The sequence below is a fragment of the Dendronephthya gigantea genome, unplaced genomic scaffold, assembly GCF_004324835.1.
Source record: "Dendronephthya gigantea isolate DGI-Jeju-01 unplaced genomic scaffold, DenGig_1.0 000002F, whole genome shotgun sequence".
Classification (NCBI taxonomy): Eukaryota; Metazoa; Cnidaria; class Anthozoa; order Malacalcyonacea; family Nephtheidae; genus Dendronephthya; species Dendronephthya gigantea.
In genome coordinates, this window is record NW_021163012.1 from 3,888,262 (window position 1) to 4,030,301 (window position 142,040).

The following is a 142,040-nucleotide window of genomic DNA, read 5'->3' on the forward strand; positions in this document are numbered from 1 at the left end:
TACATAAGCCTACACTTAGTCGCTTTTGTATGAGCGAATATTGCGCCTGAATAATATCACAAGTATTTTGTTTTTCCACCGCTTTTTGGAAAAATTTCAAACGAAAAGTGCCAAATAGGAGTTTTTTAATATAAAATATTAATTTCTCAAAAATAAATGATTACGCAACAAAAACAAATATAAAAATTTAGAGAAGCGACAACATCGACAGCAGGACAATGAAAGCTGTCTAATATTTACACCTGTCACAACACCAAGAGCGGCCTTTTTCTAACCTGGCGGACTAGGATCCTTTTAGACGTAAGGAATACCTTTGTAAGTTAAAAGAAAAAATATCTCGGATAAACGGACAAATCAGATGTATTTTTGCATTAGAGATGTGCGTGCATGCAGGTACTTGTTACATAAGCCTACACTTAGTCGCTTTTGTATGAGCGAATATTTCGCCTGAATATTATCACAAGTATTTTGTTTTTCCAACACACTTAAAGCGAAAATTTCAAACGAAAATTGGAAAATATTAATGTCTTTGGGATTAAAATTATATAAAATATTAAACTCTGAGAAAGAAATAATTACGCAAAAAGAACAAATATGAAAATTAACAGAAGCGACAACATCCACATTAGGACATGAAAGGCGCCTAATATTTACACCTGTCGCAACAGCAGCAGTGGACTTCTTCTAACCTGGCGAACTAGGAACCATTCAGCTAAAAAAAATTACTTTTGCTAAATTAAAGGGAAATATATCTCGAATAAACGAGCAAATCAGGTGTATTTTTGCGTTAGAGATGTGCGTGCAGTCACTTGATTGTCACATGAGCCTACACTTAGTCGCTTTTGTATGAGTGAATATTACGCCTGAATAATATCACAAGTATTTTGTTTTTGCGACATGCTTCAAGCGAAAATTTGTCCCGAAATGTAGACAATTGAAACCGAAAACTAGTGAATTGGATTTTTTTGCCGTTTAAAATTATATAACCTAGAAATGTTTTATTAAGAAATCATACCGTGCAAAAAATATTAATGAAGTTTAAAATAGCGAGGTCAACTGCCTGTTAAAAGAGGAATAACCAGAGAGGTGCTGAAATCACCTAACGCTCGCCTGCACTGTTTGTCTAGAATAAACTCTGTATGAAAGGTATCTGTATGAAGCACAAATTACCGATCTTTTTATTACAAATTACAAGGCTAAAATCCGCGTTGGAAGGTAATATTAAGCACAAACTTCAGATATTAGTTGTGACCTCAGAATTACTGGCCAAAACTGGCCTCGGAATTACATTAGTTTTATTTGTGACCAATATTTCTTCCGTTTCTCGCAATCCGCGCACGTGATATCAACAGGTAAGTTAACGGACCAGGCAAAAGTCCCTGCTTTAAGCCGGGCGCATACACAACGATTTTACGGTAGTTGGTCCATTCAGGTTTAGACATATAGGCAGCCCTTGCCCAGACATGTTTTCCTTCTCGCGGCGCTCGCGCCTCGCGCGTGTACGCGAGTCTACTTGGTCTAATATTATGACCAAGTATAGATCGCCACTCGCCACATTTTGATGAAAACATCCATCTAGACAATCTAGACAGGAATCGGCAGACTAAAATCGTCGTGTGTGCGCCTAGCTTTATGAAATAAACAAGATTGGATTTTTATATCTACACAAAAAAGGATTATGCATCAAACAACGAAAAGGTATGTACATAAATCTTATAGGGCCCTGTCTACAATTTAACTGGCTTTAATAATATATTTGCATGTGTATCTACATAAATAATATGCAAATATATGTCACATGCGTTGCCATTTGCCTTTGCATTCCGAGCCTATCGGCTTTCTACTTATAAATACTTATGTGCTAAAGCTTGTAATTGCGAATTATCTGACAATATTCTTTAAACTTTAACGTTGGACTATGTTTTATATATATTCACTCCCTGAATGATTTCTATATTAAACGATTGAATTTTGATACGGCATGTCACAACACAATCTCATAATTTATAATTGTACATGTACAATACAAACATATGGTAGCATACAGGTGAAAATATTTGAAAGTTTCTCATTTGGCTTAGGGTTGTACAAATACTTTCGTTAAATATGATTCAGCTAGAACTTTGAACTAAAAAGACAGGGCTACACAATAGCCCTGAAAATCGTAATGAGCGTGATAACTCTGGATAACTCTAACATTGACCTTATCATGATGCTAATAAGCTTAACATTTGCCTTATCATTTGATAATTTTGAGCAAAGCTCTCTTTATTATTGTATAAATGTGTACCAAATGGCACTGAATAGTCACAATGCATATCAATGACTTATATTTATGATGATTCCTCTGATGTAAAGCCATAATATTTAATAAAAAATATAGCATCTTAACATTGACCTTATCATTATGCTAATTAGCTTAACATTCACCTTATCATTTGATAATTTTGAACAAAATTCCCATTATTTTTGTGTAAATGTGTACTAAATGTCACCATATAGTCACAAGACATATCGATGAGCTATATTTATAAAGAATCTTCCAATGCAAAGCCATAATATTTAAAAAATATAACATCTTAACATTGACCTTATCATTATGCTAATTAGCTTAACATTCACTTTATCATTTGATAATTTTGAACAAAACTCTCTTTATTATTGTATAAATGCGTACCAAATGGCACTAAATAGTCACAATGCATATTGATGACTTATATTGATAATGATTCCTCTGATGTAAAGCCAAAGTATAGAAAAAATATAACATGTTAACATTGACCTTATCATTATATTTTGTTGTATAATGTTCACTCCCCCCTGGTAAATGGTTCTTTTGCAACAAATAGACTCCTTAAGTAGATAAGTTGAAAATAATGGGAAAATAAAAGTGGCATCTTAACATTCTACTTATCATGTAGTGTGGACGCGGACGGGGACGGTGACGGGGACGGTGACGGTGACGGTGACGGTGACGGGGACGGGGACGGGGACGGGGACGGGGACGCGGACGCCAAGACTATAGCAATAGCTCTCTTGCACTAAAGTGCAGACGAGCTAAAAACCTCAAAAATTTGCACCTGCCTGTCGCAATTTTAAAATATTTTCCAAACTCGATCACGCACGCCTCATTTCATTTCTTCAAGAGTTATTTTCCCTCATTTGATTTGAAGCGTTTCGAAATGATTGTCTTACTAAATGATGTCAGTAGCCAAATGTCAGGCGTACCTATAATGACGTACAAAAATAATAGCTCCTGTGTGCGGGTGCCTTTAGAATTTCAGGCTATTCCACTTCACGCAAATGGTACAAATTAAATAAGTCTTAGGTTTTACATTTAGGTCTACAATTACACGTTTTTTGGGGCAACATTTACTAAGTCTTAAATCGGGAATTTTGTAGCGAGGTACAGATTCACCGTCGATGTTCTTGTATAAATAATATGTATAATTGACTGGCCCTTTCAGCGAGCAAGAACTATGCTTATTCTGGTATGAATTTTAAATATTGTATATTTAGCGTAGAAGAATGTAGCGTAGCTATATACTACGACGGGCTGCCAACAAGTGTGACGGTCTGAACTTTTCCTTTTGTAGTATAGAACCTTGTGAGGTTAAGGATGGACCGGAAAGGCAGAACCCAGGCAAGGCAATGGGCTGGGATCTTCTTCCCCCAAAAGCATTTAAAGCCGGGGCTCACGACCTGGCCGTGCCACTTGCTAATCTGTATAACACCAACAGCTGGGCATTTTGTTTGTCACTGTCTAAAAATTGCGGGCGCATTTCTTCAAGAAGAATTTTAATTCTTCGAACGCCAAAAACATGTATTTTGAGGAGCTTTTTCTCCTTTTTTACTGGTGTGTTCATGGAAGTAAAAGGGTGTATTCAAAGATTACGTTCCCGTGCTTGCATACAAGGGTATAACGACATTCTCGCGTAAATATTTGCGAAGGATTTTTATTTGCAAATGGGCGACAAGTTGAAGTATTTCACTCATTGTCAAAGTTTCAGGACCAGGTTACAACAGTATGCAAACAACGAATTAACCCTATTTTACTCTTGACAGAAGCTGACATATTGTTGTTTCCACAGGTGTGTTCATTAATCTATTTGTCCCTTCTCACGCGAAATAATAAGTACCTTAACATGCATTTTTCTATAGAAATAACACCTTTTCCTCTTTCGATTTCGTGAAAACTGACCTTTGCCTTCAGTTATCAAGTATATTTTATGAAAGTTAAATCATGTTTTGTTTTATTGAAACATTAGCCACTCATGGGAAAAATGCTTTAGATGTTGTAATTTCACAAACCACTTATGCTCTGAAAATGCCATGTTGTAACATACTTACGAACTTCCTTCTGTATGAGTTTCTTATGATGTAAAAATTGCTGCAAAAGTGATTTTAATATGTCCAAGTATTGGTTGTTATGAATTATGAAAAGTCCTATTGATTTGGTAAGTTTTAAGAATCTAACCGAAAACTTTAATATGGGCATGCTTGCTTTGTGAAATTATGTGATGCTGTACGTGTCACATATATAAAAATATTTTAAAATTTTTACCAGTGCCTCTCTCCGAAACATGGCTTAAAACTATCCATATTGTTCAAACTTCATAAAAAAGTTAGTGGGCATGCTGAGAAAAATGCGCACAATACTTATTTTTGTCTGTAAACAAACATATAAATTAGCCTGTGGGATATGTTACTTCCTATTTCTGATCATTTAACTAGAGTATAATAAAATTATTTGAGCAAAAATTTAGTATAACATTGCTTGCATCAAAATACAATAATGGGGAATCTTGAGAACCTTTTATGGCATGATCTTTAGTACCTTTAGACCTAGAGGAAAAGGTGTTATTACTCCGGCGTCAGCGACGGAGTTGAAAATTCGCCACGGTTTTGTTTTGTTTTTTTTTTGTTTTTTTTTGTTTTTTTTTAATTTTTCGTCGTCGCAAGTCTGTAATGGCGCGAAATATACTAGTATTTAAAACGTGTATGTGACCGTATTTATCTACGTCCCAGTCTTATCTCCCAAGAGTTGTGGTGCACAGCTTTGGCTAATTTTCCAATGCGCGATTCGATTTTGCTCGCATGATACGGCAATTCCTCCAAGAGGAAGAAATAAACCGTTCTTTTCATGCTGTTCGATTAAGTTTAGATTGAATTGGGGTAAGAATATATTTAATACATGTAGACCCGGTCCTATTTTAATAATATCGCTGCTATTTCGCCGTTTAACAAGATGATGTGGTCGTGTATGGGCGCGTTGACACGTCGCGTAGTTTGCACAGGATCGAAGATTTAATGCTGCAACTATATAAGCGCGAATTCCAAAGGCAAAGTGTAAGACGAAGCGAATGTATCATGCGGTTTATTTACATTTTTGAACAATTGAACTTCTATACTGCGATGTGCTTCTGAATTTCGCGATCGAACATTTAGGTTCGTAAGGCATCTAAATGCGAATATATATGCGAAACAATACGCGAACTGTATTGTTTATGTCCAGAAGCTCTATATTGAAGACTGGCACGTGCGCCGGAGTTAACGCCAGAACGGCGTCTTGTTTCTATAGAAAAATGCATGTTATGGTACTTATTATTTCACGTGAGAAGGGACAAATAGATTAATGAACACATCTGTGGAAACAACAATATGTCAGCTTCTGTCAAGAGTAAAATAGGGTTAATTCGTTTTTTGCATACTGCTGTAACCTGGTCCTGAAACTTTGACAATGAGTGAAATACTTCAACTTGTCGCCCATTTGCAAATAAAAATCTTTCGCAAATATTTATGCGAGAATGTCGTAATACCCTTGTATGCAAGCACGGGAACGTAATCTTTGAATACACCCTTTTATTTCCATGAACAAACCAGTAAAAAAGGAGAAAAAGCTCCTCAAAATACATGTTTTTGGCGTTCGAAGAATTAAAATTCTTCTTGAAGAAATGCGCCCGCAATTTTTAGACAGCGACAACAAAATGCCCAGCTGTTTATAACACCTGCATTAAATAGGGGCACTGGCCAGAAGACTGGAAGAAAGGTGAATGGACTCCGGTTCACAAGAAAGAGGACAAACTACTAAAAGAAAATTATCGACCTATCACTGTACAAATTGTTATCAATAAGATCTTTGAGCAACTTCTGTCTGGTGAAATTACTGGCAGCTATAATAGTAGTTTGTGTGACCATCTGAGGGCATACCGGAAGAGGCACAGTTGCGAGACAGCACTAGTGTACTTGGCTGAGAGCTGGAGGCAATCATTAGATAGTGGAGATTGTGTTGGGTTGCTGTCAACTGATATGAGCAAGGCTGCATTTCCCAGCAACGGGTTTAGCTCAGGCCTTGTAATCAGAGGAATATGCAACTTTATGGTATTAACAATGCACTCAAATGTACTGTTATACAGGTTATAATGTTTATATGCAGTTATTCAATTAAGGTTCCAGTTGGACATTAGATGAATTGTTGAAACTTGAAGGAAATTACCACCAACTATGTCACAGAATGATTCATCAATATCCTTTGCTGGAATATAATTTTTTGCTTTCCTTCGAGCCAATTTTCCAATTTTCGCGCCGTATTTTATTGTGAAATCAAATTAGGGCACCCGCTGACCATTACACATAGCAGTTTCAGATATGTTGTCTATGATCTAGTGCCGACCCTGATTACGCAATAATTACGCAAGTTTTGCGTCGGCGGGGGCTTGGCACTACTTGGTAGCAAATGTTCACCTCGACAAAGCCGCAAAATTTCAACACTTACCGGCCCTTGATTAACATTTATCAACCGCATATCAACAAAGATCCTTTTATCCTAATAATCTTTGCAATTGAGCAATTTTTTAATCGTTTTGGACAAATTGAGCCAAATGCGCAAATGTAAATTCCCATCACTCATAGATTTGTATGGCAAATCGCGCTGGCCGCGCGCTCACCCCAATGTTTTTGCACCCCCTGGGCAATTGCGTCCGAACGCTTGAGTGTTTTCGCTGAGATTTATGTCCACACTTCCTGACCAGTTCATGAACAGCAAATATTGAGCCAGAAGAAATTTTATTGATTTACGCTCTTTGACGCTGGTTCCAAAAGGACAGATGCATTAAAGTACACATCATATACCATCCACTTTAAAAACCGTAATCAGGAATTAAACCTGTGGTTCAGCGATTCCCGTAAAGCATTCAGAACACTACACAGTCATTAACTGCAAGCTTCGCTACACCTATAATTTTACATTTGCTATAAACTGTTTATGCTGTATAAACCATTTACTTGTGTTGGTGCTTAATAATTATCATATTAAATATACATTCGCAATTGCATCACCATCAACGATGGGGACTGCAGTGCAGAAAATAAATTTCCCACCGAAATATGAAAGAAGATTGGTTGGATAACTTGGTCGCCATTTTTAAAGCTGAGTTACTGGGCGCCATGTATATAGGTTAGTAGCCGGAAACACAACCATTTAATAAAACAAAAACTATTTGCTAAATGTTTGAAAGCAGTTGAAGTAACAACTAAAAGCATAAATTGGCAAAATTCGGGGAAAAATCGCGATTATTAATTGTCAAAGCAACAAAACACCAAAGCCAATTTTGTAAATTGACCAAAAACTGATCCGAAGTCATTTTGGTAATGACATGCATGAGCAATGTTAATGCCCGAAAAAAAACTTCGTCAAACACCATATGCACAATATGCATAAACTTGCTTTTAGTGGCTTTTGCTATATGATAAATTTTTATTTTTTTAACTTTCATAGCGATATTTTTCGCGTGAAGCAAATATATTTTTTTGTATTTAGCATTTTGTTCCAGATGTTTGCAGTTAATAGCTCTGGGACAAATGTAAAAACTGTTGTAAAAATGCGCTATTGTATGTGTTCTTAATTCATATACTTAGAAACCCAGATCCACTACGTCCTCTGGTGCCAGTAAACAAGCAACTCCCGCTCCAAGCAATGTCGTTCGTCCCAGCTTATACAACTGAATTGTGTTTTTTTATGAGGTTACGTGTGACCATGCAATGTTAACATATTGCCAGCCAGAAGGGGCGCGGGCGAACCTAAGAACGAGTTATCGTGGACATAGTAGCATGCGCGTGCTGGATCTTAGCCATTATAGCAATCGCACTACAACGTTGCACTGCCAAGTGAGAAAGCATCTGAGTGAACCTGTGATAAATTTCTGGTCTGCTTGTTCTATTTTCCTTTACCTTCCGCCGAGCTTGGTGCGGAGTGATAAGCCGCAAACGTTCGGTGGCAACGTCTTTGCTCGGTATACGCATGTTACACAGACCTGGATCCAAGTCACTCGATTCAAATATAGTCGTGTATGCGAGGTCTGCACCTAACCATCCACACAGGTAAGTATAGGCGCATTACCAAGCTTCACGATCCCCCGCGACTTATGTTAATGAGGCCCTCATTGCATAGTTTGTAGCATGACTCTTATTTTCTGGCAATGGGAAATTGTAATCTATCACTGATCATGCGGTTCTACCCGACTCATCTTAATTGCGTTTCAATCATGCACCATGGCCATTATTTTGAAATGAAGGACTTTAAGTTTAAATCAATCATACCATTACGTACTTTTACGGAACATGCAGCATATGCCAAATAGGTAAATGTAGTTATAATACTTTAAAAATCACGAAAAATCAAACGGGCTTATGCATATTTTCTTAGTCTAAAGAAGAGGTGATAAAAATGAAATACCGACGAATATCTTACATACCACCAACGAAGTGCCTGCATGGTTTCCACTTACCTTGATTTTAATATCCTAGTATTTTTACGACAAACTGTTTAAACGTTTTTCTGTGATAATTATAGCGATATACAGGGTGTATCAGAAAAAACTAGAAGATCTTAAAATGTTCAGAAAACTATCATTTTATCAAGTTATCTCAAAAATATATTTACGTCTAAGTATTTTAGCATCTTCTGGCTTATCTAAGAGGAAAAACTAGCAGAAAAATTAACCTCGAAAAGCGGGAGAACGGTTTGTAAAAGCCTCATTTTTAACCGCTTGTGCAAAGAAAATGAGACGTTGAAAATCCAAGTTCAGTTAAAGAGGTGAAAGTTTGGAATCTTTTGTGCAATGTATCGCAATTTCAAAAAATTTGATAAACATTAGGTCCGCCGCGAAACGTTTCAAAATTGGATTTTTTCCCCCGTTTACTCCGCTCTCTCGTAACTTTTTACACGGAAGAATGATTACATGCATGAGTGATAGTTGCGTGTAAAAAGTTACGAGAGAACGGAGTAAACGGGGAAAAAGATGTTTTGCGGCGTTCTCCGTTGAGACGTTTCGCGGCGGACCTAATGTTTATCAAATTTTTTGAAATTGCGATACATTGCACAAAAGATTTCAAACTTTTACCTCTTTAACTGAACTTGGATTTTCAACGTCTCATTTTCTTTGCACAAGCGGCTAAAAATGAGGCTTTTACAAACCGTTCTCCCGCTTTTCGAGGTTAATTTTTCTGCTAGTTTTTACTCTTAGATAAGCCAGAAGATGCTAAAATACTTAGACGTAAATATATTTTTGAGATATCTTGATAAAATGATAGTTTTCTGAACATTTTAAAATCTTCTAGTTTTTTCTGATACACCCTGTATTTTAACCGATTGGTAAACACATTCGACACGCAAATCTTCGGAATGTTTAAAGGAAAGTCGAAACAATCAGATTCTTTGCATGTTAAATGGTTGCTATCGTCGAACGCATGCGAAGACAACACTAAACAGTTTGCGGATTGTTGACATCTGACTGACGCCTTGGCTTAACATATTGTGGCCTGGCAATAAAGCAGGTCTTGTGTTTAAAAGCGGTCGTTCTTCACTTGAGGCGCCGGCGCCACAGGGAATGTCCTGGCCAGTACAGATCAAAATTAATTTTCTAATTCTAGCTCCATATCCGACGAGACATATATATGTAGGACGGCAGGTGTTGTAGTTTCGATCTAATTTGGGCCTATGTGGCATATTTTTTTCAGAAAAAGCGACAAAATCATATAATCCCAAAACACTGGAAATCGCATTTAGTAGAGGAACTCCCGCCTTCAGCGGAGCCAAAACGGTAGAACAGGAACCACCCTTGCTTCGCAAACACATTTTTTATAAACGTCAGACCTTTATAAAGTTTCTTGCCATATGCAGTACGCTGGCATAAGAAATATTTCCTACGAATTCCTTTAACTGGTTCTCGCGATCGAAGTTGTAAAATTAAATAACCTTTTGGAACAAAATTTACTTTATATTAATCGCCTTTGGCATGTTCTCGTGGCGACGGACCTATTAAGGATAAGACGTCGCACACTTATTCTTGATGTTTGTTGTTTGACGATGCTGTAAAAACACTGATAACTGATGCCTGGTCTAGCTAAAAGTGAGACCAAAGTTAAAGCGAAACAGTTGAAATTTCATGATCTTCGGAAACATCATAAACACCACAACAATTATATGAAGCTTCAACAAACCTTTAGTGGAACTTACGAGGTCCGTAATCATATTATCTACGTGATCTTTAATCACAACGTCAAACTAATGCATGAGGTCAGTATCTAATATTCAGTAATAGACAAGTTAGTATTGTCTGTCTTTGCTGAATCCATCGAATACGATACATAATTAATTTTGTCATCTTCTCAACGTTTAGATCAATTTTCGAATCTATTTGATGAATTTTCGTCAATTCCCGCAAATTATCTCGAAACACTGGGAAAACCGATCTGCAGTACTGCTAATTCTTCACACCCAGAGACTACAAGCCTCTAACATTTACACCAACTGTATTATAAATTAAACTTAATTGCCTAACACCCTTACTGGTACAACCTCCAGCTGGGCGCGATGGACGAACCATATATAATTAGTTATAATTAATTATATATAATTGCAGTTTGAACCATATATAATTATATATGAAGGATAAACAATTTGCCTCACAGAGAATGAGCTGAATCGGGTTAGTTTATAAAAAGAGAAGATGAAGAAAGAAGTACCCTATACATTAAACGCAAAGTCTGGAATGCGTAAACATTTAAACGTAATTGGGCTTAAACGTTTCTTTTATCAATGGTTAGCCATTTCTAACTAACACACACAATTAAAATTATCATTATATAATAACGTTAAGAATTGCAGCAATTTTTTTGGTCGAGAGCCGTCTATAAGAGGTCATGTGCAGACGTGCGTACGGAATGAAGTCACAGAAAGTTTTAATGAATTTGATCAGACATCGCTTGTTTATTTTGTCAGCCAATCACATTTTAGCATGTGTCTCAAGCTAGCCAATAGCATTGCGTCTAAAGTATAGCCCGTATAAGTTCGATATGTGCAAAAGGTTGACTTCTCCAACTGTTTCCCTGTTTAATTTAGGAATAAAACAAGTAGATAACCTAACATTTATATGTAGCTTGTAGGTACATCACGTAAGTACGGCTCCGGGCCTTCATAACGGACCGAAGTCTTTGCAGTTTTAAATACTTACGTGGTGTACCTACAAGCTATTTTACTTATAAATGCTATCTACTCTGAGTATTTCAATAAAATATAAAGCGATGGAAACTTCTATTTTTTATGTATTATTAGATAACATTTAACCGTTGTCTGTTCAGTTATACAGATACCTGGTATATATGACGTCATCACATGTGTGATAAGTAAGAACACTTGCCCCGTGCACGTGTTAACTTTTGATCTTATAACAAATGACGTCATACTGTATATCTATAACTGAGCAGACAAAGTAAATATCATCTATTAGGTAATTTGTCAATAAAGAAAATAAAAATTAGGGGGGCGAAGATTTTCAACGTGCCGGGTTAATCATACACAAATCAAATACGGTTTTTACTCTAAATACACACATGGACATTATTTGAAAATGTAAATAGTACAAAATTAAAAAAAAATAGTAGGTGTCAAGGCGAACAAGTTAAATTTGAACACAACTGCATAGTTGGCAGATAAGAACTGTTTGACTAATCACAGTAATTTTTTAGCATAATACACAAAAGAAATTTATACCCAAATCTATAATACCCAAATCGATTAGCTTACCGTCATAGAAGCTCATCTCTGAGTGCATACGCATTCTCTCCTGGAGATATTCTTTTTCTGCCGTGCAACCAGAAGAATTATCCTCACGTCGATGCTCATTGAAATATCGTCTGATTTCCAAGGAATATCGTCTGGCTTCCCAGGAATATCGGCTGGCTTCGAATTCCCAGAAATACCATCGTCTCCTAGGAAACTGTCGTTCAAATTCATCCAAGTTTTGCAGTCTTTGTCTCACACATCTCTTTTCCCAGTTTTCCACGTCTTCTTTCAGTTGTTTTAATTGCTCGTCACAAATGGGAATATCTTCATTGCAATTGATCAGATTTCCACCAAAATACATCAAGATCGTTAAAGCAAACAACATTTTGGTGAAAACGAAAGGCATTTCCATCATTTCTGTTTATTTTGCCAGTAAAGTTGACAGATTATCTAAAAAAGAATTAATATGAAATTTTACTATTAACAAAATTAATGACAGCTGCAATTGAAAAAGCACCATCACACATACAACGCCCATTGGTCAACAGATTCTTCCTTTTAAAAACTTATTAAAGCCTTCACCAATTCTGCAATCCCAAAGCATTTTTATGTAATCCCTGAGCCTGCGACAGAACAGCGGGAACCGTTGTTGCAATTGGTCATGGATTGTTATGCGCACGCGATAGCTTTGAATTCTTACCAGTTGGTCGCTATTTAATTCATTCCATATTTGCTGAATGGATATTTGTATAATTATGAGCTTGGTTTGTCGCAGATGTAAGCCAATACGAAAGACTATTAATTTTCAATATATAGCTTATATTGCTACTATTATGTTGACTCCAAAAGACAGCTATTTTTTGTTTGTGTGAACTTAAATTTTGATGAATCCAAATCCAATCCTTAATTAATCCAATCTTAGTTTTGGTTAATTGAAATAAGTCGTGGTAACTGCTCCCTGCTTCTTCATTCTAATTTCAGCGGTTCATTAAACTTCCTGCTTTTTTTTTCCTTAACATCAGCTGCGGGTGTGAGGATTGTTTTCTGACATACGTTACGTTAACAAAAAGTGCAATAATAATTTTATTATTCCTACTCAATCGAAAATATGCCAATGTTGCTACTATGGGAATGGAAAGAATGGCACCGTGGTAAATTTACCCGCGCTAATTACCTGCGCAAAAATTGACTACCAGCGTCCGGGACTGAAAAGTTTCGGCAGTTTATGTAAATTAACAAAGGAAACTAAACCATTCTAAAAGTAGACGAAACCGCATGTGTAGCGCAATGTCCATTGTGTAGTTCGCTTTTCTTATACAAAGTTGTGCTAAGCATCGTTTACTGAGAGTTACTTGTACTGTGTGATTACTCTTGAGTAGGTCACGCATGTCAAGCAATCTCGTTCCATTTTTATGGAAATGATTTGTGATTTTTTGAAATATGATTTCTAAATTGAAAATAGAAAGCTGATTGGCTCTTTTTCCAACTGATAAAACGACAGCCAATCAGCTTTCTATTTTCAATTTAAAAATATGACGAAGGTATAGGCTGGGTGTCCCCAGCATAGGTTTTGAAACATATTTGCCACAAACCCAAAAAACATTCACGTTTTTTACATGCATAGGAATACATTTGAATGCTAAAAATATCGTATAAATGTAGTAAAATTATTCAAGTTTAATGTGTTGTACTTTTTTTTCTTATTCGCCATATTTTTATGAAATATTTGCGGTTTTGTGAAAGTGTTTGAGTTAACTTCCGTCCGTTTTTAGCTTATTTGGCGTGAGAGTTGCCTACCTTGTCATAATATAAGACTGTTCAGACAACATGAGCGTCTCGCGAGGTCAGTGAGATCCAGGAGCGCCATGGTGAGATCAGTTCTGGGCCGCCTATGCTTGAACATATGACTTTGTCCTTTTCGATTTAGAAATTAAACGAGGCCGTTATAGGTGCAAGTCGAAAAATTATTTTGAACCTGTCAGCCGAGAGCGACATTATGAGGATTAGGTACAAGAATGAACACACACCGCGAGAAGAACGTCGCAAGACAGGCTTTTCTACGTACGCTCCACGACCCGCGCTTCGACAAAAACCTGGTTCAAGCTGATCACTTGTTTCGTTTGCTACGCTTCTCCCGTGTGGGGATGGGTGGAACACAAGTAGCGCATAAATCGATATCACACCTGGTTAAAACAGCGTGTTTCCTTGGGAGTAAATATCGAAAGCAAAACAGACTGTTTCTACGCAAAAGCACTAACGAGGAACTAGAGTTTTGTTTGTCATTGTTTGTTTACATTTCGCTATATCGTGCAGAAAAAGTTTACATTCTGATATTATCCAAAGCAAGTTTTTTATTGGGGAAATTTTTTTGCCTTAGATGTACTGAAGGTTCTCCAGCTGCATGGTTATAGGAAACTGCTATTATATCAGGTTCTACCATTGCTGTTGTACTGCAATGCGATATAAACAGTCATTATTGTTATTTGTCCTCTAAACTCTCTCATCAACGCCCAAATTCTGAAGATAGTTACGACAGGTCTTCGAATTTCTGTATTGAATGTGAACAGAACTTTTGACGATAATTAAACCCATTCTATTGACAATGACACAGTTTACACACACTTTGAATCTAAATTTATCAAGCGAGTGTACGTATACGAGTTTTATTAGCTTCACCGGCCTTTGAATACCAGGTGCATTCTGAGTTAGAGTATAGTTACTTGTCATTAAGTCTATACTCAACAACTTTCCTAAGAATAAATGCGCTTGAATAATATCACAAATATTTTGTTTTTGTAAAATGTCTAATCCAAAAAAATTTAGACGAAATGTTGAAAATCCAAACTGCGGAGAATTTTATCATCATCCAAACTGCGGAGAATTTTTCATCTCAAAATATACTGCATAAGGAAATATATATCATGAACACTGCGTTTGACATATTCAAATTTGCCTGGTATTTAAATTAAACGACAGTGTTTTGGGTTTCACAGATCATGGGTATCCTCACAGAACATTACAAACAAGTTGAGAAACAATTTCCTCTACCTCAGCTGCATGGCGTGAGGGATGCGTGTGGAGTTACTTGTCATTAAGTCTATACTTAGCCGCTTTCCTAAGAGGAAATCCGCTTGAATAATATCACAAGTATTTTGTTCTTCCATGTAAAACGCTTCATGCGAAATAAACTCAGAAGTAATGTTTGAAATCCAAACTGCAGAGAATTTGGGATAGGAATATTCTTCATCTCAAAACATAGAGCATTAAGAAATATATGTACTGAACCGCGCGATTTCTTTACCAGGCGTGACATATATTCACAAATTTCCCTCGGGTTTCACAGATCCTGGGTATTCTTATAGAACATTACAAACAAATTCGAAAGTCATTTTCCTCTACCCCAGCTGCCGTCAGAGTTGTGCGTGGTGCATGTTACTTGACATTAAGCCTATACTTAGCCGCTTTCCTAAGAGTGAATGCGCCTGAATAATATCACAAGTATTTTGTTTTTGTAACACGCTTCATCCGTGAAAATGTAGGCGAAATGTTGGAAATTCAAACTGCAGAGAATTTGCGATAGGAATATTCTTCGTCTCAGAATACAGCAATTTAAGAAATATAATTATGTCCTGAAACGAGCCATTTTTTTACCAAAGATGACATATTCAGAAAAATTGCCGTGCTATTATATATATGTATTTAAATTAAACGACAGTGTTTTGGATTTCATAAATCCTAGGTATACTTATAGAACATTATAGGCAACGCACATATAGTTCAAACAATTTCCTCTACCTCAGCCGGTGTCAGAGATGTGCATGCGTGCAGTTATACTTGTCTTTATAAGCATATATACTTACGCCTGTATTCTAAAAGCTCACTCACACTCAAACTCATTGAGTGGGAGATCTTAATCTTCTCATAACGTTTCAATGGCGGTATTTTCGGCCGAACAGGGGCTTGATTTTCAGTGATTTACCTTATATCTTTTCATCTATTGAGAGAAAACTTTCTCATTGATCAGCATTAACAAAATTTATATGTCACACTCAATGAGTGTGAGTGTGAGTGAGCTTTTTGAATACAGGCGTTAGTGGCTTTGTTAAGAGTGAATGCGTTTCAATATAATATCACAAGTATTTTGTTTATATGCAAAACACGAAAACGCACGAAATATTCAAACAGAATACGAAAAATACGAATGTTTTGACGATTAAACGGAAATAAAATGATATTCTTTTATTCTAACGTAATTTACGCAACAATTTCTAAAAAAAACTTTGGAAAAGCAATTTCATTCACGGCAATAAAAACATGCAGTCTACCACTTGCACCTGCCGCAATAAAAGAATAATTTTTGACAGTCACAAAACGTCTTATTTTATCTTCAAGAATTATTTCCAATCTTCCGACTTGAAAAGTTCTTCGAAACAGATTGGCCCAGTTTTCTTTAACCGCTGGACTCTGGGCTCTTTTAAAGATCAAAGTTTTTGTCCGAAAGCAGGTTGACATTTTCAACGTATGTTCTGCTTGAATTAATTATGAATGCAACGAGCAAAGAAAACCGCCCAAAAATAGTAAAATTGTCCCCGAGCCGGTGCGGAGCACCGTGCGAGGGTACTAATTCCGCCCGGAGATTAGGAATTACACCCGGGACCCGGGAGAACATAGCGGAATCCAAAGTTGCCCAAATGTCATGGACGTTCAATGGTCATGGTACTTGTGCGCATGCGCGAAATGCGAACGCGTGTAGACTGGTAATCAGCAACTTCCTGATTGGCTAAGACGAAACATTTGTGTTTCAGTGAAAAACGTCAGCAATTTAACTGTCATTTTGTAAACTATTTTTTAAAAAAATGTTTTGAAAACAAAATATGAAATGTAGAATCAAATAACAGATAAAACACTGCGAAGAGTTTAAATATTATCAGAACTGGAGGAATTAGCGGTGAAAAGGAACAACTCGATTATAATCCTTGAAATGGTAGGAGTCTATTTTGTTTATTTCGAGGTTTATTTCGTGTTTGCTGTACGAATACATTTTATGACCTTGGTACAGTATGTCGTTTTGCTCGGTTTTGCGAAGACGTGACCGACTATTTAAGGCTTTACATCATCGTTTTAACTTCCAAAAGAGTCCTTAAAAGTGTAATTCGGAGTTTTAATATAACAAATATCACTTTAAAGGTATATATATAGTCGACTGCAATCACTGCATGAATTTAATAATCGAAAAACAACATTCGACGCTCACTGCTTGGTTATTTATATTTATATTTGGGCTGTTTTGATATTTTGAAGGTTTAGCTATAATAAAATATTAACTCTTATTAAACTGTGAAAGTCTATGACTTAATGCAACGGAAAGCAGCAGGAAAACGAGTGATTTCACTTCACCTTTACGACTGTGTTTGTTTCCGAAATATTTGAAACATCACACTGTTATTTTGAGGGAGTTATTTTAACTCCTAAAATAGGAGTTACGGAAAAAGGTACAGAACAACTCACTTTTTGGAGTTAAAAGTAACTCCAGATTTGGAGTAAAATATTAACTCCGTTTTTGCAGTCAGAATAACTATCATTTAGGGGTTAAAATGTAACTCTTAAAAAGGAGTTAAGCAGTGGTAACTCCACTATCGGAGTTTTATTATTTCTACTTTCAGAGTTCTGATGCAAATTGTGTTTGTGTATTGGATTATTAAACTAAAAACATTAAAGCCAAAGGTTCTCGTAGTGTCATATTGGTAAATTTATCTCACAAAATTTCTTATTATCAATTCACATGCATTTGTATAATATTGTGAGTTGTATATTTGAAAAGACAGATCAATACAAAAGCTCTGAATTGCTATATTAATTGTCTGAAAGGATCACCTTTTCATAGCCCACTTTTAAAAAATTCTAACATCAGTTGTTGTTTTTAACCTCAATAATACTCTTCCTATACCCTAAATTATGAATTACTTCTGAAAGACTTTGATTACTGTAAATTTTAAAGTGATAAAATGACCTATTTAATATTGATTTTTGCATTTGGCCCGCTTGAAATGCATCCGGCCCGGTGTGAAATGTGAATAAAACGGCCAAACCAAAGCAACGTAAGGCTAAAATGTGTAAAAACCTTTCCGGAAAAGGCTAAAAGTATGTTAGAAATAAAAAAAATACCCGAAAAACGTCTTAGTTTGGATTTTTTACTCCTTTTTTCGCTGCATTTTACGTTGTTTTTCTAGTCGATTTGCCCGAATTTGCCGTGATTTAGTTGCTATGGTAACAATATCTGCCATTTCATTGGCTGTTTCCCGACTAGGATATCCTTTTAAGGAGTTGTTGACGTATTAAAATTCTGAAATGGCTTGTAGCCTTGTAGATTGCAGAAATTATAGTTTTTATATAGTTATTTGCTAATTTTTTTGCTTTTTTTGTGTTTCATGAAGTCAATAATGTAAAGGTAAAAAAAATAAACACGTTCTATACCGCAGCTTCAGCCCGGAGGCAAAAATCTGTGCTCTCGGTCTCGAAAACTTCCCTCGGCCTTCGGCAAAGGTTAAAAAATAAACACAATCATTATATTTTACCGGCAGCTTCGGCCCGGATACAAAAAACTTTGCCGACGGTCTCGAAAACGGAAATAACGACCTCACAGCCAGAAATAACATATATAATCAATAGATCATCGTCAGCCCTGCCATTTTTCCCTATTTTATGGGGGGAATGGCTTTGATATACAGATGAACAGAACAGCCTTATAAACTTGAACTTAAAAGTTAAATGCCGTAGGAAGAAACTTTATACATCGGGATGAAGAAAGCAATATAAGTTAAAATATAGGGTTTAGAAGTCAAATTATATTAGTGGCACAAACATTCGTAATTTTTACAAGCCTTTTCCGCCTTTTTCACTCCAGAGTTAAATCAATTCACGTTTATAAGACTAAAATTTATAATAAACTATTAACCCGCTCCTCTTGTGCACGCCATTTTGAATTTTATTTAACTCCAAAAAGAGAGTTGAATTTTTATCACCCCCAAACAATGGTAATAGGTGAGTCAAAATAACTCATAAAAGAGGGTTAGATTGCCTAACTCCCCCGAAAGGAGTTAATTCTGCATAGTTAATAAGGTCTAAAAATTATTAACCCCTCAAAGAGAGTTATTTTTACTCCAAAACTTTAGTTAAATTTTTAACTCCACTAAAAAAGGATAATGGGAGAGTTAAAATAACTCCCTGAAAATAACAGTGCAGCTATCGGCTTTACATTTAGGACATTTCTTAATATTGAAGGTTAGATCTGGCTAGCTCAGGAAATATTTTGCTTCGTTTGAAATGGCGAGGGGTTGCTGCATGCATGTATTTCTAGTAATATACTATATTATGCGCAACTCCAGATGTTTTTCAGGACATAGCGAACGCAATTCAAAGACGCAAGGTTCGCTTTAAATTCACAGCAAAAAATATTGCTGCTAATTTAGTTGACGAGTTGCATTCTTTGTGCAATATAGCGCAGAGTATCGTAGCTACTGAATATTTCATTATGATCTCTGCTATCATATTATGTATGAAAGGTGCATTGTTTTGCTTGGAATGAAAACACATGTAGTTGTTTAGCAATAATTTTATTCGTAATTGACATAGCGGACAGGCTGATTGTACGAAGTGAATTTATTTAATAACCAATTCAGGGAAGGAATAAATTTAACCTCAATGCTAATTTTTTAACTAAAGGCAATTGCCATATATAGTAGTCAAGTAGTACATTTATACATATGTTAACACGATATAAACTAAGCGACTTTCGCGTCGTGAGCTCATGAAGAACATATCTAAGTTTTATCCGCAGCACAACAGTTTTAAACGCGCGCTAGATATGCATGCGCGTGGATGAATAATTATAAATGATTTTATAAATATGACAGCATGCACGTCTATATTGAACACTATACTAAGAACACCATACTAAGCAATTTTAAAATAAAGACACGTTTCCTCCCCATTTATCATTAATGATTTTATTTATTATATAATCAATACATTCCATTTCATATAGGAATCATATTTAGAAACTAACAAATGAAACGCAAATCGTGCAATGTTGACATAAACTTCAACATAACATTTTTGACAACCAAAGTTAATTGCTGTCGATTCTTTCGATTCCGAAAATATATAAAAATCTTAGATTTCAAAAATTCCAAAATATTTCCTACCTTAGCTGTCTCGGTTATTTCTTTAAAACTCTTGGAATTATAATTCTCTTTCACAAGCGATAATATGTCCTGTAGACATAAACACCAGGTGCATGTATTACTGTGCTAACTTCATACGTGTATTTTAATACTTGTCATTAAGCTTATACTGTACTTAGACCCAGTCTTAAGAGCGAATGAGCTGGGACAATTATTATTACAATCATGTCATTGCTTAACTCCGAATATAACTGAATATTATTACAATAAATTCTATGTCCTAAACATCTTCTATCTTCGCTCGCTGTATTTTATGCTCTATTTACCCTCTCCCTTTAAAAGAAAAATATCTCTGTAGAAAAACTCACAAATTTATTTTGCATTAGAGATGTGCGTGGAGTTACATGCATGTCATTATTTGAAGTCGCTTCCTTAAGAGCAGAGGCGCCTGAATAATATCAGAAGTGTTTTGTCTTTCCAACACGCTTTAAGCGAAAACTTCAAACGAAAACTGGAATATAGGAATATTTTTGCGATTAAAATTATATAAAATACTAATTTCTCAAAAATAAATAATTACGCAAGAAGAACAAATATAAAAATTTAGAGAAGCGACAACATCCACAGCAGGACAATGAAAGCCGCATAATATTTATACCTGTCGCAACAGAAAGTGCAGCATTTTTCTAATGTACGTACGTGGCGGACTAGGATCCTTTTAGACGTAAGGAATACCGTTGTAAATTAAAAGAAAAAATATCTCGGATAAACGAAAAAATCAGGTGTATTTTTGCATTAGAGATGTGCGTGCAGTTACTTGTCATGCACATATAAGCCTACACGTAGTCGCTTTTGTATGAGCGAATATTGCCGCTGAATAATATCACAAGTACTTTGTCTTTCCCACCGCTTTTTGGAAAAATTTCAAACGAAAAGTTGCAAATAAGAATTTTTTAATATAAAATATGAATTTCTTAAAAATAAATGATTACGCAACAAAAACAAATATAAAAATTTAGAGAAGCGAAAACATCCACAGCAGGACAATTAAAGCCGCATAATATTTACACCTGTCGCAACACCAAGAGTGGCCTTTTCCAACCTGGCGGACTAGGATCCTTTTAGACGTAAGGAATACCTTTGTAAATTAACAGAAAAAATATCTCGGATAAACGGACAAATCAGGTGTATTTTTGCATTAGAGATGTGCGTGCAGTTACTTGCCACATAAGCCTACACTTAGTCGTTTTGTATGAGCGAATATTGCGCCTGAATAATATCACAAGTATTTTGTTTTTCCAACACACTTTAAGCGAAAATTTTAAACGAAAATTGGAAAATATTAATGTCTTTGCGATTAAAATTATATAAAATATTAAATTCTGAGAAAGAAATAATTACGCGAAAAGAACAAATATGAAAATTAAGAGAAGCGACAACATCCACATTAGGACAATGAAAGCGGTCTAATATTTACACCTGTCGCAACAGCAGCAGTGGCATACTTGACATACGCCGATTACAATATGGCGACCGCGGTCATGCCTTCGAAAGCTCCGTTATTATTGACGATCACTTCAGTTTCTCTCAAGATAAGCAAGAACAAAGTATGCTTATAACTTCTACACCTTTTAAGCAATCAAATTTAGTCAAAATAAACGAGGAATTCGTCTGGAAAGGCTCGTACGAGAGTCTGAAAGTATTTGTACAATCCGCCTTGGGCATTCACGGCTCGTGGAAATCTACTGGTGGGGAAGTTAAAAAATTCACGAGTATAAACCATACGCTCAAGTGGTCCGGTAAAAAAAAGCGAAAGCTCGTGGTAGTCGAAGATGATGAGAATAAAAGCCTTCAAGAGAAACTCGCGAAATCTGCCACCTTGGGTAATCTCAAAGGTCACGATGCTGAACAACATTGTCATTGCGAAACCTTCGGAAACAAAAACATGCTCAAAGATATTCAATCGATGTCACCGTTGAACGATGATAGAAACAAGGCAGAAAACCAAACCAATGTTAACCTTCCAACCGAAGTACTCCTAGTTGACAATGATCAGAAATCTGTCTGTTGTTGTCGCGATATAGTGTCACAACTCAAGCGTATCGAAGGCGACATACAGCAACTTAAAAATCGTACTGATCGTTATGAAGGTCAAGACAATTCTCAGCCATGCAAACTCAGCACATGTGATAGTGAAAAAGTTATTCTGAAAAATAACCTGGAGGAAGCAAACAACATAATAAAGGATCTTAGAGCAAAAGTTGTATACTTGGAGCAGGAGAAAGTCAATCTCGCTACGGCCTTGGCGCTTCAACAAAAGGACTATCAAACCCGTTTGAATAATCTAAATATACCGAATTTCACGACAGCTGAAACGTCTAACAACTTCGAAACCGTACATAAATCTAAAAACAGCCATCGAACGCAGCAAACAGATACAATTTCAGCAAGTACCCATACGTTCGATACAGGAAACCGGTTTCAAACCCTGAGCGGCAACTCAGATAACGAGACACAAACAGAACATACTGCTCGCCCCCTCCCTCATTGTAATGAAACAAAGCGCGTAAACGACCAAGAAGACTTCTCAAATGTGCACCAAAACAAACAAAATTCCAAAGCGGGTGTGATCGGTTCGGATATCGTTGTCATCGGTGACTCGTTGATAAAAAATATTCAACCAAGGAAGCTCAGTAGAAAGAAGGTACACAAGTATACATTCCCGGGAAAAACCGCTGATGAAATCGAAAGGGAGATCAACTTTGATAGTCTTGAATCAATTCCATCGCATATATTTGTGCACGCTGGGACGAACAATCTCCCCTTAGAATCGGCTACTGAATGTGTTCAGAAAATTAAGAAGCTTGCTGTGAAAGTTAAATCACTATTCCCATACTCAAAAGTTGGTCTGTGAGGAATTACGTCGCGACTCGATGTTGCTATGCCTGATAAGATTGATAAGGTCAATAGGGAACTGCATCATATCTGTTCGAAATTGGATGTCTCGTTTATTGATAATACGACTATAGATGAGACCTGCCTAAATGGCAGTAAGCTCCACCTGAAAGCGAAGGGCTCGGCCCTTCTAGCAGTCCACTTTATTAAATTTCTTAAAGGAAGCAGCGCATCAACTCTTCCAAGAAAAAGAAGACAAAATCATGAGGATTTTCAGCAATCAGTAATCCAGAAACTGGGAGACCTGTTGAAGATAATTGTCCCTCCAGACAAAAGCACCCGCAACCGCAGAAGAAAGTAACATCTGGTTCAACGCATTGCCGGACTCAAGCAGACGCTTCCTCCACGGAGTATATGAACCATAAGGTAAACGGTGTGACCCCATTACAAGGTAACTTTAAAAATTTATTTAACGAACTGGAGATTTCTAAAGGCTTACGATTAGCGTGCTTGAACACTAATAGCCTCTTGAAAAACATTGACGAGCTTCGTCTGATCATGCAAAACATGCCAATCGATATTCTTGCTATAAATGAGACAAAATTAGATGAGTTAGTACCTGATGCCGACGTTGCAATCGCTGGGTACTACCACATTCGCTGTGACAGATCTAGATCCGGCGGGGGAGTACTATTGTACATCCGGGACTCAATATCGTTCTCTGAACGAAATGATTTAGTAGCTGACTCACTTTAAATGATATGTATCGAAATTAACAAACCTCACAATAAGTCACTCTTAATAAGCACCTGGTATAGACCTCCTAACTAGAAATTACGATATAGAAAATAGAGAAGTAATAATCATGGGTGATTTGAACTGTGATATCTTAAAATCTCCCTCTGAGTCTCATACTCGTAAATTACAATTTCTCTCTTCACTCTATCAGTTTGATCAGCTAATTGACGAACCCACTAGGATAACCGGAACATCAGCAACTCTAATTGACGTAATTCTAACAAATAAGAAAGAAAATATTTCAAAGTCTGGTGTAATACACCTTGGACTTTCTGATCATAGTCTGATTTACGCCATTAGAAAACACTGCGTTCCTAAATTTCGAGAACATGTTAAATACATTCGCAATTTTAAAAATTTCAATGTCAATGATTTTCTTACGGATCTTTCATAGACGCCCTGGGAGAACATCGGCGAATATGACAATCCTAATGTTTCCTGGCAAGTATGGAAATCTCTATACCTCCAGGTTCTTGACCGACATGCTCCCCTTAGACGTATGAGAATTCGCGATAACTCTATTCCTTGGATTTCTTCAAGTATTAAGAGTTTAATGAGATCAAGAGACTTCCATAAAATAAAAGCGATCAGGTATAATTCTCAAAGTCATTGGGTAAAATATAAGGAATTACGAAATAAAGTAAATGTTGAATTAACTAAAACAAAAAGGGACTACTTCTGCAGCAAAATCGAAGAGTGCGCTCAGTCTAAAAACATTAAGCAAAGTTGGAATTTAATCAACCACCTGATCGGTAAAAATATCAAATCAAACACTATATCCCATTTTAAAATAGACAATTCTGTCATTTCAGACGACAAATTGAAATCTGAGGCGTTTAATGATTTTTTTGTCAATATCGGGGTAAAACGTGCAGATAAATTCGAAGGCAATTCCCCAAACACAAATTCTCACGGTCGTGAAGACCCTAGGCCTAGCCCTACTTTTGACTCCCATCTTCCTTTCAATTTTTCTGAAATTAATGAGGAGGAAGTAATACATCAATTGCGAAGTCTCAAAATCTCAAAATCCACAGGATTAGACAATATTCCTGCCAAAGCTTTAAAAATTTCTGCGGATATTGTTGGTCCGTCATTAACCAGGATATTTAATCTTTCTATTGAAAAAGGCCAATATGTTGATGAGTGGAAAAAAGCCTGGGTTACTCCTATTTACAAATCTGATGATAGGTTAAAGCGCGAAAACTATCGCCCTATATCAATCCTACCTATCGTCAGTAAAATACTTGAGAGATGCGTTTTTAATCAAATCTACAAATTTCTTAATGACAATTCGCTCCTCTCAAAATATCAACATGGTTTCCGGCCTAAACACTCAACTCTTACTGCCCTGACTCAGATGTGCGATGCTCTCTACGAAAATATGGACAATGGTCTACTGAGTGGCATCGTTTTTCTTGATATTCGTAAAGCCTTTGATTCACTTGATCATAATATTTTACTTCATAAATTAAAAGACCAATTTGGAATATCGGGCACTGAGTTGAGATGGTTTGATTCTTACTTAACTGCTAGGGAACAAGTCTGCATTGTCAATAATATAATGTCATCGTCAAAAAGGACTGTTTCTGGGGTGCCGCAGGGATCTATCTTAGGTCCTCTGTTATTTTTACTTTACATCAATGATTTACCCGATTGCCTTCAAAAAACTACTCCTTATCTATATGCTGATGATACCCAAATTTGTTGCAGTTCTAACAGTTTGTCTGAATTAACCGAAAACCTTAATTACGATTTGAATAGAATTGGCGAATGGCTTTCTAGAAATAAACTACAACACCACCCAACTAAGACTAAAATAATGTTTGTTGGCTCCAAACATCGTATTAAGTCAATTACCTTTGATCATCCACTGACATTGAATAACCAACGGATCTCCAGAGTTCACTCATTTACATGTTTGGGGCTCGAACTAGACGAAAATCTTACCTGGAGTCCACATGTTAAGGCGATTTGCAAAAAAGTTGGTGCAGGTTTGGGTACATTGAGACGTATTAAACCATTCGCACCTACAACCTCCCTCCAAACAATTTATCGGGCTCTGATTCAGCCGTACTTTGATTATTGTTCTCCTATTTGGGGTGTCTGTGATCAAAACTTAAGAGATAAACTCCAAAAATTTCAAAACCGTGCAGCCCGAATCATAACCGGTGCGAGTTACGACATTAGATCTGCTGATGTTCTTCGATCTCTTGATTGGGACAACTTAGAGACAAGACGACGTACTAGTAAATCAATACTAATGTACAAAGTCTCATTGAACAACTACGTAGGTCCCACGTTGAAAGAAACCTTGATTAGACGCAATCAAATGCAAACTAACTATGAACTTAGAAATAGTCATACAGATCTGGCTCCTCCTAAGCCCAAAAGAGAATTTTTAAAAAAGAGCTTTAAATATAGTGGAGCTAAGTTATGGAATAGTCTCCCTATCAACACCAGACTGGCTGAGTCCATTCATGCATTCAAAAGCCAACTGAAACGTAACTCCAACGTAACCAATATGTTTTAACACATTCTAACTATAATATCCGGGGTCACACCAACTTGTACATAGTCCTTATTTTTCTACATTTTTGTAATTTTTAATCTTGTAGACGCCCCCCGTGGAAATCAACTTATTGTTGTCGGGGCTAGTGTCTTTAAATAAAGTTTTACATACATACATACATACATACTTCTTCTAACCTGGCGAACTATGAACTATTCAGCGAAAAAAATTGCTTTTGCTAAATGGAAATATATCTCGAATAAACGAGCAAATCAGGTGTATTTTTGCGTTAAAGATGTGCGTGCAGTCGCTTGATTGTCACATGAGCCTACACTTAGTCGCTTTTGTAAGAGTGAATATTGCGCCTGAATAATATCACAAGTATTTTGTTTTTGCGACATCCTTGAAGCGAAAATTTGTCCCGAAATGTAGACAATTCAAACCGAAAACCAGTGAATTGGATTTTTTTGCCGTTTAAAATTATATACACTAGAAATGTTTTATTAAGAAAGCATATCGCGCAAAAATAATAATGAAGTTTCAAATAGCGAAGTTAACTGCCTGTTAAAAGAGGAATAAAAACCGTCAAATATTTGCTCCTGCCTGTCGCAATTTTAAAATATTTTCCGACCTCGATCACGCACGCCTCATTTCATTTCTTCAAGAGTTATTTTCCCTCATTTGATTTGAAACGTTTCGAAATGATTGTCATACTAAATGATGTGAATAGCCAAATGTCAGGCGTACCTATAATGACGTACGAAGATATAGCTCCTGTGTGCGGGTGTCTTTAGAATTTCAAGCTATTCCACTTCACGCGAAGAGTACAAATTAAATAAGTTTTAAGTTTTACAATTAGGTCTACAATTACACGTTTTCTGGGGCAACATTTACTAAGTCTTAAATCGGGAATTTTGTAGCGAGGTACAGATTCACCGCGCGTTGACACGTCGCAGTTTGCACAGGATTTAAGATTTAATATAACTACATAAGCGCGAATTCCAAAGGCAAAGTGTAAGACAAAGTGAACGTATCATGCGGTTTATTTACATTTTTGAACAATTTAACTTCTGTACTTTTTAAAGTATGATGTGTTTCTGAATTTCGCGATCGAATAGCATTTAGGTTGGCAAGGCATCTAAATGAGTATGAACTGTATTGTTTAGCAAACTATACATGTGGACGACTTTTAAAACTATACCTTACTTTTTTAAACTATATTAAGTAAACTATAGCTGTGGACGATTTATAATAGCGACATAGACGGTGAGAATCAGTCATTCACTACCATCTGGCTGTGATTAAAGAACCGCGAAAGTAGAACTACGCGTCTACCAGGATCATGTGTGACATGCCATCAATATTATTGTTAAAGACCCCTTTGTATCTTTTACCAATTTCCGAGCGAGATCGTCGGAGCCGTGTGGGGAACAGCTCGAGAACGGCTGTTCGGACATAAGGCAACGGACACCATCACTAAGTCACTGGCAACCTCGAAGGACGAAAAGAAAGACGTCCCTTCTACAGAGGACGCATTACCATATAGAGTTTATCGAGGGGTACAACCGATTCAAAATCGGATTCCTACCCAAATCTCCTTTTCTGCCAGTGCGCAGCACGTAATTGACGGTGAAGTCACAAAATTGTTGGAAAAAGGGGCATAATACCCTCTGAGCCAGAAGATGGCGAATATATCTCAACTGTTTTTTTGTACGTCCTAAAAAGGGCAGAATTACCGTGTGATCTTAAATCTCAAACGGCTTAATAGATTTGTAGAGTACCATCACTTTATGATGGATACATTAGTGACCACCATAAAAATGATGCGGGCAGATTGTCATATGGTATCTGTTGATTTAAAAGATGCATATTACACCGTACCAATTGCCGAAGAGCACCAAAATTTTTTTAAATTTTGTTGGCGCGGTCACATGTACAAATCTACCTGCTTGCCTAATGGCTTGGGTTGTGCGCCTCGAGTTTTTACCAAGTTGTTGAAACCTTTATTTGCAACACTTCGTAAATTAGGTCATGTTTGCTTTGGCTATATTGATGGTATATATCTTAAAGGAGATAAAATTGATGAATGCTCTAAAACAGTGGATGCTACAGTTAAACTGTTCACAAAAGTTGGGTTTATTACACATCCAGACAAATCTGTCTTGGTACCAACCCAGCCGCTGGTGTTTCTTGGGTTCATATTGGACTCATTGCTTATGATCGTGCGTTTAACACCTGAAAAGGCTATAAAAGTAAAAAACATGTGTTTAAAATTATTTTCGGCTACATTTCCTTCACTTCAGGCAATTCCTGAAGTAATCGGATTACTAGTGTCCAGTTTTCCTGGTGTTGCTAATGTTCCTTTGTATTACCGCGCGCTTGAGACAGCTAAAAGCGCAGGACTGCGTGCGTCCAAAGGGAATTATAGCAGTAAGATTTCACTTCCACAAGACGCTAAATGCGAATTACAGTGTTGGATTGACCACGTTGAGACGGTAACCAACCCTGTGAATCGTGATCCTCCTAATACATTTGTACAATCTGACGCCTCCCTAATTGGGTGGGGTTCTGTGTACAATAACGTCACCACAGGGGGACGATGGAGAGCTGCAGAAAGCCGGTTCCATATTAATGTACTGGAACTGCAGGCAGGACTGTTCGCTTTACAGTCTTTGTGTTCCGATGAATCAAACACCCACAAACAGTTGCAGCTTGATAACACAACTGCTGTTTCTTACATCAACTGAATGGGTGGCAGTAAATCGCCACGATGTAAGAATGTTTCTCGCCAGATTTGGCTTTGGGCTATTAAGCGCAATTTTTGGTCAAGTGCGCCACACTTGCCCGGAACCCAAAATGTAGTAGCTGATCGAAAAGTAGCGGGTATTTAATGACAACACTGAATGGATGCTCGATCCGGATGTGTTTATTTCAATCACAAATCTTTTTGGTAAACCTGATATAGACTTGTTTGCTTCGCGTCTGAATGCACAATTGAGCGCATATGTTGCCTGGCAACCTGATCCACATGCAAAATTTATTGACGCTTTTTCGATCGACTAGCATAAATTTAAATTACTTTATGCGTTCCCACCGTTTAGCGTGATAAGCTATTGCCCCCAGAGATTGGACACGACAGCGACAACACGGATATTTATACTACCCCTATGGCCAACCCAACCCTTGTTCACCAGAGCGTTACAAATGTTGGTAGCAATTCCACTTCTTTTGCCTCAACGAGCGAACCTTCTACGCCCGAACTACCACCCTCTAGCCAAGAAAATGAGATTGGTGGCCTTAAAATTGTCGAACAATCATGATGCGCAAGATGACTTTCGCCAGGCGCTATCTCCATCATGCTCAGATCTTGGCGAGATGGAAGCAAAAAACAGTACAACTCGTACCTCAAGCGATGTGGACAGTTTTGTTGTAAACGGAAAATTGATCCGATTCGTGCACCCGTAGAGAGCGCGTTAGAATTTCTTACTACTCTCTTTGATAGTGGCCTCGGCTATGGTGCAATTAACACCGCCCGATCCGCTATTTCATCTATCCTTATCTCAACAGGAACCGCGTTTGGCTCTCATCCACTGCCTGTTCGGTTTCTTCGAGGCGTATACAACATGCGACCAAGTGTATCCCGATATACTGAAATTTGGGATGTCAAACTTGTACTTCAAAAACTTAAGAGAATGTCACCGGTTCCTGATTTGACATTAAAGGATTTAACCTACGAACTCGTGATGTTGGTTGGCTTGGTGTCCGCGCAAAGGGGACAAACTATTCATTTGCTAAATATTAAAAATATGACCAAAACTGAATCATGCTTCTCTTTTACAATTACCGAATGGTTAAAATAAGCAAACCTGGCGGCAAAGCAACAGTTATTACATTGACCATACACAATTGGTTGCATGATTATTTTAGTGTACTAGCAGTATAAGAGTACTAGTGCTTATTTCTAGAGTACTCAAAGCTTATTTCTAGCAAAATAACGACTCGTCGTCGAGCTAATCTTATCGTAGATCGTTATCGAAGCTGGCTAGGCCACTGAAGTTGACGAACTTGATTTTGTCACATGTATGGTGGCACATGATTTATCAAAATTTTATCAAAACTTATCAATTTATTTAAATCACACCTGATATGACATACACATATAACTCTCTGCTATTTAGCATTCATCAAGAAAATCAAGTCTTTATTTTTTTAAACAATGCCGGCTCAATAAATTTCGTGTTCAACAAACGTGAAAAATTTACATCCTCTGATAAAAAGTTATCATAGGACAACAGCCATTGTGTTGCATTCGCACATTTAAATTGTGCTTGCACATTGGCATCAGAGTGAACAGCATGGCTAACAATTCAAGAACATTGATACAATTATAGAAAAATGCTTTCATGTTGGCACGAGTTATTCCCCGCTCTAATCCACGCTGCGAGGTTATTTTATAGAGAAAATACATTACATTAAAAAAAATATCCCCTTTTGGTGGTAATATCCCCACACTCTTACCAGATTCGTAGCACAGCATTACAGTGTGTAATAAACACGACCTTCCCAAGCAACGTTAGTGCACCATTATTCAATTATTATTATTTAAAAACACCTTTAATTACGTCTGCCTCTTCAACAACAGCTGCTTTCACGCGAGCGTTATAATACAAATGAAACTACTTACATGCATCACAAATGGCAACAAAGAAAAAAGGAAAGCAAAAAAGAGAAGAAATATTATAGCATTACTAACTGATTTCGGAAATCCCGGAATTGAAAGGATAGATCAAAATAATTTATAATTTGAATGGTAAGTTTTTCCAAAGTGTTGCGCCAATTCAACCTTAATTATACTTCGATCAATATATAGTTACTATAGATATTTGATTTTGCTCACAAAAATGCAATAGACTTGCCTGGGATTGCCTTTAACAAGCTATGCATCAACTGATGCCTATAATTCAGATACATAACCAATTTTCGCAATTTTCTGTTTATCGGTTTAGAAAGCAAGTGCTCTCAGATTGCTGCAATAAGTGGCTTGAAAGTTAGAAAAACGTTTATGCTGGCTGCAGGTGAAAGTTGGTCTCGAGACCCCACCCCTTAAAGGATGCTTACGAGCAAAAACGACTTATTTTGGTTATTTTGGTTGTTTCAACCATTCACCTTTTACAGTGTTCAAAATACATATATGGTATTTTATGTCCGCTGAAACGTAAACTGTCGCTACATTTGACCACTGGTCATCAATTTCACATCGATATTCCCAAGAACAAAACCTGGAGACTGAATGTAAATTTGTACGAGGCAGTTGACAAAATACGTATTATCAATGAATAGAAAAATTTAAGATTAAATACAGCAAACGTACAATCAGATTAATCAGGATTTGAAAAGGAAGCTTTTCAGATATCCAGTGATTTCGAAATAAAAGACTCAACAGTCGTAATCAGTCGTGGAAAAACTTATCGTTGGTAAATCTAACATCTTATGAGGCAAAAGCTTGGATTGTATTTTTAGGCCATTGTAAAGCGTCTTGCCAAGTTTAATACTTATAGAAGCTCCCCACTGTTAGGCCCTGTCCACATGTAGCCGGGTTTTTTAAAAAACGGAGATTTTTTCCTCCGTTTTCAAAAAAATTCGCGTCCACACGTAGCGTATTCGAATCGTTTTTGCCCGTCAACACGTAAACGCGAAAACGAAGGAAATATGATAGCATAATGACAATGCCCAGCGTCGAGCATGCGCATTGCCTAGCAGAATTAATTCTTCCAAACAATCGCAGGCTCAAAATGCAATAACCTTGGTAGTAACAGCTATGTTAATTAGGGTATTTGGTAAAGCTACTTCGTATTTACTCTGAATTCGCTTCGTACTCGCTCTTTCTCGAATACAGGGATTCTCGACCCATCCTGAAATTTTCTCTCCACTCTTGTGGTAAGACAATTCAGCTGGAAAAGTTGTCCCACCAAGCACTCGTTCGCCCTGGCCTTACCCAGAATTTTCGTGGTCTAGATGGCTTCTTATTTGATCGTTTTAGAACGATTTTTTGTGAGGATGAGACGGAAAGCATCTTCATCAAATTCATACGCTTTCTCAAATATTCTCCGTGAACGTTTAACATTGTAACATGCAGCTGAATGCATGCAATTATACTTGAAATAAGCCCAAGTAAAACACCAATAACATTTTGGTTCGCCATCTTGGATATATTCAAAACACGCGCCTTATCGAATATCGACTGGGCCCGACTAACAACGTCATCGTATTCGAAAACCTCCGTTTTCGCCCGTCCACACGTAAACATGAAAACGGCGTTTTCGAAAAACTCCACTCTGGAGAGCGTTTTTAAAAACCTCCGTTTTCGGTTACCGAAAACGCCGGTTACGTGTGGACGCAAGGCCAAAACGGATAAAAAACCTCCGTTTTTAAAAATATCCGAATACGTGTGGACGTTATTCTATCGTATTTGCATTAATAATAAATAAAGCCCTGACGAAGCGACAAAGTTTCCTTGCAGACGTCTAACCGGCCTTTCCATCTTGAATCGCGGTTGAATAGCATTTCTATCGTCTTAACAACGAGCCAAGATGAGCAGCAAGGATTTATTGGCGACGTTCGACGAGTTAGCTAAGCGACTTCAGAATGAGTGCAGTAAAATTATCAAAACCGAGCTCTCAAATGTGAAAGCGGAAGTCGAAGCGTCTATCGAAGAGAAGAAACGAAAGCAAGCCACCGAAGTGAAAGACGATGATATCATTCATCTAAACGTTGGTGGACAAAATTTGTAACCGAAAAGTCAACTCTCTGTCAGGTTGAAGGTTCTTTTCTCGCTACAATGTTTAGTGGTCGCTGGGAAGTGGGTCGCAAGCGTGATAAAGATGGCGCTGTATGTTTTGATTATAATCCGCAATATTTTGGCCTGATTTTGGATTATCTCCGAGCGAAAAAGATGACGGCTCCAGAAAATCCAGCAGCAGTTCCTAAACTTCCTGATGACCAAGTCAAAAATTTCCACATTTTTGTCGAGTATCTTGGCTTGAGCGATGAATTCTTTCCACCGGAGATTGTTCCTGACGAGAAATACAACTTGCACAGCCCAGGAGTCACTCTTGAGGAAGACGGGAAAGTCGCAGTTCCTGATAGAACTGATGGGAAGAAATATGTTCTTGGTGAAAATATTCACCAACAAGGAATTGTGAATTTCAAATTGAAGTTGGAGTCGTTTGAAAATAATTATTGGATGTTTATTGGAATAGTCGATGGCGATGTCGTGCCACCTGGTAGCATTTCAAATCAATGGCCTGGTTCATATGGCTGGGCACTCGGGTCTGATGGTTTCCAAGGATCGTGGAAAAAAGGTACATATTTCAAGAGCGAAGCTTTATCAAATCTGACAAAACAAGCCGACGTGGTGAAATTAATCCTAGATTTTGATGCAGCCAAACTGTCGATACATTTGCCCACTGGTCATCAATTTCACATCGATATTCCCGAGAACAAAACTTGGAGACTGAATGTCAATTTGCTTGGTGGAAATGACAAAATACGTATTCTAACGGAATAACGAGATTTTTCACGCCAACAGAACAGTCCGTTTCAAATGAGCTCAGCTATCTGGACAATTTGTTAACTTCTGGGTATATAATTGCATATGCAATAAATCCTGACTATTCTAATTTATTTTAAGATTAGGGCAGGTTTATTGTTGGTTAGGGTTCTCCTCTCACACAACTCTATACCAATTTCATGCTAACTCTCCTGACGAAGTCCCTGAGGTGGAAACGTCGAGAAAAGTTTTTGTCTATTTCAGGCAATTGTTGTACAACATTTGATTCTACGATTTTTAACTTTAATACTTGGAAGTATTTTTTTCTTCTCGAATGAAAGAACACGTAATTTAGTAAATTAATGTTTTGAAGGTCGAGATTTTGGATATTCTTGCGATTAAAAGATGTTGCAAATAAACTTCAAACGTTCCAACAAAAGGTAGCAGGGTTAGATTTTGGATTAGAGCAAAACACGTACATTATAAAAATAATTCAATTTAGTACCATTTTTTGTTGAAAGTGATAAATAATTTTTTTTCTAATCTATAACTGCATGGGTTGTACTTGGCAAAAACGATGTCTATTCGTCTGGGGAGTTAGTACTTAGTAAATTTAGTTGGCATAATAATTCTCCTACACAAGCGATTACGTGATATTTTGAACGCGAGAAATATTTCGGGCAAATTGTCAACATAGTGCGGTAATGTGTCACTTTATATTATGTTGACAAATTGCTGAAAAATTTCTCAAATCATCACGTATATTAAGGCTGCCCATGATGTTGAAACTAGCAATGTATGAACTTAAATAAAGAATTCGCGTCATGGCAATTACACAAAAAAGCAGTGCATTTTAATTATACCTATAGTGTTTAAAAATTTTATCCTTTTGAAATGTAAATAAGCATATTCTTGTGTTTTAAATAAAGTTTACATTGCCTTGGCCGAATGAGGACTAGAAAGACCCAAAGGACGCGGTAACTTAGATAAATTCGTTCAAATTAAGTTCAAATAACAATTCCTCATGTCATGCAGTAACGGACAATTTGTTGCGATGTATTTATCGAAACGAATTAGAATTTGAAAAGTGAACTTTTTCTCAGACACCCTGTAGTTTCAAAATAAAAGCCACGCTGCAGTAAGCTGTGAGAAAAAGTGATTGTTTTTCATTCAAAGCATGATTAAACCCATGCACACAATACTTCGCTATGCATATACTTTAACTTTACCCGTCGCAGCAAAGTGTTCTAATTAAACCTGTATTTTATTCCAACGAAAAACGAAAAACACGTAAATTGATCACGCGACGGAGCAACTAACCTGAGAATGGCCTTCGAGTCTGGAAATACCCAAGTTGATGTTTCACCAGTTCTGCTGACGCTTTAGCTATCGTACGATTTATATTGCAAACGTCAAAACTCTATCGCGTAGCCTTGTAAATTCTTTACCAGCACGAAGTCAAATTTCTGGTTACACCGTTACGTGTCTTTAAAACAGTGTTTTCGTTCTTTTCGGAGCTGAAAGTCATTTCTACTGCGTTGATAACGAGTCAAAATGAGCAGTAAAGACTTATTGACGAAATTCAACGAGTTAATGAAGCGATTTAAGAACGAATTTGACGAAATTATCGAAGCTGAGAGGACAATGATGAGGGCGGAAGTCGAAGCGTTTAACGAAGAGAAGAAACGAATGCAAGCCTCGGCAGTCAGAGACGATGATATCCTTCATCTGAACGTTGGTGGACAAAAATTTACAACCAAAAGATCAACTCTCTGTCAGGTTGAAGGTTCCTTGTTCGCTAAAATGTTTAGCGGTCGCTGGGAAGATAGTTTAGAGCGCGACCATGATGGCGCTGTATTCTTTGATTTTAATCCACAATTTGTTGCCATTATTTTGGATTATCTCCGAGCGAAAAGGATTTCGACTCTTGAGAATCCGAACAAAATTCCAAAGATTCCCGAGGATCAAGTGAGGAATTTCAACATTCTTGTCAAGTATCTTTGCTTGAGTGATGAAATCTTCCCAACTGAAATTGTGTTTGACGAGAAATTCAACTTGCACGGCCCAGGAGTCACTCTTGAGGAAGACGGGAAAGTCGCAGTTCATGATGGAAATAGTGGACATGAATATGTTCTTGGTGAAAATATTCACCGGCAAAAAAGTGTGGATATGAAGTTGAAGTTGGAGTCGCTTTTAGATAACTTTTGGGTGTTTATTGGAATATTGGAAGGCGATTTTCAACCACCTAATAAATTTTCATGTGATTGCCCTGGCTCAAATGGTTGGTCACTCGGGTCAAGTGGCGCTCAGGGAATGCGGAAAGAAGGGACATTTACAAAAGACAGTACTTTGGTAAATGTTACTAAGGAAGGCGACACGATGAAACTAATCCTAGACTGCGATGCAGATAAACTGTCGCTACATTTGAGCACTGGTCTTTAATTTCACATCGATATTCCCAAGAACAAAACCTGGAGACTTCATGTGGTCATGACAGGTGCGAACGACAAAATACGTATTCAGTGAATGACCAGTCAATTCTCAGTTCAATGACAATACTGTTAGAAAATTGAGTTCAGTATCAGAAATTTGGATCGAGCAAAACATTCAAGGTGGTGTTACAATCTGCAATTTTCCTTGAGACTTGCAATGCAATTCTACTCCTGAGGAATCTAAAGTTGTCAAATACGAACATTTCTTACGATCTGGTATCTTTTTCTTAGCATTTCAAAAACTGTTTACAAAGTAACATCCCTCAAAATTAGAATTCCCTTGCAAGTTGCAAGGAAAGTTGCAAGGTGTAAGTGTGTAACTGCACCATCAGTCTAGCACAATTACCTTAACCGGTATAATTTTACCTTAAATTGTCATGGGTCGCTTTGAAATGTAGTTACTCTGGTCTATGAGTATATATATATATATATTTTATATATATTATATATATATATATATTTATATACAGTAATTATCATTAAGGTTGTCACCTGGAAATATATATAAATACGTAAATATCGATCACGTGATTGTACTGCATACGTTAATTTTATGGGTTAATAATATTATAATATATATGAAGGTGCTTGTGGAACATGTCTGGTATATTATGAACTTGTTGTATTAATGATTTCCTCAGACATAAAATTAACTATTTATTTGTTAATATCCAAACGTTTCGCCGGTCAAGGCTTCTTCAGTGGAATGGTTAGTAGCAATATTAAGATCCTAGTGTATATACAGGTATGTACAATTAAAAATTCATAGCTTATTTCTATTCTAAACGGAAGTAATAAACATGCTAGTCATGCATTAGTGTTATTCAACCTACTTGATAGCCGTATAAATATACAAGAAAACTGATCAACATCAATATAAAGGAAAATAATTTTAATATCTATCTCCATTTACTAATTTAACCGATTAGATGTACGTAGAAAGCAGTTGCGAATAGATACAAACACATTTAAAATACTTGAATTTTACAAATGTCGGCCATTTTATATGACCGGAAAATAAGCTCCGGAAATAACAAAACGGATGTGAAATGGTAGCTACACCGACCCCTAAATAGTCATCATACTATTTACTTAAAGTATAGCTACTCTATAACATTATGCAAGTTCATTTCTCAAGTTCATAACAATTCTCCATTTCCAAAAAACATAACTTGTGGACTGGTCGTGTCAAGATAGTCGAACCGACTTTATATTCTCCTTTTCGTTGTCGCTTAGCTTTCGTTGCCACAGATGAACTGGTTTTTACGCGAACAGTACGAACATATCCATCGCGACTCGTCAAAACTTCGGTAATTAATCCAAGGGGCCATTGTCCTCTTGGGAATGTCTCGTCTGCCAATAGGACAAGATCACCTACTTTCATATTTCTTCTTGGCACGGACCATTTCTTTCTTTCAAGCAAGGTTGGAAGATATTCTTTTGTCCATCTTCACCAGAACAATCCTGCCAAATACTGTGCCTGTCTCCACGCACGTTTGGAGTTCATGTCTTCTTTACCAAATAATCCCGGGGGTATTGCCGTCGTTGGTCGTAGGTGTAATAAGTGGTTGGGTGTTATGGGCTCTTCGTCAAAGGGATCGTTGCTATTCCGTGTCAGCAGCCTTGAGTTCAAGATATTCACCACTTCTGCCATTACTGTCAGCAGAACTTCATCCGTTACAATTTGCTCCTTCAAAATAGCCTTTAGTATTTGTCGAACAGATCTGATCATTCTCTCCGTAGCGCCATTCATGTGACTGGCTGCAGGTGCATTGAAAATCCATTCAATCTTTCGTTGGGTGCAAAATTCATTAATTTTAAGCTGATTCCAATCTTCCATTGCTTGATTCAGCTCCTTATTTCCACAAACGAAGTTTGTACCACGATCACTTCTTAGTAATTCAGGGCAACCACGAATGCAAATAAACCTACGAAGTGCATTTATCATCGAATCCGTATCTAATGAATGTGTTATCTCAACATGAACCGCACGCGTTGTTAAGCAGGTGAAAATGCATCCGTAGCGCTTGCAACGTGATCTTTTTACTTTTACTTGTAAGGGCCCAAAATAATCTGTACCGACATACGTGAATGGTGGCTTATCGGGAGTTATCCGATCTTTTGGTAGGTTAGCCATATACTGATCTAACAATTTAGCCTTTCTTCGTTGGCAGTCAACACAATACTTTATCACACGTCGAACAGCAGATCTTCCTTTGATGACCCAAAACTCTTGTCTCAAAGAAGAAAGAACTAATTCTTGACCCATATGACCCACAATTCTATGGTAGTGACGAATAATCATGGTCGTTAAGTGGTGTTTGTAAGGAAGGATAAAGGGGTGTTTTGCTCGATCGTCAATTTGGGTATAACCCAGTCTTCCTCCAACTCGTAGCAAACCGTCTTTCAGAACCGGACTTAGCTGATGTATTGATGTTCCCGCTTTTCGAAGCATCTTCTTCGTTATGGATACTGGACACCCGGACTTAGATAATAACTGAAACACAGTCGGAAACGCAGTGCGCTGGACACGCTTTAGAATCTCTCTTTCTGCTGCTTCTAATTCCCCCAGAGTTAAATACGCAAAGTATTTCGTTGGATATTCAGGTGGTCCTGCAATATCTCTCTGTTTAATCTTGTATTGAAGGTATTGCTTGTAGCGTAACCACCAACCCACTGCTCGCTTTAACTTCCACCAGTCCGAGTAGAATGAGATTAAATCATCCAAACCGTTGCTTTGGAGAGAGGCTGTATAAATCTGAATTTCCTTCCTAACTTGTGGATCTTCATCATTCAAACTTGGTATTCCTTGGAGACGAGGCCATTCACTCTCGCTTTCCTTAAGAAACGTGGGACCTGCTAACCAACGATCATTTTGTATCATGACATTCAGCCTCATTCCTTTCGAACCATCATCAGCGGGGTTGTCTTCTCGATTGACATAATTCCATTCGGACGGATCGGTTTCGCTATGAATCACTGTTAAACGATTTGATTCAAATGTATGAGATCGTTTTGTTTGATTATTTATGCACTTCAACACCGACATCGAGTCCGTCCAATAATACGTTTTCTGTATCGACATGTCTAATTCTTCACGAATTATGGTGGATAATCTTACTGAGAGGACAGCGGCAGTTAACTCCAGCCGTGGAATACTTATTTCACGTAACGGTGCCAGCCTCGACTTGCCCATAACAAACGCGATGTGTACATTACCACTTGCTTCTTCAAGACGAAGGTATGCCACCGCTGCATACCCTACTCGTGAAGCATCTGAAAATAGGTGTAGTTGCACAACCTTGATTTCACTGAAACTCAGTGGTATGAAACAACGACTGATCTTTACTTCTTGCAATTTGGGAATATCTTGTAACCAACGAGTCCATTGTGCAAGCTCATTCCCTGGCAAAGGATCGTCCCAGCTGATTTGTTTTCTGCTGAGGACTTGCAATAGGAGTTTGGCTTTCATGACAAAGGGGGCGATTAGTCCTAACGGATCGAAGAACGAATAAATCGCCGACACCATGCCTCTACGCGTTATTGATTTTTCTCTGGTGAACTGCAACATCTTTTCTGTTATCGTCCACACAAATGCATCTTCATCTGAATTCCATTTTAACCCAAGGGTATTCTCAGTTGGCAGCCGATCTCCCTTTAAATTGATCATTGACTTCGTTCGTTCAGATTCAGGAACTGTCGCCAACACCAGTTTATCATTGCTAAACCATTTTGTCAATCGAAATCCACCCTTCTGAAGTAATTCTCTCAACTGTTGAACTAGCCTGATAGCTTTATCTGTAGTATTGGTAGATTTGAGCAGGTCATCCACATACATATTTCGTTTCACTGTCTCTATTGTGACGTCATCAAATTCTTCACTGTTTAACTCTGCTGTTTTTCGTAGACAAAAATTGGCGACACTAAGCGACGACGTAGCGCCGAAGAGGTGTTTCACCATTCGGTATTCTTGCAACTCTTTAGACAGGTCTGCGTCTGGCCACCATAAGAATCTTAATACATCTCGATCCTTTGGCTCTACTAATACTTGGTGGAACATAGCTTCTACGTCAGCGACCAATCCAATTCTCTCTTGTCTAAAACGAATTAGGACTCCGAGTAATTGATTTGTCTGATCAGGACCAGACATCAACTGCTGATTTAACGATGTCCCTTTATACGTAGCTGCGCAATCATAAACTACTCTTACTTTTCCCGGTTTGAGAGGGTGCACAACAGGATGATGTGGTACATACCAAACAGGTCTATCGTCTGGGTTCAATTCTTCTTCTGGGATCTTTTCAGCATGCCCGTCGCTAATATAGTTATTCATCGTCTCTCGATATTTTATGCGCAGACTCTCATCCTTCATCAACCTTTTCTTCAAGTAGAAGACTCTGCGTGATGCCACAACCTTATTATTTGGCAAATAAGGTGGATTATATCTCCAAGGTAGGGCAACTTGGAAGTGGCCATGTACCATTGTCAAAGTTGTTTCCATTATTTTCAATGCCTTCCTGTCTTCAATCGAATTACATGCCTTGTTGTCAACGAGAGAACCTGCGAAGTCCGTTTTCCATAAACTTTCAAGCTGTCGGTTAAGATCATCATTCTGACGTTGGCGTTCGACTTCAATCTCCCATGGACACAAGTCTTGTACATTTCCCGTATGCTGCTCCACAATCAAATCACTATTGCCTTCATTCAAAAGATTCACGGTTTGTCGATCCATAGCTTTTACATTCTCGTCGAATTTACAAAAAGGAAACAGATGGTGAAGTTCGTTTTCTTTGGTGATACATGATTTATCTACTGTACGCACGAAATTAGTCGAACAAACTTCCTTGTCTTTTTGTCCACGAGCAGGGCCTATTACCGTCCATCCTAGGTTATATCGGACGCCTATAGGTTCATTCTCGCCACCAATTCTGTATTCTACCGGTATGAACAGAGAAGGCTTTTCCTGTAGGCCAATTACCAACATCACATCATCAACTTTTAACTCGTGTAAATTGATGTCCTTTAAATGAGACCAGGACCTAACATCTTCTTCCCTTGCAATACAGCTTCCCGAAATTGGAATTTCAGTTACAGTACGAACATTTGATAAATTCACTGATGTGCCATTGTTCATGGAAGTAACTGTTATATCGATCAATTCACTTTTCATTCTTGTTGCTCCAGTTATGCCTGATAGCGTAAAATCCAACTCTGCCCCACTTACACCAAGCTTCCTCTTCAATCGTTCATGACAAAGTGTTACCTCGGAACCGCTGTCCAATAAGGCATAAGTCTTGACTGTTGGTCCGCCTCCTCCCATCGCCTTAACTTTTACTGGGATCACGCTTAAGCAAACCCTTTCGCCGACTCCAATTGTAGAAGTAATTTTAGCCCTCTCTTGTTGGGTTGTTGCCCCTTCTGAGTCAACGTCTGTGTTCGTACCTCTTGATACTTGATTCTTTGTTCTAATTTCTCCTTGATTCAAAGGACGTGTCCCTGTGGGGTGTAGTAATGTGTTATGTTCTTTCTCACATCCTTGAACTTGACATTTAAAATGAGTTTTTTGACATTGTTTTGCAAGATGTCCATTACATAAACACTTGAAACAAAGAACTCTCGCTTGTACCAATTTCTTTTTCTCTTGATAAGGCAGGCTTCGAAACTTATCACATCTCCAAATTCCCCAAAGCACATAGGACATTTCCCGCGAGTTGCAAAAACATCATCCCGCTCCTCCTTGTCACCACCATCTTTTGCCACAAATGATATACTTCGTTGACTAAATCGTCCTTGGAAATCTCTATTCTTCGATTTTCCACTCTTATCCAATGAAAAGTTCACAAGATCTTCCCCGAATTCATTGTTCACAAGTATCGCTCGTCGTTTGACAAACTGAAGAAAATGTATAAACTTCGGTCTTAATCCACATTCGATGATCTCTCCCGCTCGTTCTGTCCACTTCACTCTCATGAATCCAGGTAACTTTCGATTTAGCAATTTCAACGTATTAACATGATCTAGTTCCTCAGTGTACTCAGATCCCATACCTGCTAAAGTTCTGTTAGCAACTTCAAGATATCTTGCAAACTCCAGTAAACTTTCACCATTGGCTTGTTTTAAGGGAGCCAAATTTTCCAACTTCTTTATGTGAGCCCGAGCGATGATATGAGGTTTCCCAAAGTTTTCACGTAAAGTCTCTTTGGCAACCCGATAACTATGTTCTTCAGGTAGATTAACACAGCTTTCGAATGCCTCACGAGCCTTGCCAGTACAATGCTGAATTAGAAGTTGTAATCGTCGCGAATTTCCGGGATTATCTTTCTCCAAACAGGTCTCAAAATTATGCATGAAGGAAATATAGTTCACTGGATCTCCATCGAAATGCATATACTCAAGCTTCGGTGTTGAAACAACCTGACGTAACGCTCGTACCACTTCTTCGCCTGTAGTCATCATCATTGGTAAAGTTTCTACATCACGATCAATGCGTCGTTGGGGTAATTGTGTTGCATGAGACGGATAGGAAGTTGTTATTAGCTCCGGTGGTTGAGACTGTTCGATTAACTGGCCAATCGGTCGATTAGTTACCTTTTGATTTCCAGCTAAATCTCCTGGTGGCCACAGCTGTCCAATATCTGTTTCGGTCGCAACTTGTACTTCTTGACTCCAAGTGTCATTTGCTGGCGTTGTCACTGGCGGCCGAAACCTTTCTTTCAAAGCAATGCCTTGATCCATCTGCTGCAGGTTTTGGCTATGATGCATTAGGATTGCTTGATTAATGGATCCAATAGTATCAATGTTAGGTGCTACATAATATCCTGCAACACCTTGCTTCTGATTAAGTGTTGGAAATAATGTACTCTGATTTACTTCTTCATCCTTCAGCCTTCTAGATGTAGAAAGTTCCTTTTGAAAATTATTTGTGTCGCTCTCAACTTTACTAGTTAATATATGATTCACTGGATTTAAACCAGTCTTGTCTATAGCACCGTCTATAAGATGTAAACTGTCTCTTTCATCTTGATCTAACTTCTGTTCTTCCTCATCGTTTGGCTCATAACTAAGACTTACCGCTGCAAGCTCTTCTTCCATCTGTGCTTCCATCATTTCCTTTTCAAATTTCAATTCAGTCATTTTCCTTTCGAGCTGTTGCTGCTTTCTCAACTGCGTAACTTTCAGCCTCGCTATAGCCAACTTCTCTTCCTTTCTTGATAAATTTGACGACTTCCCAGTTCGAATAGATGTTTCAGAATATTTCATTGTTTCCATTTGCTTCTTACCAGAGCTTAATACTTCTTCTGCACTTCCCTTTACTTCCAACTCAAGATTTTTACACCATAGCTGAACTTCTTCATCGAAATACAACTTTCTTATTTTCTGTCTTTCATAACTCAGAAGTGCCTTTTCTTTCTCTTCTTTAGAATTTATATATTCAATATATTGTTCATGAACGTCTACAAATTTTCGCCAAGCATCGTCATACTTTGCCTTTCTCGACATAACTTCACTCGCTTCCTCGCATGCACACATAATTGTTTCAATATCACCTTGAATTTTCGTTAAAACACTAATATGTCCTGCTCGAGATCTAAACAATGTATTTGCTTTCTCAGCAAAATCTTCTTCTAAATCTCGACGTTTATTCGGTATCTTTAGTCTTGAACTTCGTCTCACTAAAGATTCTCTGCCATCAGCCTCTGATACAGTTTCTCTTCGAATCTCTCGACTCATTTCTCGCTCACCATGCACAGACAAAGACCGTACAGACATTTGTACGTATCTATTTCGTCCAATTACCGAATACACAATCTACTTCACTGATACATCGATCCATACATCGCTTCCAAACAACCACAATTTAACTGCTTTCTACTGTTATCAAGTCCTACTTGATAGCCGTATAAATATACAAGAAAACTGATCAACATCAATATAAAAGAAAATAATTTTAATATCTATCTCCATTTACTAATTTAACCGATTAGATGTACGTAGAAAGCAGTTGCGAATAGATACAAACACATTTAAAATACTTGAATTTTACAAATGTCGGCCATTTTATATGACCGGAAAATAAGCACCGGAAATAACAAAACGGATGTGAAATGGTAGCTACAATTAGTGATAAGATATCTTATAAATGACGAAGAACGAAGATATATAGAGGCTCATGAAATACAAAACCAATCTGAAGACATTATGAACGGTTGTGTTGGGAAAACAATTTGTATATAGAACGATTTTAACATATAGAATTGTATATATCGAAACCATTTTTAACCCATAGAATTTTAATAGACATTTATCCTAAGTAAAACTTATCACTAATGCATGACTAGCATGTTTATTACTTCCGTTTAGAATAGAAATAAGCTATGAATTTTTAATTGTACATACCTGTATATACACTAGGATCTTAATATTGCTACTAACCATTCCACTGAAGAAGCCTTGACTGGCGAAACGTTTGGATATTAACAAATAAATAGTTAATTTTATGTCTGAGGAAATCATTAATACAACAAGTTCATATATATATATATATATATATATATATATATATATATATATATATATATATATATATATAATGAAGATCAGACAAAGCATATCAAAAACACTAAATCTAATAATTTTGCACAAACGTTTTCGCTTTATTGTCAGCTCCTCAGGTGCTGAATATTTTGTAAGTAATGATTTCTTATATTTCTTACAGAATATATATGTAATTATATATATATATATATATATATAATAATATATATATATTATATATATATTATATATATATATATATATATATATATACATGTGTAAAACAATGTGCCCTCCCGGCTATCACCAGAGCGCAATGGTGACTCCTGCACTTGGGACACAGGACGTACGGTTACACATTGTTGGAATTGAATAGTAGAGTCACCAGAGCGCTCAAACTTAAACAAGCGAGCGTTGCATAAAGCTTACGGTGAACGTCTCGCGATGAGACTCTCCACACAATTCCTAGAGCGCTCTAACCGCATGCGCAGTGAGCGTAATACAACATGTGTAAAACAATGTATATTAATATATATATATATATATATATATATATATATATATATATATATATTCCGTAAAAAAATTTAATGCACGCTCGTTTTCGCACTTTCTACACGAGCAGGTCCTACCCGCAATTAATCCATTTGACGGGGAAACCCGCAGTCCGTTATCGTCATGGTTAAGCAAATTTGTGTAATTTATCAAATTTTACATATCATTTGAAAAAATCCAAGTTGCGGTCTGACGTAATCAAACAAATTAGAGACTTTTCGATCGGAAACAAATGGGGTACATCAACGAACAATACCAGGAGAAAAATGAAACTCTTGAAAGATTTTTAGCTGCGATATAGCATACATACATTTAAACTAAAATATCGTTAACATTAATTCTTTCATAAATATTAATAAAAACTAAATTCTTGTCCAGTCTTTTGAACCAGTTTCTCACACGTGTGACTGAGAAAAGAATGGAATGGTTATGAAATACAGCATGCAGCATGACGCATGTAATGCTTGCAGCCCGTGGAAGTTATTTGTCCATATGCATTAAAGCTGAACCGGCTTGGTTCCCTTACTGATTGCATTACTACGATTCCTTCTCGGTCGCATCCAGGATTCAGGATTCTTAACATTGAACTTCCACTTTACAAACTTTAAAATACTTCAAAAACCTTTGAAATATATTTCCGTTTCGAGGAAGTTTAAATAACAGGCTTCCACTTGGCAAACTCTTTATAAAACGCTGAAGGAGATCTTGCCAAGTAATTAGCATGTTTTGCGCATAGTTATTGAAAGACAATCAATGACTTACAAAAATAAAATTTGAGTAACTTTTATTATTCAATGATAAGGTTAGTTATTTACAGGGCGCTTCTTAGTTATTTATAAAGGTCACACACCTTTTAGAGCTAAGAGCTATCCAGAATAAATAAAGTCAGTCCTGACTGGACTTCTAGGAAGAACAGTTTAGAACTGATAAAATATATACTACTTTACACCAGTATACAATAATCCTTAAACAGCTAATATTCAATGTGTAATCTCTTCCAAAGGCTCAGGAATTTTCAGGGCAACATGAACATTAAAATCACTGTAGTATTTCAACAAGTTTTCAACTGAATTCATAGACAGTTTAAAATGAGATGCAATTTTCTTTGCTGTCCATTTATCGGGGGTTTTCATTTGCTGTTGAAACAACAATGTCAACTCCTCAGTGCTAAGCCTTGTTGTAGGTGTTGTCAGCAACAAGGATTCATCTTCAGGCTGAGGGTTGTTCTTCAAAAATTATGATGGGAAAAGTGAGTACATTTTTACACTCATAGCAAAAGCAGAAATAAACAAATTAAACCTGCTCACCTTGTCAGGAACGTCAACAGAGTCCACTCGGATTTGTTTCAAGAGCTGTAGATATTCTTCACTTCTCTTGGTATGTAAATAAAATATGGCTTGGTTTTCTAAATTTTATAGATGGATATTTTTAACACATTAAAAGACAGTACTCTTCCACTGATGAGTAAAATCATCTGGCATTAGACAGAGTAAAATACTACAGTAGGTCACATCTGGGTGCATTCCAAGCTAATGGGTTAACAAGAGACACTGACAGATAGTTTTGTTAACTCGTTAACTGACAATACTTTTCCACTGATGAGTAAAATAATCTGACATTAGATAGAATAAAAAACTAAAGAAGGCCACATCTGGGTGCATTGCAAGCTAATGGGTTAACAAGAGACACGGACAGATAGTTTTGTTAACTTATTAACTGACAATACTCTTCCACTGATGAGTAAAATCATCTGACATTAGATAGAGTAAAAAACTAAAGTAGGCCACATCTGGGTGCATTGCAAGCTAATGGGTTAACAAGAGACGCTGACTGAATAGTTTTGTTAACTCATTACCTGACAGTACCTACTCTTCCACTAACGCACATGTAAAATCATTGAACATGATAATTAAAAGGTTTATTTCATTATACAATGACAAAATGGTTTTGCATCAGGGCATATTAAACTTTTAATAAAGTATAACAATCCTTACCTTGTTTTGCACTAGCTATCAAGCAGGTCTTTTGTTGTTTCATGTTTTGGTGCCAGTAAAGGTTGACCATCCAAAACTTTATCAATCTGTCTTTGCATCTGCACCGGGCCACACAGACGTCGTCTCAGTGCTGACCTCGCTGCACCCATCTATGCTAGATAGTGAAATAAAAAACAAATATTAGTTAAAAACTAAATAGATTGAATTCACATAGTCCACTGTCTTATATTTATTCATAATAACATATTTTGTCAGGATAGCTGCTTCAGTTATACAATTGCTATCAATGCAGACCCTGATATCAATTCACTAAGGCAAAAGAGCTGAAATAAAACGTTAAACATAGTGACTTAGTACAGCAATATGTAACAAAGTATTCTCCAAACTTCATGTGTGTTACAAGACCAATATTTCCTTACGCTTTGTTAAAATTGAAGGCGACCAGTCGAAATATATGCCGTTAACTTTTTAACCCCACGTAAGCCTTGTATTTAAGCTTGGTTTAGCTATGGTTTAGCACGATTCATGCATCGATCTTGCATTGTTAATACTCTCGAGTCCCGATTACAAACTACAAAGTCCGCTTAAAATGAATATTTAGGATATTCCACGTAGTTGAGTGTAATATTTACCTTAATCTTTGTTAAGAGATGATCTCTACTTGCAAACGTGATTTCTTCTCTGTTTTAAAAGCGAAAAACTTCACCGTCTTTGCTTTTAAATCTCTGGAAGATTCGCTCATATTGCTTACACGCGAAATCCACGAAACCCGCGGGAATATCTTCGGGCGTTCGGAAATCGATTTCGTAACTCGCCGTTCCTTCGTTGTTATAGCAACAAAACGTCAACAAAAACAATCGTGGTTGTCACAATTTATACATAAAGAAGAAAATTATAATGTAAAATTATTAAAACTAAACTGTTTGTTTTTGCTCTGAAGTAAGATTTTGTCGGGAGTTCCTGTGAGCAATGACCCGTGCTGTGGAAGGTAGGAACAATCTCTAATAAGTAATGCTATCGTTGAAGACAATATATCTGTCTTGAACTTCTACGAAACCAGAACAGTTTAGAACTGAATCAACTGATAGAGCTATCCAGTATAAAAAAAGTTAGTTTAGTTTAGGTTTCCTCCAGTGGTAACACTAGATCAATAAGTGATGATCCTTACTGGGCCTCTAGGAAGAACATGCAGTTTAGAACTGATCAAGCTATCCAGTATAAATAAAGTTAGTTTAGTTTAGGTTTCCTCCTGGTCCTGGAGTAACACTGGATCAATAAGCGATGATCCTTACTGGATCTCTAGGAAGAACAGTTTAAAACTGATAGAGCTATCCAGTATAAATAAAGTTAGTTTACTTTAGGTTTCCTCCTGGAGTAGCACTGGATCAATAAGCGATGATCCTTACTGGATCTCTAAAAAGAACAGTTTAAAACTGATAGAGCTATGCAGTAGAATCCTGACATTCTGAGATAGATGTTGCAAATAATGTTGACTTTGATAAATACTCTTAATTTCTTTAAAGGAAAATCCTCTATAGCATTTGGCACAACGCTAGATCGTGAGCTTCTACCACTAAAAGTTCCACCAACAAGATTTGGTAATCAGCTGCGAATACCCAGGGCACCGAACCTCGGACCAGGTCGTAATTACAACAATGACAATAAGGTAAGTATTATAAATCAGACTTTGCATAAAGATCGTTAGGACGTACGTGATTAACACAACAGTTTGGTACCACCACAGATATCCCCAATTTCATATGCATCCAAGTTTTGATGATTCACAGATATGCTCACTAATGTCCACACATTTGTGGATTTTGCAGAATATATAATATATATATTTGCAGGCTTTAATTAATCCTGTACTCCAAGTGGTGGGGCATTTACCCCACACCCCATAGGTGTGACCATGAACTAATCATCAACTATACCTATAGGTTAGCACCTTCACATATGAATTAGAACACCTTCCGGGACGTAAGAAAGGCTATTCACTTGGTGCGAGGGCAGCCGAAAGGATTCAGAAACCATTACATATAAGTAAATAGTTTTTATATGCTCCAAGCCCAAAATTTTAGCCACTGGTATTGAATGGAAGCAAGTGTTTTTGATATCTCACATGACAAACATTTCATCCATGATAATCGATAAATGCTTGTAAATAGAAGCAATTATGATTCTTTAAACATTTTTTTAATGCAGAATATGCAATTTCAAAAGCTTAGATTTCACAGGAATAAAATTTGACTGCCCGGATTAAAATTTGTTCACTGAAAAGTCAAGTCAACCCCGATTATCTAATGCCTTCCCGCATCAGAACCATTAATTTGACACCAGAGTTCGAAGAAACTCTAATATTCTTGTTTTAAAGGCCTTACACAAATCACTTAACCACCTGTAAACATGCTTTAAGGGCAAGCATGCAATAATCTCAAAAATCTTTATTAATACATTCTTAGTTTAAACTACAAGAAATTCAATAAAGCGAACGAACCTTGTAGTTATAAATACATGCTTCGTGGTAATGAAAATTATAAATACATCTCTCGTGCTAAGAATTTCGCGTTTGCCCTAAAAATACAAGTTCTAAAACACTGAAAATACGCGCATAGATTTGACGGAACTTTGACCGGCAAAACTGAACAAAAATTAAGAAGATTTAACGGTAAAAAACGGGCAAAACCAATCCTCATTTAAGGCAGCGATCAGCAATGGTTATTTTGAAGACTGTTTATATGAGTATTGACTAGTATCGTCAAATTCAATATGGTCAAATATAGAGGCATTTATAGACATATCTTTACTTGAAATTACCTGTAATTGCATTCTACAGCCTCCTATAATATTCTTTTATAGTTTCGTCAAAATCCTGTTCCGTAGACTCAAATTTTAAGACAACTATTTCGACAATAAGTTATATTCCAAATTTCCAACCATCACTTCTTGACAGTTCTTGTGATTCTCGAATTCGCCTCGAGGCTCGATCACCTCATCAGCATAACCTCGCTCTCTGATTGGTTGCTTAAGGAACAAAATCCATCCTGATTGGCTCAAATTTGTAGTCGATTTCCCGCAAAAGAAAGCTTCGTTGTGTTAATGTTTTTGAAACCGGACTTCGCATTGGTCACTCAGAAATTGATTAGGGTAGAAAATCACTTTATAGCAGTTGAACCGAATGTTTTCAAAATAGCCGGTGTATGGCGAAAGACCGGTAGGATTTAAATCACTGTAAAACAAGTTCCGCATACATACGCACGTACGCACCATAATGCATCGCGTTTGAGCTCGCTTAGCCACCAAACTATGGAGCTCGCTCGGACTCGCTCCAATAACCTTACGTGTTCCATAAAACCTTATGATAGTACAGTACATTCTTTACATGAGGCCCTTTTAAACATGGCCATATAGGACCCTGCGTTGGCCCAGTCTGAAACTTTGATAGTTACGCCACTGTCAGAGTAACCATACAATGGAGTAACCCACTACTCGAGTACATTACCATCAGTTTGAGATAACTTAGCAGAATTAAAACAACACAAGAAAGTTGGAATTTTTAAACTTTTACTGGGTGGAAATTCAATAGCAACTGCCAGTTACGACAGAGCTATACTAATTACATAATTGATTATAATATAACAAGAACAAGAATCAAATAAGTGCTAATGAGGCGTCTTTCAATTATCAGCCATTATCACTTACACAAATTAGTTCTCATAAGCATAAACACAAAGTTCCCTCAACTTTAAACTAAAGTAGGAACAGACTGACTGACCAACATGCTGACTGACAATCTTTCATTGAGACGCGTCTAAAAACTACAAAATACTGTTGTATACAATAAACTACAAATCCTACAAATTCTAATCTAAATGAAATATAGAGCGAGTTGCACCATATGGGATATGCCTTTTCAAACCATAAACAAGGGCGTTTATGCCATGTTGCACAACAAAAGTCAATATTTATTCCCTTTGTCATGATGATCAGTAATTACTTTCTCATTCGCAAAAACATGGTATTGTCATGAACTCCTAAGATTTTTATCATGAACGACAATTCTCTTCAACATAAGTGGATTTTCATTTAAATTCGTTCACCAGGGAAAACATTCGCAAAGGAATCCGTAATGAACGTCAGTCCGCCAATTCCCCGAAGCTTAAACTTTAATTTTTACAGTGTTTTATTTTTCAAAAACTTTTTTTGATGGAATTAGATTTTAGTGAGTTCATGTTTATGGTGCAACGGCTTTTTTATTTCAACTGTCTAATACAGCATTCAACTGGAATTGCCAGTTATATCAAGCTTAGCTTCCCTAATCACGATGATAACATCTTACGGTAGAATTACAATATTTAGTGCGAAGCATTCTAAGGATCACAGGGAGCGCGAAAAAAATATGGGATTGGGGGGTCTAAATCGATCGGCGTTTCGTAAGAGGCTGCAAAAAGAAAATTTCTAAACTTGTCACAACGCCGGAAATCCAATGAAATTCACCAGTAACGCTTGAAAATAATTCTTTCGAACAGTCACGCAGACAAGTTCATCGAATAGGAAACTTATTTTGAGATCTATTTCACCCCCGTCTCCCGCTCTGTTTCGCTGCCCCTGAATCATATATATGGTCTGGAAACTGGACTAAAGGCTTTTTCGGCTCGTGTATAGCAGAAAATGGAGGTTTGGCAGAACAAATGTTTATCAAATATAGCATCGCCAATTGTGTAAAAGATTCGAAATGAGTGCTGTATATCTTTGTTTAAAACAAATTGACAAAACTTTTGCTGGATAGTGAAAAGTTTAGTATAATTTAGTTGAGCTGGAACATATCAGAACTTTAATTTTAGGAGTTAGCAACTTTTATCATGTCTTTCTTTTACAGCGGACGAAACTGACAGCTGATCAAATTACGCTTCTGATTAAAGGCGCTGTTACACGATGCAATTTCCCTTGCAACTGGCAATGTAATTGTGTAATTCTAATTTTGAGTGATGTTAATTACTAAAGGGTTCTCGAAATGTTAAGATAAGTCAGCAGAGCGTACTGAAATGTTGTCTCATTGGTAGAATTACGTTGCAATTTGCACGGAAAATCGCATAGAGTAACAGCGCCTTAATCCAGCAAGAGATGGACATATTAATATTTATTTATATTACGTAGTCGATATGTAATAGGCCTAGACGTTTAAAATACCTAAATTTTAGCGGGTTTAAGAAGATCTCTATCCCAACTACATGATAGACCGACCGGTCATTAGGCGAATGTCACCAGTTAACGATTTTTAATTTCGGACGTTGTCGTTGTTTATTAAAGCAATTGAAGCTCGGCCCTTTAGTCAAACTTCAGACCATATATTAATAACTATGTAAGCAGCAAGAAAAAGAAAATCTAGTCTATTATCTAACCCAGTGTCGTTGAATGATTGTGATCTTAGTAGCAATCCACACCGACATCACCACCATGGCCGCAGATAGAGAGAGGATTATTCCATCCATTATGACTGCAATCCCAGATGAATGATTCATCACCAGAGCATTGAACACGAGAAAGCAATACAGGACCACTTCCTTCGCCATAGTGAGCCCAGTGTCTGATCTCCTTTGCTCCAGAGAAACCCAACTGACGACAGGTGACGTTACCTTCAGCAATCAAAAAAGCTCTGTTGCCGAAATGGCACACTGTGCCCCAGCCAAGTGTTGGATGATAGATTTCCACTCTTCCACTCATATTGTTACTTGAACCATTCAATCTGATTTTCAGTTCAGAGTTGGCTATAACATAGACAATTACACATGTTAAGGAGAGACAACTTCCACTTGTCATTTTCATTTCAGAAACATTGAGACTCGAGGGAAAACAAAACTCACAATTTCCCGAGGTGTAGCGAACATTAAGTGTTTTGTTATATAGGAACAAAAACATACATGTTAAACGACAATTTCATTTCAAAAAACTTTGTTGTGACAATATGCGGGCAACAATTTTTCACTTGTTTCCCTGGCGGGAAACATTGCATTTATTTAAAGTCATGTGACTACGATTGAACCAATCATATGCATTTAAAATACACAGCACCTATATAACAAACATATATGATGTATGCTAAATTTAAATTTTTATAGTATATATTAGATAGCCAATTTTAGTTTAATTTTTTTTAGCTATTTCTCCTTGTGCAAAAACCGATGTAATTTAACCTACGGTTACAAAGTTAGTTTATTACAATAAATTATCAAATTATCACATTCTAGGGGACCAAAAAAGCCTCAGCCGCAGCACTTTTGCCTGCAGAGCCAGACTCGGAGCCAGAGCAGATAGCTAAAGTTGCATAATTTCTTAGTATTCCTATATCATATCCTGGATTAATTCACTTGAAATAGTTAAATTACTAGAATTAAGAAACTCAACCAGCAAGGTTTTTTGAACGAAAGGGTCTAAGCTGGAACTCGATCGGTGGCATGTGAGTAGTTAATCCCCCCCATATAGCGGCAAAACACGCAGCGTCAGCATTTTTGGGGTTCTTGCGTGGGTTCCACGCGTGGGTTTTTGTTTTGTTTCGGAATGGTTCGGAAAACGTTCCGGCAAACATTGGCAAGCAGAAAAAATACGTAAACAAGGTTGAATTTGAAAAAAATATATTTTTTTAATATAACAACAATAAACATGAAGGGTTTTTTTTTAAATACAAATACGAAGAACGAGTAACCGTTATGAAATAAACTAGTGTTCATAAAAGGTGAGCAAAATGTTTCTGACTAATTTAAAATCTTTCTTTCAACGCATCCAAGTGCAAAGTAATGACTGTCACCCGGAAAAAAGCACCTATCATCCACGACTACACACTTGGAGATCGGAAGTTGACAAGAGTTCTCAGCGAAAAAGATCTCGGTGTCGTTATGTCCACCACACTCTCTTGGGACCTACAGATCACGTCCATAATCGCTAAGGCGAACAGAATGCTTGGCGTGCTAAGGAGAACATGCACTGGCTTACGCGATGTAAAGATCTGCAGAACCCTCTACCTCTCTCTGGTAAAATCCCAGCTCTCGTATGCCACAGAGGTGTGGTCTCCAACGAACAACATCATGCTGTCGAGACGTTTGGAGAGAGTGCAGAGACGGGCGACCAAGTGGATTCTTAGCAGCGGAGAATTGGACTATAAAGAGCGTTTGGTCGCTCTGCATCTGCTGCCACTATCCTACGACCGTGAGATTAAGGACTTGGTTCACCTGTATAAGTCCTTGTTTGGTTTTCTAAACGTAGATACTGAAAACTACGTTACGTTTGTCAACCATGGTCGCACCCGGTTAAGCCGTAAATCCCCATACATACTCCAATCTCAATCGTGCAAAACCAGTACTTTTCAATCATCCTTTTATAACCGTATTATAAAAACCTGGAACTGCCTTTGTAAGGACATTAACTTTGATCTCATGACAGATCCTAACTCTTTTAAAACTTTTCTGAAAAGAAAGTACTCTTTATTAATGGACACATATGATGTCGATAGTCCCTGTTCGTGGTCTCTTGTTCGTAGTTGCTCGTGTCATAAATCCTAAATAGTGACTTACTGTATCATTTCTATTATGTTTGTGATATTGTTTTTAATGTTTAATTCTTGGCGGGTATCTTGCATGGTTCTTGCACTAGTTCCGTTCATACTTTGCCATTTAGGATCATTATCTGTTTAGTATTAATTTTGTATTCTACCGTATGTATTAATGAGTGATCCTAATAAAGTCGACAATAATAATAATAATAATAATAATAATAATAATAATAATAATAATAATAATAATAATAATAATAATAATAATAATAATAATAATAATAATAATAATAATAATAATAATAATAATAATAATAATAATAATAATAATAATAATAATAAAAGTTTGTGTGCCCACTGAATGTCTCGTTTGTTGCCTTCGTTTCAGGAACCCATTCAAAGTATTGACACGAGTTTTCGCGACCGTTGGGACAACAGAAGAACAGACGACCTTTGTTGATGCCTTCTTTCTTTACTTTTCGGACTGCACATTGATAGGAGTGCTGACACATTGGCTTGTTTAATGGTGGTACGTCGCCCCATTCACAGAAAGAGCATGGATAATTATTGTCAGGGCAAACGAAGAATGGTCGTCCATAGTTGGCTTTCATGAGATCTTTAACGACGCATAGTTTTGCCAGCTTGCCATGGCCACACTTGGGTTGTTTTTGGCTTGTGGATTGCCAAGCAGTGATGGCTTTTTTGAAGAGTTCAGCTTCGCTTTCTGGTGCGAAGGAGCAGATAAAGTTACAGCTTGGTTTTTGATCACAGAACCAAAAGGAGCCATTGCTGGTAGTTGAGGATGCGGCCGGTGCTCCATGTAGACACTGCATGATGACAATATACGTTTTAGGTGTAAGGTATTGTGTTTTTAACTATTTGTGTACGCACGTACGTACGCACGCGTAGGTATTTAAAGTGGCTTTTAGTTTTTTTCGATTGAATGATGCGAGGAAATGTCTTGGTCAAGTAAATTATTAAGAAGTGCGGTAGATGAGGTGGTACCGTCGGAGATAAAAGAGTTATGTGATTTATTTGATGCGATACTTGTGGAAAACGTTTCGGAGGAGATAAGAAGATTGCGTACGGAGAAATGCTGTGGATGTAAGGAGGATCATCCGAGCCAGAGAAGACACGAGTGTTTAATGATGACGGAAGAGGAAGGCTGGACGATGCACGGCGTGGAAGCAACGGAGTTCACGTGAGTTGGGGCGAGATGCAGTGTGGAAGAAGTTTACCGAAGCTATGCGTGTATTGAAGTTGACGTACTACGAGCAGGTGTTAGAACATTACGAGGCGATGAGAAAAGATCAGGAGGAGGCGTTGGAGTTGTTAATGCAAGTAAAGGAGAATAGATATCTAATGTCTAAATACGAACCTATAGTGACCTAAATATAATGGCTTATTTATAGTTGTTATTTGCTGTAAGAGGTTTTAAAAATAAAAAAGGTTATGATGTTGTATTCATTTGTGTTTTTATTGTAATTTTGGAAGAGCTTCAGCGCAATAATTTCGACATAAATATGAAAACATTGTCCCACTACATTACAAAATTAAACACGACACACCGTGATTTGTGTGCTGAAATCAGTGTGTATCAGATATGTAATCTTTTCCATTTGATGGAAATTGATAGTTTCGGTTGTGCCATAGAGTATCTCACGCTGGTGTACGCGCTGCATCGCGAGGAGACTAAGTTTATGACGTACAGAGCCGTGTATTTGCTGTCTCAATCTCTTCGGGGCATGGATTTGTCGAAGTTTAAGATTGGCATGGGATTTTTTGAGAAGCTGGTTGCTTTAATAAAAGGAAAGTTTCCGATATAAGATGCATGCACCTCGTTAAAGTGTCATTTTATCATTTTACGTGATAGATATACGGTTTAAAAAGCCGGCGAATTTTTACATTTGCTCCATGTAAAGTTGTTTAGAGGAACTGTTTCATCCCGTTCCAACAAAGATCATATATTCTTACGGAGAATATCAGAAAGAGTTTGACGACATGGCCAGAAAATTCGGACATAGTTAACATTCTACTTCCGCCTAAATTTGCATATGGTGTCAAAATAAAGCTTCGTGAGTTTATAGTAAACTGTAATGTGCACAGTACTAAACGCTAAAAATACACCTTTAGGTAGGTCGATTATAATTTGCCTTAATTGCTCGTTGCAGAGCAAGTTAATCTTAATATTTTTATATAGTATTTCAAAATGTTTTATCAATATTCGTTCTGCATTTTCAAAACAAAGTTTTGGTCATTTATCACGTTGAGTACCATATAAAACGAAAACCGTAATAGCGTAGAAATGAAATAAAAATGCAGAGCCGACATAAACCTTTGCCAGCAAAATATTACCTCAGGATCTTCAATATGACACGAGTTACAAGAAACAACCAGGGCAAATAGCAAAGATGCAATGATTTTCTTAAATTTTGCAAAATTTAAGAATGCGCAATATAATTTATAGTTCTGCAAACGAATAATATTTGAACAGATATGCAAATTTGCTACGGCAATCTGCATATTCCATGTCCGCAATTTCTGGCCATGATTGGAAGCACAGAACATTGAACTAGTCGAGGGCTTTCCGAATGATTTATATGCCTTAACAAACGGACACGAAAACTCTTTGGTGGTATTGGATGACATGATGTCCGATTGTTCCAACGATCAACGCGTATCGGACTTGTTTACACGCGGTTCGCATCATCGCGGCATATCTGTGTTGTACCTGACGCAGAATTTATTTCCGCCTGGCAAATTATCACGCACGATCGGCTTGAATTCTCACTACATGCTGATATTTAAAAATCCGCGTGATTCACTTGGAGTTGCGACATTAGCCAAGCAAATGATTCCAAAACATGTCAATTACCTTTTGGAGGCGTTTCACGATGCTACGAGTAAACCGTATGGGTATTTAATGATTGACTGTCATCAATTAACAACGGAACATATACGGCTTCGAACGAACATTCTTCCCGGGGAGAGACAAATTGTTTATGTAAAGCGGAGGGTATGATAGACACTAATCCGATATAGAAATATACTTGTTATATTTATTACAGTGTTCAGTTACAAGGGAAAGTAGATATCAATAAAGTGTTGTAATATTACTTTATGTTTTATGTTTTATGTATTACAAATGTTAATAAATAAAGGGTGTGTAATTAATGTCACTATTTACAAGCTCGTGGTTTGTGCGATAATGTCGTCAGACATAGGTATATTTATTCCTTGTTCTATTTCACGAGCTGTGTTTCTTAAACAAATGATATATAATTTAAACATTAAACATGTAATAAAAACGATTACTAACGAGATGGCCAATGAGAAAATTGTTGCTACGAGAGTTGATGTAGGTATGGAGGAATCGGGAGTTGATGCGGGAACGGGAATGGATGTTGGAATTGATGTGGGAACGGGATTTGAAGTGGGAGTGGGATTAACGGGGGTTGAGGGTGTTGATTTGGGAACAGGGTAAACAGGAATGGATGTTGGAATTGATGGGGGGGGGGGTTGACGTGGGAACAGGATTAACGGAAGTTGAAGTGGGAGTGGGATTAACAGGGGTTAAGGGTGTTGATGTGGGAACGGGATTTGAAGTGGGAATGAGATTAACGGGGGTTGAGGTGGTTAGTAATTTCGGTGTAATAAACGCAGAGGTAAATGGACAATCAGATACAACCACGAGTTTGGTCAAATTGAGATTACCACATCTTACAGGATTTCCACGTATATCAATCTACTGCAAATTGGGGAAAATTGCCATCAGCGAATCAATTCTTTTAATGTTGTTTCCCTTGAGATCGAGCAGCTTCACAGCGGGGTTCTCGTTACCAATTGTCGGTAGTTTTGTTAATTTACACTCTTTACAATCCAGAAGACGAAGTATTTTTATCCACTTGCAACAATTGTTGCCGTCCATGCCACCAATAATTGACGAGATCAGCGAGATATACAATAAAAAGCCTTTCATTGTTAAGCAAAAAACAAAAACACCTGTATGCGTGAAATGTCGTATGTGAGTCATGGGATACCAAAAAGTATTCAATTTTGATTAGGTAGTGCAAAGCGGAAATGCATGTGTGTGGGAACTGACATTATAGTTGGGAATTACGATAAAGCACGAGCAAAAGTATTCAGTAGTCTTTTATTTTCATTGATTAATTGTGTTAAATGCAATGAACAAGTTGAATTCGTGATCCTCGTTGCTGTTTCGATGATTTGGGTAAGGTTCATTTCATTTAAAAATTTTTCAAGAGATTTATACTCTGCGCAACCACTCTTCAATACATCACAATCTAGGTCTCCTAGGATCAGGATTGGTTTGTTTAATAACAAAGCTTCCATATAGTTTGGCTTAAGAGCGTCTTCCAAACAGTTCAAGGGACAGTCAGGTGGCCTGTAAGTTACACAGATTAAAAACGATTTGGATTTTTTATACTGAACATTTATCCATTGTTGATGGAAATTGTCTTCAGAGATAGAAGACAAAGACTTTATGACAGATGCTTTAAGTTCTTTACGAACATACGTGCACACCCCTCCACCTCGTTTATGAAGGCGGTCTAATCTTAAAAGATTGAAACCTTCTATTTTTACTTCAGCAGACGATACACTTGTATTTAGCCACGTTTCTGATATTGTTAAGATATCAAATTTTTCATTTCGCGTCAGTTCTCTCATTTCGGTGAGATGTACATTGTTCCTAAGCGAGCGGATGTTTAAATGAGCCACTTTAAGCCTGTTGTTTTTTAAGTTATACCTCGAATTCTGGATTCCTGATAAACTTGGTGACCGAGTTTTGGACATAGGAATTGGGATTAGATTATTTAAGTTTCTCTTTTTTGAATGAGTGTAACATAATATACCAGGGCGTCGTAAAGAAACTATAGGAATTTGTTTGCTGACTTTATTCTGCCGTGTTGATGGGTTAATCAAGTTATTATTTGACTGATGGAAATATTCTTCGGGAGGAATGAGCATATGTTTCGTGTCAGATATTACATTCTGGTTATCTGGCTGACTAGTTGTAGGTGTTTGTGCCAATTGTTTGGTCGGTGATTCGAACGGCCTGTCCGAAAATCCCTCTTGCTCGATCGCCAGTGATCATCATTCAGGGACACAGGGTCGTTACGAGGTGTTAGATTAAATGAAAAATCTTTCGGACGTAAGCGAACCATCCGCTCAACGTGTTGTTTCGTTGACATGAAGCCTTTATCTTTATTTTTATTCGGAGAACTGGTCCGAGAAAACCTCTTACTCACTGGCTGTGAGTCGTTTGATTCAATCAAAGGTAGGCGTCCCACCCACTCAACGTTCTGTTTCACTATCTTATGCCCTTTATCTTTATGTAACGATTTTTTGCTTGTTACATAGCCGAAGTTATATTTTCTAGTTTTCATTGTAAATTTTTCTTTATGAGTTTGAACGTTTGTTTGATGTTCTACAGATATATCCTTATGTTGGCTCTCACTTAACGATAAGGAGTCTGTCCAATTGGTTTGTTTTGGATCAATAATTAATGATGCGTCACCTACGCCTTCAGAGATTTTAGGCTGATCAGATGTAAACGCCTGTTCATTGTTCAGGACAATTGTAGGTGATTGGAGCGTGACATTTTGTTCTCCTTTTTTACAATGGCTTTGTTCTTGAGTTAATACTTGGGCGCTTTTACAATTATTACTTATTGTTAACGTTCTAACGGATCCTAAGGCTCACATCAGTACGATAGCACACCAGCTCTTACACTATATTTTGCCCGCTGCCGATCGGTAGGGATGGAGACGGTATCCGAGCGAAACGGTCGGGCTAGGGGTGAAACGGTGTTTCTTTTGAGTTTGCTGTTTTCGGCGCAGATAATAACTCAACGAACCATGCTATTTTAACGGTACCTCCTCCATCCCGTGATCAACTGTCACACGTGAGTCACTGAAGTGAAACCGTGGAATAAACGATACGAACATCAAAGTGCACACACACACAAAACAAAAAAAAGAATACCTGTAAATGTGGCGATCATTAATGAATTTACCTTTACCCCAAACACCCATTCCACGACCAAAACGGGTGTGAAAAGAACTGTGCTTAATCCTGCAAAACAAACTAACAAAAAAAAAAACAAACCCCAGCGAGATTAATAAGACGCTTCTCCCGTAGAGTTCACAACATCGCGTGAAGTCGTTAGGGAAAGGGGCGGGATGGGTCACGCAAGCAACTAACAACTCGATCAGGCAAACTGGGCTCATATTTGTACTCACCGGAGGGGGCAAGTAGCCGACCGGACAAGCGTCCTAGGACCCGCGACACTACGATACGAAGACCCGTATAACATTAACTTCCTTTATTATTTAATAATAAATACATTTAACGTTCTAACGGATCCTAAGGCTCACATCAGTACGATAGCACACCAGCTCTTACACTATATTTTGCCCGCTGCCGATCGGTAGGGATGGAGACGGTATCCGAGCGAAACGGTCGGGCTAGGGGTGAAACGGTGTTTCTTTTGAGTTTGCTGTTTTCGGCGCAGATAATAACTCAACGAACCATGCTATTTTAACGGTACCTCCTCCAAGTATGTCTCCAAGCCAGATGAGGGGTTGGAGTTAGGTTACCGTTAACCTTCTCCACCAGTCTCCAACCCTACAGCAGCGGGGCAACGTTGAAAAATGACTGCAGCGATGTGCGAACGTAGCGAAGGTAAGCTTGGCTAGTCCAACGACCAAGAGCTTGAATTAGATGATCCGGAATCCCAGCCGCAGCGGCGGAAGTAGCAGCCCCAATGCGAAAGCTGTGAGATGAGTAGTTCCCCAATTACCCGGCTCGCCTCAAGATTTTGCGAAGGAAAAAATTGACTTGTTGAGCAGTTAAGGGGAAGCCATCCGACCACAGGAATAAAGGACCAGGGCCGCTGCCACGCATATCGAGGTACGCCTGAAGCGCGAAGACAGGGCAGAGATGATTGCTTGAAGACCCGATGTACAGGACCTGTCCGACGCCAAGAGGATCAGTCTTAGAAAGCCAGAAAGCACGCAGACCAAAACATAACTGCATCGTAGACGCCAAGATCACCAACCGTCGACGAATGAATAACATCCAATAGATCGCGGGTTATGGGGCAGCGTAACGAGGAAACGCCAGACCGATAACGACGGATGCCCTGAAGCAGACGATGAAACCGTGGTTTCTCTTTCGTGGGATCCGGGAAGCCAAGGTCAATATGATAGGAACGGACAGCAGCTAGGTAAACATTAAAGGAAAAAACTCCGTATTGAGCCGAATTGGGTGGGTAGGTGAACGAAAAGCGCAGAGCAAATTAATCATACGCCGGAGGAACGTGCGACCGGGCGGAACAACTTTCGTAACGTGGTGAAGCGAGCCGATAAAGGATTCTAACTCTCGACGAGTGCACCAAGACTTACGATTCCATTTTTTAAGAAGCTCTACGATGGCCACAAATTTTAGCGGATGGCAACCGAGCAGACTGGGTGAGAGAATTTAGTTCCACACCTAAAAAGACTAACGTAGTAGTAGGACCCTCGCACTTTGACGGATGGAGAGGCAAACCCAAACGGAGGAATAAGCACCTGGCGATGGCTACATTACTAGCGCACTCGGTGGAGTTGCCGGGGCCAAGGGTCAGGAAATCGTCGAGGTAGCGAAGGAGAAAACGAACGCGATAATTAGCTTTAAGAATCCATTCCACCATTTCGGCGACGGAGTTGAAGATAAATGAGGCGGAACGCAGCCAAACGGAAGAGCCAAATCGACGAAATATGACTCAGGCCACCACATGCCAAATAAGAAACGTTCGTCAGGCTGAGAGCGATGTTACGGTACGCACATTCTACGTCAAATTTGGCCATAAGAGCACCCGGACCAAGCTGTACAAACGAGCAATGGCATGATCGACGGAGATGTAAGTCAACGAGAAAGGATCCTTGGGGATGCCGTCATTAACGCTATGGCCTTCGGGTGACGACAAATCCTGAATGAGACGCCGTTTACCAGGCTGGCCTTTCTTTGGAATGACCCAAAACGGGCTGCACTGTAGATTAGGAAACGGTGGCGAGGCAAAAGGACCCACGACACGACCATGCGAAATTTCATTTGCCAAATATTTGTCGATAACATCGGGATGTTGCAAGGCCGATTTCATGTTTCGGTGCGATGGTCGTAAAGAGACTAGTGAAGGATCAAAACCCGACGGAAAGCCGTGAGCTATACCATCCAACACGTAGCGAACCATAGCTTGATTGGGATGGTTGATTAATTCCCGATGAAACTCGACGTATTGAAGCGGCGAAACGCGGGAGACCAACGGAAACAGGATGCGGGACTCCGGCAACGGTGGATCTACAGCACGAACGAAAGCACCTACAACGGAGCAGAAAAATAGCAAGAACAACGAGCGGAAACGAACGGAGCGAGCGGTGCGAACGGTACGAACGGTGCGACCAGTGCGATCGGTACGAACGGTGCGACCAGTGCGATCGGTGCGAACGGTACGAACGGAGCGACCAGTGCGAACGGTACGAACGGTGCGACCAATGCGATCGGTACGAACGGTGCGATCGGTGCGAACGGTACGAACGGAGCGACCAGTGCGAACGGTACGAACGGTGCAACCAGTGCGATCGGTGCGACCGGTACGAACGGTGCGAACGGTGCGATCGGTGCGACCAGTGCGATCGGTACGACCAGTGCGATCGGTGCGAACGGTGCGAACGGAGCGACCAGTGCGAACGGTACGAACGGTGCGACCAGTGCGATCGGTGCGAACGGTGCGAACGGTACGAACAGTGCGCAACTAAATCACAAGTGAAGCTAGATAACTATTTTAATCAGCAAATTCATAACCGAACACGAATTACAACAAAAAAAAACTAAAATAGCGCACAGAACAATGTTAACGTCCGGAACAACGGGAACAAACGAACCGACCACTACGTATTAACTAACGACGCGAGGTGTCTGATGATAGACGCTACTTCGCGGGTTGCGAGCGAGATGGTGAACGAGGACAACGTGTAGACTGGTGGGCCACGCTACGACGATGGATTGCAGGACAACCCGGAAAATCACAGGCATGACGGAACCGACACCGGAGGAATTGCGATGACCACCGACCAGCGTTCCAAGAGTGACAAATAATGGACGACGACGGGGTACCGGACGCTTCAAGGGAGCTGGAGGACGAGGAAAACGAAGTAGATACCCGCGAAGCAGGAGTAGAAGAAAACTCCCGGCGCCGAATATATGAAAATTATACAGCTCCGGGTGGAGTTGTAACCAATCGGTGAGGCGGAGAGCAGCTGCATGGCGACGAAAAGCGCGATCGTACGCGATCCACGCCGAGCCAAGATGCTTCTGAGCGGAACGCAAAATAAGTAGCTGGTAGCGAAGCAAATCCGGAGAGCGAGAAGGCCAAAAATTCGTCATCACGAGGATATAAACAGAAAAGGCTGGGAGCCAAGTCATAATATCTGTAATTTCCTTAGGGCGCTTTGACGGTCGCAAAACTAGTTCGTTATTCCCGATGGTAAACGAAGGAGCGTCATGAACTGAAGTTTCTTCGATAAGAGAGGCCAACTCGACCAACTTGCCGTTGAAAATTGATGCCATAAGCTTTGGGGATACCGGAGGAAACCAGGCCCGACCCCGAAGGGAGAAAAAGCCGATACGGTAAGCGTAGAGAAGCGAGGAGGCGAGGCAAGACCACCAGAGGCTAAAAAACACCCGGCGAAACAAACCCCATCCCGGGGCCCGGGGACGTAGACGAAGAAAACAAATATGGCGTACCTGAAGGGACAGGATTTTGAATCCGATACAACGGCTGCTGCAGCGTCTGTTGAGGCGGTTGCCAATGTCCAGCTACGGCACGATCTTGTTGTTGGGTAACCGTAGGCGTCGCTGATTGAAGTAACACGGGTTGTGGTGGCTGCTGAGCGAAAAATGGTGTCAAACTTGGATGACTCGATGGCCAAGTAGAAGCAACACTGACGATTTGTTGATTTGCAATAGCCAGCGATGGAACACGAGTTGGGAATAACGGTGAAGCAATATGCTGGTGTAAACTTGGCTGAAATTGCCGAGATGGCGACGAGCGAACGGCAAGGGGAGCCGTAGCGATCAACTGCGATGCCACTGTTGAAGTTGTAACAGCAGACACGACTGGTGAGCTAGTTGGCGTTAAACTCAAAGCAACTCCTTGAAGAGACATATTTTCCTGAGCCATTATAGCGAAATAATTTTGTTGGACAAGGTTGTGACAGCATCGATTCACGCAAGCAACTAACAACTCGATCAGGCAAACTGGGCTCATATTTGTACTCACCGGAGGGGGCAAGTAGCCGACCGGACAAGCGTCCTAGGACCCGCGACACTACGATACGAAGACCCGTATAACATTAACTTCCTTTATTATTTAATAATAAATACATTTACATCCATGCTTAATGATGCTTTGGAGGCTTCGGGATTAAATTCTGAGAGCATCAATTCGTCCGGCGCACGATCGGTTTCGTCTACCAGATTAGATTTAATTTCTAAGTGAGCAATTTTTATCTTGAGCAGATCTAGTTCCGATCTAAGTTGTTCAGATTTCTTTCTCTCGTCGGCGAGTTCCAAAGTAATGCATTGAATGTTGTTTAAGTATGTGTCTATCGGGTCAAGTATCTTATTTGCATTTGCCAGACTTTGCAGGGTATCAGTTCTCGATTGTAAAATTTCATAGTTTAACTTCACATCATCCAATTCCGCCCGGATACTTTCACATGAACACTTACAGCTTGATGTATTTTCTGAGTGATTCATTTCCACTACTTTGGCTTCCATTAGCGTGGACGATGACTTGTCTGACTACCTGGCCTATTAACGGAACTTTTACCGGTGATTGTGCCGCTAGCCAAGACCTTGTTAGGTTAAGAAGATGAAACATGCGAAACGCATGGTGCTAGTTCCGGAGGATGTGTTGCAGCGTTACGAGCAAAAGCAAAGGTTTGAGACGTCGCCCCTCGTGTCGGGCATGATGCACGCGGATACGGAAATGTCCGATATTTTACAGCGATCGGATTTGCTTGCGAATGAAAAGCAGAAACTGTACGCATCGAATCTGGAACGATTACTGACTCTGAAGGAACAAAAGGATAGTCAAATACCCGCGGTTCGAATTGCATCGAAAAACGAAAAGCCGGGTTTAACGACCGAAAAGATTGTCGCGCATCTACCGAAAACGATGCGCACGAGAGCTGCGGCGCTTGTGAGCAAATTGGAAGAAAGACCGGACGTGATTTCATGGGATCAAGATGGACGTGTTAAGATCGAGGGGCGAGCTATACCGAATTCGAACATATCGGATTTGGTGAGCAATGCGATGAGGGAAAGGAAACATTTCAATCCTGCGGGTTCCAGAGATTTCTTTCGTGTGATGAGGGATATGAACGTACCGAAGGATATTGTACGCAACAAAGGAGAAAGGGGGCAAATGGACGCGCTTAATTTGCAGAATGTGGTTCCTACCCCGGCCGAAGGGGAGTCCTTAACGGGTACTTATGATAATTATAAGAGAGGAAAAGGTTTAAAAGCGAAGAAAGCAAAACCGGAACGTTGGCTTAAATATTGATTTTGTAAAATTGTGTTGTTTCTTAATAAAATGTTTTGAAAAAAAAAGGATACACACGTCTCGTTATTTATTAAACATTTATTGCTTGAACATTTGCACACAACATTGATTAAGGCCTGAAGACGGCTGTTTTATCGTAACATTAAAATGATTGCTTACAAACTGCGACACTTTTGTGTCATTGAACGTAGTATTGTCCTGAGACAAATGCACGATTTTATTCATGCTCAAACCTCGTGCTCTACGATAAAAGTAAAATATACAATATTGTCCGCATACATCGGACCATGCACTTTGTAGTTTACGTGTATTGTGTTTAAAAGAATACTGATTTAGAAAGTTCCCAAAAGGATAGTGTTCCGGAGGTCGTCCATATCTGTGGAAGAATTCCTTTTCTTGCAATTCCGATGGAAAGTAAAAGGCCACCCAATGCGTTCCGGGTTTATCGCTAGGATCTGTATTCGCCACGAATCCGAACGGGTACTTTTCGATGGTTCGCGGTAATTGATCGCTTGCAAATACACCGCAAAATTGTTTTTTGGTGACGCAATTTTCTTGCAGGGCACGTTGTATTTGTGACGTATTCATTTAACCCGTGTAATCGTAGATGATGTTTCGGTCCGCGTCGATTTGGATCGTGTTTTCAAGTTCAGTATAACACACGAGATTAACAGCAGCAACCAGCCCGATGGTGAACTTGATGTAAAGTGCCAGATTTCCGCGTTGCACGGGGTTAAAATGATCGGATGATCCACACATGTCGCCACTTAAATCAAAAGCGTAAAAGCAAAATCCTTGATTGAAATCTTCGCGCGAAATGTCATTGCTGGTATTGAAGAACATTTTTCCCGTGCCAGAGAATAATGTAAAGTAGGCCTCGATAAATTTGGCGGCATTACCGTAGGCTAATTGTAACGGCACTTCTTCGCCGTTTACGGATACGCTGAGAAACGATGCATTGAAATGTTGAAAATTGAACGGATTTTCCACGTTTGCGCTTGAATGCGGCACTCGCGACCATCCCAACGATGAGCGATTTTTGCACCAGACCGTTGAAAATGTTATCTTTGTGCAGAGATGGATTTCCGCCGGGAATGATAAAACTTTTACAATCCACGCAACGAATGGGATAGATGGCGGGTCCCTTTTTCAGGGCGAGTTCGTGGACGATGGTAATGTCCGGATTGACTTTGACTTCGTATCTTGAGATAAACGTCGGTGATGACCAGTTTAGAAGTATCATCGGCAGCGGCCATGATACAAAATTCTTTAGAATTTCGATTCAGAACGACTTTGAGATCGACATAGCTCAAGAGAAGCCGTTCCGAGAAAAAGATATCGCTGAATATAGGACCCACCATTTCGATTGTTTTACTTGCCGAATTGAATCTGTATCGTGCTTTAAGGCCCAGGTTGACGTTGTCGTTGTCGTTTGCCAGAGTGGGGTTGTGTGAGTTCATTCTACCCGCGGTATCTTTGTAGAACAGGGCCGAAGTGAGTTGCGAATTTTTGGCGGCGGGACCGTAATTGAGCAAGGTCTCGATGTACGCTCGATAGCCATACATGCCCGCAGCTTGGGTGATTTGTTTCTCTTTCAGAAAGACGTCCACTTGCTTGAGTAAGCTGTGCAGGAAATTATTGATGACCCCCACCTGTGTATCATTGGCGAGATTTCCACCATTTGCAGTGGTTACTTTCGCCCTCACTACGAGCATCGTTCTGGCCAGATCAATGTAGTCTTCGGTACCCGGGCACATGAACGTAATGGGACCACCGTCAGCCACGCTGGACACGGGTTGATGATCGATCCATAGTCCTTTCTCAAGGCTAGTTTGCATGAGAGGCACGGAAAATAAATCCAATTCAGGTTTGGTGCATTCTTGCGAAAACGGGTGCACAAAGTTCATCATATTTAACCAAATATATCGAGAGGTGTTCTTCGTTTCTTAGTCGAACGAATTATGGCGGTAGATGGTGATGTCCTCCTCTTTTTAGATGTTCTACGTCTTTTCTTGGTCGTTTTATTGGACTTTCGTTTCGTGGCTGTTTTTCGTTTTTTCGTGGCTGTTTTTCGTTTTTTCGTGGGTCGTTTTCGACTTACTGACCATTTTCGACTCATTGATCGTTTACGTTTTTTACCACGTCCTGTTTGTTTACCACCCACGATGTTCCGAATGGCTTGATTTGCTGCCGTGTGTACCGCTTCTCGTGCGCGATCTTTCGCGGCCTCTTTAAATGATTTTCCACTAATAACATCACCTAAAACGTGTGCTCCGGAGCTTAGGGCAATTTTTCCAAGAGATTTCCCCGCCCTTTTCGCTAAAGGCATGGCTAATCTTCCGAGCCCCCGAAATAACCCGCCTAAGCCATAACCCATCTGGCCATGACCCAATTGCCAAGCGGCGCCGTGAAAAACGGGCATGACGTGCCCGCCTTGTTGGTCTGCGTAATATTGTACGTATGCGTCTTTCATGATTTAAAAAAACTCGCGACGTTTAAAGTGCAGTGTCACTATCACCTTCTCGTACTCAAATGGTACGGGGTCGCCCGTGTCCGTCCTTAAAAGTATTTCCACGTTTTCAAAGGCTTTCTTTTGCACCGGTACGTACTGAATGTTCGTGTACGTGGTACTAATGATGTCTCCATATTTTCCTCCCACCGGAACGGTGCGGAGTAAGGGTGCGCTGGTGTCACCCACGACTTGCTGTTGCACAATATCACAATACACGTAAATGGTTGTGAAAGGAATTATGCTTGCGGCATGCGGACTTTCTTCGGTCTTTTTGATGATACGGTCCGTCCCAGCATATCCCAAGATATCACGTATTAAATCGGCGTAATAGATGGTGCATTTCGACTTCAAGTGGGTTGTTATTTTTCCGCTGTGAGCATTGTAACTTAAGTAAATTCTGGTGTCGTTACCAATCTCGTCCTTTAAGCTTTTATTCATACTTTTGACAAGGTCCTCCATTGTTTGAAAATATCCGTATTGTAAAGTTGCTCCCGTTTGAAAACTGCCATCGCCAAGATAAAAATATATGCTACGAATGGCCGACCAATGATTCGGTATGGTGTACCACGTGTTTGAATGAGACATGGAATACAAGCCAACTTCCCAACGACCATTCAATTCGATAGTTTCGGGCAATTTTACACGATAACCGGTTGTTTTGTTATCGGGAAAAATGTCCAAGGACGCGATGCTCGGTAGCGTGATATAAAAATGCTCTTCACCGCTCATGATGAGAATCAAAGTATAAATAAAAGACATATGACGTAAACGAGTGTTTAAATCTTTTTCATGTCGGACGCAGATACCCACGAGTTAAATTTGGCCGGGTAACCTAACCATTTCACACAGTACTGTACATTATCGCCTCGTCCACGTTTTTTCAAAATTTCTTCCACTTGGTACACGTCGTCCTGTTTAACGACTTTTTGCAATTCCATTTCGTAAAACGTCTCTTTCAGTTCTTCACCGTCCTAGTCTTTGAGTTTATACACGGGCGGCGTGTGTGGTATTTGTTTGCTGATGGTGAAAATCTCTTTGGTGAAATTAGGCAAGTACCCTTTTTCAAAGGTGCGTTTGGTTTTGCTAATTCTGACTTGATCGCCAACGTTAAATTTATACTTGACATGTTTCACTTCATGATGATCGGCGTACAAGGTGTGCCACACTTCTTTCTCGTTTTCGACTGATGGACGCTATAATTGTAAGAGTGGACTACATCCGGTAAGGCGTCAATATAGCGATGACTTGCTTCGTGCCCTCTATTGTAAAATAACGATTGCTAACCTGTTGGGACGTACTCGCGCCGTCGTTTACTTCATCATTCGTTCTTTTCTCTCCACGGCCATGCTGCTGTTGTCGTGTCGACAGCATGATTCGCCTCTATATCCTCGCACGCTTGCCATAACCATTCATCATCGTTCCAATCGTTTAAAAACTCTTGAATTCGTTCAAAAGTCCACGAGTCCGTGAGATTCGCCGTCAACTCTTGTTGTTCGGACATTATAATCGCGATCTTTCTCTCGCATACTAAACGTTGCTCATGTTCGTTCAAAACATATAAATTCTCCAATGCTGTTAACTCATCCACGGTTTGACATTCGGTAATTTTTCGTACAATATCCATCCTGACAATCCGAAGCGTTTTTACTCGTAAAATGAACACAAAGTAAAACGATATTCACATTTTATAGATTTTGCCCACGGACGCACACGCCATCTCGTGGTAATCACGCCCATTAAATACGCGTGGAAACGCATAGTTAATTTTCGCGCCTCTTTTCAATTGAAAGGCCTCTTCACGATTGAACGTATAAGCAAAAGAGTTAACCTATATTATATTTTTACATCCTGCGAGAAAAAAAATGAACACAAAACACACATACAAGGAGCGGGAAGCCTTGAGAGGCAAACGAAATCGAAAAAAAAAGGAAAAAGAGCTAGCAAACCTACGCAAATTCTATGCATTTGTACAAGAAAACCGCCCGGCAATCATCGTCGAGTTTGAGAGAAGAAAAACGCAAAGAGATAGTAGCAATTAACGATGTGGAAAATGCCGAAAGAAATGGTAGCACCGCTATAGAAAACGCCGTCCAAGAACCCGTCGCGCCTGCACCCGTAAACCTGGACGACCTTTTTCTCGAAGGACTAAATTATGACGTCCCTTTATTTTCCGGGGAATTGCTCGAGGAGCTTTCCTTTGATATTGACGAATTCCTCGATGAAATTAACGTTTTAACAAACAATTGACACACAAATTTAATTTTAATTATATATATATATACTTTTTTTCTTTATTAATACACATTGAATTGAAATTGAAATTATTAAATGATAATAGGAAAATAAGAAATGTACATACAAACAACTTTTTAAAATATGTCAATAATATTGTTCCCTTTTATCTCTTTCGCTGAACTTTGTATTTTGTCTCTGAACGCCTGTTTTTATACCAATTCGTCACCTCCTCTCTCGTCAACTTCAATAGACCACTTTGGCGGTTGTTTCTGTAAGTGGAAACACGTGCTCACTAATTGGTTTTTTGAGACAAACATGTCCGAAGGTTATATAAAACAAGTATAGAATGGTCGCAACTAAGAGGTGCGCTTGGGGTAGATGTAATAGTGATTCTCGCTACCCTGAGCGACTGAAACGAGAAGGCAAAGCTGCATGATGTGTTTTTCCTGCGTTTTCCTGGCGCTAAATACCACAACGAAAGGCAGGAACGTTGGATTCGTGCGTGCTGACAGAGGCGACGCATTTAAATGCAAATATCACAGCTTCATATGCAGCCTTCATTTCGTTGGAAAAAACGCTGATAAGCTGCCTCGTTTCAGACTGTCAATATCCGCTTCATAGACACTGCATCCAGAGTAGGTTAATGATTTTCTTTGACTTCTCTCTTTTGTCTTTAAAAGATCCACCATTTCAATGTCTACTAACAAAATTATATAGATTAAGTCATTATGGTTGCAGTGCTAGACAAACAATACTGTCATATTATATATTTATACCTGGTTTAGAAAATGCCTCATTTTCAGTTATTTCCATGTCATTGTCAGGGTGTTGTTTTGACCGTTCTTTCTCCTTATCTACATATGCCAAACAGTACGTCAGACGCATACAGTGCATTTAGTAAAGACGTAGCAATTTAATGCAAACTCTTATCTTAATTTAATGTTGAATACCTTCACATGAAAATGGTGTTGCTTTCTCTAGCTTTTCACCTCCTTCCATTCCGCTTTGTTCTTTCTCCTCTACTTCTGTAGCCATCTTTTTACCTATCAATAGATATAATTAATGAGAATATAAACTTTATAAAATGAGTATATGTCACACTCAATACTGAAATACCTGCAGGTTTGCAATAGCATTGCAAGGTTTCCAACATGTGAGGAATAATTTCATTGGCCCAAAAACGTTCCAGCTTTGCCCAAGTCTACTGAACAAACAGGGGATCATAGGGTAATCGGTGACAGAAAGTTCCCTTTCGTGTCCACACTACCAGGTCAGACTCTGTTAATTCAGCGACATACATTAAGATCTAAATTTGGAAGAAATACTTGGAATTTTCTTGGAGGGAAAATTTTTCATTTTCCCACCTACCACCAATCTCAGGTGTTAGGAATGCTTCTTTTGGATCCATATCCAGATGTGACCAGGGACACTTGTACTCGACCACTACGCTTTTGCACTGCGGTGTACACTTGCAGCTGGTAAGGTAATCTGGGCTTTCACCAAGATAAGGTTTTGTCTTGGATATCATAAAGCCCTGGGTAACCAGACTTAGTTGATGGTGTTTGTTTGATTGTAGGTTGTAGTATGCTTTTCTCGCACTGTTTTCGTACGTTAGGCCCCAGTCTAATGGAGTTTTAGGATCTTCAGTTATCTTTCTTATGAGCAAACAGGCAAACACAATATGCATTTGAATTTCACAATATATATGAATTTGTCAAATAGACCAAAGGGTGGCGAATGCTTAAAATCGTTAAAAACCGCGATTTTAAAAGGATCAGGCAGTTAAACATCATAAATGTTTAAACGACGATCTAAACTTAACTTCTCTTCGCCATCGCTGACTGAGTTAAGCAAGGGAAGACGCAATTCTTCAGCGGCACACGCAATGACCTCGTGTCCGGGTTTCAGGTGACTGTTCACGCTAATACCTGGATTTTGTAAAAAGACTTTGCGATCTGCTACCTTCATAGCTTTGAATTTAGCTTTAGTCAAATTAGTTGCCATTTTGACAACGGTTTCTTGAAGTTAACGAGCGAATTTTCGGCTAAATACGCGGAGCTTTTACATATTATTTTTGTTTCATTCAGCCATGTTTGTCTCGAAAAACCAATTAGTGAGCACGTGTTTCCACTTACGGAAACAACCGCCAAAGTGGTCTATTGCACGGCCAAACGATTTCGTGTCCATGTTGAGGGATAGCCATTCGTTCTTTTAAATACTTCCCAAAGAACACTCACTTCCTCGTACGTGAAACGATGTCTTCTGACACGTCGCCTGAATTGTAATCGTCTCCTCGCTAAATATTGCATACACACCAACACTTTTGCCGCATTCTTTTCTAACTCTCGTTTTGAAATGATTCTTTTCAAATTCACCAAAATATTACAGTAGCCACCATTATCTCTTCACTCCCCATCTTTACTTACTTTGCGTATACGTACGCGACCATCTTTGCGTACGATCGATCTCGGTCCGACCTACGTAGGTTAACCGCGGTTTTTGTTAGGTTATTTCTGGACAGTACTGCGTCTGCATATGTACGTTGCTAATAATTACACAACCCGCCTTTTCTTCTGTTCCTATAATATCTGCATGGATATTCACCTGCCGCAGTTCGTTAAGTATTAATTTTGAAATCAAAAAATCAGATAGACAAAAGTTAAGTAGCTACCCCAGGGTCTACAATTTCAAAACGTGATAGCAACGTCGTAAAACCACTTCCTACCAAAGTGAGTGAGAAGGAATTAATCCCTGTATAATTATTCGCCATAGCATGAAAGTTTTTGCATTTTAAAGTTTTGAAATTGCCCGAATGTCCAACTCATATCGTGCAAATTTATACCAGTTCAGATTTAAGTAAACATTATTAAATCAGATATATAGTTTGCAGCTGCAGGGAAAACCTGAAAAAGCGTATTCATTTAGCATCTTTATATGCAGAGCCAAGAGACTTTTTACCACGGCGCTATATCTGATACGTATGACCTTAACGGTTATATTTTACAAACCAAATGAGAATTATTTATTTGCCTGAGAGTTGACAATTGCACCATTGTGCTGTTTATGAGTTTAAGAGTGAGGAGTTCGCAACTAATTTTGATAATAATTTTTTAAGTATTAAGTCCGACGATTAAAGGAGAATCTATACTGCTTTCCACAGCAATAACTTTTTAGGCTGCAATGGCTGGTAATAACCAAATAATTGTGTCTTAAAAGAAACCAGTCAATAACCGCATTATTTCATCGCTTGGAATTGAATTAGATTCTAATTGGCGCTTATACACGCATTAACGTTCCCGCGCCCCTTGTTGTAAACCTTCGAAGACTAATTGAGATTTTATTTAAAAACCTAACTTTTCATTTAGTTTAAATTTGGCTAAATTTGAAGCGCATCGTCCTGGTTAAAAGACAAAATTTTATCACACAAAGTCATGTCAGAATCAGGTCCATGCACTGATGGTGCACAATCCATAGTTTTCTTTACTTGCATGGTAAATTCACCGGTTCGTGTGTCAAAAATACTTCTTCTAAATGTGGAAGTGATGTTAGGAGGAAGAGAGGATGAAAACATACGATCTCAGATCAAACTGGGAATGGTGCGAAAATTGCATTTTACGCGATAGAACATATGCCTGAAACTAGAAGAAAGCGTCAAAACCGATTAATCTATTGCACTGGTTAAATTAGGTTTCCAAAACTTTCCGTGTTTTTGAACACAATGCTGACAATACCCGGAATATAAAATATTTTAAACTGATGTAGTTAGCTGTAAACGGGCGTATAACCGGACAGGTTGTGGAATTGCGACACAAGCGGAATGATGAGTTTAACGAGAGATTAACAATGAACTCATAATGGACATGACGAAACCAAACATCGCCAAACATTTTTCAAAACTGAGTGTTGAAAAAATGCATGAATTACGGTATGTAACCAAACCTATGCATGCAATCGCACCGATGGGAGTAAAAACAGAGATAACTGTTTACGGTATTAGAACAGTGAGCACGAGTGTTCGGTTCAAACTAGAGATAGAAGTTGTAATCAAGCGAAAACAAACCACGCAGCCTGATTCGATAGTACGTATGAAAAGAAGCCACTTTCCTTTTGGATCCAGCTACGGCAGTTGAGGAGCATGGCCGCCTTAGAATTGATATGATATTTATCCAATTCATGTTGTCTATTATCCAATTCATTGGCTCTTGATGTAACGCAAAGATACATTTCATTGCCTATATTACTCTAGACTACAAGTGGGCGAAAATTGTTTTTACGCCAACATAGGTGAAATTTCTCTTGGTGAACGAACCACTTTAGCGATGAGCAATTCTCTTTTAACTTCAATATAAATTATGCCTGTACTGCATCAGTTCAGGTTGTCGACGATGATGAGCTCATAGATCGATTTATCGACATATGTCGATTTATGAACTTCGAGAAACATTTTTAACCCTTGTGAAAATAAATTAATTGATACGCGTGGGCGAAACAGGGTGTCTCAAAAAAACTCGCAACACTTAAATATGCAAGAACATTAATACAGCTCTAAAGCGCAATAGATAAGCACCTCTGGGAATTGAATATAATTCTTAATCCTTCATTTAAAATGCTAAAAGTCATTTTAACTGAACTATGGTGCAAACCCAAACAATATTAGTATTCTTGCACATTTAAGTGTTGCGTTTTTTTGAGACACCCTGTACGTTTCTGATACGCCTATGGCTATAAGATGGAAATACATTTTGAGAAAGTGTTAATAATTTATATTACCAATTTATACTGCATTGTTTGCATTTCAAATATTTATAGATTACTTGAAGAGGGTGCAAAATCTTTTGTGCGTGATATGTTTTTGGTACACTACACTTAACTCTAAGGTTTACCTAAAAGGATGAGTACAGCTGTTAAAACTGCAATTTTTTACTTGGAAATCTTTAAATGGGCAAATAAAAGAGTGGAAATATCGATAATTTCTTACTACATTAGTCAGCTAAAGTCCGTTATAAATTTTGTGCATCTTAAATAAGCTCACTGTTGTCAAGGAGCAGTGGCGTTGCTAGCTAGCTTACTAATTGGGGGAGGTCATATTCAATTGCTGCCGCAGCGAGCGAGCCTGAAGCAAAAGAGTCAGGCAGATCAAAATATGTCTTTAACGCATTGCATGGCAGTACCAGTGGCAGGGACGGTTAGCATATTTTATATATTTTTTGGGGAGAGGGCTGAATTTAAAAAGTTGATTAAAATAAAATGGATTAAAAGCCATCATAAATATAAAAATTTGCGAACCACTACCACACAAAATGCAACCCAGAAATGTCAATGCAATCCATATAGCCAATACTCCGGGTTCGGCACACCGAGAAAAATTGAGTAGTTACTTTCACGGGCGAGCAGCAATTTGTCAACTTTATTTCTACATGTTTGTATACATTAATTCGTCATGTATTTTGGGGGGTCATAACATTCCATGTTTTTTATATTAGAATAAATTTCCTTTGGCGCATTGTATTAGGTTGCCAGTAGATTCTGAATATAAACGATACATAATACTTTTCATCACAACAAAGCTAGACATCGGGTGAAACCTCAAACTATGGTCTGCCACCTTGGTCTTGAATATTCAACGAACTTATTATTCTTTTAGAGATTCCTAATGTTGCAAACGCAAGAGATGTACTTCAGGATAACGAATTGGGCATAATAATGTTTATGATCTAGCGATCCTGCGAAAAGGCGCGGAAAATCTAATAAAGCAGGCGACATAACAACACGTGAATGCGCCACTGGTCAGCGGAAAAATAGCAACTGATAATGGAATTTTGCAATACGCTTTCTATGAAACCACGTAAATATAGTATCAAAATTTTCTTCAGAACGAAGGGATGATTCGGTTGGAATCTACACACATAACCCGTAATGAAAACCATATTATTCTAGAGATCTATATCTGGCAACGTCAATGAACCATCTTAAGAAACATTCACCGTCTATCGTATCGACACCATCAACGCCCAAGGTAGTTTTGCCAGTACATGTTCACCCATTCTCCCGGGATCCGGTTATTGCAACAGGGGAAATTTAAAACGAGAAACCAGGAACCCGAGAAGCATTCAAGTAAATTATAGAATAGCCTATTGAAAATATCTCGTCAGGATTCAATCATCTTTTACCGAAGTTACATCTATTTTTATCAACAGCGTTTCTTATAGAAATAACCCTTCCTCGCCCATTACTAGAAACTTATTTTAACCCTCAATCCAACATGCACAAAGCTGTATCTCAAATTTAAATCTGATACAAAATGAATGCGGTTGTGTTTTCAGAAGGACGCTCTAATTCGTCTCATTCCAATATTATCTTTATAGTTATTTCAAATTGAAGCAATTTCCGCTGTCTTTCGATCATGCCAGTCTAGTTGGTCTTTAAAAAAGTAATTGAAGTATCAACGGGGCTAGAATGCACAACGGATTAAATAACGGTTTTTTGGCAAACGTCAAAACGACAGTTTTAATAATGTCACGGGTTATGGCTTAAATTTGACTAACTTTGAAGCGCATCATCCTTGTTAAATAACAAAATTTATTACACAATTCCAGGCACTGATGTTGCGCAATCCAGAGCTGTCTTTAATTGCATGGCAAATTCACCGTTTCGTGTGTCAAACATACTTCTCCTAATTTTAAATGTAGATTTGAAAACATACGAACTCAGATCAAACTGGGAATGCTCCAAAAATTGCAACCCGCGTCGTCGGTCAATACCATTTTGCAGTTTTTATAGCATGATTGCCGTAGGTGACTGTTTCAACTTTAATTTTGCCTGAATATTATGGTACACTGTCTTGCACTTGCTTTTTGGAAGAATGTTAAGCAAGGATTTGATGAGCTATTAAACAGCCTATATATGCCTTTAAAAAACTGTATAATAATGTGATAATACATACCTGCACATCCTCTTCCGTTTATATAAATTCCGTTCTCGCACATACAGACGTAAGATCCTGGAGTGTTGTTGCATGACTTCAAGAAACCAGTAAGATTCATGCATGGAGATGATAAACATTCATCAATATCTAAACAAAATATAAAAATTAAAAGTGTTCAGTCATTTTGCTTATCTAATAAAAAAATAATGGCATACAGAGGACCAATGTCAAACTAGATTTACCCGTTTGATTAGCGGGTAGGACCAGTTTTATCCGGTATGACCACTTTGCATGTAAATCTCACACTGTTTGTAGCTATATGCATGTGGCAATGACGCCTTTAAGAAAGAGCTGTTTTAATTTATGTGTTGTGTTTAGAGAAGACAGAAGATGTAGCGTTGTAGGCATGCATATATAAGTTATGCTGTTATATATCTGATTGGTGGGTTATGTATTGAAAAGTAGATCATGCAGTATCAAATTAACGAAATCGTGCATGATATTACAGTAAGTTAATTGTGTCGCTTAAACTCTATATGATTGACTATCTATTATAAACACTGATAAGCGGGCGTGTTGCGTTAGTAGATAAAAACACAAGCCAAAGCCGAGGCCTTGTTGTATCAGTAAATGCAAACGCAAGCTGAGTGCGAGGCCGTGTTGTATTAGTAGATATAAACACAAGCCAAAGCCGAGGCCTTGTTGTATCAGTAAATGCAAACGCAAGCTGAGTGCGAGGCCGTGTTGTATTAGTAGATATAAACACAAGCCTAAGCCGAGACCTTGTTGTATCATAAGATATACACAAAAGCCAAAACCAAGGCCATGTTGTGTCAGAAAATGCAAACTCGAGCTGAAAGCGAGGCCGATGTGTTGTATTAGATTTAAACATGCGCGGAAAACGAGTGTTTTTATCTCTTATGAGACACGGTGGCGAATATTTTATTGTGATAAAACATTGTTTAGGAGTTAAGTAGAGCAATATTGTGAGGAAATTCAAAGTTGAAGTCAACAAAAATCAAGCAAATCTGAATTCGCAGTTATACGAAATTAAATACATTTCATTTTGAAATTCCTTCATGGATTTTTAATGAGTTTAACAAAAATGGTTCTACGGATTACGAATTTGCCGGGCAAAATCTAGAAAAAGAATAATGAATAAATAAATTAAAGTTTTCTTCAGGTGTCTTTCACTACAAAAAATTCTGCTATCCTGCAAGTGTAATTGACAATAATTTAGTAAATACCTGTGCAAGACTCTCCATCATATTTAGAGCCATTATCACAATGACATTTATCAGTACCATTAATATTCAAACAGTAGCCGTGACGACATGAAATATTTTGGCATCCACCTTATAAAATATAATTCAGAAATAATATCAAATTTTAGTTCGTATACAAACGCATCATTACCAATCAATTTGTCATTATTGTTCACATAAAATATTTCACTAATTGACTGCATAGCAGCATTAACTTCAAATATTGATGCTCGAGGGTATTTATTCCGCAAATATATTTATTACACCATGGTATTCCGACAGAACAATGCGAAAACTAAAACTTTCAAAGTATGTTATAGACGGCGGATGTTGGATGGTGTTTTTTGATATGCCCTTGCGCCGATATTTGCCCGAGAAATGAAACTTCCAGTTGATCACTTCTGATCTCAATAAGAACCTCTGCAATTAACTGGCATTTCGCGTACGACAATTTTAATGGGAAACTTTGTAGTGTTTTAGACATGTGATGACGAGCATGGTATGTTATTATGCAAAGACTTAACGAATATGAATGACTATTACATCCAGAAGCAAATGTAAGCAAACGAGAATGGAATGTGGGTGCTTCATATGATTTTGATCACATTTCATAATATTTTCAAACGAATACGGCCCAACGCTTTCAGAGAAAGTTTCTTTGCCGAGCTGACTCGAGCTATTTTCCTAAGTCTCATATACAACTTTAATCTCCCTTTCCATACCGGTGTACTTGATTTTGTATTTGGATATAGCCTTATCAATTTGTACAGTTATACATCCTTGGGCTATTCTTTTAACATCGGGTGAGAGGCATATTTTTTAAAGAACCGAACGGGAAAATAAATTAGCATGTACTGCATATTATTTTGACAATTCATTTAAACTTTGACGCCGTAAATTTTTACTAAAAGCAAAGGTTTTTGACCACCTTTTTAACGTTACAATAAGACTACAAATTATCAATCTTATACCCCCAATTATAACTCCGATTGATATACGTCCCTGATAACACAATTGCTTTAACTTGGAAAAGGGCTTTCGTGAAAACAAATGTCAAACTTGAGTGGACCGCTTAAAAAATTCAAGACATAATACTTGACACTTTTGCACCGTTTTGTTGTTTTATAAAGCCTTAAAGATTACATTTTTGCCAGAACTGCATGCATGAGATTGTTAGTGTTCCTAAATGAGAAAACTACCCGCTTCTTTGTTTTGGCAAATGCAAATGCGAATATGGTTTGACTGGGGGCCACCCTATTCTAGTATTTATCGCATTATCCGTAAATTATTAGAATTTTTACGTTATGTTTCTTGAGCGCGGAATATAGTAGACCAGGGTTTAAGGCCCTGTCCAAACGTATCCGGATAAATTTGAAAACGGATAAAAAATTTATCCAATACGGACTAGCAAACCAAAGTTCGCGGGTTCGATTCCCACCGTTGTGAAGGTAATTTTTCAGCTTACCTGGTTAGTGACTCAGAGTAGCCTCATCACATTATTCATTTCAAATATTTATCCGCTTTCAAAAAATCTGCGTCCACACGTTGTCGTTTTTGAACCGTTTTCAGCGTCAACACGAAAACGTGAAAACGATTTGAAAACGCTAACATCGCTTACTGAGCATGCTCCTAAGAGCGAAACATGTGCCCGCAATCTTCCACCCTTCTGGAATAACTATTTCCTGTAACAGGCACTTGTTCGCCCTGGTGTAATAAAAAAACGTCGAGATTTTACCTGACATCTTTGGTTGAGGCGTTTTGAGACTTTTTTTTAAGTCGGCAATGAGAGAAGCTGAATTATATTTCTGCGACGGCCACCGGATGTCAGTTTCTCTTCCGGTGGATATTTTATGAGTTTAGTTGTTGCCATCACGACTCAGCGCCAACCTGTAATTGGCTATTTTACCGTCGTCTCTAAAACGTGGCGCAAACAAGCTTTAAAACCCGACTACAATTGGCAACTAAGCCTGCAAGTTCGAAACCAAAGCCAATGAAGTGGACAGAAGACCACGATTTATTGTTAATGAGAGAAATGATGGTTAGTGATCTTTTTCTTTACAAGAAGAGGAGCCTAATAGAGGCGAAGTCTGGTATTCCATCGTTGAAAATCTAAACCGAATCGACAACCCTGCATTTGGATTGAAAGATAACAGAAGTGTGCGGACCGATGGAACCTATTAAAGACTTGATACAAAAAGAAAACCAGGAACGAGGAAGCTGCCAGTGGTATTGATGTTGATGACCTTACAGAGAGAGAAAGTATGATCGAAGAGTTGTGTGCTAAAGAAGACATCCAGTTTTGGTGATGTCGACACAGCTCTTAACCGAAAAGAAAGAGAAAATGCGAAAGACAAAACGAAGAAACGCACGACTGAGGATGCGGATTCTAGACCGAAAAAACACGTAGGTGAAGCTGCGAACTGATCGAATACCTTAAACAAAGACCGAGCACAGACAGCGAACTTCGTCGAGAGGAAATAGCGCTAAATAGAGCGAGCAGGAAATCCAAAAGCAATCAGCATCACAAACAGGAGAACAACAGTTAGAAATGATGCGAATGATGCAAGATCGACACAAAAAATTATGGAAAGCAAGCACTGGTGCCTCAACAACATCAGCAAATGTCGATGGCATTTTTGTCATCAATGCAAAAGTTTATGGAGAAATTGTAAGATATTCTATTTCCCGATACGACTGTAGTATACGCACATGTGATTTTTATACTTATATCGTTGAGTTGCTTTACTGTAATTGTTTTAGAATAGTTCTATCGATTAAAGACAATTTTTAACCAAAGATTTTAATATTTTTTAATTTATCATTGAATGCATAGAATGCCACACGGCTAGATCTCTGAAACAGCCCATTGCTTGATCTCTGAATCAGTTACATATGTCAAGGGCCAAATATATGACCAATAATTTCGTTTCGTAATGCAACGCATGCACTGACACTTCAAGGATGAACTCTTTTGTGACCATTGTAAACGTCTCGCTGATGTTTGTCATGTCAACAAATTGGTCTCACAGTTCCGTTTATGAAGCCAAAAAATTTTCTAGCGGGGCCCCTTTTTCGTGAATGGCTTCTGCATACATCTGAAGATTTTCAAGACTTAGAACGTGTAGGGTCCATTCAATTACTCTATGTCCGTGATTGTCGTATATAAAATCAGTAACCAAATTTGATACCATGCACATCTCCGGAACCGATCGGCCAAAGCGTTGAATAATATCGGAGTATCGACTTGGATATGCGAGGTGGTTCAAGAGCGTACACAGTCCTTCGAGTCCAGAACAAGTTGTTCTTTGTGGGTACTTAATTACATCCGGAATTTGTAGAGTTTTCTGAAGAAATACGAGGTCGCACTTTTGTACTCTAAATTCTGCTAAACATTCGGCTTCGTTCATGTCATCCAGACAAAAAGGCGAATAATTACTGTTTGGAAACTCTGGATTCCTTGAATCGTACACTAAGTGCAATGAAATAAACTCTTCTTGCAGTCAGAACACTTTCTTCAAACAGTACTAAACAAAACTCTCTAATTTCTCGAAACGAAGACACCTCCCGTCGCTGCAATTTGCTTAAATTCTTTGAAATTCATAGGAAACGGTATACAAGTTTCCAGGCTTTTTGCAACAGTCACGTGGCCGTTAGCGCGAAAAACTCGTCACTTGCTAAAGCCTCCGACTGAAGATGACTGGCTGGAATAAAGAGTACAGACCTATGCATAGTGTCGACACCAAGCTTTGGTCGTGTTGTGTGAAATTAATCATAATAGGGTTAATCATTAATAACAATATATTTTTGTGAGATATATTGCGGAATAGTAGCATATGTGGTTCGCTGACATGGAATCTTACGTGACTTTCCTAAGAACGAGGAATGTTACAGATAATATTTATATAGGTTCATGAGTGGTATCGGCTGTTGCATTATAAAAAGGCTTATTTTTTGACGTTGGTAACGTTTCGTGATATTTCATGCTGGTTTTGCTCGAATGAGAGTTTTTATTGCATGCATATGTGGCCGTATTGTTTTTCCCTCTTGTATTTTCCATTTATATCTTGCTCATTCTGTTGAGAAGAAGGAAGTAAATAAAGTTTGACTGAATAATTAAGTTGCGAAAACAGTGTCTTTTGTGGCGCAGCTCTGATTGAATTAATCCGCGGTGCCTAAACAATTCCGCATAATTTTTTGTAATGTTCAAAAGGGCAAACATGCATGCAACAACATTGCAAGCCATATCTCGATTGTATCATAAAAACTGCATTGTCAGATGCTTGGCCTTAGACAAGGAGCTATGGCTCAAATTCATTATAATAAATCTAAATTGTCGGATATCCGTTACCGTGTATATAAACAAAAACCAAAATAAATTGAGGGGCTTTCATTAAATAAAAGCTAATATGCATGAAACTGCAAAATTATGCGTGTGTGAGAGCGAGGAAATTATTTTCTTTCGACGGAAGATTTATTCAAATTTCTTTTGGGTAGTTTCCTTACCGAAAAGCGAATTCAAGAAGTGAACCTTACACTAACATTTACCAGAATGTACGAACTTACCTTCAGGTTGTCGATCTTTGTCTACGACGAGAAGCTTTATCCCGACGAAGCCTTTTGGTAACGGAATATAACGAGATATATCTTTGCTGGTGACATTCATTTTTATGACAATGGGTGAACTTCTTTCTTTCCAGTAAAGAAAATCTCCAACAACGTCCACTGACATCCGTCCACTAAGAACAGCTGAACCATAATTAGTTGTTTGATTGATGTTACGGCCATCGTAATCCATTTCAATTATGGCATTAACTGTTCCCCATCCCTCGTACGCGTACACTCGCTTCCTGTTTTTATCCAGAGCAAGATAGTCTGCATCATTCCCATATATTTGTTTTTCCTTGTTGGTAGCCAAGTGTCTTCGCATTACCTGTCCTCCATTATACCGAATCCAAAATAGATATCTACAGTGAACAACAATACAAAATTGTAATTATTATAAAAACTGGCTCAAAGTTAGCTATATAATCAGGGATATTGCGATTTAGGGAAACAGAGTGATGACAACGGCTACAAATACAATAAATAATTTAATTATTGAAAGACATAGGCCTGTACACCAAAACTCATTGAGTTGGATATCTCAATCTTCTCATAACGTTTCTATATGCCGGTATTTTCAGTCGAATACGATTGAGCTTGATTTTCTACAACAGCTGTCACAGATGTAAATGCAATGGGAGGATGCAAATCTATACAGTGTGGCAATGTTAGTAAAGATATTTGGCTATGGACCCTAGCTCGTAATAATTGGTTATCCATCGCGTTAACTCCGGGCAAACAAAATTCTGTTGCTGATAAACTTTCACGAGAATTTAATGCGGTATTAGAATGGACGTTACATCCATCTGTATTTAACACGATCGCCGAACACTTTAATCAATTCGATGTTGATCTCTCTGCCCGCCGGATAAACAACCAAATTGACGTTTATATTTCGTGTAAACAAGACCCAAATGAATTTTCAGTGAGTTGGGTAAAGTTCGCTAACAGTTAGGCTTTTTTACTTCCTTTTTCCTTAGTTACTAGACGCCTACAGAAAGTACTAGAAGAAAAAATGACCATGATCATTGCGGTTCCAATTTGGACGACTCATGTATGGTTTAAGGCCCGTTTATACACGAGCGATTTTTATGGCGATTTTTACAGTGATTTGGGCGGCAATTTTTTTGGCGAATTAAATTCGCAGGTGTAAACTACGTGCAATTTAATGGCGACAACGCCGCGATTTTGTCGCCGAAATATCGCATCTCTTCGGTTTTGCTCGAATATTAGCGCGATTTTCCCGCAAATTTCTGGAGAAAATGGTGGACAAAAAACACACAAAAAAACATAAAAAAGAAAACATGGTCTGTCGGTGAAGAAAAACTTCTTATAAGATGCTGGGCAGAGCATGAGTGCCTATTCAACACGAGTTGCACTGATTATAAGCGCCAAGACAAGAAAAGCCTAGAAACGATAATAAAGGCTATTGAAGAGGAATATGGCAATACCTTCGTAGGTATTTAGGGGATTCAACTTCTTACTGCACGTCTCGCATCTAGCTCTTTCGTTTTATAATACAAGACTTATTTCACTTCCAGTCGTTAAATCTTAGATTATTTTGTTTAATTGTTATATATGCAATGTACATGCAATCAAAATAGTAATAGTTACATACATAAGGAAGTACATTGTCCTTTTAGATTTAACCTTATTTAACTAAAATGAGGAATCTACGAACTCACTTTGGAAAAGAGTCAAGTGGTGCAGGTTCTAATGAGCTCTACATCCCTACTTGGAGGTTTTATGAGCAACTTCAGTTTTTAAGGGATAGTATAACACCTGTAAAAACAAAACCAACACCTGGAGTCCTTACTGAAGCAGATTGTATGACAATTGATTCTGATGATGATGGAAATGACTACATTGTCCTGGATCCACCACCAACAAAAGAAAGAATCTAGTTGAGGAGGATGGAGATTTAATATTTGGCAAACATGTCTGCCATTCATTAAGAGATGTAAAAGATAAGCAAAAGAAGGAGTTGGTAAAGTTGAAAATACAACAGATGCTGTATGAAGCACAATATGGCAACAAGACACAACAAGAAAATGGTATAAGTATGAGTAATTCTTGGGAAAACACATGCCCATGGCTTTTCTAAGCAATGAAAACAGTTGAATGTTCTTTTATTGAACCATAATGTTTAAAAAACAACTATGAATTATGAATTGTTGATATACACAATAAATTTTCAGTGTTCAAAACCTACATACAATTGGAAATTTATTCTTAATAATGTATTAAATATCAAACATTGTTCACATAACATGAAAATATGTAACATAAATTATATATATATATATATATATATATTTATATATATATATATATATATATATATATATATATATATATACAATTTATGTTACATATTTTCATGTTATGTAAATATTTTGACAATAAATTAATTTTGTAATTACAATGATGTGTATTACAATGATGTCCCACCAGGGGGTGCAGGAGGAGCATTATTATTGCATTATATAGTACTTGTGAGTGAGAGTCTAGGATCGAAAATTGTTGTGAATGATTGTGTCACTTTCATGAAGCCAGTTTTATACCAGAAGAACCTTTCATTGCCAGGAAACCTGTCTAGCACCATTAACATATTCTGACAGAAGATCCCTGACCATACTAGCATGTCTTGTGTGATTCATGCCTGGCGCTACTAAGGATTCCAAATTACCTTCCAGAGATCCTTTAGGAATGTAAACTGATGGCCACTTTCGAATCAAAAAGTTATGCAATGCAATACATGCATGGATAATGGCAATCGCATTTTCGGGTTTGACAGAAAGTGTGATATGGAATACTCGAAATTTTGAAGAGAGAATGCCAAATGCATTCTCACTTACTCTTCTTGCACGAGATAATCTGTATTTAAAGATTCTCTGTTCTTCACTCAATCCTCTCTTGGGTATGGCTTCATAAAATTTGGTGTTACACTAAAGGCATCATCACAAACAAAATAGTGTGGTAAAACTGGGCACCAGCCATCTACAATCATTGACTCAGTTGCTGGAAGGGGCTTCGATTCTGGAATGTTGAGCTTATTAGACTGCAGTGCTTTATATAAGATCGTGTTTCGCAAAACACCTCCATCACTAATACGGCCTTGGCATCCAACATCCGCAAAAATAAACTCGGAATTTGGACCCACCACTGCCATTAGCACAAGGCTATAGTAGCCCTTCTAGTTAAAGTAGTCTGAGCCACTATTTGGAGGATGTAGGATTCTAACATGTTTTCCATCTATTGCCCCCAAACAATTTGGTAACTGCCATCTCCAATGAAAAAGTCTGCTTATTTCCAACCATTCATTAGCTGTTCTTGGGCATGACACAAACTCACGAAGAACAATAGAAAGGGCTTTGCAAACTTTTGGAATGATAAGGGACAATGTTCCTTTGTTAATTCGGAACTGGTACTGTAAACTAGTGTAGGACTCCCCTGTTGCTAAAAACCGAAGTGTTACTGCAAGTTGTTCACTTGGTGATATAGCATCTCTCATGTAACTGTATACTGCAAGTATCCTTTTTCTTCAAAAGAGGATGTAACTTCTCTACTAACTGCTCAAACGTATCAAGGTTCAACCGCAAATAGTTCAAGAATGCTCAGAGTCACTCTTAAGATCCTTTAATAAACAGTGAAATGCTCCAAGTGTTTTCCTCGTGGCTATCCAACTCTTTATCCAAACAGTTCTTCGTTTTCTCTTCCTTACTCGTCCACGAGCAATTTGGACTGCAGCGATAGATAAACTGACAGCCTCAACTACTTCGTCCACTTCCTCCATATCAAGTTATTTCAGACATATTTGAACCTTACATCATTTTTTGCACTTTACATTTCATTTTGAAACATCGATGATTTGTTTTGGTTTTTAATTTATAACAATTTTCACAAATGCGCAATGCGCATATTTCAACAAAACACCGCTGCCCGCTATCAGAAATTGCATAAATTTACATGTGAGATTGTAACAAAATCGCCATTAAATTGCACGTAATTGCACGCAGTTTACACGTGAGACTTTTTATTTTATTAATCGGTCATCCCAGGAGCTTCAAAGTGACCAAGAATGTTCTCTCCAACACTCTAAACGGAAAAACTCACCATCTCAGCCCAAAGTTAATCATAATGGAAAGCAAACTATCAGAAATAACATCCTTGAGTTTTAGCGTTCCTGAAAGTGTTGCCGAGGTCATTATTTATGGAGCGACTCACAAACAATAAACTGAAGTAAATTACGTAGTACCGGCGAAAACACTCCCCGAGCGGGGAATGAGACGGGGGGAAAAAGTTCGAAAACACATGCACGAAGCGAGAACGAAGCGAGAACGCATATGTAGTAGCTATCGACCTTATGTAAATTGTTTTTATTATTATATTATTTTGAATTGTGATTGTGATTGTGTTGTGAAGACCCGTTTCCAACATAAGTGGCGTCCCCGGGTGGGCTGATTCAGTCCAGAAATCATGGAATCAATCGAAAGTTTGAGTAAAAATATCGAGACAAAACTCAAACTCATCAGCTTTACGCAAGAGCAAGCGGAGAAATCAGTCGGAACAAACAATGTTTTGGCCATCGGGCGACAGATTAAAACCTTAACAACGAAGGTTAGTGAGATACATGAAATCAAAGTTAAAATTCAAGAGCTAAAACTTGAAAATGGGGACAAGATAGAAGATATACAAACATGAAACACTGAGTTAGAAAACAAATTATTCACTGTTGAAGCACAAATTGCTGACATGGACATGTCCTTAAAAAGGATCAATCAGAAGGCGGTCGAAGCCGAGCAGTTTAAAGAGGAAGAAATGGCTGCACAGTCTCGACAAAGGAAATTTGAAGATGAACTAAAGCTCGAAAAAGCTAAGCTAGAACAAAGAATAGAGTATGAGAAAAGGCTAGAAGAGAATCGAAGTGCATCAAACCCAGACGGAACAAAGACAACCAAACTACCAAAGCTTGTAATATCTAAATTCAATGGTAACTACACAGACTGGACGAGATTTTGGGAACAATACGAAGCAAGTATCGGTGGTACCGACATTTCGAGTGTGACGAAATTTTCATATCTAAAAGTTGATGGATTACCGCTGACCACAGAGGGGTTTGAGAGAGCAAGAAATATTCTGAAAACTAAATATGGCAAAGAAAGTGAAATTGTAAATGCCTATGTCAACAACATCATGTCACTTGAACCTGTCCATAGCACAAATCCAACCAAGGTTTCCATATTCTATGAAATATTACTAACAAACAAACAAGCACTAGAAACTTTGGGCCGCTTGGTGAAGTAAATGGTTATGTACGAATGACATTGGATAAGCTGGAAGGTATTCGAGGAGATCTGGTGCGTACAGACGACGACTGGCAAAGCTGGAAGTTTCCTCAGCTCATCGAAGCATTGCGAAAGTAGACAGAACGAAATCAACCAAGAAATGAGGACAGAAACGAGAGAAAACCAAAGGATCCTAGAAACCGAAGCTTCCACGCAAGGGACAAAGACGTACAACCAAGACCCTGTGTTTATTGCAACAGTACCCAGCACAAGTCAGTGAAATGCGACAAAGTTACTACCACTGCTGAACGAAAGAAACTTCTATCATCAAAGAAACTGTGCTTTAACTGCACCGGCACAAGCCATAGAGCCTCAGAGTGTCGCTGTCCATCCTCCTGTCAAATATGTCGTAAGAAACACCATACTTCTATCTGTGAGGAAAAAACAGAACAAATGCTAGTGGCAAACGGTGACAGTTCGGTTGTATATCCTGTTGTTGTAGTCAAGGTAAATGGGATACATTGTCGTGCACTGTTAGATACCGGGCGGGCAGTTCTTATGCATCAGCCGCCTTATTGGAACGCATCAAAACTCGGCCAATACGAAAGGAAGTCCGTCAAATCGAGATGATGATGAAGACCACCAGACAAGAAATAGAAGAACATCAAGTTAATGTAACAAGCCTATCAGGTGAATTCACTCTGAGATCTGAGGTAACCAAGGTGAATCGTGGGGTGTTACTTACTGTGGACAACCCGAATTATCCTGAACTGATAAAGCGGTACGATCATCTAAACGGGGTGAACATGAACGATACAGATACCAAAAGGGAACTATGATCAGAACTCCGTTCCTATGATCAGAACTCCGTTCACATCATCCCCCTTTTGGCCTTTCGGATCATAACGGTGTCATTCTTCGACCCACGGTACGATCCACCAACGCCAACTCCAGCAGAAAAACCATAATAAAACGAGACACTCGCCAAAGTAGGAAGCACGAACTCGGCAGGTACTTAAATTCCATCGATTGGTCGATCCTGGGGAAGGTCGAAACCTGTGAAGCCAAATCACAATTTCTCGTTGATTTAATAACTATTGGCATCGATACAATTATGCCCCAAAAGCAAGTAAAACTTCATGTAAACGATCCTCCATGGGTTACTTCTGATTTTAAAGAACTAGTAAAAACTCGTCAGCATGCCTTCTCAAATGGTGAGTCCGAAACGTATCATTATTACCGAAACCTTGTCAATCGGGAAAGGAAAATCCTTCGAAACAGATACTTCGCAGCCAAGGTCCAGCATCTTAAGAACACTAGACCAAGCCAGTGGTGGAACGCAATCAAACGTATTGCAGGGATGACAACACCTTGCGGCTTTGAGACCTTATGTTCTCAAATACAAATCCCAGGTATTGACTCATCCTCGCCTCAGGAAATTGCCAGCATGATAAATAAAGCCTTTCTTGAACCGATGCAAACTTACCAAAGTGTAGATACCTTCGAATCAAGTTTGGATCTAACTCAAATCTCGGTTGCGGCTGTTTCATCTGTCATGCGGGATCTACCCCATAAAGGACCTGGACCTGATGGGATTCCAAACTGGGTTCTAAATGAATACGCCGTAATACTTTCCGACCCTATTTGCCACGTTATAAACTGTTCCTTTGCTGACCAATATCTTCCCTCATCTTGGAAATTAGCTAATGTCATCCCAGTACCAAAACAAAGCCCGGTCGAGGATGTGAACAATCACCTTAGACCAATTTTCCTAACGCAAATTATTTCCAAAGTCGCCGAGGAGTTTGTTGTGGAATTGTATATCGCACCTGCGATCCTGGATATTATCGATCCCTGTCAGTTCGGAGCCATAGCGAAGTCCTCGACAGCGCATGCCCTTATTTCCATGATACACCACTGGGCTCAAGCAACGGACGCTACAGGAGCTGCAGTCAGAGTAGTTCTGTTTGACTACAAAAAAGCGTTCGATTTAATCGATCACCAAATCCTTCAACAAAAGATCTTTAGTTTAAACATCCCCCGGAGGATTGCGCGGTGGGTAGCCGACTTCTTAACGAATCGTAAACAACGTGTTAAACTCTCACACGATTATTTTTCTGAATGGGGAGATGTCCCCTCTGGTGTTCCGCAAGGGACAAAATTAGGGCCGTGGCTGTTCCTACTTATGATCAACGACTTAAAGATCCAAAATGTCAGTAGCTGGAAATTCGTTGATGATACAACTGTATCGGAAATTGTCCAGAGTGCAGCTAATAGCCAGGTCCAAAATTCAGTCACGTCTGTCGAAAAGTTGTCCGCTGAAAATAAACTTCAGTTGAATGCTAAGAAATGTAAAGAACTTATTATCGACTTCAAACATTCTAAACACATTTTTGACCCTTTAACAGTGAATGGCCGACCACTTATGGTTGTTAAACATGCAAAGATCCTAGGTCTAAACATTTCATCTGACCTCCAGTGGAGCATCCACATTGACGAAACAGTGAAAAAAGCTAACAAACGTATGTATTTCTTAATACTGCTGAAGCGTTCTGGAGTGCCAGCTGTGGAAATCCGAAATTTTTTCACCACTTGTATTAGACCCTTGTTAGAATACTGCTCACAAGTGTTCCATCATTCCCTCCCAAAATACCTGTGTGATGACTTAGAAAATGTTCAGAAAAGAGCACTTGCTATCATCTCACCAAGCCAACCATACGAATCTAACTTGGAGACGTTTAACCTATCTTCTCTAAAAGATAGACGTTCTCAGCTATGCGAAAGGTGGTTCTCGTCTATCATGAATCTGAATCAACTGTACACCAATTACGCAATTCAGTTATTACAGCTGCAATGTAATTGTTTTTAATAAACTATCTATCTATCTATCTACCCGTGCACCTGATCTTAGGAATTACTGAATACACCAAGATTAAAACGAAGACAACACCTAAACTTGGAGAACCCGGAGAACCAATTGCAGAGCTGACACAGCAAGGGTGGACTATCATGTCACCGGGCAAGAAAGCTGACCTGACCAAGATGCTCTTAACCCAAACAACGTCCTTAGACTACGAGAATTTGTGTCGACTCGACGTGCTTGGCCTGGAGGACCACCCAACTGGTGATCAATTCAGTGTCTACCAAGAATTTAAAGAGCAATTAGTGAGAAGTCCAATTGGATGGTATGAAACAGGGCTCCTTTGGAAGGGGAACCACCCACCACTCGCCAACAACAAGGACGGTAGCATTAAGCGACTAAAATCTCTCGTGAAGAAACTGGATAAAGAACCCGGTTTGCTGTCCAAATACGATGCAATAATAAAAGATCAATTATCGGAAGGAATTGTTGAACATGCGGAAGAGAGCCAAAGGGGAAGGAATATTATATCCCTCACAAACCGGTCGTACGTGAGACAGCAGAGAGTACCAAAACCCGAATTGTATATGATGCTTCGGCACGTCCAAGTGAGAGAGCTCCTGCGTTAAATGAGTGCTTAGAGCCAGGCCCAGCACTGCAAAACCAATTATGGAGTATTCTCGTGAAGAATCGATTCCACCCGGTAGCTCTATCCGGCGGCAGGCCTTTTTGCAAGTCCGAATAAGGAAAGATGATCGCGATGCGTTACGCTTTCATTAGCTGAAGGACTTGACAACAAGAGAAGTGGAGACATTGAGATTCACAAGAGCATTATTCGGCCTTTCCACGTCTCCATTCTTATTGGGGGGAGTCATCGAGCAGCACCTCCAGAACATGCAATCAGTCTTTCCGAATGAGGTCGAGGAAATACGACACAGCCTTTATGTGGACGACCTCATATCGGGAGGCAACACGCTTGAGGAGACCGAGAACCTGAAGAAATCGTGTGTGACCATCTTCAGTGAAGGGAAATTTGAACTACACAAGTGGCATTCAAATAATCCGAAGCTTGAATTGGAACCAGAGCCCTTTGAACAAGTTGAAACAAGCTATGCGAAAGAGAAATTAGGAGTAAAAGCTGGAGAAACAAAGTTGCTTGGCGTGCCTTGGGATAAGAATACGGACAGTATCAAGGTGAACTTTCCAGAGCCGTTGAAGGAAATCACGAAACGAAATGTCCTCGGTAACATCGCCAAGATATATGACCTCTTGGGAATTGTATCGCCCACAACATTACAGGGAAAATTGATCTATAGAGAAATCTGTGACGAACGGATGTCTTGGGACAAAGAATTAAACCCGGAATTGCTCGCCAAATGGATTTCATGAGAACTAAACCGACCGAAAGAAGTTGAAATAGCGAGGAGTCTTGTTAGATATCAGGAGGAAATCGATGCAATTGATCTACATGCCTTCGGCGATGCTAGTGGTAAAGGAGTGTCATCAGTCGTCTATGCCGTCACAAGGCAGCCGTCAGGTGTCAGCCAAGGTATCGTGGCGTCGAAGTCAAGACTCGCAAAAAAGGGTTTAACCATCCCAAGACTCGAACTCATCGCGGGACATATGTCAGCAAACTTGCTCCACAACGCAAGGGAAGCATTGATGGGTTTTCCATTCCGAAATACATTCAGTTGGCTAGATAGCACAGTGGTCCTCCACTGGATTCGGGGAAACGGCAAGTACAAACAATTTGTCAGTCATCGCGTTCATAAGATCCAGGAAAAGGACTATATACAGTGGAGGTATGTCAGTTCAACTGAAAATCCAGCGGACCTCGGAAGCCGGGGAGGCAAGGTTGACGAGTTATCTGAGACGTGGTTCAAGGGACCATCGTGGTTAATAGACGAAAACGAGTGGCCTGAAGACATAATAACCAGCCCAAGCAAAGAATCGCTAGCCGAAGCTAAAGTTATCAAGGAAGTCCTAGCTGTAGCAGTGGAATTGGAGCAAGATGATCTGGATAAGCTTATTGAGAAATGGGATCTTTAGAAGACCGTTCGAATCACAGCGTGGATTACGAGATTCACCAGAAATTGTCGGATGAAACAAAAGGTAACCGGCCCTTTGACTACAGAAGGCATGAACGAACAGCTCGAGTTCTGGATTAGAAGAGACAGTCGCGACATGAAGGAAAGGAAAAATTCGAAGAGGACAAGCTCCAACTAAATCTTCAATTAAACGAACGAGGTATCTATGAATGCAGAGGAAGAGTGCAAGGAGACTATCCTATTTATGTTCCTGAAGAAGACGTAGTTGCCGAGAAATTAGTTCTGCATGCACACTCGCAGACCCTAGATGGAGGAGCCTTACTGACAATGACTAAAATCAGGGAAAAGTATTGGATACCGCGATTGAGGCGACTGACGAAACGGCTGATACGCAAGTGCCACGGGTGTAAAAGATTCCAGGTTAAGGCGTACGCAGATCCTCCGACAGCTAACTTGCCTCTCGAAAGAACCACCGGTTCGACACCATTCCAAGTCATCGGAGTTGACTTTGCGGGACCAATCAGATATTTAAGTAAAGCAAAGAAAGAGAAGAAGGCTTACGTAGCGTTGTATGCTTGTAGTTTAACTAGGGCAGTTTATCTCGAACTATTGCCAAATCAAAGTACAGATGAGTTTTTACTCAGTTTGAAGCGATTTATCGCAAGGAAGGGACGTCCAGAAAAGGTATTTTCGGACAATGGCAAAACCTTGTTGGCTACTGCAAAATGGCTACGAAGAGTTCAAAAGGATGAGAAATTCAACAGTTGGTTAGCAAAACAAGATATCAAGTGGAAGTTCAACTTAAGCCGCGCCCCTTGGTGGGGCGGACAATTCGAGCGATTAGTCGGCGTAATGAAACAAGCACTCTACAAATCAATCGGACAAGGAAACCTACGCTGGAAAGAGTTAGAAGAAGTACTGCTCGACGTCGAAACCACAATCAACAACCGACCGCTGACATACGTAGAGGATGACGTTCAGATGCCGATATTAACTCCAAATTCGATGCAGTTCGTGCAGCAAATCCAACTGCCTGAAGAAGAACCTGCTGGAGTGGAAAATGTTGAACTTCGAAAACGTGCAAGGTATTTGAGAAGATGCAAAGATGTCGTTTGGGCCAGATGGACAAACGAATACATAAAATCATTACGAGAAAGACACAAACTAAACATAAGACGAAGCAGATGACGGCGAAGCCAGGTGACGTGGTTCTAATAAAAGGCGACGAACGAAACCGAGGGAAGTGGAGAATTGGGATAATTGAATCATTCATTATTGGAAGAGACGGAGTGGTCAGAGGAGCAAGATTACGAGCTGGGAAATCCTATATCGAACGAGCGATGCAACATCTCTTCCCCATGGAGTTATCATGCGACAAGAACCAAATTGATGATATTGGACCCAACGAAGAACGGGAAGTTTTTTACAGAAGATCTTCGAGAAATGCGGCAGCAAAGGCGCGTGAACGTATTGCGAACATCGCCAGAGATGAATTAGACGAATTGGACTAAAGAACATTTAGCATACACTAAAGAAACATTTACACTGAGTTAATTGTTCCGTACGCAATTTATTGTGATATATTTGCCTTGTTACAAGCCAAATAGGGGGAGAGTGAAGTAAATTACGTAGTACCAGCGAAAAGACTCCCCGAGCGGGGAATGAGACGGGAGGAAAAAGTTCGAAAACACATGCACGAAGCGAGAACGAAGCGAGAACGCATATGTAGTAGCTATCGACCTTATGTAAATTGTTTTTATTATTATATTATTTTGAATTGTGATTGTGTTGTGAAGACCCGTTTCCAACAAAACGTTTAACTTGCAAAATGGTCCGAGTTTTGCCTTCAAGGGCAAATTAATTTAATGGTACCCTATTAATGTGTTCTTGTTTGTTTATATGACCAACATTTATCTTACTCTGCCATAATTACGGCTCGTTCAGCTTTGTCAAGTAACTTAAAGTGCATATGACATGATTACCATTTTTTCACCAAAAATTCGCAAAAATCAGGCGATTCATCATTCCCCGATCGGATGAATACTTCTAAAGATATTTTGGATCAAACATGCCAAAATTGGGTTTTTTCAATAGTTGGCCGGGAAAAAAGAGTCTGAGAACTAACTAGGGTTTTGACATGACGTCATACCGGGCAGGCAAGAACATCGATTAGTGTCATATTACAATAAATATATGTCGTATGCGTAAAAAATTTGTATACTTTGCGTTGCAAAATGCCCGCTTGATGTGTCGTATACGGTTGTGCCAACACACCAGATGCTTAAAATTAAATGTGTAATGGAGATTTGCAGATTGAGAAATGGGTAGACGTCGTTAAATTCAAGCGCGCTGGATGGGAGCCATCACGTGAAAGCCATGTTTGCTCCAAGCATTTTAAGTCTGATGACTTTTTGGGAATTTGCGTGGTTTAGAACAACACACATTACCTCGACTGAAGAGAAACGAAATTGGGGTTACCCCGTATCCAACGATGCAAATTGTCTGCGAGATCTGCAAGGGCGATTCGACGTAAAGTGAAAGGTTACAGTCACTCATGTTTTACATATTTATCGAGAAATTATGTCGGTAATTCATTAGGGTTGGACATTCTAAATGCCCTTTTAGATTATGAGAGAAAGCGCGTCCCATAGTGAGGAATCAGAACCATCTGTTACAACAGATTGGGACACTGGTGCAAAGAGCAAATTGTTTATAAGACCACAATGATATTGTTTACATTGCTATATAGCCTTGGGGTTGTTTCCATGAACACTGGTTCTCATATCAGAGGAATACATAGAAGTTGTCCAAAAATGAGGCCACTGGGACAAAGTGTTACCAGAGAATTCATTACCAACCTGTGTCCATAGTTATGATGTCTTACATTTAAGAAATAGAAAACATTTTCCGTGTTTCTATACAGTTATAGAAACACGCGTGGGAGTTTGGGAGAACGAGAAATAATCAGTGGGAAAGCGAGCCCATAGGGCGAGTTTTTCCACGTTATTTCGAGTTCTCCCAAACTCCCACAAGTGTTTCTATTTAACAATTAGACAACGAGTCCGAGTTGTCTATGAGCGAATAGTCAACGAAGGCGAAGCCTGAGTTGACTATTCGCTCATAGACAACGAAGGCGAGTTGTCTAATTGTTTTAGTATACACCCTGTACCTAGATATATTAATTTCGAGAAAATAATCAATACACCGCAATCACACCGAAAAATAATTCAATTTTTTACGGTCGCGCTAGCGAAATTTTCCCAACCGTGCACCATCACGAATAGACGATGGTTGAGTAGCCAATCAGAATGTAGGATTTGTAATAGACGATAGTCGGGTGTATACTAAAACTGTATAGAAACACAGGAAAAAATGTTTTCTATTTCTTTTATAATATAACTCAATATAAAGATTTTGTACAAATATTATAATTCGATTCAATTACAAATTCTCATTACATCGCTTCGCTTGTCAAGTTCGGCGGGAAAATTCCCGTGTTTCTATACAGTTATAGAAACACGCTTCTCGACCAATCAGCACGCGCGTACTATAAATGTTATATCATAAAAATAAACGTTACATGCTGGTGTTTTATTAATATTTATTTATAATATTACATGTTTATTGATATATAATATATAAAGCTATAATAATGTTACATGTTGGTTCTTTATATATATTTAATATATCTATTTTTCAACAAAGAGTGTTAGAACTTACTGCTTTAACACTTTTTGTTCCAGTGGCCTCATTTTTTGACAACTTCTATGTATTCGTATGAGAACCAGTGTTATGGAAAAAACTATACAGCAATGTAAACTATGTCTTATAAACAATCATTTACTAATAATGTATGAGTCGACTAGCTCAATTTTGGTGTTTTTACATCTCAAATTGAAATAAGAAAAATTAACCTATAAATGTTCTGTTCTTTTGTTCCATGGGCAATTTGCAACAAACTTCTTAGAATGAGATGTGCTTTCTTTCATTCTCTCATATATAAAGAACCAACATGTAACATTATTATAACTTTATATATTATATATCAATAAACATGTAACATTATAAATAAATATTAATAAAACACCAACATGTAACATTTATTTATGTAAGACATCATAACTATGGACACAGGTTGGTAATGAATTCTCTGGTAACACTTTGTCCCAGTGGCCTCATTTTTGGACAACTTCTATGTATTCCTCTGATATGAGAACCAGTGTTCATGGAAACAACCCCAAGGATGTATAGCAATGTAAACAATATCACTATGTCTTATCACCTCTATCAACTGTGGTCTTATAAGTTATAAACAATTTGCTCTTTGCACCAGTGTCCCAATCTGTTGTAACAGATGGTTCTGATTCCTCACTATGGGACGCGCTTTCTCTCATAATCTAAAAGGGCATTTAGAATGTCCAACCCTAATGAATTACCCACATAATTTCTCGATAAATATGTAAAACATGAGTGACTGTAACCTTTCACTTTACGTCGAATCGCCCTTGCAGATCTCGCAGATAAGTTCATCTGTTTTTCGACCGCAATTTGCATCGTTGGATACGGGGTAACCCCAATTTCGTTTCTCTTCAGTCGAGGTAATGTGTGTTGTTCTAAACCACGCAAATTCCCAAAAAGTCATCAGACTTAAAATGCTTGGAGCAAACATGGCTTTCACGTGATGGCTCCCATCCAGCGCGCTTGAATTTAACGACGTCTACCCATTTCTCAATCTGCAAATCTCCATTACACATTTAATTTTAAGCATCTGGTGTGTTGGCACAACCGTATACGACACATCAAGCGGGCATTTTGCAACGCAAAGTATACAAATAATTGACGCCTACGACATATATTTATTGTAATATGACACCAGTCGATTTTCTTGCCTGCCCGGTATGACGTCAAAACCCTAGTTAGTTCTCAGACTCTTTTTTCCCGGCCAACTATTGAAAAAACCTAATTTTGGCATGTTTGATCCAAGATATCTTTAGAAGTATTTATCCGATCGGGGAATGATGCATATCATTCGAATCGCTTGATTTTTGGAAATTTTTGGTGAAAAAATGGTAATCATATCATATGCACTTTAATAGACGTTAAATTTATCGAAACTATACAGTAACCACTCAACCATTCATTGTTCGCTTCATGAAAGCAGTGTTTAATGCGAGAAAGCCAGCCGCCAAGTATGACGAAACATGGAATGTTAATGTCGTTTTAGATTATTTAAAAGGAATGTTCCCTGCTGCTCAGTTATCTTTAAAAGACATTTTCTTAAAGCTTGTCATGTTAGTTGCCCTCACGTCGGGTCAACGATGTCAGACCTTGACTTTTCAGGATCTTCAAAGTATGAGGAAAACAGAAACTATTATGAATTTCATCTTACCACTCATCTAAAACAGAATCGGCCTGGTAATACGTTCTCAACCTTTTATGCAGGGAAATATCAACAAAAAGAGCTGTCCGTCTATAACATGCTTTGGAGACTTATTTGAGTAGAACTTTGAAACTAAGGAAGGCCACATCTATAAAATTACTAATTTCTTCGGTGAAACCACATGGTTCTAAAGCATGTGGGTTGTTCATTGGTCTCTGTGTTTCCCAAATTCTATAACAACCTATTAATGGTGATAATCTATTCAAAATGCTGTGATACAATAGATTGTCCGAGTTTTGCACTTTTATAGGCTTTGTCCACCATTGCTAAAGTCTCATGTTAACCGGAAGTACGTAACTACGGTTTGGTAGAATTATCATCAAACTTCAACTTGAGGTGAGTTTCGAATTATCACTTGTTTTGGATTTTACCAAAGAATCGTTATATGAAGACCTCGGCACTGTCTTAAAGTAGAAAAATCTGGACGATTTGATCGATAAATTCGAAGGTATATCGATACTACATATTATATGAATAATGATTTTCTATTTAAGTATGTTCTAGGAAGATTACTTTCCACTGTTTAATTACAGCATAGGCTTGTTTCTGCCTGTACTTTTACGAAATATACTATAAAACAAACGCAGGTAAAATGACTGTTTAAGTTAAATAATTTCTAACATATAGTCTCTAACACATGCCTGCTCTGCATATGTTTAAATACTAATGCATGCCATGCACATATTTAAATTCTAATGCATGCCATGCATATATTTAAATATTCTATAACCAACTTTATTATATTGCACGCGGTCTCGTGACTAAAACGGCGTGCGCTGATTGGTTCTTTGCCGGTCTGGAATCCCCCAGTATTGGACCGATGCCGTAAAATGCTGCAGCGCATTGTATAAATAAATAAACTAAATACTGTATGCCATATAATAAACCGAAAAACATTAACCGAATATGTTCGGTCCGTCCTGGAAAAATATCAGACCGAGGTCTTTTATGTACGGACCTCGCTATCGCTCGGTCTGTACTGTCAAGACCTCGGTCTGATATTTTTCTAGTACGGACCTCAAATTCGGTTAATAAGTGGTATATATAAGCTTAAAATACCTTGCTGGGCTCGATCACCAATAACTTGCTAAGAACTAATTGTTACTTATGAGAAATATATTGCAACATGATCTACTGTTGTTAGTTAAAAGCAGAGTTAGCAATCAAGATTCCAGAATCCTTGACAGCTGACATGTGATTGTGAATGATATGAAAGAGTAAGTCACTGAGGATGGAAAAGGTCTGTTATCTTTCTAATATATTTTGGCAGTGGCGATACATTTCAATTATGTTTGTGGACAAATCAATAACCTCTACTAATGAGAAAATATTAATCAATTATTGCCATATTCCTGTTTTATCATTACCAGAAATTTGCGACATGATAATTTGCATGTATACTAATTTGCATTTAACTTTCAGCATAATGGCCTTCAACTTTTACTATAAAATACATTAGGTAATTATACAAAACTTAAAAATGCCGTTGCCCTAGACCTTGCCCACTGTTTGCCGACCTCTAGATCGGTAGAGCAGCTGTTTAGAAACGTTTTGGTGACAGGATTTTTTAGCTTGGGCATTTCTGCATTCTGCCAAATTTAAAGATATATTGCTCAAAGTTTTGTCCGTGTTCTGTCCACGAACTTTTAAAATCGCTCACATTGATTCGAATATTTCGATTCAGATAGTTAATAAATTGACGTATAATGTACCAAAAAAATTGTTGAAGATATTGTCTTTCGTATTTTTGTATAAACTTTCTTGTACGGCTCGGATTTTTACTGCAATCACTTTAAAAAATATTATTAGTCTTATCTGTAACTTGAATAATACGAAGGCTATATACCCATTTGTTCACAATCATTTGGCCGAACGTAGAAATACCTAAGGTAAGTAATTCGATCATTAAAACGTTGGGAAACGGCTGTTTTATTGATCCAGAGGTCGGCAAACCGTGGGCAAGATCTAGGTCAACGGCATTTTTAGATTTTGTGTATTTACTATATGTATTTAATAGTAAAAGTTGAAGGCCATTATGCTGAAAGTTAAATGCAAATTAGTATATATGCAAATTATCATGTCGCAAATTTCTGGTAATGGTCCAGTAATCTTGTAGGCAAAATGGTTAGGTAAGTTGAAATGATTACTAATTAATTGTATTAATGAGAAGCAACTGACGTTAAGTTATAATGGTTCTCACCCTCCTGCCTGATTACCAGGTAAAACGTCTACAATGTTTGCAAAATGCATGTGCAGCTTTTGTACTTGGTAATTATGTAAATACAAATGAAGTTCTTAAATTAAGATAGTTGCTTGTATTTGAAAGAAGATCAAGAGTTAAATCTTCTCAAGCTTGTTCATAAATCATTGTATAATGTGACCATATCTGAGAATCTTAAATTGTAACTTTATGTTGTTAATAATTGTTGAGTCTAGTATAGTATAATGTTTAATCAACAACGCCTAGTTATTGTACAAGCTTATATAGTCATGCATCTAATAATATTAATATGCTAATTATTCCCAATCCTACTGTTATGTTAATACTTTAGTGTTAGTAATGTCTAATAGTTACTACAATAATTACAATTTAAGATCTGCTGTGGCTCCTGTAATTTATATTCCAATTAAAGCCCTGGCACCTTTCAAGATATGGCTGCAAAGACTTTTAGTCGGCTTCCTATTGACATTAGTAAAATTGAACATTTCTCGATGTTTGCTAACGCATTTAAAACTAACTTTTTTGCAAAAGCTAAAGTTCGCCTTGAACAAAGGAATCTTTGTTGATTTTATAGTATACTCAGGCCAACATTTTTATATATTGTACTTCTTAATTATTACTCAATTAACTTCTTAATTAGATACTTATTTATCATATTGCAAATAGTTCAGTTATAAGCATGAACATTTTGAATAGTACAGTGACTTTTTGGGTGTCTGCATATTAAAACTTTAATGCAGAAAATATAGTGAAAAAGTGGACTTAACACATGAGAGTTGTTTCTAGTTGTAAAATATTTACTTCTATCCATTGGAAATGAACAATTTAATTGAGAATATTTTCTTGGATGAAATAATAGTGTTTATTATATGGATGGGGATATTTTATTGAGAACTAAAACACTCGTAAAACTCATACGTCACTACATCCGGGACCAGGTGTGCGTATTTTCCGTATGTCACGTTTAGGGGTGACTTAACGAGTTTCCAAAATTTTCCCGCCATTTTCTTTGTTGTTGTGAAAATACAAATGGCCTTTGGTTAATATAAAACGAAATTAACGTTAGAAATACACACAAAAACACATAAGATATCCTTAGATAAGGAAAAATTAGTCTACTTTAATGTTTAGGTTATAATTTAAAAAATATTTGCTTTTATAATGGTCTTCCGCGCTAATTTTCTTGTCGCCTTTGTGTGTATTTTTTCACTCATAATTTAGTCCATATAATAAACAGAACATTACACGGTTTGCTCGAAGATATGGATCGCTGCACTCACTCATGAGATATTGTTCTTGCCACTCAAACATAAAATCCATATCTTCTTGCAACCGTGTAGTATCCTCTATGTATTACATGCAGTATATGTATATCTGTTTAGTATTATGAGATTTTTTTTAAATTAAATTTTATAGTTTATTTACAAAATATTGCTTTTATTGAGGAGTTTTCCTGTTTTGATGCTCACACATATGATTGGATTCTCTTCTAAGACAACCAGTTTAAATTTTGTAGTATTAGCTGATATTTAAATGTTTGAAATCTGAAGGCTGTCTTTTTCACCAATTATTTCGGGTTAAAATTACCAACTTAAATGGTTGTTACTCAAAAAGTATGTGTTACGTGTTATTTTGACCCATCTGCTTTTACAGTGTTTTTACAGCACTTCAATAGGTAGAGTTATGAACTGAATCAAACTGCAAATTAAAATTATCATCTGCAAAGCATGCACTGAAGAACAGATATGAAGGATTTATTTTAACCATTAAAGCAGGTTCGGCAATGTGAAAAAGCATCTGACAAGTCATGAAAACTGAACAATAATCAAGAAGAACGAAATCATGTTCAAAAATCAAAACAAATCGAAAAAAACAAAATCCGAAAATATAGTTACTTACGTTACAAAAATCTTTCTTACAAATCTGACTTTATGCTGATAATATTTTTCTTAGATTAAACTCAATAATTAGCTCTTATTGCGATTACTTCTCAATTTATGAAAGACTTACCCTTCGATGGGGTCAATTGCTATATCCCGAGGCCAGCGAGTTTTAATCAGCGTTCTGGTGTCTTTACCCTCTAAAGTCGCCACGTTAATGATATCCTTCCAGTTATCACTCCAGAATATACGACGTCCTATCCAATCAATTGTTAATGCCCATGTCTTAGCATCCTTCACAACGATTTCTTCAGAAGTTCCGTCATAATTTGCCCGATGAATCTCTTTACCTTCTTCCGCAAAATATATTTTCTTATTCTTCATGTCAATGTCCAGCGTCCATATATATCCTTTTGGATCTACAACGACTATGGCATCTAGGGTCATTAGATCAACGGCCAAGATTGCAGTGTTGTTCGCCAAGAACATATATTGCTCAGGATAAGGTCCTGGAAAAAGATTACAGCTGGTACAGGTTTGCATAGTTATAAACGGAAAAAACTAATGCAGAAATGTGGTGCTTTCTGTGATTGTTCGCTGGATAAATTTTAAAATTCGATCCAAATTTATTTCTCAAAAACATTGGGCGAGTGCGCGGCCAGCGTGATCTTCCATATAAATCTATAATGAGTGAGGGAAATTTACATTTGCCCATTTTGCTCGATTTATCCAAAACGAATAAAAAATTGCTCAATTGCAAAGATTATTTTGTTGATATGTGGCTGGAAGTATTTGTGAATCAGAGACTGGTAAGTGTTAAAATTTGCGTCTTTCTTTATGTGTTTTTGCGAGCTGTTTGCACCCCTGGGTATACACAAACACAATCTATTAACTCGATTTTAGCGTAATTTACATACGCATGTAAATTCCAGTTAATGAGGCAATGCTTTGAGGAATTGTTCTGTACATAAAACGGCAATAAAGTAATAGGGTACACAGCATGTGGGTTCAAAGTTCACTCACACTGCACCCGGGAGATCAAAAATCGTAAGAGCATCATTGATCGCGCACGTGAAAGAGAATGAAAAGTTTGCGACAAAAAACCAATCAGATCGCCGCGCTATCGCCTCGAAAAAATCCAACCAATCACGGGCATTATTAGGGGTTAGAATAATAGACCTTTGGCACGCGCTAATCTATCACTCTATGCTAACGTCGAGACCAAGCACTACGAACTCGGAAAGGAGCAAGATAAAGAAAGAGAAAATAAAATCCCACCCACCCTCCGCTTCAAGAAGTCACCAACAATTTAAGATAGTTAAATAGACGTCTGCAACTAACCGCAAATGGCAAACAAAATCCGTACACCACTTCTGATTTATTTCCTTGTCTGTCTTAAAGTTGGCCACGAAATTCCTGACCTTAAAAATTTTAAGCATGAAACGCAGACAAAACTACCGAAAACCTATAAGGTCTATTCCAAAACGCGATTGAAAGTCTGCCGTTTTCCGTATACTGGTTGCAGTTAACGTCAATCTTAAGTTCTCCATTGAAGGAAATGCACGACCGGACAGTCATACACACAAAGCAGAGACATATTATAGATCATATACGTCGATATGTGCAGAATGTTGACTCATCCAACTGTTTGCCTGTTTAATTTAAGAATACAACAAGTAGATAACCTAACATTTATAAGTAGCTTGCAGGTATAGCATGAAGTATCTCGAAATTATTGACCGCTATTACTGACTTTGAACAAGACTGTGGACTCGTATTTACAAAAATTGACAGTATTTTGATCTAAAATATTGGAAAAAATGCAATTAAACATGGATAAAATTCAAAATAATTCAACGAAAAAGGCGCTCTTAATATAAAAAGGTCCCTTTGAGTAAAAATACCGGGTGTAGTTGAAAATGGAGATGGCTAATCTTTGCTAGGATCGTAATTTGGCATCGACACGTCTCCCTAAGCAAAAATATACTCCGTTGCTGCCCAAATGAAAAAAATAAAAGCATATTGAAAGTTTACAAGCTTCAACGGGGCCTTTCTGAGTGGATAACAGTTCACAACCTTGGTATGTATTGATTTTAATGCTTTCTCACTCCTCAAAATCTCAAGACGCCATTTTTAACTACGATTTGGAAAGTTAACGATGCCCTTGAGGATAGTTAACTTTAACTACTTTTTAACTGCAGTTAAGGCTAACTACACTTTTATACAACCGGCTTAACTACGTAATTAAAGTTAACTACTTTTTAACTACTTTTTAACTGCAGTTAGCGCTAACTACGTTTTTATACAACCGGCCCCAGATGTATTGTATGACGTCATTTGTGATAAGTAAGAACACTCCACCCGTGTTCACTTTTGATCTTATAACAAATGACATCATACTGTATATCTATAACTGAACAGACAACTTAAATATTATCCCCGAGCCAGTGCGGAGCACCGTGCGAGGGTACTAATTCCGCTCGGATATTTACACCCAGGATGTGCAAAGGCGAAATCAAAGTTGTCCGCCATTATGCAATGGACCTCACGCCATGGACGGTCTTCTACGTTATGCGCATGCGCATGCGCAAGTGTACTAAGCTCTTGATTGGTCGAGACAAATATTTGTATTTTTAAACATGCATAACTGTCATTTCGCAAAATTTTGAAGAAACTTATAAATATATTTTCATATTATGTATATTTTCATAAATATGGAATATAAATATTTTTTGATTACATCAGAGAGAAACTCGAATCAGTCGAATGTGGTCAGGACTTTTTACGGTTTAACAAAAAAAAACAAGACTAAATTTTCGACCGAATTCACCGTGTATAATGAAGTCGGAAGATTTTACACTTGAAAATAAGACCCGGCACAGGTATAAAAAGTTATTCTTTTGTGGTAAATACAACTTTAGTATTCTCAAACGTATTTCACTACAAATCTGAATGTGTTATGTGATAGACGACATTATAGTTTCATTTAAAAACTCCATTTTTTCAAAATATTCGCGTGCAAAAACCAGTCGAGGCGTAAACATAAAACTTCGGAAGTCGTATGAGACGTCTGATGTTATATTTCATAGTAATTAATAATTAAAATAATTTACCATAACACTGACTATAGATGAGTAACTTAACTTCAAGAAAATGGTTAGAATCTTGTCGTATTTTTGCCTTTTTTTTCACAAAAATATGAGGGTAAACTTTGATTCTTTGAAAATATACGGCCGTTGCGATGTTGGTTGCGAGTTGCTATGACTACAGTGCTTCTGCTTCCAGAAAAATATTTCCATTCTTCTCTTTTCACATACCAACAATATTTTGTCCAACTATCATGTTACCATCCCTATGCTTAACTCAATTCGCTTAACCGAGGCGAGGGGTTGCTGCATGCATGTATTTCTAGTCTATTAGTTAATTTGTCAATAAAGAAAATAGGAATTGGTGGAAACGAATATATTCAACGCGGTTAATCATACACAAAGCAAATACAGTTTTCGTACTAACTACACACATGCAGATTGCATGAGACACAAAAGGAAATTATTTGAAAAGGTAAATAAGTACAAAATGAAAAAAATAGAATGTGTCACTGCAAGTCGTACAAGTTAAATTTGAACACAACTAAATAGTTGGCAGTTAAAAACTGATTGACTGATCGCAGTAAATGTTTTTAGCATAATACGCAAAAGAAATTTACATCTATAATACCAAAATTAATTAGCTTACCGTCATAGAAGCACATCTTTGAGTGCATACGCATTCTCTCCTGGAGATATTCTTTTTCTGCCACGCAACCAGCGGAATTATCCTCTTCATTGAGAGAACCTTGACTTTCAGTAAAATATCGTTCAACTTCATCATCCAAGTTTCGCAGTCTTTGTTTCACACATCTCTTTTCCCTGTCTTTCACGTCTTCTTTCAGTTGTTTTAACTGCTCGTCACAAATGGGAATATCTTCATTGCAATTGATCAGATTTCCACCAAAGTAAACCAAGATCGTTAAAGCAAACAACATTTTAGTTGAAACGGAAGCCATGTTAGTCATTTCTGCTTATTTTTCCAGTAAAGTAGACAGATTATCTGTAAAGAAATATATTGCATGAATATGAAATTTTATTTTATTGTTAACAAAATTAATGAAAGCTGCAATTCAACAAGCACCATTTTACATACGACGCCCAGTGGTCGACAGATTCCTCCTTTTTAAATCTTATTAATCCCTGACCAGACAGTCAATTGTGCTGTGTGATTTCTCTGAGTAAGTGACACATGTCAAGGCAAATTTTTTAATAGGTGAGTTTGCATGGTGTTGTCCGTATTTTCCTGGTCCTTTAAACAACTTTGTTGTTTAAAAATTACTCGAGGACAACGATTTAGGCGAGATAGTCTCATTGGCCCACTTCACGAGCTGCAACAAATTGGCGCGACTCGACCGAAAAAGGACCGAGTCTAGAAGAAAACGAAAGCACAAACACACGCGAATAATTATAAAAAAACATAATTTTTACGAATATTTATAGTGCACCTTTACTTTCAATTTTGTGCCATAGAGAAGAACAAAAAACACAACAAAAATCCAAACAACCTCAAAGACTATATATATATAAACAAAATTCGGATATTAAAAAACAAGTTCCGAATAGACAAGACATCTTGAGTGTCAATAATATAGGATTAAAAAGGACACAGGTTGAGACTGTAAATTTTCTACTTTATTTCACAGTCATCTTCCTTTTGTCTGAATATTACTTTGAAATAAATTCGAAAATTTACAGTCTCTGAGTCTCACTGACCCGTGTCTTACTGTCTTTTTTATAATATTCTTGTATGTTTGCATGGTGACAGTCAAGTAATTTAGCTTGTAGGTACACCACGTAAGTATTTAATACTGCATGTATAATACTGAAAAAAGACAAGTAATTAGCTTGTAGGTACACTAAGTAAGTATTTAATACTGCAATATTATGCATGCAGTATTAAATACTTACGTGGTGTACCTACAAGCTAAATTCTTGTCTTTTTTCAATCACATATTATTGATCTCAAGATGTCTTGTCCATTCGGAGTTTTTTTTTTAATATTCGAAATGTAATAATGCAAAGACTTAGGTGTATATATTAAATGTATATGTGATGTTGCTTTTCTGAGTCACCAACCGGGCAAGCTGAAAAATTAGCTTGACCAAGGTGGGAATGGAACCCGCGACCTTTGGTGTTTGCTAGTCCAATGCTCTTCCAACTGAGCTACAAGGTAAAGACGGTTCAAGTAGTTGATATTTCGGAACTTAGTCTAGTCCCTTCCATATCTGTGCGTCTTAATTCATTCATAAAATATTCTGGGAAATAATTCCCTATACGGACCTCCAATCTGGTGAACAAATCACAAATACATATTTTTTTTTAAGTTACCACCAGAGCTGCCTCGATTTATTTGTTAGGTTATTTCTAGTCATCTTATGCACTAACAATAAACCTCGCTTCAAAGAAAGTTCATAGTTAATTGGTTCACTGAAGATATACTGCAATAATCATCAACTTGTTATTGTAATCAACCCCTATAAAACGATTATTGTTTCTTATATTTTGGATTATACAATCTTCTGTTTTTAACTAAATACATACAATACAATGCTGGTATTCATAAAATTTTTTCAACAATTTTTCAGGCAGAGTTTGCAATCGATAAAGCAGAAATTCCACGTGTTTCACAAGAATAAGTTCACGAACTGGACTTGAACATATGACTTTTTCCTTTTGATTTACAAATCAAACGAGACCGTTACAGGTGCAAGTCGAAAAAATTATTTTAAACCTGTCAGCCGAGAGCGCCATTATGAGGATTAGGTACAAGAGACGAACGTCGGGACGAACGTCGCAAGACAGGCTTTTCTACCTACGCTCCACAACCCGCGCTTCGACGAAAACCTGGCTCAAGCTGATCACGTGGTTCTTTTGCTACGTTTCTCCCGTGTTGGGATGGGTGGAACATAAGTATAGCGCATAAATCGATATCACACCTGGGGCCGGTTGTATAAAAACGTAGTTAACTTTAACTATGATTAGCGCTAATCACTGTAGTTAAATCCTTAACTATGATTAGTTAACTACACGACTTAACTGCGTTGCACAAAACGTAGTTAGTCGGATGATTAGCTAATCACGTAGTCAACTTGCGTGGAGCTTGCGTGGGGTTGTTAAACAGAGAAATAGCATGAAGTATCTCGCAATTATTGAGCGCTATTACTGACTTTGAACAAGACTGTGGACTCGTGTTTACAAAAATTGACAGTATTTTGATTTAAAATATTGTAAAAAATGCAATAAAACAAGGAAAAAGTTCAATTTAATTCAACGAAAACGGCGCTCTTAATATAAAAAGGTCCCTTTGAGTCAAAATACCGGTTTCAATTGAAAATGGAGATGGCTAATCTTTGCTAGGATCGTAATTTGGCATCGACACGTCTCCCGAAGCAAAAATATACTCCGCTGCTGCCCAAATGATAAAAATAAAAGCATAATGAGAGTTTACAAGCTTCGACGAGGCCTTTTCTGAGTGGATAACGGTTGAAAACATGCGTGTTTCCTGGGGAGTAAATATCGAAAGCAAAACAGACTGTTTCTACGCAACGACTGGCCTTCGAATGTCTGTATCGAATGTAAACAGAACTTGTGACGATACTAAAACCGATTCTATTAATGACAATGACACTTTTAAACACCAGGGGCCGGTTGTATAAAAACGTAGTTAACTTTAACTATGATTAGCGCTAATCACTGTAGTTAAATACTTAACTATGATTAGTTAACTACACGACTTAACTGCGTTGCACAAAACGTAGTTTGTCGGATAATTAACTAATCACGTAGTTAAATTGCGTGGAGCTTGCGTGGGGTTGTTAAACAGAGAAATAACATAAAGTATCACCAAATTATTGATCGCTATTATTGATTTTGTACAAGACTGTGGACTCGTGTTTACAAAAATTGAGAGTATTTTGATCTAAAATATTGGAAAAAATGCAATAAAACAAGGAAAAAATTCAAAATAATTCAACGAAAATGGCGCTCTTAATATAAAAAGGTCCCTTTGAGTCAAAATACCGGCTGCAGTTGAAAATGGAGATGGCTAATCTTTGCTAGGATCGCAATTTGGCATCGACACGTCTCCCGAAGCAAAAATACACTCCGTTGCTGCCCAAATGAAAAAAATAAAAGCATATTGAAAGTTTACAAGCCTCGACGGGGCCTTTTCTGAGTGGATAACGGTTGACAACCTTGGTACAGTATGTGTTGATTTTAATGTTTTCTCACTCCTCGAAAGCTCAAGACGCCATTTTTAACTACGATTTGGAAAGTTAACGATGCCCTTGAGGATAGTTAACTTTAACCACTTTTTAACTGCAGTTAAGGCTAACTACACTTTTATACAACCGGCTTAACTACGTGATTATAAAGTTAACTACTTTTTAACTACTTTTTAACTGCAGTTAGCGCTAACTACGTTTTTATACAACCGGCCCCAGGTGCATTCTGAGTTACAGTAGTCACTTGTCATTAAGAATAAATGCGCTTGAATAATATCAAAAATATTTTGTTTTTGTAAAATGCCTCATCCGAAAAAATTTAGACGAAATGTTGAAAATCCAAACTGCGGAGAACCCCAATAGAAATATTCTTCATCTCAAAATATAGTGCATTAAGAAATATATGTCATGAACAATGTGATTTTTTTAGCAGGGGTGACATATTCAAATTTGCCTGGTATTTAAATTGTTTGACAGTGTTTTGGGTTTCACAGATCACGGGTGTACTTATAGAACATTACAAACAAATTGAGAAACAATTTCCTCTACCCCAGCTGCATGGCGTGAGGGATGTGCGTGGAGTTACTTGTCATTAAGTCTATACTTAGCCGCTTTTCTAAGAGTAAATGCGCTTGAATAATATCACAAGTATTCTGTTCTTGCATGTAAAACGCTTCATGCGAAATCAACTCAGAAGTAATGTTTCAAATCCAAACTGCAGAGAATTTGGGATAGAAATATTCTTCATCTCAAAACATAAAGCATTAAGAAATATATGTCCTGAAACGCGCGATTTCTTTACCAGGCGTGACATATATTCACAAACAAATCCTAGGTATACTTATAGAACATTATAGGCAACGCACATATAGTTCAAACAATTTCTTCTACCTCAGCCGGCGCCAGAGATGTGCGTGCAGTTACACTTGTCTTTATAAGCATATATACTTAGAGATTTTGTTAAGAGTGAATGCGTTTCAATATAATGTCACAAGTATTTTGTTTATATGCAAAACACGAAAACGCACGAAATATTCAAACGGAATATGAAAAATACGAATGTTTCACGATTAAAAAGAAATAAAATTATATTCTTTCATTCTAAGGTAATTTACGCAACAATTTTTAAGAAAACTTTAGAAATGCAATTTCATTCACGGCAATAAAAACATGCAGTCTACCACTTGCACCTGCCGCAATAAAAGAATAATTTTGACAGTTTATAGTCACAAAACGTCTTATTTTATATCTTCAAGAATTATTTCCAATATTCCGACTTGAAAAGTTATTCGGAACAGACTGGCCGAGTTTTCTTTAACCACCGGACTCTGAGCTCTTTTAAAGATCAAAGTTATTGCCCGAAAGCAGGTTGACGTTTTCAACCTATGTTCTGCTTGAATTAATTATTAAAGCAACGAGCAGAGAAAACCGCCCAAATATAGTAAAACCGTAATATACTATATCATGCGCAAACCCAGATGTTTTTCAGGACATAGTGAACGTAATTCAAAGACGCAAGGTTCGCTTTAAATATTGCTGCTAATTTAGTTGACGAGTTGCATTCTTTGTGCAATATAGCGCAGAGTATCGTAGCTACTGAATATTTCATAATGATCTCTGCTATCATATTATGTATGAAACGTGCATTGTTTTGCTTGGAATGAAAAACACATGTAGTTGTTTAGCAATAATTTTATTCTTAATGGACATACTGGGCTGGCAGTTTCTACGAAGTGAATTTATTTATCAACCAAGTCAGGGAAGGAATAAATTTAAATTAAATGCTAATTTTTTAACTAAAGACAATTGGCATATATAGTAGTCTCGTAGTACATTTATATATACATCTGAAACTTTATGAAACTTTAAACTTTATGAAACTTTATTAAAGGATTACACAGATTACTGGTAAACCAGTATTTTACATTGTGGTCCACAAACTTAAAATTTAAACTCTAATATCCTCTAACTCTAACAATTCTAATAACTCTAATAAACTCTAATTAAAATGTCTGTGTGATCAGAAAATGATCACAACTTTCATTTTTTGATAATGTCTTATTACCTAGATATTTTTTGAAATTACCTAACCTACTAATGTATACACTGTCTACGTCGAGTTCATTCCAGAGACGAGCAGCGCTAGCATGAAAACTACGAAGTCCAGATCTTGTGCGGCACTTTGGTATAACTAATTTCATGTTAGAAGATGCTCTAGTACAATATCCGTGACGATTCCTGACATAACGTACATAGTTGTCAAAGTACTGAGGACAGCTATTATTAATTATTCTATACATCATGCACAATTTACGTATACGAATAGTATCATCAATGGGGATCCACTTTAGTGTGTTAAATAATGCTATTGAGTTATCAAATGGATTCGCATCAAGGATTAAGCGAGCACAACGCTTTTGTAATCCTAGAAGTCTTGATAGTTGTTCGTTTGAGCAATTGCCCCAAACTGTGCAACAATATTCCAGTGTTGATTTAGTCAGTGCATTATATAACATCTTTCTACCATAGATGGACAAAAAACCTTTGGCTCTTTTCAATAAGAAAAAGCGTGAGTTTAATTTTTTCATAAGGCAGTTAACTTGTTCATTCCAACTAAGATGTTTGCCTAATTTTACACCCAGAAGTTTTTCATCCTTAATCTCTCCAATAGGTATCCCATTTAGGTTAAGTTCCAAAGAAGATGTATTTGTGTGTTGAAACTTCTGGCGAGTGCCAATGAGCAATTGTTTTGTTTTCTTAGTATTAGGTGTCATGTGATTTTGCTCAAACCAAACAGTTGCAGAGTCAAGACTGCTCTGAAGACTATTTTGAATTTCCGTACAATCACGACCAGGTTTCCAGAATGTTGTATCATCGGCATAGACATCAACATTTGCTTCAGGTATATTTAAGGATAAGTCATTCATATAAAGGGAGAATAAAACGGGGCCAAGTATTGATCCTTGGGGGATACCACAAGATGGAGTGAGTGGTTCAGATAGTGACCCAGCAACGGAACAGATTTGAGAGCGTTCTGACAGGTATGATTTAAACCATTTCATAGAATCATCACTAGCATGGTAGACTGATATTTTAGACAAAAGAATATCATGATCTACCAGGTCAAACGCCTTACTAAGATCGAGCAGAATCACTCCAACCAGGTTACTTTTATCCATGGCTTTAAGCCAATTATCTGTCAAATTCAGTATGGCAGTCTCGCAAGAATGATATGGCCTATATGCAGACTGCTGGCGGTAAAGGAGACCATGCGAGTTAAGGTATTCAAGGTAGGAAGTAGCAACGTGACGTTCCAAGGGTTTCGAAATAATAGGAAGAATAGAGATCGGTCTATAGTTCTTTCTTTCATGTATACTTTCTTTCTTGTAGATTGGACATAACTTTGCTTGCTTAAACTTTATTGGGAAGCCTCCTGTTTTAATACTCGCATTGTAAATATGCGTCAAACTTGGTACAATTGCCGGCAGTGCCATCTGTAACACTTTAATGCCGATTGCATCAATACCAGTAGCTTTATTTGAAGCAATTTCCCCAAAGTCCTGTTGGACTTGGCTTCTACTGATTTCAGGTATATGAAATTGGGTTGACTCATCAATGCGATCATTAACAAAGTTTTGTAGTCGCTGTTTAATCACGTTCTGTGCATTTTCATCATTACATGTGCTGAGACTTGAAGTCGCTTGTGATTCAGTAAAATATTCATTAAATGCGTTTGCTATGGCCACAGGATCAGATATTTGGTGACCGTCAATTTCTATAAAGGAGGGCATCGTTGAACCCGACTTAGTGGGTGCAACACGTTTAAGTGTTTTCCATAATTTCCTTGGACTATTCAAATTAGATTCAATTTCGTCCTTAATATATGTTGACTTTGCATTAGCAATCATTTTGACAACTGCATTCCGTTGTCGTTTGTAGATTACGCTTGCCAGAATATTTGATTTGGCTCGTGCTTTAAATTGATCTCTCACGCGCATTTGATGTAAAATATCACTATTTAGCCAGGGTGGAAGTTGCTTAGTTTTTACCCTTTTCTTCATCCAAGGGGCATGACGGTCAAGAATTTCATTGAAGATTAAATCCCAAATGTCCAATTTATCATTCACGTCTTAAAAAATATCTAGCAATGTCCATGGTGCTGAGTTTAAATCATCAAGGAAACTAGACCGATATAAACTAAGCGAGACAAATAACACGATATAAACTAAGCGAGTTTCGTACAACAAGCTCATGAAGAACATATCTAAGTTTTAACCGCTTCACAATATAGTTTTAAACGCGCGCGAGACATGCATGCACGCGGATGAATAATTATAAATGATCTCATAAATATGACAGCATGCACGTCTATATTGAACACTATACTAAGAACACCATACTAAGCAATTTTAAAATAAAGACACGTTTCTTGCCCATTTATCATTAATGACTTTATTTATTATATAATCAATATATTCCATTTAATATAGGAATCATATTTAGAAACTAACAAATGAAACGCAAATCATGCAATGTTGACATAAACTTCAACATAATATTTTTGACAACCGAAGTAAAATGTTGTCGATTCTTTGGATTCTGATAAATATAAAAATCTTTGATTTTAAAATATTCAAAAATATTTCCTACCTTAGCTGTCTCGGTTATTTCTTTGAAACTCTTCGAAATTATAATTCTCTTTCAGCGAATGCGAATAATATGTCCTGTAGACATAAACACCAGGTACATGTATTACTGTGCTAACTTCATACGTGCATTTTAATACTTGTCATTAAGCTTATATTGTACTTAGACCCAGTCTTACGAGCGAATGAGCTGGGACAATTATTATTACAACCATGTCATTGCTTAACTTAGCAACACATTTTATCTGGAAGTCTGGAACTGTGAATATCACTGAGTACTATTACAATAATTTTTATCTTCTAAATATCTCCTATCTTCGCTCGCTGTATTTTATGCTTTATTAATACCCTCTCCCTTTAGAAGAAAAATATGCCAGTAGACAAACTCACAAATTTATTTTTGCATTAGGGATGTGCGTGGAGTTACATGCATGTCATTATTTGAAGTCGCTTCCTTCAGAGTTGACGTGCCTGAATAATATCACAAGTATTTTGTTTTTCCAACACACTTTAAGCAAAAACTTCAAACGAAAACTGGAAAATAGGAATATCTTTGCGATTAAAATTATATAAAATATTAATTTCTCAAAAATAAATAATTACGTAAGAAAACCAAATATAAACATTTACAGAAGCGACCACATCCACAGCAGGACAATGAAAGCTGTCTAATATTTACACCTGTCGCAAAAGCAAGAGCGGCCTTCTTTTAACCCGGCGGAATAGGATCCATTTAAACGTAAAAAAATCCTTTCTGAAATCTAAAGGAAAAATATCTCGAATAAACAAACAAATCAGGTGTATTTTTGCATTAGAGATGTGCGTGCAGTTACTTGTCACATAAGCCAAAACTTAGTCGCTTTTGTATGAGCGAATATTGCGCTTGAATAATATCACAAGTGTCTTGTTTAATTTTTCGAAAAATTTCGAACGAAAAGGGGCAAATAGGAATTTTTTAATATAAATTATTAATTTCTCAAAAATAAATGATTACGCAAGAAGAACAAATATAAAAATTAAGAGAAGCGACAACATCCACAGCAGGACAATGAAAGCTGTCTAATATTTACACCTGTCGCAACTGCAAGAGCGGCCTTCTAATAACCTGGCGGATTAGGATCCTTTTACACGTAAGGAATACCGTTGTAAATTAAAAGGAAAAATATCTCGGATAAATCAGATGTATTTTTGCGTTAGAGATGTGCGTGCAGTTACTTGTCACATGAGCCTACACTTAGACGGTTTTGTTTGAGTGAATATTGCGCGTGAATGATATCATAAGTATTTTGTACTTCCAACACACTTTTACCAAAAATTTCAAACGAAAACTGGCAAATAGGGTTTTTTATATAAAATATTAATTTCTCAAAAATAAATAATTATGCAACAGGAACAAATATAAAAATTCAGAGAAGCGACAACATCCACAGCCGGACAATGAAAGCGGTCTAATATTTACACCTGTCGCAACAGCAACAGCGGCCTTCTTCTAATCTTGCGGATTAGGATCCTTTAAAAGTAAAAAATCCTTTCTGAAATTAAAAGGAAAAATATCTCAAGTAAACGAACAAATAAGGTATATGTTTGCATTATACAGGGTGTCCCAAAAAAATGTCCCCTCTATTGAAATCAAGCCTTTGTTCGAATCTGATTGCCTCAATATTATGATAAACCCAATTGAAAGCAAGACGCTTTATTTGAATGCCTCAACCTAATAAATATGCTATTTACACACTACTGCGTTGATCATGCATTCAAATTCCAACAAAAGCTTCATTTCAATAGCGGGGACTTTTTTTTGGGACACCCTGTAGATGTGCGTGCAGTTACTTGTCACATGAGCCTACACTTAGTCGCTTTTGTATGAGTGAATATTGCGCATGAATAATATCACAAGTATTTTGTTTTTGCGACATGCTTCAAGCGAAAATTTGACACGAAATGTTGACAATTCAAACATTTTTACCAACAACCAGTGAATTGGAATGTTTTCCCATTTAAAATAATATACGCGATAAATGTTTTATTAAGAAATCATATCATGCAAAAAATATAAGTGAATTTAAAACATAACGACGTGAACTGGATGTTAAAACATAAATAAAAAACTCCAAAAATTTGCACCTGCGTGTCGCAATTTTAAATATTTTTCCGACCTCGATCACGCACGCCTCATTTAATTTCATCAATAATTATTTTCCCTCATTTCATTTGAAACGTTTCGAAATGATTGTCTTACTAAAATATGTGAATAGCGAAATGTCAGGCGTACCTATAATGACTTACGAAGATATAGCTTCTGTGTGCGGGTGCCTTTAGAATTTCAGGCTATTCCACTTCACGTGAAGAGTACAAATTAAATAAGTTTTAGGTTTTACAATTAGGTCTACAATTACACGTTTTTCGATGTAACTTTATTAAGTTTTAAATCGGGAATTCTTTAGCGAGGTAAGGTGCAGATTTACCGCCGATGTTCTTGTATATTATGTATAATTGAATTCGCTCTTTCACCGTGCAATAACTATGCTGATTCTCCTACGAATTTTAAATATTGCATAGTTAGCGTAGAACACTGTAGCGTAAATGATTTTTTGTATATATTCTATAGTTGTATAATTATCACATTTCAAAATTTTAATAAATTGTGCTCTGATATTCTATGTATAAACTTTTTTTGTTCTATTTGGGACGAAATAATTTAGTATTCAGTTGTTTAAGAATAATCAAGTTGAAAATTGCAATCAGGGACCGGCTGTTTTGTAAGTATCTCAATAAGGCAGTGCGAACGCTGTCATGTTCAAATGAATATAAAAAACGTGATATTTTTGTTTAGTTTGAAAACTCGCTACATATAAACAGATTCTTAGTTTATTTTTCCACCGTCCCCCAAGCAACATACTTGAAATAATTATAGCTGTTTCTACTTCGACAGCATCGTAGCCAAGCGTAACGTACATTAAATCGTTGTGACTTGGATACAAGGCAGGAAGGAGACAGACGGAAAACTTTGAAAAAGTTGAATACGTTGTGTTTCGCTGCGATATGTATGAAATCTATACCCAATTGACGGTTAATTGATTGGGGCATATTCATGTATTCCGCATGCCTGGTTAATTTCTTTTGAAAACAATTTCACTTTCAATGGAAATTAGCTTGGCTGCATGCCTTGGCATAACAGAATATATGAATATAGTCCTCCTCAACTAACGTTCGATTGACGCCCATGCGTGTTCATTTCTGTACACCATCTTGGGGAACGCTTTCTGTTGCCCAGTGACGCAGGTGGCAGCCCTTTATTAAGCCTGATTCTCATATGTCACCAACGGTCGCCAAAGTATTGTTTGTGGTCGTTGAGGAAGAGAATTTATACAAAATAACAAAGCACTTTTATTCTCCAGTGATCACCGACAATAGTCATCGCCAACCGTTGGTGACATATGAGAATCAGGCTTTAATCCCATGCACAGTGGTGTACCAGCCTGACGATTTAGTCATGTTATGCAAATTTTATGTTATTATCATCATTCATTTCCTTAGAAATTCATTGTTTTCACAATCAATGAACACAAAAATATTAGCATAGCATGACTAAATTATCGGGCTGGCTACGCCACTGCGCATGCATACAAAGAAAGCATGCATACGAAGAAAGCATGCATACAAAGAAATATATACACTTTGAAAATAGTAGCTCACAACTAATTAGTTGAGTGTACCAGATATAAGCAAGTTCTCTCCCATATTATCTTCCAACAAACACATTGAAAACGGCAGCGCGCCTGAAAAAACCTCATGGCAGGAAATCTGGTCGGGTCCAGGCACAGTTAATATATAGAGAATATATGGATTGGAGAGCACATAAAACTGTATACGATACTATACTCATTAACAATGTTGAGATAGACTTATGCAAAAAATTGTTCCTTTCTCATCATATATCTATTGTATATATATTTCTCATCATATATCAATGGCATATTTAGATAAAATACAATAGGCACGTGACGAGACTGAAGCAATCATTTTTTTGTATAAACTTGGACAATAATCTAGTTAATGAGATGTATTGTACTTTTATTTAGTCTCCAAACCATGTATATTCTATCAACTGTGGTCCAAGGCACTAACAACTCCCCACACAGCAAAGTTGTAAAAAATTCGTGCGACAGGAAACCCAATCCATGAATGCACCGAAAAAACTTTGAGCTGTCTGCTTTCACGGACCGAGATGCCAGCGATGAACTGCTACGCTCTTTTATCACTTGACTCTAACCGGGAACGTCACTGAGGGAATACTTTCAGACTTTCCGACGTAATCGGAATGCGCTGTCCTGTTTCCTTGCGCTAGCAAAACATTTATAATATTCACGTATATATATAAATATTTACCCACTTCTTATAGTGTTGAATGCACTTCCATATAACTGGTTTTCAAAAATGTATAATAAACACGATAATTGACAACTAAAGTTGCTTAGTTCAAAGAACTGAATAAGAACAATAAATATTTATGGCAGTTGTGACTCCTTAGAATCACAACTCAAAAACCATCGTGGTTGACACTCAATTTTTACTCCGGCGTCAGCCACGAAGTTGAAAATTTGCCTTGAAAGTTTTTTTTGTTGGTTTTTTGTTATATTTCGCCGTCGTAAGTGTGTTTTGGTGCGAAATATACTAGTATTTTAAATGTGCAGGTGACCGTATTTATCCACGGCACAGTTTTGTCTCACAAGAGTTGTGGTGCATGCACAGCTTTAGCTAATTTTCCGATGCGCGATTCGATTTCGCTCGCATGATACGGCAATTCCTCCAATATAGGAACAAATAAACCGTTCTTTTGATGCTGTTCGATTAAGTTTAGATTGAATTGGGGTAAGAATATAGTTAATACATGAAGATTCTGGTCCTACTTTAATAATATTGCTGCTATTTCGCCGTTTAACAAGATGTGGTCGTGTATGGGCGCGTTGACACGTCGCAGTTTGCACAGGATTGAAGATTTAATATAACTATATAAGCGTGAATTCCAAAAGACAAAGTGAACGTATCATGCGGTTTATTTACATTTTTGAAAAGTTGAACTTCTGTTCTTTTTAAAGTATTATGTGATTCTGAATTTCGCGATCGAATTGCATTTAGGTTGGCAAGACATCTAAATGAGTATAAACTGTATTGTTTAGCAAACTATACCTGTGGACGACTTTTGAAACTATACCTTACTTTTTTAAACTATATTTAGTAAACTATAGCTGTGGACGATTTATAATTTTTTTTTACATAGACGGTATTTCCGCCATATGCTGTCTATTATTCCCCTATGTACAGTTTTATAATTAAATATTACATATGATTTTATAATAATGTTAGGCTAGAGACCTACTAGAAACCTAGTTAGGCTTTTGAGGCTAGGCCCCTAGTGATGTTACATAAATTTATTTCTACTAAAATCAGTATAATAACAAAGATGATTACTTACACTAAATACTATTTACAAATAAGGAAGCAGGGAAAGAAAGAAAAAATAATTACAGTGCAGACTGCAGATATAGCTCAAGAAGTCATAAATTATTGTTGTTTGATATAATATGTTATAGAATGCATTCTGAAGATCTTAGGATGTAACTATGTTTAAATTAGTAACAAATGTTTCTTAACTTGTTTTTTGAAAGCATTGCAAGTTTTTGTTTCTTTAATTTTTTATTCAAATGAATTCCATACATCAGTTCCTTTATTTGAGAGAGTATGTTTTGCGTAGTTTGTTCTATTAAACCGCTTATGAAGTTTTGATGAATCTCGCGTATATTATGCTGATGAATTTGATTACTAGTAACAAAAAAATTTCTAAACCCATCAGGTAGGTTTTTAAGATGGTAATATCGAAACATAAATAAGCCAGTTAAATAGTCATTAATTTTGAAGATATCTAGGATGCACAATTCTCTAAAAATCTGTTCAGTATGTTCAAGATATGATTTAAATGACATCAATCGTACAATTTTTTTTTGGCCGATGATATTCATTATTTTTTGAATTCGAGTTTTGTAGGTGATTCCCCATACTAAGTTGCCATAGATGAGATATGGATACACTAAAGCATAGTAAATTAACTTTATTGCATTTCGGTTTACATAATGACGGATTTTTGCTATTACTCCGGAGCCTCTCGCGATTTTTTTTGTTACTTTTATTATATGATTATTCCAAGTCAAGCATTCATCAATAATTATACCGAGAAAGTTGGTACTTTTAACCTGTTCAATGTTATGGTTATTTATTGCAATTTTAACATCATGCGTAGGTTTCCTATTAGAGGATCTAAAAAGGATAAGTTTTGTTTTAGTTATATTTAGAGATAATTTATTGACATTCAGCCATTCAGCTATTTTATTAATTTCAGTTTGTACAACTTCAATAACTGTTTTCAGATTTTTATTGCTATAGAATATATTTGTGTCATCAGCAAATAGTACAAATGAAAGTAGTTTTGTACAATTTTCGATGTCATTCATATAGAGTAAAAAAAGAATAGGTCCGAGAATTGATCCCTGTGGGACCCCAGTTTGAATTAGCATCTCCTTAGACCTAACTTGATTGTATTTGACAATTTGCATTCTGTTTGTTAAAGCTAGATTACAGTCGCTTTTGCGCATGTGCTAAAGTGTGTTCACATTTGTTTTGATTCTTGCAATTTCAAAACATTGCGCAATATTTAGTGTTCACAATTCAGGCAAGTTGGCCGACGCACGGGAGTGAAAAATTTGATTGTTCTCAACGCTTACATATATTCTCATCAAAAGAAGAAATACAGCCAATGAATAATTTTCATATCTATAATACATGTGTCTGAAGTGTATTTTCGGAAATATTGCTTCGAGCAAATATTTCAAAATCAAGCGTAAATAAAGATTAAAGTGTAACATGTCTGGCGTTCGAATCCTCGATATTATTGGCGCACATTTTGACTCCAGTTCGAAACTATTTGTTACACGAAAGACGCAGTAACTTCATTAAAAACAGAGTGTTATTGGTGCCTTCACAAGTATTTCCAGCGCACAAAAACTTTTCAGTATAAATGCTTCACAGGCCAGTCTGGATGTCCTGAACTGTTACATGTTAATGTCTGACATAAAGATGTAGGTAACTTGCTTGGTGGAACCATAAGGTGGAACTAAACGTGAAGGTAGGGTTGGCTATATAATATTTGATTATATTTTAGCATTATCTAATACATCGTGCAAGAAATCAGCTTGCCAATTTAATTTTAACAACCATATATAGGCTATGCCATATAGCATCCATATAGCATCCAGCTGTCACCATGAACTAATGTAAAATTTCTTGGAACAGAACTGATATTTACTGCTTGCAGTAAGCTACACTGTTGAGTGTATTCCATAGCTTTATAATATAAAATTTCACATTTATATGATGGAAAAAATATTATTGACTTTTGATTTTTTTGTGAAATTCCATCCTGTTAATTTTTACTATTTTTGAACACATCTTTTAATCATTTTTAAGGCCTTTAATTAAACAGGAATAATAATAATAATATATGTATGTATGTTATATTATTCATTTATATATTGGAATAAGACTAATAATTAGAATTTTTCTTTAGGTCCAGTTGTGAAGGTCCAGTTGCGAAGGGCCAGTTATGAGGGGACCATTAATAGAAAGATTGGTGCAGTTACACCCGAAGCAAAATTGGTCCTAACATATCCCCATGTCCCTGCACTTTTAGTCAAAGAACAGATTAGAACTCATCAGTCAGTAGTCTATAGACATGCAATTGTCTAGCATTTAGAAACCATGACTCTGAGTAGGTGGAACTTATAAGCCCTGAAAGACAGTCCACCTAAAAGGAAAAGTATGTTTTACAAAACTAAACCGCACATACAAGTATCAATATTCAATAAGTAGATCACTGTTGCTTCAGTGTTATTGCAGGCATACAGCACTGGTGAGTTCTAATTTTTAGTGGAAAAGCTATCAAGAATAAACAAGTAATTTAAGACAATAAAAAAACATTGTACTAATTGCTGTGCTGGTGTATATTTCAATATTTGATGGATTTCCTTACTACAATAAGATACTACCATATGATTTAGGCCTGCATTAATATCAGGATTATTGCACATTGCAATTTAATTAACAGGTGCCAAGTACCCAAGTTGGTTTGTTTTTAAATATATATAAAATGATCCTCCCTTTAATTAATAGAGGGAGATCTATATCTGTAACAAACAGAAAAGGTCCACAATGTTTTTGGATTGTAACATCCACAGCCAGCCATATTTGTACCACACTGGAACATTTTCTGGGTCTGGTTGGTAGATCCACCTGAAAATTCATTGATTGTGCTCTTCCCTGAACTCTAACTCGAGCCCCTTGAAGCATAATTAGAGTATAAATCTGACTCCTGCAATATTATAACAGAGTACAAAGGTCAGCCAGATGTATTTTATAAACAAAATTATTATCTGAGTATCATCCTTTATCCAAATGTAATATTTATCCAACAATCACTATAAACATAATTACACACAGTATCTCAAGCTTAGATAAAATCGACAAACTTACCATATGGTCACTGTCGCTCTCTTGAAATTTCAATTGTTCATACAGGTATCGAAATTCTCTTTAATGCACGTGCTTGGAGAAAAACTCTTTTTAAAGCCAGAGTAGCCAGAGTTGCAACATAAACGCTGGCCTTATCGGCTTGTTTTGAATGTTTCACCAACGATACACGCACAAAAAATGTCGAATTGCTCCAGGATATATCTTCCAGTGGTAGTTTTTCAAAAGATTTAATTGGTTGTCTTTTAAAAGATAATTGTTGAATGGTTTTATAAAGCTCCACTCCTGATGTGTCCGCCATTTTAATTTAGTTTCGTGGATACTTCATGTTGTGCAAATGAAATGGATTCAAACCAAAACAAAAAATGTAAACAAAGCTCGCACATGCGTAGAAGCGACTGTAATCTAGCTTTAAGTAATCTTGAAACCATTGTTTTGCTACACCACGTATTCCATAGTGTTCAGGTTTTTGTATCAGAATCTTGTGATTAATTGTATCGAATGCTTTTGACAAGTCAAGAAAAATTCCTATTGTAAATTCTCCATGATCAATTGCTTTAGACTATGTGCACACGAGCGTCGTTTTCGAGCGTTTTCAAAATCGTTTTTATCCAGTTTATCGATTTGACGCCCTGTCCACACGATCCAAGGGAAAATATGCTTAATATGTTAAATTAGCTTCAACTTCTATTGTAAATTGACGGTGTTTGAAACCGTTTTGGCGTAAAAACGAAAATGAAAACGCTCGAAAACGTTACCGTGTGCACATAGTCTTAGTAAGCTTGTTTGTAAGTTCAATGAGTGCAAGTTCAGTGGATCTATTTTCTCTAAATCCATATTGATGTTGTGTTAATATTTTATTTTTCTCGATATATTTAATTAATCTTTTGTACATTAGTTTTTCTAATATTTTTGAAAAACAAGTTATAACAGATATGGGTCGATAATTTTTAAATTGTTTTTTTTCATTTTCTTTGTAGACAGGTGTAATTAGCGCTTTTTTCAAGTTATCAGGAATTTTCCCACTGCTAAAAGTTAAATTGTAAATATATGAGAGAGGTTCAGAAATTTCACCCATAACCATCTGAATAACTTTTGCGCTTATACTATCGTATCCCGGACTCTTATTGGGGTTTAAGCTTTTAATTTCATTTTCCAATTCATATTTGGTTATTGGTTGCAGAAAAAAGCTATTATTATAGTTACCATTTAGATATTGGTCATGGTTTTTTTCACATTTGGGGAGTTTTTCCGCTATTTGTGGTCCGATATTCACAAAATATTCATTGAACTTGTTTGCTATCATTAGTGGGTCATTAATTATCTCTCCAGCACTAGTTCCAATAAATTCCTTAGGTAAGCTATTTTTATTATCATGCTTGTTCATAATTTGGTTTAGTGTTCTCCATAACGATTTTGTATCATATTTATATTTTACTAGTTGATCTTCTACTAGTTGACCTTTTACTAGTTGATCTTTTACTAGTTGACCTTTTTTGTTACTTTTATTATGTGGTTTAGCTTGTTTTTGTATCGTTTGTATTTGTTCTCATTTTTTATCGTAGGTGATTGTAGGTATTATAATAGCGACATAGACGGTGAGAATCAGTCAAAATCATTCACTACAATCTGGCTGTGATTAAAGAACCGCGAAAGTAGAACTACACGTCTACCAGGATCATGTGTGACATGCCATCAATATTATTTTTAAAGATCCCTTTGTATCTTTTACCAATTTTCGAGAGAGATCGTCGGAGCTGTATGGGGAACAGCTCGAGAAGGGCTGCATGTTCGGACATCAGGTAACGGATACCCTCGATCACTAAGTCACTGGCAACCTCAGAGGACGAAACGAAAGACGTCCTTTCTACCGCGGAATTCATCCGCAAAATGACCGACGCTGTTGCCTTTACCACTCAGGCCAAACACGAGCTTTATGCCAAACGCCGTGAGTGCATTAAACCGGAGCTACATCAAGACTATTCCTACCCAAATTTCCTTTTCTGCCAGTGCGCAGCACGTAATTGACGGTGAAGTCACAAAATTGTTGGAAAAAGGGGCATAATACCCCCTGGGCCAGAAGATGGCGAATATATCTCAACTGTTTTTTTGTACGTCCTAAAAAGGACGGCAATTACCGTGTGATCTTAAATCTCAAACGGCTTAATAGCTTTGTTGAGTACCATCACTTTAAGATTGATACATTAGTGACCGCTATAAATATGATGCGGAAAGATTGTTATATGGCATCTGTTGATTTAAAATATGCATATTACACCGTACCAATTGCCGAAGAGCACCAAAAGTTTTTAAAATTTTGTTGGCGCGGTCACATGTACAAATTTACCTGCTTGCATAATCGCTTGGGTTGTGCGCCTCGAGTTTTTACCAAGTTGTTGAAACCTTTATTTGCAACACTTCGTAAATTAGGTCATGTTTGCTTTGGCTATATTGATGGTGTATATCTCAAAGGAGATACAATTGATGAATGCTCTGAAACAGTGGAACAAAAGTTGGGTTTATTACACATCCAGACAAATCTGTCTTGGTACCAACCCAGCAGCTGGTGTTTCTTGGGTTCATATTGGACTCATTGCTTATGACCGTGCGTTTAACACCTCAAAAGGCTATAAAAGTAAAAAACATGTGTTTAAAATTATTTTCGGTAACATTTTCTTCACTTCAGCTAGGCAATTGCTGAAGTAATCGGATTACTAGTGTCCAGTTTTCCTGGTGTTGCTAATGTTCCTTTGCATTACCGCGCGCTTGAGACAGCTAAAAGCGCAGGACTGCGTGCGTCCAAAGGGAATTACAGCAGTAAAATTTCACGCACTCCCGACGCTAAATGCGAATTACAGTGGTGGATTGACCACGTTGAGACGGCAACCAACCCTGTGAATGTATGTATGTATGTATGTATATATGTATGCATGTATGTGTGTATGTATGCATGTAAAACTTTAATTATTGACGCTAGCCTTGTCAACAGCAATTGTTGATTTCCACAAGGGGCGTCATAACTATGAGAAAAGTACAATTACAAATAAAGAAGAAAGAGATAAAATAAAAACATAGCTATATACAAGAGATTAAGTTGTAGTGACCCGGTGGTATATAAGGCCCACAGTTGATTTTATCTACCTATTAAGTCGTGCTACAAAATATTCGAAAGAATATATTGATTGCGCTTCCTTAGCTTCACGCGGGAGATCATTCCAAAGTTTAGCACCACTGTACTTAAAACTTTTTTTAAGAAATTTGCGTTTCGGTTTAGGAAGGGCCAGATCAGTGTAAGAATTTCTAAGGTCGTAATTAGTTTGAAGAGAGTTCCTCGTCATCAATACCTCCTTCAAGTTTGGTGCACTACAATCGTTCAGAATTTTGTACAATAATGTTGCCTTGCTCATAGCTCGTCTTGAATCAAAGTTTTCCCATTCAAGAGCCCGAAGAACGTCAGCAGACCTGATTTCATAACTAGCGCCAGTTATTATTCTGGCGGCTCGATTTTGGAACTTTTGTAAATTATCTCTCAGTGTTTTGTTACAAACTCCCCAAAGCGGAGAACAGTAATCGAAGTAAGGCTGAATCAGAGCATTATAAATTGATATCAAAGTATTTGCAGGAACATAAGCCTTGATACGCCTTAAGATTCCAATGCCCGCTCCGACTTTCTTGCAGACCATTTCTATATGCTCTTCCCAACTCAATGTTTCATCATGGAATTGAGTGTACTCTGGGAATCAGTTGATCATTAATCATTACGGGAAACTCATTGTCAATTTTAGCAATGTTATGATTTGATCCGACATACATTATTTTGGTTTTTGTTGAGTGGTACTGTAGTTTATTTTTGACCAGCCATTGACTAACATTGTTTAAATCATGATTCAGATTAGCATTAAGGTCTACATAATTTTTCGCAGATGAAAATATCTGTGAATCTTCAGCGTATAAGCATGGGGTTGACTTTTCTAAACAGTCATGCAGATCATTAATATACAGTAAGAATAATAAGGGGCCTAATATGGATCCTTGAGGGACCCCACAGACAATTCTTTTAGGTGCTGACATTGCGCCATTAACAAATGACACTTGTTCCCTGCCACACAGATAGGATTCAAAGAGTTTTAATTCAATATTTGAAATCCCAAATTGTTCTTTCATTTTGCGCAAAAGAATATTGTGACTAATAGAGTCAAAAGCTTTTCGAATATCAATAAAAACTACACCGTTTAATTCACCATTATCCATATTTTAATACCATGCATCACACATCTGAATAAGTGCTGCAAGCGTAGAATTTTTTGGGCGAAACCCAAACTGATGTTTAGAGAGAAGAGAATTAGCGTTTAGAAATTCATACAATTGATTGAAAATAGATCTCTCGAAGATTTTGCTAATAATCGGTAAGATTGATATTGGGCGATAATTTTCACATTTTTCCCTATCTTCAGATTTGTGGATAGGTACAACCCAAGCCTTCTTCCAATCGTCGATATAGACTCCGGTTTTAATGCAAGATTAAAAATCCACGTTAGGGAAGGGCTAATTATTTCAGCTGAGATTTTAAGTACCCTTGCTGGGATAGAATCAAGGCCTGTCGATTTTGAGGTCTTAAGGTTACTTAACATAAGAAATACTTCGTATTCGCTTACTTCGTTCAGAATAAATGGAGTTATACTGGACTAGAAACAAGATTTTCTGACAAGTCCAGAGAATCATGGTGAATTTCAGCGGATAGTTTTGGCCCAAGTTCACAAAGAAGTCATTAAAGGCCTCAGCTATCATTAAATTATCAGAGATAATAGTGTCGCCTATTTTTAATTGGGAAATGTTGTTTGATTTATCATTCCTACCTAAGAGGTGGTTAATATGGTGCCAACTTTGTTTAAGGTTTTTAGCCTGGGCACAATCCTCAAATTTGTCCCTAAAGTAGCACTTTTGGGCTTTACACAATTCAGAATTAACTTTATTGCGAATGTCTTTGTACTTTTCCCAGTGTAATTGAGAGTTAAATTTTACTGCTTTCTTTTTGTGAAAGTCTCTAGCTTTCATCAGGTTTTTGATGTTAGGAGTGATTCAAGGAATTGAGAAATAAGGAAATAAACTTCCTTGTCTTTAATAGTTGACTGCAGAATGGCCGGTTCCGTTTGGCTGAACCCGTATTTTGAGGACTTGTATTCTCGTAGATCTTTGAACAAAGTAGCTTCTGTATTTGGCAAACTCATCCCCTACTATATGTAGCAAATTCTTGTTCTTACGCCTGGAGATAGAGATATCAGCGGCAGAGAATATCTTTTTGTCGCCGCCAGGTTGCTCCCAGACACCATCAAGCTTTAGATCGTCGCTAACAAATTTCTTTAAGGAATCATATACGCCTTGCCATGCAAAGCAAATCGTGATCCTCCTAACACATTTGTACAATCTGACGCCTCGCTAATTGTCTGGGGTGCTGTGTACAATAACGTCACCACAGGGGGACCATGGACAGCTGCAGAAAGCCAGTTCCATAGCCGCATAACCGATCTATATGTATCATAATCAGGGCCATTTGGAAGAATACCGCTAAGGTAAAAATGTACTATTTTAACCCTCTTTAAATAAAGTTTATTATTATTATTATTCTTATTAGAAAGCCAGTTCCATATTAATGTACAGGAACTGCAGGCAGCCCTGCTCGCTTTACAGTTTTTGTGTTCCGATGAATCAAACACCCACATTCAGTTGCAGCTTGATAACACAACTGCTGTTTCTTACAGCAACTAAATGGGTGTCAGTAAATCGCCACAATGTAACAATGTTTCTCGCCAGATTTGGCTTTGGGCTATTAAGCGCAATATTTGGTCAAGCGCGACACACTTGCCCAGAAGCCAAAATATAATAGCTGATCGAAAGTCGCGGGTATTTAATGACAACACCGATTGGATGCTCGATCCGGATGTGTTTATTTCAATCACAAAGCTTTTTGGTAAACCTGATATGGACTTGTTTGCTTCGCGTCTGAATGCACAATTGAGCGCATATGTTGCATGGCAACCTGATCCACATGCAAAATTTATTGACGCTTTTTCGATCGACTGGCATAAATTTAAATTACTTTATGCGTTCCCACAATCCCACCGTCTAGCATGATAAGCCAACGCCTCCAGAAATTGGACACGACAGCGACAACAAGGATATTTTTACTAGCAATGCAACTTCTTTTGTCTCGACGAGCGAACCTTCTACGTCTACCGAGAAGCCCGAACTACCACCCTTTAGCCAAAAAAATGAGATTGATGGCTTTAAAATTGTCGAACAATCATATCGCGCAAGAGGACTTTCGCCAGGCGCTATCTCCATCATTCTCAGATCTTGGCGAGATTGAAGCAAAAAACAGTACAACTCGAACCTCAAGCGATGGGGACAGTTTTGTTGTAAAAGGAAAGATTGATCCGACTCGCGCACCCGTAGAGAGCGCGTTAGAATTTCTCACTACTCTGTTCGACAGTGGCCTCGGCTATAGCGCAATTAACACCGCCCGATCCGCTAGTTCATCTATCCTTATCTCGACAGGAACCGCGTTTGGCTCTCATCTACTGGCTGTTCGGTTTCTTCGAGGCGTATACAACATGCGACCAAGTGTACCCCGATATACTGAAATTTGGGATGTCAAATTTGTACTTCAACTTAGAATGTCAGTTCCTGATTTGACATTAAAGGAGTTAACCTACAAATTAAACTCGTGATGTTGGTTGCCTTGGTGTCCGCGCAAAGGGGACACACTATTCCTTTGCTAAATATTAAAAATATGACCAAAACTGAATCATGCTTCTCTTTTACAATTACCGAACTGGTAACAAGTTATTATATTGATGGCTTTTGCCCCAGACGCTTGGTTATGTGTATATCGTTGTTTGGACGAATATCGCCGGCGCACGGAAACCTCAGGTCCGATGATGGGCAACTGTTTATCAGCTTCAATAAACCTCATAAGAGAGTTAGCTGGGAGCAATACGTCGATGGATTAAAAACGTTATGGTTCTGGCCGGAATAAACGTTAACATTTTCAAACCGCATAGCACAAGAGCGGCCTCAACGTCTGCAGCATCGCAAGCTGAACAACCAATCAATGAAATCTTGAAGGTAGCAGGTTGGAAATCTGACTGTACATTTGCTACGTATTACAAAAAGACTATTATTCAATCAAATTCAGAATATGCTAACAAGGTTCTATCAACCTAATATATATGTATTGTTCACTTAAGATTATATTATATCTGTTTTGTTCTTTCGAGAGCTTTGCGACAATTGACACTTTGTGCCTGCAACGCTTTAAAATCTCCCGTGATCGCTAAGCGCAGCGGGTGATGAGGTAGAATATGAAAATTAAACGAGACTTACATGTAAAGCGAAGTTTGATTGTGAATCTGGCTAATCACCCAGAGCGCTTAGGGATTACGTGAGAAGCACAGCGATCACGCAACTTAGTCAGTCTTTAACACAGGAATTGTGTGCCAGGCAACCAACCAGAATTTGGGTGGGAAATACCCCTTAGTGGAGGGCACGTAATCCCTAAGCGCTCTGGGTGCATGATTCGGCAGAATCACAATCAAGCTTCGACTTACAGGTAAGTCTCGTTTAATTTTCATATTAAATGCGTAAATTCGAGTCTGCAGATCTTATGCTATTCATAATGCTCATAATGATATGCAAAGATAAATTAAGTGATAATACACGGTTGGATGATGATATATTCAAGGAGACACGTAGGCGGGATAGCGAGAAGCTATAAAATACAAAATCAGGCCAGAAACTCCCTTCTTGCTCAGTTAGACCGGTCAGACGTGTTCGGAGGAAGCTATTTGGTCGCCTTCGTTCGACCCAGCGAATATTCGATAATATTTTGAAAGTTTCAAGTCGGTTATGGCTGATAAAGATCCGCCGGGCGTTCAGTATCCAATAGATCAATTACCAGAGCCACAACCAGCACCAGCGATCGATGCTGAGGCTCAACACGCGCCAGCTCCGGCTGTAGAACCACAAAATCCACCTGAAGCTGTCGCTCCTGGCCTCAAGGAGAACTTGAGGTAATATGTCTTACGATATATATAATACGTGTTTCTTTAACGGGGTGTTGCCCATAGGTTCAACTGCATGTTGTATTCTGCTTCTATTTTACGGATATTTCCGTGTGAGTGACACATTTTTCTAATTCTCTCACTGGTTTTAGAATTAGATAACTTTATTGTCGTCTTTGTCTTTATTTTCATACTATATTTGCGTGGGTTTTCTGGAAGTTTCTTTGGATTTTAGTGACCCAGCTAGACTAGGATATATTTATAGTCATTTGCCCTTTCTGCTTATGCTTACAATACAAGCATAAGAAATACCGCCTTTTACTGTTTACAGCATCCATATAAATTTATGCCTGATTGCCTGTCCCTCACCGACTATGAATTCCTAACATATTATACCGAGTGCCCTGCCTACTTATTTAGCGCTCCATAAGCGTATACACTTGGACCCAAAGAGTTTCGTGCTTACAACCTTTTCAGTTATAACACAACCTGTATAATCTTTGGGTAGTAGCTCCTGCTATGGTTGGGTAGCTCGTGTATTAATTCTCATTCGTCGAAAGATCACTCATATGGGCCTGGTCCACTTCAACATATATAATGACTGAGATTTTACCATATATTATCGCGCGTACGGTTGTCCGCAAATATTATGGTCGGTGGGATTTCACCGAATATTACAGTGGATCAAATATTACAGTGGGTAAGAGTTTACCAAATATGTAGTGGGTGAGACTTCACCGAATATTACAGTGGGGAGATTTCACCGCATATTACAGTGGGTGAGATGTCACCAAATAGTACAACGGGTGCGACTTCACCGAATATTACAGTGGGTGAGATTTCACCAAGATTACAGTGGGTGAGACTTCACCAAGATTACAGTGGGTGAGATTTCACCAAGATTACAGTGGGTGAGACTTCACCGGCATGTTATAGTGGGTGAGACTTCACCAAATATTACAGTGGGTGAGACTTCACCAAATATTACAGTGGGTGAGACTTCACCAAATATTACAGTGGGTGAGATTTCACCAATCTATTACAGTGGGTGAGACTTCACCAAATATTAGAGTGGGTGAGACTTCACCAAATATTAGAGTGGGTGAGATTTCACCAATCTATTACAGTGGGTGAGACTTCACCAAATATTACAGTGGGTGAGACTTCACCAAATATTAGAGTGGGTGAGACTTCACCAAATATTAGAGTGGGTGAGATTTCACCAATCTATTACAGTGGGTGAGACTTCACCAAATATTAGAGTGGGTGAGATTTCACCGAATATTATACAGTTGGGGAGACTTCCCCAAATATTACCGCGGGTGAAACTTCACCAAATATTACAGTGGGTGAGATTTCACCAAAGATTACTGGGTGGGAGACTTCATCGAATGTAACAGTGGGTGAGATTTCACTGAATATTATATACATTGGGGGAGACTTCCCTAAATAGTACCGCGGGTGAGACTTCACCAAATATTACAGTGGGTGAGATTTCACCAAAGATTAGTGGGTGAGACTTCATCGAATGTTATAGTGGGTGAGGCTTCACCGCCTATTTCAGTGGTTAAGACTTCGTTAAATATTACAGTGGGTGACATTTTGTCAAATATTACAGTGGGTGAAATCACAACAAATATTATGGATGGTGAGACCTCACCATGTTTTGCAGGGGGTGACATTTCACACGATTTATAGTGGGTCAGACCTCGAACGTGATATGCCAGGAACAGTATCATCTGCCGTCATAATTAGTATGACCATTCACCTTACTTCTTTCCGTTGTTTCAACAATAGAAATTGAAGGAAGAATTGGAGAAACTCAGGAAAACTGTTGAGGAATGCTCTCAATTGTCCGTAGTGTCAGTCTTGAAGAAGGCTTTGGGCTATGCGACCCGCCCTACAACTGAATTCAACAAGTATGAAGCCCTGGACATATTTGAAACTCTACAGAATACAGCTCGAAATACGTCTCATGATCAACGTGAATATTATCGGTTGGCTTTCCACACTGCGCGGAGTAAGATCGATCTCCCTAAAGAGCATTTTCGGTCGTTGCTTCATCAACTCTTGGGAGATAAAAATCACCAAAAGTGTTCGAAGCCGTGGCAAAGGTTGAGAAGTCTATGAGGAAGTCATCATCATCCCGCGTGTTGTCACAACCTTATTCTCGTCAATCACCGTATCCGTGGTGCGTCACGGAGGGATAGTGGACCTCTCCGGTGCTATTCTTGCAATAGGATTGGACATTTTGCGGCGAAATGCCTCTTCAGACGGCCAAGAGTTCCTTCTCCGTCCACGTCAACGTCCACGTATAGTACAGAGAGAGAAAAAACTGAATAGTTGACAACTCTACGGTGTTAGTTTGGTAGTTTGAGGCGGGTAATTTATTGTTTCACGCCTTTGAACTATTTGGGGTTGGGTCTGAGTCCTAATTAAGCTAAGAATGCGCTCTAAGGCGATCTCGTTTTGGTGTTTGGTTGAAATATTTATTTGGCACTATTTTAGTCGATGTTCTGCGTTTACCAGTTTAAGGCTACCAGATAGCTATTGTTATGTAATCTATCAAGCATACAATTGTTACTTAACTTTAATAAATCTATGGTGAATTTTACGTATGCGAATTTTTTCTTCCAATCACATGCGAGTTGTGGCTTTGAAAACGGGGTATCTTAACCAAACCCTCCCGGTCATGCTGGGTCAAAGCTGTCTTCTCTCTGTTGATTGGCCGGGGGTCTTCCCTCTTCGTCACACCAGTTTTATTGTTCAAAGGCTACATCTTGGCCATGGGAGAGAACCGTTTCATTGGATGATTATCTTGCTACGCGACAACCAATTGAGGACATACAATGGGTTGACAGGAGGGGAGAGTCCCTGCTGATCGACGGAGGGGGGACGGCAAATGACCATCTGTTAAATTTTGTGCCCCTGGTGGAACAGGGCAAGGTTGTGGGTGATATTGACCTATTAGCCTTCCGGGATCCCACTCATTTCCGCGCGGGGGAGTTAAATCGACATCTTCACTCCTGGGAATGTATGGCGACACGGGTGCCCTCGGCTGAACAACATCAAATCCTTGACTGGATTACTAACCAAGTCTCGATTTTCCCTTACTTTCGGCATTTTAAGAGAACGGTTAAAATGTCTACAATTTGATTCTGCTTTGCCACCCCCCCGGGTATTCAAGAATAATGTGTCATGTAAATCCTTTGTTGAATTTATTTCCATCACCCTTCAACAGCGTTTAAAGTCAGGTGCTATCTCCCTTATAGGGAGAGTGGGGCAGGTTTCACCGCCGCACTTAGTTTTACCCTTGACAGTGGAGCCAACTAAGCCACGGTTCTGTCATGATGCACGATTTTTGAACCTCTGGATGCAAGATAAGCCTTTTCACCTGGATAAATTGACCGACCTGCCACGTTATGTGACTAAGGACTCTTATCAGACAGTGTTGGACGATAAGTCGGGCTACGACCATATTTTGTTAACTCCAGCCAGTCGTACCTATTTTGGTATCCAGTGGGGCGGGTGGTATTTCACATATAACACCTTGCTTTTGGCTGGAAGCTTTCTCCTTATGTGTACCACTCCACGGGTCTGATGGCTTCTAATTTTTTCCGTTCGTTAGGCATACCTTGCTTACTCTATATCGATGACCGGCACAACGGTCAGCTACAAGTAGTACAGGATAAAGGTGCATATGCCCTATTGCGGACGACAGATCAACTTAACCTTGCGGCGGCCAAATCGGCCATTTTTATTGTCGCCTTTTATCTTGTTCGTCTCGGTTATTTTCTGGGCTTAGCTAAATCGATTCTGATTCCACAGAAAGAGGTTCCATATTTGGGCTTTAAAGCCGATTCTTCTCGACAGGTTTTTCATATCATTCTGGCAAAGAAACAGCGTTTTATATGTCTTATTTCCGAGACGCTACAATCCCGACTTGTGTCCGTGAAAACCTTGCAGAGAATAGCTGGAAAGTGCGTTTCTTTTTCCCTTGCTGTCCCCGCGGCACAGTTGTTCACCAGAGAGATGAATAGAGCGATTTCACAGGGTTTATCTATCAAGAAGCCTATTCCCCTGCAGGGTGCTCTTCGGCAGGAACTTTCTCATTGGTTGTTCCTCGAGAATTGGGATGATCTTTTACCCTGGCGGGATGAACGCCATCTACAAAATAACAGTTGCCACTGATGCGTCCCAATCGGGTTGGGGAGGATCAATCCTGGCTCTTGTGCAAATGGAAGTTTCAGATTATTGGGCACCAGAGGAAATATCCTACAACGTTGCTACTAAGGAAGCTACTGCCATACCGCCTTCGGTCCTTTCAAGAGCACCTTCGAGACGCTCGCGTCGATCTCCTGGTAGATAATCAAGTTGTTATTCATGCCTGGAATAATCAGGGTAGTCGCAGTCAGGCACTAAATATTGCGCTCAAACCTCTCTTCTTTACGACCTTGGAGTTAAACGTCCTGCTCCATTTCTCCTACATTTCTACCAAGGCGAACCCAGCGGATGCGCCCTCCCGGAGACTTTCAGCATTGGACTGCAAACTGACAGATTCCACATGGGCGCATGTTCAACGAGAGTTTGGTGGAGCTAACGGTCATTCGTGTGACTTGATGGCCTTAATTCTAATGTTTATGATGGATAAGCTGGGATGTCCTCTTCCTCATTTTACCCCCCACCTTTCACCGGCTTCATCGGGCGTAAATTTATTTGCGCAAGATATCTCCCGCTTTGGAGCGGTCATGCAACGTCCTTATGTTTTCCCACCCTTAGTCTTGGTTGGCCCTCTGTGTCGTTTTCTTTGGGCTTTTCGACAGTCCTGTACAATCATCATTTTCGATATCTACCCCCGCAAGTATTGGTGGCCGTTGCTACACCGCTTCTCGACTAAGGCGTGTAAACTAGCTCCAAAGGTGCATCGGATGTGTTGTTGTTACTGGCGAGGGATGGTTGGACCCCATATGTCAATATTCCAGGTGACTTATGGGGTTTTCGCATTGAATTTCCTGAGTGAATTAAGGACAGGCTTACGTCATGTCCTGTCCAAACATGATACAGATAGCTGTAGTGTTGGCTTCCCTGCGTATCACGAACATGCGAGTTACTGACTATCAGGATGCATCTTCATACACGGGGCTGCCCCGAGAGGACTGTGATGTGTATACGGGTAGATATACATACGTTTCTCAGTTAATTTGTAATGTTGTTATATTCGAGAATAAATGGTAATTGATTTTTCAATGTGTCCTTATTTCGTAGGCTCTACCGGCAATTGCTAAATTATTTGTTCCGTCAGTGCGCTGCCCTACTTGTGGGCATGCGAATGATCACGACTTCCGCTTCTGTCAATCTTGTGGATATCGAAATGGCGTTCTTCAGCGGCGATCGTCTTGGTGGGACAAATCAAGGTACCCAAAATTTTAAGGTTTCTCAATGACGATGGCATGCTTTTTAATCATGTTTGGGGGAAGACGCTCAGAGATTGAGACGCAAATGTCTTTTGTGTGCGTCGTAACTCGCGGACGGTCATTGGCCCCATACGCGGGATTGAACGTTATTTCGATATTGCACGTCAGTTAGGCATGGATCTGACTCGTGGATATTTGTTCCATCCAACCACGCCTGATCGGGGCATTCAGGATTCGCCTCTTAGTTCTGCGACAGTTGAAGCCCGTCTCAAGGGTTACCTACAGCAGATGAATGCTGATAATGGCGAGACTTTACATGGCTTTCGTTCAGGTTGTGCCATTACTCTGGCTCTCTCTGGTGCCGACCTTTCAGAGATCATGGACCACGTCGGTTGGTCTCGTCGACATACCGCCCTCTATTACATACAGTTGGCGAAAGTTCTTAATCCTGCAGGTGCTTCGGCGAAGTTGGTTTCCCTTCAGGGCTCGGACGCATCACAGTCTTGGACTGATACTAATGAATTAAAGCGGTTTGTGTGCGCGTTTCCCCCATCAGACTCGAATAAACACCCTCGTATTTCAGACACGTGGCTCGAATTCCGTCTGGCTCGAATTCCTCAATTTTCAACGCTTTCCTCGGTTTAGGAGGCATACTTGCTTAAGTGAATCCTCGTCGCCAATGTTATAAACTCAGAACACAATTAAGGTGTGAGGAGATATATATATGAAAGAAGATTCCGTCGACTACATACAGCAGAATATTTACACGAGTAATATAGCAAATCTTTTTGGGGTTTTTACTTGATTAACATAACAATACTTAATTGTTTAATTCGCATAGTATCCTGTTCCATAATTCTCCTATTCCTGCTCAGCTAAATTAAGGTATGGCAAAAATGTAGGTCAGCGCCCCTTACACCTATCTATTCTGCCACAGAAATAAGTCATCACCAACCCCTATAACCATCTATCACCCACTCCATGACATCCCAAACCTTATACCCCCAAAACTAAATTCCGATTGGTCGCAAACTTCGGTAATTAACCATTGTTGTGAGATCATTATTGACATATACAGGGTGTCCCAAAAAAAAGTCCCCGCTATTGAAATGAAGCTTTTGTTGGAATTTGAATGCATGATCAACGCAGTAGTGTGTAAATAGCATAGTTATTAGGTTGAGGCATTCAAATAAAGCGTCTTGCTTTCAATTGGGTTTATCATAATATTAAGGCAATCAGATTCTAACAAAGGCTTGATTTCAATAGAGGGGACATTTTTTTGGGACACCCTGTATTGTAGTTATAGGCGAAACTAATATAAAGTCACTATTCATAATGCTCATAAGAATATGCAAAGATAAATTAAGTGATAATACACGGTTGGATGATGATATATTCAAGGAGACGCGTAGGCGGGATAGCGAGAAGCTATAAAATACAAAATCAGGCCAGAAACTCCCTTCTTGCTCAGTTAGACCGGTCAGACGTGTTCGGAGGAAGCGGCCCACCCGTTGGCCCACCCTCTAATATTCGCATGGGTCGAACTCAGGCGCCCATGCCCCAGCCAAGCTGTCCCAGCTTGGCTTAGAACACGCTGACCTACATTTTTGCCATACCTTAATTTAGCTGAGCAGGAATAGGAGAATTATGGAATAGGATACTATGCATAGTATAGATATTCCGCGACTAAACGGTTGTAATCTTGTTGAGCATAACCAGAGCACAACTTTGTTTCTTCATGTAGAGTGTGTTATCATGGACAGCGTTTATCAACAAAACTAGCGAGTTTACGATTCACGACGCGGGCAGCTCGACGACACGCTTGCAAAACAAAGAAACACCACACGCGAGACAATAGCTATACATAATTATATTACGACGTTTCAAATGAGGTATTTTCACGGCTTCTCGATGACATGAAAGCAACGGCAACGTGATAGCTGTTTGATATCTTATATGAAACTGCAATATCAGCTAGACATCGGAGGTTCTTTGCACAATTGAAACGGTTGTATGATTATTTTAGTGTACTGGCAGCATAAGAGCACTAGTGCTTATTTCTACAGGGTGTCCCAAAAAAAACGAAAACTATTGAAATCACCCATAACAATGTAATTGTTAGAGTTTGAATGCCTAAGCACTCTGTTGGGACCCACAAATGTGTAAATGTTTGCTATAAGCATTTTTATGCATGCATATGATGCAGTAAAATTTGCTCGTATGCGAAAATGATATTTATTAACAATATTTAAATGTGCATCTCAATCACCATGACCTTCGACATGTCCCCTTTCTGTAGCAACACAAAGCATTTAGCATTTTACTGAGTTGCATTAAATCCCCACGGGCTAAAATTCGTGCACACGGCATTCAAATTTTAACAATGAGTGATTTCAATAGTTTTCGTTTTTTTTGGGACACCCTGTAGAGTACTCGCGGCTTATTTCTAGCAAAATAATTTATTACCATCGTCGAGCCAATCGCGCCGTAGATTGTTATCGAAGCTGGCTAGGCCACTGAAATTGACGAACTTCATTTTGTCACATGTATGGTGGCACATGATTTATCAAAATTTTACCAAAATTTATCAATTTATAAAATTGCACATGATATGACATACACAGTATAACTCTCTGCTATTTAGTATTTATCAAGAAAATCTGGTATTTTATTTCCGCTGAAACGTAAGAGCAGGAACGATTTTGAATTTTATTTTGAATGTTCTGGCAGGCACGTGAACGGCCAGAGTTGTGTGGTTATTAAAGACGTCATTAAATTTTCTAATTTGGAACTAAAATTATGGTCTGCAAAGGTAGATATAAGTTTCGGATCTAGAAGAAAGATGGGCAGTAAACGTTTTGCCGTCGTAGTACTTATAGCTTCGCGCGGTGATATATTGTGGCAGTGCGCATGCATGGCTTCCGTTGATTCTTATTGAAGCTTGAATATCTGTAAATGATCGCTTATTAAATATCTTACCTCAATAAACGATCCACTTGCATTTGTTATTCTAGAATTGCTGTTCTAATTCATTGATCGTGGTTAATTTAAAGCATAAATGAAGTTTTCTAATACTGCATGTCAAGAAGCCGACCAGTGACCTCTCCAGTGGTGTGTAAGATACCATTTCATAACTTGGTTTGACCTTGGCGTTTCAACCCTATATTGAATGGGGAATATTTTCAGAATGAGATGGCAAGTGTATGGAGATACACCACCGTTTTTACTTGTTAACAGTTAATACGATATTTTTACTTAGCATTGATAAAAAAACTCTATAAAAATAATTGTTATAATGAACAGGTAGTTATAATCATGAATTTCAATGAAATTAGACAAAGATGTAAACCTTCTTTTGACTTTGTATTTCAAGCCATTAAAATATAAAACGTAATTAAATATTATTTTAAAGGCCATAAATATTTATTTGGTAAAAATGAATGATTTCAGTGAAGAACAACCTGACTAATAACAAGTCCGACCAGACTATTTAAGTGTACCCATACTTAAGTTTTTGCCCACAAGATTCGACTACATGATTTTCGATCTATTTCAGATGCTAGAAATACATTGCATGCAAAGTCCCCTCACCTGAAGCAATAAACATATATTTCCATCACTGAAATTCTCAAATACTCGTTTCTGCTGAATGATCGAAGTCGTAAAATAAAATCCTATATCTTGGTACAATTATAATCATAATTGTGCTATACGAATACACTGTTAATTTTAAGGAGTAGATACTACTCCAAAAAAGGAGTAAAAAAAAAGGTACCAGTTGACTCTGTTTTGGGAGTATATTTTACTCCATTATTTTAACTCCATTCTTAGAGTAGTTTTTACCTCATTAATGGAGTAATATTTACCTTTGCCAGAGTAAAAAACACTCTAGTTTAACACTTCACTCTCATTTTGGAGTAAAAATCAACCCAAAAGTGGAGTAAATTTTACCCCTTACAAGCGCTAAAAATACTCTGGTTTAATTTTACTCTTATGTAGGAGT

General features: G+C 38.0%; 4 protein-coding genes and 1 long non-coding RNA gene across 5 annotated transcripts; 2 read left to right on the forward strand and 3 right to left on the reverse strand.

The window, feature by feature from the left end:
• The first annotated feature begins 35,552 nt into the window (after positions 1-35,552).
• Positions 35,553-36,440, forward strand: LOC114533497. Its single transcript, XM_028555030.1, has one exon. It carries the CDS (start codon positions 35,553-35,555, stop codon positions 36,438-36,440), a length of 888 nt encoding a protein of 295 aa, XP_028410831.1.
• Positions 36,441-37,940: 1,500 nt separating this feature from the next.
• LOC114533508 lies at positions 37,941-41,222 on the reverse strand. The gene is made up of 2 exons (XM_028555040.1): positions 39,164-41,222; positions 37,941-38,449 (listed from the first exon to the last, which is right to left on the reverse strand). Exons 1-2 carry the CDS (start codon positions 41,220-41,222, stop codon positions 37,941-37,943), a joined length of 2,568 nt encoding a protein of 855 aa, XP_028410841.1.
• A 5,475-nt stretch (positions 41,223-46,697) lies between these two features.
• Positions 46,698-48,355, reverse strand: LOC114532372. Its single transcript, XR_003687948.1, has 4 exons — positions 48,207-48,355; positions 47,575-47,728; positions 46,888-46,985; positions 46,698-46,806 (listed from the first exon to the last, which is right to left on the reverse strand). It is a non-coding gene; the product is annotated as an uncharacterized LOC114532372 (long non-coding RNA).
• A 4,646-nt stretch (positions 48,356-53,001) lies between these two features.
• On the reverse strand, positions 53,002-84,613 carry LOC114533516 (scavenger receptor cysteine-rich type 1 protein M130-like). Its single transcript, XM_028555049.1, has 4 exons — positions 84,250-84,613; positions 79,669-79,776; positions 78,440-78,568; positions 53,002-53,342 (listed from the first exon to the last, which is right to left on the reverse strand). Exons 1-4 carry the CDS (start codon positions 84,611-84,613, stop codon positions 53,002-53,004), a joined length of 942 nt encoding a protein of 313 aa, XP_028410850.1.
• A 10,198-nt stretch (positions 84,614-94,811) lies between these two features.
• Positions 94,812-95,672, forward strand: LOC114533527. Its single transcript, XM_028555061.1, has one exon. It carries the CDS (start codon positions 94,812-94,814, stop codon positions 95,670-95,672), a length of 861 nt encoding a protein of 286 aa, XP_028410862.1.
• Positions 95,673-142,040: the final 46,368 nt, after the last annotated feature.

Bases quoted from the DNA above. Each gene is read 5' to 3' on its own strand.
- LOC114533508 (XM_028555040.1), bottom strand. From the start codon at position 41,222: ATGGATCGACAAACCGTGAATCTTTTGAATGAAGGCAATAGTGATTTG. The intron at 38,450-39,163 runs GTTGGTGGTTAC...CACATTCATTAG, and splicing joins GAAGTTAAAGCGAGCAGTGG to ATACGGATTCGATGATAAAT.
- LOC114533527 (XM_028555061.1), top strand. From the start codon at position 94,812: ATGACTAAAATCAGGGAAAAGTATTGGATACCGCGATTGAGGCGACTG.
- LOC114533516 (XM_028555049.1), bottom strand. From the start codon at position 84,613: ATGCGAAGACACTTGGCTACCAACAAGGAAAAACAAATATATGGGAAT. The intron at 78,569-79,668 runs GTATTTACTAAA...TATTTTGTTTAG, and splicing joins TGATGGAGAGTCTTGCACAG to ATATTGATGAATGTTTATCA. The intron at 53,343-78,439 runs GTATGTATTATC...TCTATGTTATAG, and splicing joins AAACGGAAGAGGATGTGCAG to CCAACTCTGAACTGAAAATC.
- LOC114533497 (XM_028555030.1), top strand. From the start codon at position 35,553: ATGAGCAGTAAAGACTTATTGACGAAATTCAACGAGTTAATGAAGCGA.